The sequence below is a fragment of the Bidens hawaiensis genome, unplaced genomic scaffold (assembly GCF_021521415.1).
Source record: "Bidens hawaiensis isolate Kalapana, Puna unplaced genomic scaffold, B.hawaiensis_p1.1 tig00013942_1, whole genome shotgun sequence".
Lineage (NCBI taxonomy): Eukaryota > Viridiplantae > Streptophyta > Magnoliopsida > Asterales > Asteraceae > Bidens > Bidens hawaiensis.
This window is the reverse complement of record NW_027492192.1, coordinates 193,513-337,691: the sequence shown is the minus strand read 5'-3', so window position 1 is coordinate 337,691 and position 144,179 is coordinate 193,513. Positions and strand designations below refer to the sequence as shown.

General features: G+C 37.5%; 9 protein-coding genes and 2 pseudogenes across 13 annotated transcripts; 6 read left to right on the top strand and 5 right to left on the bottom strand.

The window, feature by feature from the left end:
- Positions 1–51,986: 51,986 nt before the first annotated feature.
- Positions 51,987–54,794, bottom strand: LOC143545376 (uncharacterized). Its single transcript, XM_077037287.1, has 4 exons — positions 53,110–54,794; positions 52,848–53,032; positions 52,559–52,766; positions 51,987–52,482 (listed from the first exon to the last, which is right to left on the bottom strand). The coding sequence occupies exons 1-4, from the start codon at positions 53,867–53,869 to the stop codon at positions 52,232–52,234; spliced, it is 1,404 nt and encodes a 467-aa protein (XP_076893402.1). The 5' UTR covers positions 53,870–54,794; the 3' UTR covers positions 51,987–52,231.
- Positions 54,795–61,071: 6,277 nt separating this feature from the next.
- Positions 61,072–61,464, bottom strand: LOC143545351 (protein SMALL AUXIN UP-REGULATED RNA 12-like). The gene has a single exon (XM_077037257.1). It carries the CDS (start codon positions 61,462–61,464, stop codon positions 61,072–61,074), a length of 393 nt encoding a protein of 130 aa, XP_076893372.1.
- A 6,571-nt stretch (positions 61,465–68,035) lies between these two features.
- LOC143545373 (uncharacterized) lies at positions 68,036–72,629 on the bottom strand. Its single transcript, XM_077037283.1, has 8 exons — positions 72,393–72,629; positions 70,675–70,840; positions 70,372–70,421; positions 70,190–70,271; positions 69,514–70,100; positions 69,113–69,337; positions 68,951–69,004; positions 68,036–68,271 (listed from the first exon to the last, which is right to left on the bottom strand). The coding sequence occupies exons 1-8, from the start codon at positions 72,402–72,404 to the stop codon at positions 68,107–68,109; spliced, it is 1,341 nt and encodes a 446-aa protein (XP_076893398.1). The 5' UTR covers positions 72,405–72,629; the 3' UTR covers positions 68,036–68,106.
- Positions 72,630–77,408: 4,779 nt separating this feature from the next.
- Positions 77,409–79,962, bottom strand: LOC143545372 (pollen receptor-like kinase 1). 2 transcript variants are annotated; one of them, XM_077037282.1, is made up of 3 exons: positions 78,607–79,961; positions 78,118–78,519; positions 77,409–78,042 (listed from the first exon to the last, which is right to left on the bottom strand). In XM_077037282.1, the coding sequence occupies exons 1-3, from the start codon at positions 79,424–79,426 to the stop codon at positions 77,459–77,461; spliced, it is 1,806 nt and encodes a 601-aa protein (XP_076893397.1). In that variant the 5' UTR covers positions 79,427–79,961; the 3' UTR covers positions 77,409–77,458. The 2 variants fall into 2 exon arrangements, with proteins under 2 accessions (XP_076893397.1, XP_076893396.1); XM_077037281.1 differs by having other exon boundaries at positions 78,118–79,962.
- Positions 79,963–83,362: 3,400 nt separating this feature from the next.
- On the top strand, positions 83,363–86,320 carry LOC143545359 (uncharacterized). Its single transcript, XM_077037265.1, has 7 exons — positions 83,363–83,891; positions 84,571–84,667; positions 84,767–84,882; positions 85,025–85,069; positions 85,148–85,173; positions 85,744–85,879; positions 86,049–86,320. Exons 1-7 carry the CDS (start codon positions 83,525–83,527, stop codon positions 86,156–86,158), a joined length of 897 nt encoding a protein of 298 aa, XP_076893380.1. The 5' UTR covers positions 83,363–83,524; the 3' UTR covers positions 86,159–86,320.
- An 18,900-nt stretch (positions 86,321–105,220) lies between these two features.
- LOC143545358 (serine/threonine-protein kinase PCRK1-like) lies at positions 105,221–107,428 on the top strand. Its single transcript, XM_077037264.1, has 4 exons — positions 105,221–105,559; positions 106,244–106,486; positions 106,573–106,701; positions 106,838–107,428. The coding sequence occupies exons 1-4, from the start codon at positions 105,221–105,223 to the stop codon at positions 107,408–107,410; spliced, it is 1,284 nt and encodes a 427-aa protein (XP_076893379.1). The 3' UTR covers positions 107,411–107,428.
- Positions 107,429–108,072: 644 nt separating this feature from the next.
- On the bottom strand, positions 108,073–109,157 carry LOC143545349 (uncharacterized; annotated as a pseudogene). The gene is made up of 4 exons (XR_013137412.1): positions 108,671–109,157; positions 108,514–108,580; positions 108,392–108,443; positions 108,073–108,294 (listed from the first exon to the last, which is right to left on the bottom strand). The product of XR_013137412.1 is annotated as an uncharacterized LOC143545349 (transcript).
- A 1,927-nt stretch (positions 109,158–111,084) lies between these two features.
- Positions 111,085–113,879, top strand: LOC143545370 (serine/threonine-protein kinase PCRK1-like). Its single transcript, XM_077037279.1, has 4 exons — positions 111,085–111,574; positions 112,654–112,902; positions 112,999–113,121; positions 113,222–113,879. Exons 1-4 carry the CDS (start codon positions 111,227–111,229, stop codon positions 113,675–113,677), a joined length of 1,176 nt encoding a protein of 391 aa, XP_076893394.1. The 5' UTR covers positions 111,085–111,226; the 3' UTR covers positions 113,678–113,879.
- Positions 113,880–115,348: 1,469 nt separating this feature from the next.
- Positions 115,349–117,593, top strand: LOC143545371 (serine/threonine-protein kinase PCRK2-like; annotated as a pseudogene). Its single transcript, XR_013137418.1, has 3 exons — positions 115,349–116,285; positions 116,806–117,066; positions 117,142–117,593. The product of XR_013137418.1 is annotated as a serine/threonine-protein kinase PCRK2-like (transcript).
- A 1,120-nt stretch (positions 117,594–118,713) lies between these two features.
- Positions 118,714–122,566, top strand: LOC143545369 (serine/threonine-protein kinase PCRK1-like). 2 transcript variants are annotated; one of them, XM_077037278.1, is made up of 5 exons: positions 118,714–118,961; positions 119,412–119,804; positions 120,029–120,289; positions 120,382–120,504; positions 121,134–122,566. In XM_077037278.1, exons 2-5 carry the CDS (start codon positions 119,436–119,438, stop codon positions 121,677–121,679), a joined length of 1,299 nt encoding a protein of 432 aa, XP_076893393.1. In that variant the 5' UTR covers positions 118,714–118,961; positions 119,412–119,435; the 3' UTR covers positions 121,680–122,566. The 2 variants fall into 2 exon arrangements, with proteins under 2 accessions (XP_076893393.1, XP_076893392.1); XM_077037277.1 differs by having other exon boundaries at positions 119,404–119,804.
- Positions 122,567–122,610: 44 nt separating this feature from the next.
- Positions 122,611–125,909, top strand: LOC143545357 (serine/threonine-protein kinase PCRK1-like). Its single transcript, XM_077037263.1, has 5 exons — positions 122,611–122,651; positions 123,310–123,689; positions 123,878–124,141; positions 124,235–124,357; positions 125,118–125,909. Exons 2-5 carry the CDS (start codon positions 123,342–123,344, stop codon positions 125,679–125,681), a joined length of 1,299 nt encoding a protein of 432 aa, XP_076893378.1. The 5' UTR covers positions 122,611–122,651; positions 123,310–123,341; the 3' UTR covers positions 125,682–125,909.
- Positions 125,910–144,179: the final 18,270 nt, after the last annotated feature.

Genomic DNA, 144,179 nt, shown 5'->3' with positions numbered 1-144,179 from the left:
CTCTCCATTTCTACCCAAGATACTCAATTAGAATTTTTATATTTTCATGAATCTTGTCACATTGAGAACAATGTGAGATTCAAGTGTGGGGAGGGGAATTATTTGACCAATTGCTTGTCCAACTAATTATAAAAATTCTCTAAAACAAATATTTTTGCAGCAAATAAAATTACTTAAAAACCTAAAAAGAAAACCAAGAATTTTTTTTTTTTTGCAAACAACCAATCATTACATAAAAGTGAAAAAGTAAGAAGAAGTTTTGCAATATTGAGAATAAGTTTATGCAAAATATGGCGTTTATACTCAATTCCTCCGTTACTGTGCGATAAACCTCATGCCATATAAATATTTTTTTCGGAAGCTTTGAGTGAGTCACATGTTTCGTGTAATTTAGAACTTGTCGCAATTATTCATTTCAAGACCGCACGAAGCGTTGTATAAGGAAGAAGGTAATATTGTCACAATCCCATCAAACCATTCTTCAAATCACAAAACCAAAAACCTTACAAAACCTTACCATACCACTTTATCCCTCTCACCGGTAAAATACAACACTAGTCTTTTACCGGCAGACCCTAAAGAACTGGAAATGCATTCTTTCGATTTCAGTTTCCTTTGTTGCATACATTTTACAAAAACCTAGGTTGCCTCCAGAACATAAGGAGAGAATCTTTCTCTTTAGCAATGAGGTGAGGAAAAAGTGGCGCCAAGATGAACAAAGGCCACCATTCTGTGAAATTTCCAAAAACGTAATGAAGAGAAGAGCAAAAATATATGAACGATGCTTAGGATACGGAAACTGATCCCACGAAGAAGATATAGAAAAAGTCAAACTCAGTCTCACATGAATATACCGAACTAATGAGGGTGGGGGTTATTAGGCTCAAAGCCGAACGATCCTTTAAAGTTGGGAGTTATGTTCAGAGCAGGATTGAGGAATAACTGATCCACATCGTCGACAAAACTGGTCTTGAAGATCTGACCTTAAAAGAGTCACTAGTAAAAAAAAAAGCAATCGGGAGAAAGGAGCTAACCGTAGAAGTCATCTTAAGACTCCCCCGACATGCAGCAGAAGTTGTATTTACCATCCTCATTAACCTAAACCCTTGAACCACCACAAATACCAAATCCCTACTCACACAAAACCAACCCATATTACCTTCTAATCTATGCAAACCTTCACAAAGGTGGAGATTTGAAATTGCTACAAGATTATTTTTCACAGGTTGCATTTTAACTAAGAGTGTTCACATACATACATCATAGGTATGATCAGATATAAAACTGAGTATGAATGAACATTGTGAGAACGTGACATTTTGCATAAACGGAAACTCATAAAAACAAAATCACCTTTTTATATGTCGTTACATATATTCCTGTGATTTAAGGTTGGTTATTTTGTTCCCATTTTCTTGGAACTCTTTTGGGGATGTTTAAGCTATGGTCATAACTTGCTATTTTTAGAGAATATTTATAAGTAGCTTGCTTGAGGACAAGCAAGGTTCAAGTGTGGCGATGTTTGATGTATAAAAAATATACATCTTTTTAGCATCAAATAATCTCTAAAAACTGCAACTTCTATCGTATAATATAGTTAAAATAACTACTTATCATGTTAAAATGTATTTTCAGGTGAATCCAAGCCTCAAACGAAGAAACGAATGAAAAAAAAACAAAGAAAAACCAAAGAAAACAGCAAAACATGGGGCTGTGCTTCAGGAAACATGGGGTTGTGCTTTCAGGAAACATGGGGCTGTGCTTTCAGGAAACACGGGGCTGTGCTTTTAGAAACACGGGGCTGTGCTTTTAGGAAACACGGGGCTGTGCTTTTGGAAGCACGGGGCCGTGCTTCTGGTCATTTTTCAGAAAAGACAAATAATCTACAAGAAAAGACAAAATAGTGAACAGCTGGACACGGGGCCGTGCTTTTGGAAACACGGGGCCGTGCTTACCTCTCAAAAACGACAAAAAGAATTAGCACATGTCACTAAAAAGCACGGGGGCGTGCCTCAGGAAGCACGGGGCCATGCCTACCTTCAAGAAACGACAAAAATAATTAGCACATGTCACTAAAAAGCACGGGGGCGTGCCTACGAAAGCACGGGGCCGTGCTTCTCACTCCAGATTGCCTATAAATAGTGGCTCATGTTGCACTCATTTGGTGTGCCTTGAAAAGAGTTCTATCCGGTTTTCACTTATAAAAACACACACTAACACTCACATAGAAGACTTAGTGAAAAGTTTGAAGGCTTGGAGGTCATCACCATCAACCATCATCATCATCCATCATTACCACCATTAAGGAGGAAGATTCATCTACATTTGGTTAGATTGTTACAAGTTTAATCATGTATTTGTTATCATCATTCATCTTAATGTTTATCATCATACTCTTTATGAGCTAAACTCCATTTACCATCTAAAATCTATGAAAGAGCTTTGTTTTACTTGATGATTAATTAAAACATGTGGTGTAGTCTAGTAAAGTACATGGTTATATTACAATTATCTTTTGATGAGAAATGTTTCACCATCTTAAATCACTAATTCAAATTTGGTGGTTGTCAATCCCATTGGCAATCTTTTATGATCGATTCATGTTCTTGAAAAATAGAAATACTTTGATACATTATCGAAACACGGATCCTTATATTGTACTTAGAAATGATGAGATATAAGTTATGATGTATTTCTCTAAACCTTGGTAATATGAAAATAGCTTTGCTTAGGATATCAAATTAGTTAAAGAAGTCATATGTTAATTGAATGTGTAATTATAACCTACATAAATCAACCAAGGGGAGGTTGTGTGAGTTAACTACAACCACCCGAAGTTGTTAGAATTGGTATTTGAGAAATCGAAGTCAATCCTAATATTTCTACTTTACGAAACTACTTGCCAACTTAAATTGACATTATTGAGGTGGCATGACATTAAGAAAGGATGGACTTTAAAATGCGCATGCTACCTCCTTCGTGCCAAAGATGCTCACTTAAGGATTAAGGAGCTATCTATCATATATTATTACGGCAAGTCTACCACATGTTTGAATATTAATTATCAATGCTAAAATGGAGTGGACTCTTGATCTTAGATGGTAACCTTCGCATAATTGAACAACTCGTTTAGAATCTCTCGTCTTGGTCACCTATATATTATATATATAAGTATTTATATTTTATAAAAAGTTCAAAAATTAACCCCAAAATGATTAAAACCTCCAATTAAAGTAAAACAACGATTTATCATTAGAAGCATTTGTGTCCACGGATCGATACTTGGTTCTTACCAATACTATTCTACGTATACGATAGGTACACTTGCCTATTTTGTGTGTATTTATTCTTTGTAGAAATCACTTTTATAAATTTAAAACACGATCTTGTGCAAAAGCAAATATCCAATCTATCATATTTTATACAAGCCGCACACACCCATCAATTTTTTGGCGCCGTTGCCGGGGAAGAGAAAGAGGAACTTCTTAAGGTTCTCAAAAACCATAAGAAGGCTATCGCATGGAAGATCATGGATATCAAGGGCATCAGTCCCTCCTTTTGTACTCACAAAATTCTCATGGAAGAAGAATACAAACCCGTGGTCCAACATCAAAGACGTCTATATCCCAACATGCAAGATGTGGTGAAGAAGGAAGTAATCAAACTGCTTGATGTCGGATTAATCTACCCGATCTCGGATTCACCATGGGTTAGTCCCGTTCAAGTAGTACCCAAGAAGGGAGGAATGACGGTCGTAATGAACGAGAAGGACGAGCTAATACCAATGAGAACCATCACAGGCTGGCGAGTTTGCATCGACTACCGAAAGCTTAATGACGCCACAAGAAAATATCATTTTCCACTTCCTTTTATCGACCAAATGCTTGAGCGATTATCTAGAAAAATGTTCTACTGTTTTCTTGATGGATTCTCCGGATACTTTCAAATTCCCATCGCTCCTGAGGATCAGGAGAAATCCACCTTTACATGTCCATATGGAACCTTCGCCTACCGAAGAATACCATTTGGATTATGTAATGCTCCAGCCACCTTCCAACGTTGCATGGTGGCCATCTTTCATGAAATGATCGAACACTCTATGGAAGTTTTCATGGACGACTTCTCAGTCTTTGGAGACTCCTTCGATCACTGTCTGAAAAACCTAGACAAAATGTTGGCTACGTGAGAAGAAGTAAACTTAGTACTCAACTGGGAAAAATGCCATTTTATGGTCAAAGAAGACATCGTTCTAGGTCACAAGATATCCCAAGCAGGACTAGAAGTTGATAGGGCCAAAATAGAAACCATATCCAAACTTCCACCACAAACTTATATCAGAGCCATTAGAAGCTTTCTAGGACACGCAGGCTTCTACCGCCGCTTCATAAAAGACTTCTCCAAAATTGCTAAACCTATGACCAAACTTCTAGAGAAAGACGCACCATTCGTCTTCTCTGAAGAATGTGTTGAATCATTCAACATATTAAAAGACAAACTTATCAACGCACCAATCATGACTACACCCGATTGGACCTTTCCATTCGAGATCATGTGCGATGCAAGTGACTTTGCAGTTGGAGCCGTACTTGGACAACGCAAAGAAAAACACTTTCACCCAATTTACTATGCTAGTAAAACTCTTAACGATGCACAAGAAAACTACACCACAACAGAAAAAGAGTTATTAGCAGTAGTTTTCGCCTTTGAAAAGTTTAGATCCTACCTAGTTCTTTCCAAAACCATAGTTTACACCGACCATGCCACCATACGATACCTCTTCAACAAGCAGGATGCCAAACCCAGACTTATTAGATGGATTCTACTACTCCAAGAATTCGACATAGAAGTCAAAGACAGAAAGGGAGCAGAGAATGTAGCCGCAGACCATTTTTCGCGCTTAGAATGCCCAGCTTCAGAAGAACTTCACAAAGAAATTATCGATGATAATTTTCCACACGAAATTCTCATGCATATCCAAGCAGTCATGCAGGAAAAAGACAAAAGTCCTTGGTATGCCGACTTCGCAAATTACCTAGCTAGTAGAATCATAAGAAAAGGGCTTACCCATCAACAACGGAAGAAATTCTTCTCCGACCTTAAGTACTACTTCTGGGAAGACCCTTACTTGTTTAGGATAGGTGCTGATCAGGTAGTTCGTAGGTGTGTATCAGGAAAGGAAGCCTTAGATATTCTAAAACACTGCCATGAAGGACCTACTGGGGGACACCACAGTACCGCCACCACGGTCAGAAAAGTGTTTGATGCAAGATTTTCTGGCCCACCATATATAAAGACACACATTCTTTGATCCAAGCATGCGATGCTTGTCAAAGAGCCGGAAACATCTCAGCCAAAAATGAGATGGCTCAAAAAGGCATTCAATTTTGTGAGGTCTTTGATGTATGGGGAATAGATTTCATGGGCCCATTTCCTAACTCATTCGGAAATAAGTACATCCTTGTAGCAGTCGACTACGTATCTAAATGGGTAGAAGCATAAGCTCTTCCCACTAACGATGCTCGAGTAGTTGTACGATTTCGGAAAAAATTGTTTTCACGATTCGGTACTCCAAAAGCCCTAATCAGCGACAGAGGTACCCACTTCTGTAATACCTTAATGGACAAAGTCTTAGCACGATATGGAGTTCACCACCGTTTGGAAACACCATATCACCCTCAGATGGGGCTATGCTTTAGGAAACATGGGGCTGTGCTTTCAGGAAACATAGGGCTATGCTTTTGGAAACACGGGGCTGTGCTTTTGGGAAACACGGAGCTGTGCTTTTGGAAGCACGGGGCCATGCTTCTGGTCACTTTTCAGAAAAGAAAAAAAAATCCATAAGAAAAGACAAAATAGTGAACAGCTAGACACGGGCCGTGCTTTTGGAAGCACGGCGCCGTGCTTACCTCTCAGAAACGACAAAAATAATTAGCACATGTTACTAAAAAGCCCGGGGGCGTGCTTCAGGAAGCACGGGGCCGTGCCTACCTTCCAGAAACGACAAAAAGAATTAGCATATGTCACTAAAAAGCACGGGGGCGTGCCTCAGGAAGCACGAGGCCGTGCCTACCTTCCAGAAACGACAAAAATAATTAGCACATGTCACTAAAAAGCACGGGGGCATGCCTACGAAAGCACGGGACCGTGCTTCTACCTCCAGACAGCCTATAAATAGAGGCTCTTATGTCATTTGAGAAGTGTGCCTTGAAAAGAGTTCTATCCGGTTTTCACTTATAAAAACACACACTAACACTCATATAAGAAGACTTGGTGAAGAGTTTGAAGGCTTGGAGGTCATCACCATCAACCATCATCATCAATCATCATTACCATCATTAAGAAGGAAGATTCATCTACAATTGGTTAGATTGTTTCAAATTTAACCATGTATTTGTTATCATCATTCATCTTAATGTTTATCATCATGCTCATTATGAGCTAAACTCCTTTTACCATCTAAAATCTATGAAGAAGCTTTGTTTTACTTGATGATTATATAAAACATGTGGGTTAGTCTAGTAAAGTACATGGTTATATTACAATTATCTTTTGATGAGAAATGTTTCACCATCTTAAATCACTAATTCAAAGTTGGTGGTTGTCAATCCCATTGGCAATCGTTCATGATCGATTCATGTTCTTTAAAAATAGAAATACTTTGATACATTATCGAAACATGGATCCTTATATTGTACTTAGAAATTATGAAATATAAGTTATGATGTATTTCTCTAAACCTTGGTAATCCGAAAATGGCTTTGCTTAGGATATCAAATTTGTTAAAGAAGTCATATGTTAATGGAATGTGTAATTATAACCTACATAAATCAACCAAGGGGAGGTTGTGTGAGTTAACTACAACCACCCGAAGTTGTTAGAATTGGTATTTGAGAAATCGAAGTAAATCCTAATATTTCTACTTTACGAAACTACTTGCCAACTTAAATTGACATTATTGAGGTGGCATGACATTAAGAAAGGATGGACTTTAAAATGCGCATGCTACCTCCTTCGTGCCAAAGATGCTCACTTAAGGATTAAGGAGCTGTAACACCCCGACCAAAGGCGGATTATACATCGGGGCGCCACATATTGTTTCATTACTCGTGACACTATTGGGTGTCAATATTTAATAAATATATTCATTCGCGCACGCGCAACGTAAACACAAGATAACATAAATCAACATAAATCAATATATTATAAGGCAAAATATTCGAACAACAATAACTTGTCTTGATACATTTTAATCTAGGTCCAAAAGTAAAAACGTCCTACGTGTCCACAAGCTCCAAATGTAGCTACAGCAAACCTGAACATGTGTTAAAATAAAACGTCAAACACTTGCGTGTTGGTGAGAAATCAAGTTTAATAGATAATAGATAACAATAATCACTGCGCGCAACATGTGTATGTCTGGTGTTTAACAAGGGTGTAATCAGATTGTGATCAAGCCTAAATAGATCATAGTTCATAGTTCAATCCGTGCTCCCAAATGAGCACAAAAACAAGAAAACATCTGTGCAAGTGTAAACAAAGAAAACCGTAAACGATAGGTCTCCCGTGTTCATCTAATGGATCCATGAAAACTTCGGAATAGGCCGAACAAAGCGGTTAATGATACACACATACAAATAAACAGCCAAGTAAACGTCCTCAACACATGGGATACTGCGCGACTAAAGTTCATAAACAAGTTTAAGACTCGAGTTTGTACGAACACATGAACATCCCAAAACATTAAAAATAAAAAGGGATTAGATACGAGATTACTCACTTGATAAAGATGCGTTGAAAGATAATGCAAGAACCAACTTTAAACAAGCACAAGTTAACCTATAAATAAGATTATTGTTTTAATGATTTGTTTTAAGTCTTGATTATAAGTTTGCATAATTAATAAGTAAATTATTATATATAATATATATTACCGGAAAAGCAGGGCAGAACAGGGAGGAAGACGGAGGCAGAGAGAGGAGACGGCAGAGGATCAACGGCAGAGAGCAAAGGAAGAGAAAGATAATAAGTATTTGTGTGTGTAGTGTTAAGAAAATAGCATTATTATTTATAGGGAAACCCTAGGGAACACAATCCCTAGAAAAGGGGAAAAGATCTTCAACAGGATCAAGCAAAAGATAACAAAAGCAAAAAGGTTCCAAAAGCAAAAGATATCAAAAGATATGGCAGCTGCAGGGGACAAGGAAAAGCTGACAGGTAACAGTAAACAGGCATGGGAGGGTCAGATAAAGGTACTGGTCAAGCATGGGAAAAGCAGATCTCAAAAGATAATGTCAGTCACTTTTTCTGTCAACCAATGGGGTTGGTGCGCATGCTGCGCCAAAAGTGGCTTTTCAGACATAAGATAGGTCAGGTCAACAGCACAGAAGATAAGACATCACAAAAGTAAACGGCTAGATTAAACAGAAGGTTCAAAGGGTTTGGCGCGAGAAGGCATCGAGCGCGCGAAGGCAGACACAGAAGGTCAAGAGTGCGTGAGCGCGAAGGCAGACAGAACCAACCTTAGCGCACGCCGCGGGAAGAACTACAAATTCACAGCGCGTCGCGGGAGGATCTACAATTCTTAGCGCGCCGCGCGAAGAACTATAGTTCTTAGCGCGCCGCGGGAAGAACTACAGTCCCTAGCGCGTAACGCAGGAACAGTCAATCTTCTCGCAGGCTTCCTTGTAAGGAGTCTAGCGCGCGAGGCTGCGCAGACATCCTTAGGCGGGAAGAACCAAAGGGGCAAGCAAAGAGTTAAAGAGGGGGGGGGGGGTTCAAGGCTCAAAGGTTAAACAGAAGGGCGGGACGGCAACAAGAGGGAAAAGGAGGCGGGGAGAAGAAGAGGGACGGGACGGCGGAAAGGAAGAGAGAGGAAGAGGCGGGAAGGAAAATATTATTAGTAATATATATATTTTAAATGCCAAGTTTTAAAAGAAAATAATTAAATTTTTAAATCATAAAAAGAATCGGATCAGAAAACGGGTACCTGGGTCGGGTCGGATTCGGGCAGATGTCACAGTCTCCCCTACTTTAAGAAATTTCGTCCCGAAATTTATCTCGAAGTAGGCTGCGCAGAGAACAGGTGCGGGTACTTGATCTTCATTTGATCTTCCCTTTCCCATGTAAACTCGGCTCCGCGCTTGGACTGCCAACGAACTTTAACAATAGGGATACGACTGCGCTTGGTTTGCTTAACCTCGCGATCCATAATCTCAACAGGCTTCTCAACGAAATGCATGGATTCGTCAACTTGAACTTCATCAAGTGGAACGTGAAGGTTCTCGTCGGCTAAACACTTCTTGAGATTGGATACATGGAACGTTGGATGCACATTGCTGAGCGCGGGCGGCAGGTCAAGTCTGTAAGCAACTTTTCCCACACGCGCGAGAATCTTGAATGGACCAACATAACGAGGAGCAAGCTTACCTTTCTTCCCAAAGCGGACAACACCTTTCCAGGGCGACACTTTGAGGAGAACAAGATCACCAACTTGAAATTCGAGAGGCTTTCGCCTGCGATCTGCGTAACTCTTCTGTCGGCTTCTGGCAGTCAGCAGATGATCACGGATCTTGGCGATTTTATCGGTTGTCTCTTGAACAAGTTCGGGTCCTGTGATTTGAGCTTCACCCACTTCGCTCCAACAAATCGGGGAGCGGCACTTACGACCGTAAAGTGCTTCAAATGGGGCCATACCGATACTGGAATGATAGCTGTTATTATAAGAGAACTCGATCAAAGGTAGGTGCGAATCCCAATTACCTCCAAAATCAAGAACACAAGATCGGAGCATATCCTCAAGAGTTTGAATAGTTCGCTCAGACTCTCCGTCAGTCTGAGGATGATATGCAGTACTCATGTCCAAGCGAGTTCCTAGCGCAGATTGGAGAGATTTCCAAAAGCGGGATATAAAACGGCCATCGCGATCGGATATGATGCTCAAAGGAGTACCATGACGGCAGACAATCTCTTTGACATAAAGCTGCGCGAGTTGCTCAACACGGTAGTTTTCACGAATGGGCAGAAAGTGAGCAGACTTAGTCAAACGATCCACTATTACCCAAATGCTATCATGTTTGCTTGCTGTCAAAGGTAACTTGGTAATAAAGTCCATCGCTATACCTTCCCATTTCCACATAGGAATTTCTGGTTGTTCGAGCAAACCAGATGGGCGTTGATGTTCAGCTTTTACCTTAGAACAAGTCAGGCATTTAGCTACGAACACAGCAATATCCTTTTTCATACCGGGCCACCAATAAGTAATGCGCAAATCCTTGTACATTTTATCAGCGCCGGGATGAATAGAATACCGAGATTTATGCGCTTCACTCAGGATATCAGTGCGAAGATTCTCATCAAAGGGAATCCCGATGCGATTGAGATAGCAGAGAATTCCACTCAGATTAGGGACAAAATGAGCTTCCGCGCCACACGCTAACTCGGCGCGAAGGTTACCATTACTGATGGATGCGCGCTGCGCGTCGCGAATGCGTGATTCAAGATTGCTCTGAATCGGCGCAAAGTGAAGCTGCGTGCGCGGCAAGATACAGTTAAGCTGGCAGGGTTTGCGGCTGAGCGCATCGGCTACCACATTAGCCTTACCAGGATGATACCGGATCTCACAATCGTAATCGCTGATGAGTTCGTTCCATCGGCGTTGCCTCATGTTGAGTTCCTTTTGATCAAAGATATGCTGAAGGCTTTTATGGTCAGTGTAGAGGATACACTTAGTACCATAAAGGTAGTGTCTCCAGATCTTCAAGGCAAATACCACTGCGCCTAGTTCGAGATCGTGAGTTGTATAATTCTTTTCATGAATCTTGAGTTGCCTTGATGCGTAAGCGATAACCTTGCCTCGTTGCATAAGAACACAACCGAGACCTTGGTTGGATGCATCGCAATACACGACAAAATCATCATTACCCTCAGGTAGCGCAAGAACATGAGCTTCACACAGCAAACGCTTGAGCGTCAGAAAGGCTTCTTCTTGCTTCGAGCCCCAAATATACGGTTTACCTTTGTGCGTCAGAGCTGTTAAAGGCAATGCGATCTTTGAGAAGTTCGAAATAAATCGCCGGTAGTAACCAGCTAAGCCCAAGAAGGAACGGATTTCGGTAGGAGTGGTCGGTGTAATCCAGTTCTTGATTGCTTCAATTTTGGATGGGTCGACATGAATACCCATTTTGTTCACAATATGGCCAAGGAACTGTACTTCATCAGACCAGAATTCACACTTGGAGAGTTAAGCATAGAGCTGCTCGGCTCTAAGCTTTTGCAACACCAACCGAAGATGTTGCTCATGCTCGGCTTTGGTCTTAGAATACACCAGAACATCATCGATAAACACAATCACAAATCGGTCCAAGAAAGGTCTACACACCCGATTCATTAGATCCATGAAAACGGCGGGTGCGTTGGTTAAACCGAAGGACATGACCAAGAATTCAAAATGGCCATAGCGGGTTCGAAAAGCAGTCTTGGGAATATCCTCTTCGCGGATGCGCAACTGGTGATAGCCAGAGCGAAGATCGATCTTGGAGAAACAAGAGGCACCTTGGAGTTGATCAAAGAGGTCGTCAATACGCGGTAAGGGATACCGGTTCTTAATGGTGAGTTTGTTCAACTCGCGATAATCGATACACATGCGAAACGTACCATCTTTCTTTTTAACGAACAACACCGGAGCACCCCAGGGCAAAGAGCTAGGGCGAATGAATCCTTTAGCGGTCAACTCTTGATGTTGACTTGCCAATTCTTGCATTTCAGCGGGTGCAAGACGATAAGGGGATTTGGCTACGGGGGAAGCACCAGGGACAAGATCAATACGAAACTCGACTTCACGAGCGGGAGGTAAACCAGAAAGATCATCGGGAAAAACTTCAGGGAAGTCACGCACGATAGGGATTTCGCGAAGTTTCTTCTTTCCTTCATCGGGTTTAACCACATGGGTTAAAAATGCAATACACTTCTTCCGCATGAGTCTTCGGGCTTCGGCGCAAGACATAAGCTTAAGACCACTGGAGGGTTTCTCGCCGTAGATGTGAAGATCACCGTTTTCTCGAGGAATGCGAATCAACTTCTTGGCGCAAATAACTTCGGCGCGATTATTCGAGAGCCAGTCCATACCAATGATAACATCAAAACTTCCAAGAGGCATGGGGATGAGGTCGATTAGAAAATCGTTTTGGTTAAGGTTAAGCGTGCAATCCTTAATCACGGAGTTAATTAAAACAGTTTCGCCATTAGCCAATTCAACTGAAAAATTTTCTTTTAAGTTATCGCGCGGTCGCGCAAGCTTCTGCTCAAACGCGCGAGAAATAAAACTTCTATCGGCGCCAGTATCAAAAAGTACGGAAGCATAATGTCCGTTAAGCAAAAATGTACCATTAACTACGTCATTATTCGCTTGCGCTTGGTGCGCGGTTATGTTAAAAGCTCGTCCGCGCGTCACTTGGTTCGAGATTTGGTTCACCGGATTCGCTTGTGTGATTTGCACTTGTAGTCACGGGCACGCGTTCTGGAAATGACTGGGATCACCGCAGTTAAAGCACGACCTGGGTCGTGGATTAGGGTATGATGGTTGTGGGTTCTGCAGGTAGGCTGGTGGTGTTTGCGCGATTGGGTTGGCGGGAGGGACTCTACAGTACTCAGCAGAGTGACCAACGCGGCCACATCGGTTACATTGTCGACACGGGGTTTGGGTTGGGTGGTGAAGTCTACAGGTTGGGCAAAAGGGTTGGTTTCCTGTGTAGGGTTTCTTAGTTGGCGGGGCAGGGAGTGCTGGATTGGTTAAGGCATAGTTATGGACTACAGGAGGTGTTGGGTAGGTCGACAGTGGGTTAGGCGCGTGTACTAGGGGTTGGTAGGCGGGTTGTTGGACAATGGGCGGGTTGGTAAGCGCATAGGCTTTGCGCCTGCGCTTGAGGTTGTTACGGTTTGAGGGTTCTGGTTTGGTTTCTGTTGGTTCTGGGACAGTCTTGGTGGGTTTGGTCTTCTCAGATCCCCGCAGGAACAGGGTTCCTGCTCTGACATGGTTGTCGCTGAGCACAGCGGCCAACTCAATGGCGTCAGAGAGGGTTACTGGGTTTCGGGCTCATACAGAATCTTGAATTTCCATGGGGAGACCCCCAAGGAATTTCTCGATGGCTCGGCGGGAAGGGGTAACAAAGTGAGGGACAAGCAGGCTTAGTTCATGGAAACGCGTCGCGTACTCGCGCGCTTCGCCACTGTACTGCTTCAAGTTCCAAAATTCTTCCTCCAGGCGCTTAACTTCGTTGGGAGGGCAGAATTCTCGCGTCAGAATTTCTTTGAATTCCTCCCAGGGCATGCTAGAAGCAGCTTCTGCGCCACGCGCATGAGCTACTCCATTCCACCATGTAAGCGCTCTAGATTACAGGACACTGGAAGCATATAGGGTTCGTCTGTCAGGAGGGCATTGGGTATGGAGGAAAGTGTTTTCAATCTTCTCGAGCCATTGGAGCATCACGGTGGCTCCTTCAAGCCCTGTGAATTTCGGAGGGTTACCCGCATTAAAGGACTTAATGTTGTAACCGGAGGTATTGTTTTGGCTCAAAGCTTGGGCTATTGCGGCGGCCATTTCCTGGGAACGTTGCAGCGAACGTCTGCGCGAGGCTTCTCTCCTCTGATGACGGCGAGATAGCGGAGGCATTCTATAAAAGTTTTAGTTTTGTTAATATCTTAGCGCAAAGTATAATCTTATAAAGCTTGGTTTCGCGGGGTTAGATACCATCAACAGTTAAAGTAAAACATGAATTTGAATGCAAACTTAATACAGATAACGAATTCGAATCGAGAATCGACAATTCATGTATCACCATGACTTTCCGAATTCTCAATTTAAAATGACTAGTAAACAAGTATTGGAGATTGACGATTCATGTATCACCATGACTTTTCAATCCTCAATATAAAATATACAAGAAAATGAGTATTGGAGGTTGACAATTCATGTATCACCATGACTTTTCAAGTCTCCAACCTCAGAACATAATCGTAAATGGAATTTGAAAATCAACTATTCATGTATCACCATGACTTTTCAGATTTTTAATCCCAACAAACGAATATGTAAGTAAAATCAATAAAAATCGAAATTCAGCAAAAATCGAAATATCGCGAAATAAAACATAAAACCATACGCTGTGTCTGCGCAAGCATATTTATAAATAACGAGTAATTAACAATAAGCGCGCAAACATGAGATTTCCCTCATGCGCGAGAAGGGACTCTTAGGTATTCTAGGCCGTTACGTCTAACCACCTATCCTAAAGTCACGGAGCTCTGATACCAATCTGTAACACCCCGACCAAAGGCGGATTATACATCGGGGCGCCACATATTGTTTCATTACTCGTGACACTATTGGGTGTCAATATTTAATAAATATATTCATTCGCGCACGCGCAACGTAAACACAAGATAACATAAATCAACATAAATCAATATATTATAAGGCAAAATATTCGAACAACAATAACTTGTCTTGATACATTTTAATCTAGGTCCAAAAGTAAAAACGTCCTACGTGTCCACAAGCTCCAAATGTAGCTACAGCAAACCTGAACATGTGTTAAAATAAAACGTCAAACACTTGCGTGTTGGTGAGAAATCAAGTTTAATAGATAATAGATAACAATAATCACTGCGCGCAACACGTGTATGTCTGGTGTTTAACAAGGGTGTAATCAGATTGTGATCAAGCCTAAATAGATCATAGTTCATAGTTCAATCCGTGCTCCCAAATGAGCACAAAAACAAGAAAACATCTGTGCAAGTGTAAACAAAGAAAACCGTAAACGATAGGTCTCCCGTGTTCATCTAATGGATCCATGAAAACTTCGGAATAGGCCGAACAAAGCGGTTAATGATACACACATACAAATAAACAGCCAAGTAAACGTCCTCAACACATGGGATACTGCGCGACTAAAGTTCATAAACAAGTTTAAGACTCGAGTTTGTACGAACACATGAACATCCCAAAACATTAAAAATAAAAAGGGATTAGATACGAGATTACTCACTTGATAAAGATGCGTTGAAAGATAATGCAAGAACCAACTTTAAACAAGCACAAGTTAACCTATAAATAAGATTATTGTTTTAATGATTTGTTTTAAGTCTTGATTATAAGTTTGCATAATTAATAAGTAAATTATTATATATAATATATATTACCGGAAAAGCAGGGCAGAACAGGGAGGAAGACGGAGGCAGAGAGAGGAGACGGCAGAGGATCAACGGCATAGAGCAAAGGAAGAGAAAGATAATAAGTATTTGTGTGTGTAGTGTTAAGAAAATAGCATTATTATTTATAGGGAAACCCTAGGGAACACAATCCCTAGAAAAGGGGAAAAGATCTTCAACAGGATCAAGCAAAAGATAACAAAAGCAAAAAGGTTCCAAAAGCAAAAGATATCAAAAGATATGGCAGCTGCAGGGGACAAGGAAAAGCTGACAGGTAACAGTAAACAGGCATGGGAGGGTCAGATAAAGGTACTGGTCAAGCATGGGAAAAGCAGATCTCAAAAGATAATGTCAGTCACTTTTTCTGTCAACCAATGGGGTTGGTGCGCATGCTGCGCCAAAAGTGGCTTTTCAGACATAAGATAGGTCAGGTCAACAGCACAGAAGATAAGACATCACAAAAGTAAACGGCTAGATTAAACAGAAGGTTCAAAGGGTTTGGCGCGAGAAGGCATCGAGCGCGCGAAGGCAGACACAGAAGGTCAAGAGTGCGTGAGCGCGAAGGCAGACAGAACCAACCTTAGCGCACGCCGCGGGAAGAACTACAAATTCACAGCGCGTCGCGGGAGGATCTACAATTCTTAGCGCGCCGCGCGAAGAACTATAGTTCTTAGCGCGCCGCGGGAAGAACTACAGTCCCTAGCGCGTAACGCAGGAACAGTCAATCTTCTCGCAGGCTTCCTTGTAAGGAGTCTAGCGCGCGAGGCTGCGCAGACATCCTTAGGCGGGAAGAACCAAAGGGGCAAGCAAAGAGTTAAAGAGGGGGGGGGGGTTCAAGGCTCAAAGGTTAAACAGAAGGGCGGGACGGCAACAAGAGGGAAAAGGAGGCGGGGAGAAGAAGAGGGACGGGACGGCAGAAAGGAAGAGAGAGGAAGAGGCGGGAAAGAAAATATTATTAGTAATATATATATTTTAAATGCCAAGTTTTAAAAGAAAATAATTAAATTTTTAAATCATAAAAAGAATCGGATCAGAAAACGGGTACCTGGGTCGGGTCGGATTCGGGCAGATGTCACAGGAGCTATCTATCATATATTATTATGGCAAGTCTACCACATGTTTGAATATTAATTATCAATGCTAAAATGAAGTGGATTTTTGATCATAGATGGTAACCTTCGTATAATTGAACAACTCGTTTAGAATCTCTCGTCTTGGTCACCTATATATTATATATAAATATTTTTCTTTTATAAAAAGTTCAAAAATTAACCCCAAAATAATTAAAACCTCTGATTTATTATTTGAAACATTTGTGTCTACGGATCGATACTTGGTTCTTACCAATACTATTCTACATATACGATAGGTACACTTGCCTATTTCGTGTGTGTTTAGTCTTTGTAGAAATAACTTTTATAAATCTAAAACACGATCTTGTTCAAAATCAAATCATCTCATCCTTTTATATTTTATACCACACGCACGCACGCATCGAAGTTTTAAAAACTTGATGCGTGCTTGCGTGTGATGTAAAATATAAAAGGATGAGATGATTTGATTTTGCACAAGTTCGTGTTTTAAATTTATAAAAGTGATTTCTACAAAGACTAAACACACACGAAATAGGCAAGTGTACCTATCGTATATGTAGAATAGTATTGGTAAGAACCAAGTATCGATCCGTGGACACAAATGTTTCTAATAATAAATCTTTGTTTTACTTTAATCGGAGGTTTTAATCATTTTGGGGTTAATTTTTGAACTTTTTATAAAATAAAAATACTTATATATAATATATAGGTGACCAAGACGAGAGATTCTAAACGAGTTGTTCAATTATGCGAAGGTTACCATCTAAGATCAAGAATCCACTCCATTTTAGCATTAATAATTGATATATAAACATGTGGTAGACTTGCCGTAATAATATATGATAGATAGCTCCTTAAGCCTTAAGTGAGCATCTTTGGCACGAAGGAGGTAGCATGCGCATTTTAAAGTCCATCATTTCTTAATGTCATGCCACCTCAATAATGTCAATTTAAGTTGGCAAGTAGTTTCGTAAAGTAGAAAGATTAGGATTGACTTCGATTTCTCAAATACCAATTCTAACAAATTCGGGTGGTTGTAGTTAACTCACACAACCTCCCCTTGGTTGATTTATGTAGGTTATAATTACATATTCCATTAACATATGACTTCTTTAACTAATTTGATATCCTAAGCAAAGCCATTTTCGGATTACCAATGTTTAAAGAAATACATCATAACTTATATCTCATCATTTCTAAGTACAATATAAGGATCCATGTTTCGATAATGTATCAAAGTATTTCTATTTTTCAAGAACATGAATCGATCATGAACGATTGCCAATGGGATTGACAACCACCAACTTTGAATTAGTGATTTAAGATGGTGAAACATTTCTCATCAAAAGATAATTGTAATATAACCATGTACTTTACTAGACTAACCCACATGTTTTAAATTATCATCAAGTAAAACAAAGCTTCTTCATAGATTTTAGATGGTAAAAGGAGTTTAGCTCATAATGAGCATGATGATAAACATTAAGATGAATGATGATAACAAATACATGATTAAACTAGGAAAAATCTAACCAAATGTAGATGAATCTTCCTTCTTAATGATGGTAATGATGGTTGATGATGATGGTTGATGGTGATGACCTCCAAGCCTTCAAACTCTTCACTAGATCTTCAATGTGAGTGTTAGTGTGTATTTTTATAAGTGAAAACCGGATAGAACTCTCTTCAAGGCACACTTCTTAAATGACACAAGAGCCTCTATTTATAGGCTGTCTGGAGGTAGAAGCACGGACCCGTGCTTTCGTAGGCACGCCTCCGTGCTTTTTAGTGACATGTGCTAATTATTTTTGTCGTTTCTGGAAGGTAGGAACGGCCACGTGCTTCCTGAGGCACGCCCCCGTGCTTTTTAGTGACATGTGCTAATTATTTTTGTCGCATCTGGAAGGTAGGCACGGCCCTGTGCTTCCAAAAGCACGGCCCCGTGTCCAGCTGTTCACTATTTTGTCTTTTCTTGTAGATTTTTTTGTCTTTTCTGAAAAGTGACCAGAAGCACGGCCGCGTGCTTTCAAAAGCACAGCCCCGTGTTTCTCACAAGCACAGCCCCGTGTTTCTAAAAGCACAGCCCCGTGTTTCCTGTTTTCTTTGGTTTTTCTTGGTTTTTTCATTCGTTTCTTCGTTTGAGGCTTGGATTCACCTAAAAATACATTTTAACATGGTAAGTAGTTATTTTAACTATATTATACGATAGAAGTTGCAGTTTTTAGAGATTATTTGATGCTAAAAAGATGTAATTTTTGTATACATCAAACATCCCCACACTTTAACCTTGTTTGTCCTCAAGCAAGCTACTTATAAATATTCTCTAAAAATAGCAAGTTAGGACCATAGCTTAAACATCCCCAAAAGAGCTCCAAGAAAATGGGAACAAAATAACCAACCTTAAATCAAAGGAATATATGTAGTGATATATAAAAAGATGATTTTGTTTTTATGAGTTTCCGTTTTTGCAAAACGTCACGTTCTCACAATCTTCACTCACACTCGGTTTTATATCTGATCATACCTGTGATGTATGTATGTGAACACTCTTAGTCAAAATGCAACCTGTGAAAAATAAGCTTGTAGCAATTTCAAATCTCCACCTTTGTGAAGGGTTGCATAGATTAGAAGGTAATATGGGTTGATTGTGCGTGAGTAGAGATTTGGTATTTTATGGTGGTTTTCAAGGGTTTAGGTTAATGAGGATGGTAAGCACAACTTCTGCTGCATATCGGGAGTCTTAAGATGTCTTCAACGGTTAGCTCCTTTCTCCCGATTGCTTTTTTTTTAACTAGTGACTCTTTTAAGGTCAGATCGTCAAGTCCAGTTTTGTCGAGGATGTGGATCAGTTCTTCCTCAATCCTGCTCTGAACATAACTCCCAACTTTAATGGATCGTTCGGCTTTGAGCCTAATAGCCCCCACCCTCATTAGTTCGGTATATTTATGTTGAGACTGAGTTTGAATTTTTCTACATCTTTCTTCGTGGGATCAGTTTCTGTATCCTAAGAATCGTTCATATATTTTTGCTCTTCTTTTCATTGCGATTTTGGAAATTCCACAAAATGGTGGCCTTTGCGTTGTTTCAGTCGGGACCGAGACGATCCGAGCCGGTTCGAGACGGAAGGTTTGATAACCAAAGACGGATAGAAACAAACACGAAACAAACGATTTCATTGATAAAAACGAAAGATTACATGCTTGTTAAACACTGAAATCATGATCTATGGCAGGGGGAGGTCGAGCATGGCCTCCCCCCTCATCCGGACAGCACCTGGGCGCCGGGCACGCAAATCCTTAACAAACCACGCCTGAAAGCTGGGTATTTATACCCACTGCTATTCGATCAGGACTCATTCGATCGAATGAGTCCTATTCGATCGAATAGCAGACTCATTCGATCGAATCAGAGACTGGTTCGATCGAATGAGTATCCATTTGAAAATGCTCTTTCGAATGGATGACTTTCGGCGTGGACCACTATCTAGGTGTACAGCATACAACATAAACAATCTAAACTATTCGCCAAGCGACGGCCACAAAACATGCACCAACATATTCCCCCTTGGACGTTGCTTGCGAATTGCTGTAATCACCTCTTGCAATCTTCAGTCAATCTCTGCTCTGGCTTGATAATCACGTGGTAGAATACCATCATTGCAGCAGATTCCCCCTTAGACTGAACTCTCAGTTAATGATGCAAAGTGTTCTCCATTGCTGACATCTTCAGACAAAACAATCTGTTTAAAAACAACCAACTATAGAAATTCCCCCTCAGACGTTGGCGTGTATCCCAATATATAGACGTGTAAGCTCATATCGTCTTCCGCTGACTTAATAATGTATTGGGCAATCTTCGATGAGGCTTCCGATCCACAGCTACTCCCCCTAAACAGATTAGTTTGTATGCAGATTCATCATCGGAGACAAAGACACATCATTAACTTCGTGAATGCGAATCACCATTCTTCAACAGAATTCCCTCCACAAAGCGGAATTCTCACATGCGGAAAATAAATATTTAACATGATTGGCCCATAAATAGTCAGATGCTCCTGACTACCCCACAATAACTCAAACTCAGATTCTCTCCACAAAGCAGAATCTTCAGAATGCGGAAAATAAATTAAACTTGGTTGGCCCATAAATAGTCAGATGCTCCTGACTACCCCACAATAACTCATCAGTAATCACTTTTCTCTGTTCTTCTGTGTTCTTATAACAATCACCACTGTAGAAGCTCAATGAACAAGGGGTTATCCATTAAACTTGTAAACGATAATTCCTTCAGGTGATTGTGCTTTGTTCATTGCCCCAATTTGCCGCTTTAACCATTAAACATTTAAACGCTCTGACTTTGCCGGCAAATATCAGTGAAAATTTCACTATCACCAAACTTTTTCTGGATTGTAATCAACTTGTATAGGATGTCCAGAAAAATCTTCATCACTGACCCGAAAATTAACCGAAAATTTCCCGGAAATTTTGTCGAAAAAATTTTATTTTTGCCAAACTTTTTCAGAAGACTTCCCGACTGATAAAAATGGCTTGGGCAAATTTTCGTGTAAGCGGGCGTTCCAGACTCATTCGATAAAATAAAAAAAAAATTTATTTTATTTTATTTTATTTTTTTTTGGTCTGGAACATGTTCGATCGAATAGGGCTCATTCGGTCGAATGAAGCACAGATTCGATCGGGTGAAGAACTGGTTCGATCAGCTATTTGAATTTGACACTTTGAGCGGGAAAACCAGTTCGATCGAATACAATCTGATTCGATCGAATGAAGTCAATCGAATGGGCGGGAAAACTGGCGTTTAAATGTGACACTTTTGAGCGGGAAGACCTACTCGATCGAATCAGCCAATCGAATAGGCCTATTCGATCGAATGGCAGATTCGACTCCTTCATCGCCAGCCCAGAAAACGCGAAGAACACGAAGAACACACCAACAGTTTAACGTCCAGAACGCATAAAATCAAGAGCTCGGCTTGCTAGATCGGTTGTTAGACCCTTCTAGCGGTAACCGTGGCTCTGATACCACTTTGTAGGACCGATTCGGGACTCGGTTTCCCAACGATTCACGGGGCAACGTGTTAGAGTGCGGAATCCTCTAACACGGCGATTCGGTGGTGATCAACGGGCACGTAGGTACGATTCCTAAAGGTGTTTGACGCCTAGGATTGGAGGAAACGACCAAGAACACGAAGAACGCTCGAGAGTGTTTCGGGAGGCTGCTGGGATTCTGATTTACGTGAGTGTGTGTTCTGTCCCCCGCTGTGAAATTTCCTAAGTAACGTTTATATATCGAAAACTGGTTCGATCGAATGAGATACCCATTCGATCGAATGAGATCTGGTTCGATCGAATCAGTCACTGATTCGATCGAATCAGCTTCGTTTGACATTTTCAGTACGTTAACTTGGTTTCACGATCGTTGGTTTCTTGTTGAACCAACCTGATAGAACTGGGGACATACATGTGACATTTCATGTCCTAACAAACTCCCCCTTGGAGCCAGTTCTATTTGCTTGTAACCAATCGAGTTCTCTTGCTCGACCGTAACTCCCCCTTGGAGTTATCTCACTCTCTCTTTTCTCAAAACTAGTGGTGCATACGTTGCATCCACAAACTCCTTACTTCATGGAGTTCTCTCTTTATCAAATGGTACAGTCAGTCAGACTTACCATAGGTTCCGCATATCCTGAGACGCTGTCAATTGGAATTTTGGATTAATATTTAAGCACAATTGTATTAGATTTGCAAAATTGACATTTAAAGCATAATCTATCACAATATTCCAAATCATATTTTATTCAATTCAACACAATTACAATCAGAAGATTTAACTTTGAATTACAACAAGAAACAAGATAAACGATAGACATGACAATTAATCTTTAGTTTCTTGGGCATACTTCTTCTGTTGTTCTTTCCAATTTGATCCTGCATGTATGTCAAAGGCAAAGCAAATCCTAATGACATTTCTGTACGTTAACGCTTTCTCTATGTCTTCGGGAGCGTAAAGAATCTCTGTCTTGTACAACGTATAGACATCCTCCTTTGACAAATTTGTGAGCCACATTGGATCAAAAATACGAATTGTGCTCCAGTTTCCATAGTCATTGAGCACAATAACTGCCTCATGCAGTCTTCCATCATAGTACCAATGCCTGAATGATTTGTAGAAGTCCTGCTTCATCTTTCTAAGAGGAATCTTCTTCATTGTGAGTGGTGGCATGTACTTCAAAATAACTTTTGGCCTGTTGGTGATCGGATCGATCTCCTTTTTGCTTAGATATCTCTTCGGCCTTTGTGGTGTGATCATCTTCCATTTTGTGTTGTACTCTTTTCGCAACACATTCTGATAATACGTGGCAAATGGAGATGAGTTGGCGTATAGCAGATCAAGATAATTCAGACGGTTCAGATCATGAGTAGGAAGGGTCTTCAAATCAGTAATACGTTGAAAGTATTCAACCCCCCTTTCTCTCTTGACAGCTACGCAGTTAAGATCCTTCAGACATGCCCAAGCGATAATTTCTCCTGAAGTTCTGCGACCCTTCATTTTATATGACGTTGTATGAGGAATGGTCGGCTTCGCTTGTTGTCTGGATCTTATCTTCTCAAGAATAGCATTGAATGCTTTCTTGCATTCCTCGGTTTTCTCTAAAAATTCGGCTTGAACCGCTTCAGAAGGCTGTTCCATATTGTTTGACCTTTCTTCAGCCTTTTTCTGTATTTCCTCCTCTGTTACATTTTGAAAGAAACTTGCAGAGTTAGGAAGATCGTCATTTTGAGACGTATAGTATTCAGGATACTCTTCCTTTGACAAGTCTTCCATTTCAACGTCATCAAATTGAGGGGAATCGACGTGTGAGGGATCAGTGGTCGTAGATGATGATGATTCAGGTGTAGCAGCAGAAGAAGACGTTTGTTCTATTGGAGGCAAAGCCAGATACTTGCCTGTTTCTACATTGGATAACTCAAACATTTGTTCCAATTCTTCTTCTGTGAAATTATGAGAAATTTCACCTTCTTCCAAGTCTCCACTTGCGAAGTTTCGCTGCTCATTTGGATTGTCCAGTAGAAACGTGAAAAATTCTGCTGCAGTTTTTGATTGCAGCGGTTGGACATTAAACGGATCATCATCACCTGTTTGATTAAACAAACACAATGTAACAACAATTTTAAGTAAACATATGTAATATCATAAACATGAAATACAATATCATTACATATGAAACTGAGTTTATACAAAAATCATCATTTAACAAGATTTAACATTTAAGTCCTCACTACATTCACTCAATTCACTCTTTAGTACCTTCACCACCATCATCTGAAGAGTCAAGTTCGTCTGTGTCCACATCAACATTTGTTGGACCTTCCAAACGTAGAACATCTCCTTTCAGTTCTGTTACTTTCGCCTCAAGGCTTAGATTCGACTCTCGTAGTTCCTTGATAGAAGAGCCCTGTTCGGCGACAGTCGCATTCAGCTGAGTGTTTTCAATTCTGAGCATGTTGTTTTCGGCTTGAAGTTTGGCAATCTGCTCATCTTTCAGTCGATTTTGCTCTTCTTGCTGTCTATTCAGCTCTTCTTGCTCAGTCTTGAACATGAACATCTTCATCATTGCCTTGTGAAGATCAGCTAGTTCTGTTGCAACCTGAGGAGGTATAGACATTTCTGGTTGAGGTTGAGTAGTCGGTTGTGGTGCTGATTGTGTTGCTGGTTGCTGTGTTGGTGGCGGTGCTTGTTGAACGGGAGGAGCAGCAGACGAAGTCCCAACTGATTGTAACGTTGGAGGACGTGGGAGATCAGAAAATAAACTACGATACTTCCTTGTAACCTTCTTCTTTTGCCTCTTCGCAGGCCTTTCTTCGCCCGCAATTATATCGGCCAGTTGCTCCTCGGCCCTAACCTCACCAGCAAAGTGCACATCCGATGCACTTGCTTCATCACCAGCATCCAGATCCTCAACGTTAAAGAATGAATCAGCCTCTTTTTCGGCATCTGTTCTGGTGTCTGCCGGTACCCGCCTCCTCCTCAGTATCAGACTCGTCGCTGGTTTTCTGATAAGGTAAGTTCTCGACGTCTGAATCACTGGCGGCATTCCTCCACTTCCTCTTCGGAGGAGCCTTGTAAGACGGATTTGCCACGTGCCCAAAACACCTTTTGTGTGGTGGCCTTGTGGGGCGGTCCTTGTATGATTTTAATCGGTTGAGGGTTTCGTTCTTCATGTGGTCCAGTTTCACCACATCACCCTCATTTTCTTTCAGTAAACCCGGAGCTTGACTATCGACGATCATTTGCACAAATCGCGGGTACTGTAGAAACTTCTCACCCGCCCCTTGTTTATTTGTAAGATTCTCCACCATATGGCTGAAGGTCATCTGCGAGAAGTTGTAGGGGCGGTTCATCACTAATGCAGCCATTGTAAACTGCATGCTTTCCCTCAATTTGTCAAAACTTGTTCTTTGAGGCCCTAAGCAGTGCATCACCACGTGTGCCAGATATTTGAACTCTGGACACAGATTGGCTTTATGGAGTAGACCAGCATTTAGGTCACCGTCGTACTTCATTCTGGCAAAACAGCCTCTGGTTCCAGCAGGATGTAACACAGTAGGATCTGAATCAGAATCAACAAACCCACAGACTTCCCTGAGGATTTGGGCAGATACAACAATTTCGTGCCCTCTAACAGTGGAGCGAATTACCGACGGCACAACTGTTTTGTCGTGCGAGGCATTCCTCCAGAATTCCTGTTGAACTGACATGATGGGTTCTACTACCCTAGAGATAGGTCCGTGAATCCTGGACCGTTTCAGAAATTTGATCATGGTTGCAAAGTCTTTCCCATGGCTTGCCTTCTCGTCAAGAAAGGCTACAATGTTGTGCTTGATTGATGTTTTGAAAGGCACAAAAACTTCTGCAACTTCAGCCATTTTATCTGCAAACATAAACGTGTTAGAACGAACAGATATCGAAAAGACTGAATGCGTTTAACATTTTCAAACTTTCTGGACTGGTTCAATCGAATGAGTAATGATTCGATCGAATGAGCTACTCATTCGATCGAGTGAGATCTAGTTCGATCACAGACAGTCGAATGAGATAGATTTCACCTTTGACCTCTGATTCGATCGAACTACTGACCGAATAAGTCTCATTCGATCGAACAAGAGACTCGTTCGACCGAATAGACTGATTCGACTCCTTCAAACAGCAGCCCAGAATGTGAAGAATCCCGATCGAAATTTTCGATCGTTTACACGATACATAACACACAGATAGCAACATTAAACTTTTATCAACATTAAACTACAAGTTTTAAACGGTTAAAAACAGTTTATTGTGTGTTTCTTTCTAATGTCCGATTCCGAGAACAAAACGACCAAAAACTTGATCAGAACACGGTTATAATCCAAAAAATCTTACATATTTGTGATGTACGTGAAAAACCGAGTAAGATGAATGGATCAAAACGAGGGATTCGCGAAAACGATTTTGAGAGCAATTTTCTGGAAAATTTTTCGAACTATTCTGACCGATCGAATGAGTCTGAGTATTTATACTGTTTCTGGACTCATTCGATCGAATGGACTTGTTCGATTGGACCAATCGATCGAATGTGAGTCTATTCGATCTAATAAGTCTCTTCGCAACACTCTCATTCTCGCAACAACTGACTCGATCGAATCGGCTCATTCGATCGATTTACTCGATCGAATAGTCACATATTCGATCGAATGAGGGAAAAACTTTGAAAAAAAATAAACTTTTAAACTTTTTATTCCCCGCCATCGATCGTGGTGCCTTTGAACCTGCAAGAAAACATAAACTTTTGACACTTGGTTAGTTTTCTTAGACATTTTCCGATAATGAGAGCTTAGTTCCTACAGAACATATAGACCATAAAACATTAGTAAACACACGGAAAAATATCAGGCACAACCATCTTTGGGTTTTCTTGCTACTTCTTCTTTCTTTCATGCACAGCCGGTTGCGCAGATAAACATTTAGCAACCTGCATGAAGTTTTCTTTCATTCCTACACACTGGATAAACATTTAGTAGGAATAGACAGGGATCAGACTACCTGTCACGATGATTTCTCATCGATTTTCAAACAAACAGAACTAAATAAAATGAAAAATAAATAGAAATAAAATCTTTTTTTTTTTTTTAAAGTATTTACAGGGAGGGACAGGGATCAGACTACCTGTCACTGGATGATTTCTCATCAACATTAAAGCAGAATAAAAATAAAAATAATTCAGAATAAAAATCTTTTTGAATTTTTTATAATATTCAAACTGAAATAAGCAACTGTACAAAATTTAAAGTACAATATTTTTGGTTGAGAAGGATCTATAATAAGAAATCATACAGACTTATTTGACTATCTACTGAGACTTTTCGAGATTTTTCACATGTTTTTGATTTTTCTTAATAAAAGAGTATACAATATTAAACTAGACATAATGAACATTCTTTTTGTGAGAAAGATCCGAACATGGGATCAGTACTGACATTGTAGCACTCAGTAAGTTCAATATAATTTCTTTTTGGTCGATACATATTACCGATGCGATTATGGGTATATTTGTCCATTTAAACTTAAACAAACATCCTCTCGTCTGTCAATGACCATTTGATAATTGCTTGTGATCACAGCTATGTATCCCACCATATTTTGATTGACTCATGTAGGACCTTACAACATATTGAACAGTCAAATCGGCGCATCTTATTTTTGACAAACGACCATAAGCTTATAGGATCCCCTTTATTCGCTTTTCATCAAATTTTGTTGCTTTTCACATTCTTGCGAATTTAATTAGCAACTTGATGATTTTATCATGTTTTCACATACGTGTTCGGTATTCATCTACTTGTCCCAAAATCATTTATTTTATTTTTTTTTCAGGAGATATCCAAGTTATCAGCGCTGTCCAGGTCGATACTTACGTATCACAGAGGGAGATAATAACTTTAGATATACCAGCATGGAAGAGCGCTGTCCAGGTCGATACTTACGTATCACAGAGGGAGATCATTCCAAAACCGGTGGAGCATAAGATATTTAATACAGATATCCAAGATATCAGCGCTGTCCAGGTCGATACTTACGTATCACAGAGGGAGATAATAACTTTAGATATCCCAGCATGGAAGAGCGCTGTCCAGGTCGATACTTACGTATCACAGAGGGAGATCATTCCAAAGCCGGTGAAGTATAAAATATTTAATACTCCTCCTTAATCAACGTTTAAAGCATATGATTTAGAAGGGACTTTCGATGAAAGCAGACCTGCAACATGAAGATCTAACATTCTTTATGAATTTAGGTTTTGGGGGAACCAATTTGGGCCGATGGTAATTCGTGTACGCGTGATAAGACATATCCTCAATTGATATTGGTCTTTAGACAGTGACGTCTCGTCAATTTATCTTAGATGTACACCCATAGCTGACAATCTAAATGATTTAGATAGGTCAAATCCAGACTCAATTCAGTAAGATAAGCCTACCAATATATCACATTAGTACTATGCATGACCAATTTTTCAATTTATATCTTTCTAACATTATGCTACTGTCAGTGTGCCATCACTTCCCAAAGGTTGGATACAATTTCTCATTTTCTGATTATTTGAATGTTTTTGGATTTTTTCAATATAAGGAAAATGAAAATAAGCTATACAGAAATAAAAATCTTTTTGATGTCTCAGTATAAGGAAAATGGATTTTTTGATACCAATTGTTGGTTCAGTCAGGACCGAGACGATCCGAGCCGGTTCGAGACGGAAGGTTTGATAACCAAAGACGGATAAAAACAAACACGAAACAAACGATTTCATTGATAAAAACGAAAGATTACATGCTTGTTAAACACTGAAATCACGATCTATGGCAGGGGGAGGTCGAGCATGGCCTCCCCCCTCATCCGGACAGCACCTGGGCGCCGGGCACGCAAATCCTTAACAAACCACGCCTGAAAGCTGGGTATTTATACCCACTGCTATTCGATCAGGACTCATTCGATCGAATGAGTCCTATTCGATCGAATAGCAGACTCATTCGATCGAATCAGAGACTGGTTCGATCGAATGAGTATCCATTTGAAAATGCTCTTTCGAATGGATGACTTTCGGCGTGGACCACTATCTAGGTGTACAGCATACAACATAAACAATCTAAACTATTCGCCAAGCGACGGCCACAAAACATGCACCAACACTTTGTTCGTCTTGGAACCACTTTTTCTTCACCTCGTTGCTAAAGAGAAAGATTCTCTCCTAACTTTTGGAGGCAACCTAGGTTTTTGCGAAATGTATGCAACAAAGGAAATTGAAATCGAAAGAATACATTTCCAGTTCTTTAGGGTCTGCCGGTAAAAGACTAGTGTTGTATTTTACCGGTGAGATGGATAAAGTGGTATGGTTTTGGTTAAGGTTTTTGGTTTTGTGATTTGAAGAATGGTTTGATGGGATTGTGAAAATGTTACATTCTTCCTTATACAACGCTTCGTGCGGTCTTGAAATGAATAATTGCGACAAGTTCTAAATCACACGAAACATGTGACTCACTCAAAGCTTCCGAAAAAATATTTATATGGCATGAGGTTTATCTCACAGTAACGGTGAAATTGGGTAACGCCATATTTTGTATAAATTTCTTCTCGGTATTACAAAAGTTCTTTTACTTTTTTCACTTTTTTGGTTATAATAGATTTGTAGTTGGTTATTTGCAAAAAATTTTCTTGGATATGCTTTTAGTTTTGTTATAAAAAGAGTTGCTACAAAATTTTAGTTTATTAGAGAATCATTATAATTAGTTGAGCAAGCAATTGGTCAAGTAATTTCCCTCCCCACACTTGAATCTCACATTATCCTCAATGTGAAAAGATTCATAAAAATATTAATAATAACATTCATATAAAGTATGGAGGGTAAAATGGAAAGGAACTTCCCTACGAGCCAACGAAATTTTGACAGAGCGTCCCCTGTTTTTCGTCCATTTTCCTGTAGTGTACCTAAATTATAAAACTGCAAACAACTATCAAACATCCAAATCACAATTATTATATATTTATTTTTATTATTATTATTATTTTATTTATTTATTTACAATGCCTAGTTTAATCAGGGTCTTGGCCAAACCCTACTCCCAATATGTTCATCGGTTTTAGTGGAGGATTAGTATCTCTGAGACGGTCTCGAATGGTCCATCGATGTATGATTTTAATCGATGTCCATTAACTTTGAATTTGTGGCCGTAAGAATTTGAAATCTCAACTGTCCCGTAGTAAAAAACTGATTCAACTATGTGTGGACCTGTCCAACGAGATTTCAACTTCTCTGGGAAAAGACGTAAACGTGTGTTGTATAACAATACACGATCGCCAACTTGAAATTTTTTGTTTCCTTTTAAATGGGCGTCGTGTAAACGTTTAGTCTTTTCTTTGTAAGACCAGGAATTTTCATATGCCAGTGCTCTTAGTTCTTCTAGTTCGTGAATTTGATCTTTCCGGTTTTTACTGGCGGACATTAGATCAAAGTTCACTGCTCTGAGAGCCCAGTAAGCTTTGTGCTTTAGTTCAACGGGTAGATGACATGCTTTCCCATAAACAAGTTTGAAGGGTGTTGTTCCTATGGGAGTTTTGTAGGCTGTCCTAAGGGCCCACAAAGCGTCATCTAATTTTTCTGCCCAATTTTTGCGATTTATTCTTATGGTTCTTTCTAGGATCCTTTTAATTCCCCGATTCGAGACTTCTACTCGCCCACTGGTCTGAGGGTGATATGGTGTTGCCAAACGGTGGTGAACTCCATATCGTGCTAAGACTTTGTCCATTAAGGTATTACAGAAGTGGGTACCTCTGTTGCTGATTAAGGCTTTTGGAGTACCGAATCGTGAAAACAACATTTTCAGAAATCGTACAACTACTCGAGCATCGTTAGTGGGAAGTGCTTGTTCTTCTACCCATTTAGAAACGTAGTCGACTGCTACAAGGATGTACTTATTTCCGAATGAGTTAGGAAATGGGCCCCATGAAATCTATTCCCCATACATCAAAGACCTCACAAAATTGAATGCCTTTTTGAGCCATCTCATTTTTGGCTGAGAAGGTTCCGGCTCTTTGACAAGCATCGCATGCTTGGATCAAAGCATGTGTGTCTTTATATATGGTGGGCCAGAAAAATCCTGCATCAAACACTTTTCTGACCGTGGTGGCGGTACTGTGGTGTCCCCCAGTAGGTCCTTCATGGCAGTGCTTGAGAATATCTAAGGCTTCCTTTCCTGATACACACCTACGAACTACCTGATCTGCACCTATCCTAAACAAGTAAGGGTCTTCCCAGAAGTAGAACATAAGTTTGGAGAAGAATTTATTCCGTTGTTGATGAGTGAGCCCTTTCCTTAAGATTCTATATGCTAAATAGTTCGCGAAATTGGCAAACCAAGGACTTTCATCTTCCTCCTTCATGACTGATTGGATATGCATGAGAACATCATGTGGAAAATTATCATTGATAATTTCCTCGTGGTGTCCTTTTGAAGCTGGGCATTCTAAGCGCGAAAGATAGTCTGCGGCTACATTTTCTGCTCCTTTTTTGTCCTTAACTTCAATGTCGAATTCTTGGAGTAGTAGAATCCATCGGATGAGTCTGGGTTTTGCATCTTGTTTGTTGAAGAGGTATCTTATTGCGGCATGGTCGGTGTAAACTATGGTTTTGGAAAGAACTAGATAGGATCTAAATTTTTCAAAAGCAAAGACTACTGCTAGTAACTCTTTTTCCGTTGTGGTGTAATTTTCTTGTGCATCGTTAAGAGTTTTACTGGCATAGTAAATTGGTTGAAAGTGTTTTTCTTTGCGTTGTCCGAGTACGGCTCCAACTGCAAAGTCACTTGCATCGCACATGATATCGAATGGAAGGGTCCAATCGGGTGTAGTCATGATTGGTGCGTTGACAAGTTTGTCTTTTAATATGTTGAATGATTCAACACATTCTTCAGAGAAGGCGAATGGTGCGTCTTTCTCCAAAAGTTTGATCATAGGTCTAGTAATTTTGGAGAAGTATTTTATGAAGCGGCGGTTGAAGCCTGCGTGTCCTAGAAAACTTCTAATGGCTCTGACTGAAGTTAGGGGTGGAAGTTTGGATATGGTTTCTATTTTGGCCCTATCAACTTCTAGTCCTGCTTGGGATATCTTGTGACCTAGAACGATGCCTTCTTTTACCATAAAATGGCATTTTTCCCAGTTGAGTACTAAGTTTACTTCTTCACACGTAGCCAACATTTTGTCTAGGTTTTTCAGACAGTGATCGAAGGAGTCTCCAAAGACTGAGAAGTCGTCCATGAAAACTTCCATAGATTGTTCGATCATTTCATGAAAGATGGCCACCATGCAACGTTGGAATGTGGCTGGAGCATTACATAATCCAAATGGCATTCTTCGGTAGGCGAAGGTTCCATACGGACATGTAAAGGTGGTTTTCTCCTGATCCTCAGGAGCGATGGGAATTTGAAAGTATCCGGAGAATCCACAAGAAAACAGTTGAACATTTTTCTAGATAATCGCTCAAGCATTTGGTCGATAAAAGGAAGTGGAAAATGATCTTTTCTTGTGGCGTCATTAAGCTTTCGGTAGTCAATGCAAACCCGCCAGCCTGTGATGGTTCTCATTGGTATCAACTTGTCCTTCTCGTTCATTACAACAGTCATTCCTCCCTTCTTAGGTACTACTTGAACGGGACTAACCCAAGGTGAATCCGAGATCGGGTAGATTAATCCAGCATCAAACAGTTTGATTACTTCCTTCTTCACCACATCTTGCATGTTGGGATTGATACGTCTTTAATATTGGACCACGGGTTTGTATTCTTCTTCCATGAGGATCTTGTGAGTACAAAAAGAAGGACTGATGCCCTTGATATCCATGATCTTCCATGCGATAGCCTTCTTATGGTTTTTGAGAACCTTAAGAAGTTCGTCTTTCTCTTTTTGAGAAAGGTGAGATGAAATAATTACTGTAAGTTGAGAGTCTTTTCTAGAAAGGCGTATTCAAGATGGTTCGGTAGTTCTTTTAATTCTAAAGCTGGTGGTTATTCGATTGATGGTTTTGATTTTTCATTGTTTTCACTAATTTTGTATATCATTTCTAATTCTTCATGGTAGTTATTGTTGAGATTTTCGTTCTCTAAAATGGGTTTGTTGAGTGTTTTGTCTAAAACTTGTGTTTCTAAGGGAGTGTTGATGGAGGAATCTAGCATATAGCAACTTACGATGGAGTCTATGATGTCAACACAATATAAGGTGTCATCGTGCTGTTGCGGATATTGCATAGACTTTCCTATGTCAAAAGTGATTGCCTCGTCATTGACCCTGAGAGTGAATTTACCGATGCAAACATCAATGATAGCCTTTGCGGTGGCTAAAAAGGGTCTTCCTAAAATTAGAGGTACACTTTTGTCTTCCTCCATGTCTAGAATCACAAAATCTACTGGGAAAACAAACTTGTCAATTTTGACAAGCATGTTTTCAACAATGCCTTGAGGATATTTAACGGATCGGTCAGCTAACTGAATGCTCATGCGGGTGGGCTTTGGTTCTCCTATCCCTAGTTTTTCAAAAACCGCATAAGGCATTAAATTAATACTAGCTCCTATGTCAGCCAGGGCATTGCTAACAAATAAATTTCCTATGAGACAAGGTATAGTAAAGCTCCCTGGATCGGTCATCTTTGTCTGTAGCTTGCTTTGGAGGACGGCTGAACATTCTTTACTCAAGGTGACGTGCGAGAGTTCCTCCAGCTTCCTCTTGTTTGTCAGCACTTCTTTGAGAAACTTGGCATATTTTGGCATTTGAACGATTGCTTCGGTGAAAGGGATGTTGATGTGGAGTTGTTTGAAGAGTTATAAAAACTTCCCGTACTGAGCTTCCAATCGTTCCTGCTTCAGCCGTCCAGGGTATGGAATAGGTTAAATATAAGTTCGGACTGACCCATTGGGTTGTACGGTGCCCGTTGGGATAAGTCTTTCCTGCGTTTTATCAGGGGATTCCTTTTCCATAACTGGTTCTGAAGTTTGTGAGGCAACAGTGGTTGTGCCACTTCTTAATGTAACAGCGTTGGCTGCTGCATTTGGGTTTGTTATAGTGTTGCCTGGAAGAGCGTCGGGTGGTCTTTCTGACAATTGTCGGTCAATCTGTCCGATCTGAGTTTCTAGATACCGCAATTATGCTAGTTGACTTTTGAGGTCGGCTTCATGTTTTAACAATACTCCGCTGATATCAACAACTCTTGAGTCGGCCTTCTTCTCTGCTTCATTTGTTTTGGTTATGAGTTGGATTAACATCTCTTCGATCTTTGAGTAGCTCGGGTTTTGATGGCTACTGGAACTTTGATCTTGGAATTTAGGCTTAGGTTGGAAGGATTGATTCATCGGTCTTATCTCAAATTCGGGTAAGGTTTGAGTGTTACCTCCGTCTTGCCAACTGAAATTCGGGTAGTTTTTCCATCCTGGATTGTAGTTGTTGCTGAAAACGTTGTTCTATCGAGCGATGAAATCGACTTCTTCCATGGCCATGATGACTTGTTTACAGTCACTCGTCTTATGATTTCCCCCACAAGTGTCACAGGTGAGTCTGGTTTTTGATAGCTCAGCTTGAAGTTGTTCGAATTTTTTAGAAATGGCTTCAAGCTATGCTGTGACAAGAGTGTTGGAATCAACGTGGTGTATTCCTTTGTGGGTAGGTGTAGATCTTGGTGGGTTGTAAGCAAAACTCTTCTTTGCGGCCTTCTCCAGGACTTCAAATGCTTCGTTAGGTGATTTGGATCCCAGGTTTCCACCAGCGATTTGGTCGATGGCCTGTTTGTTTTGACTGGATTGTGCGTCAAAGAAGGTTTGAACTTGTAACCACACGCTCAGTCCATGATGTGGGCATCTTCTTAGAAGACTTTTGTATCTTTCCCATGCTGCGTTTAACGATTCATCATCATCGGTCCGGAATCCGGTAATGCTGGCTCGGTATTTGGCAGTTTTATCGGGCGGAAAATATTTGAGGAGAAACTGTTCAACCATCTGGTCCCAAGTGGTGATGGAACCAGAGGAAAGAGATTATATCCATTCTAGGGCTTGGCCCCTTAGAGAGAAAGGAAAGAGTTTAAGCTTGATTTGATCTTCTGAACAATTTTGGATTTTAAAGGTTCCGCAGATTCGTAGAAATCGAGATATGTGAGAAAGAGGGTCTTCGTCGAGGAGACCATGAAATTGAACTGAAATTTCCACCTTATGAATGGTGCTTGATTTGATTTCGAAATTTTTGGTAATTTCGGGTGGAGCCACTCCATTGACGTAGCCTTCGAGAGATGGCTTGGCATACTGGCTCATGTTCGGCTCATTGTTCTGGGCCGCCATCATTTCTTCGGTTTGATTTCCTCCTGATGTGGTGGCGTCTACTGATTCGTCTTTGATTGCTTCGGCGGTTTCTGTAGTCCGTTTACGAGTTCGTCGACGAAAGAGTCGTTCCGGTTCAGAAATTGGAGAAACAAGCTCAGGCTCAAAAGTAGAGGACATGCATGGGACTAAATCAAAATTAAACACTAAAGTAAAAGTTAGTTAAAGTTAGTCTAAAAGGTTAGTCTAATAATAAGCTATGAGTTAAGCTAAGTTATTTTAAACTAATGTCTAAATTAATTAAGCTAAAGTAAAGATTAGGTAAATAAAGGTAAAAGTAGGCTAGCCGTAAAATTATATATTTTAGTATTTAGTAAAAACTAAAAATAAAGTAAAATATAAAAGGATGAGATGATTTGATTTTGCACAAGATCGTGTTTTAAATTTATAAAAGATGTATACAAAAATATACATCTTTTTAGCATCAAATAATCTCTAAAAACTGCAATTCTATCGTATAATATAGTTAAAATAACTACTTATCATGTTAAAATTTATTTTCAGGTGAACCAAGCCTAAAACGAAGAAACGAATGAAAAAACAAAGAAAAACCAAAGCAAACAGGAAACATGGGGCTGTGCTTTTGGGAAACACAGGGCTGTGCTTTTGGAAACACGGGGCTGTGCTTTTGGAAGCACGGGGCCGTGCTTCTGGTCACTTTTCAGAAAAGACAAAAAAATCTACAAGAAGAGACAAAATAGTGAACAGTTGGACACGGGGCCGTGCTTTTGGAAGCACGGGGTCGTGCCTACCTTCCAGAAACGACAAAAATAATTAGCACATGTCACTAAAAAGCAAGGGGGCATGCCTCAGGAAGCACAGGCCGTGCCTACCTTCCAGAAACGACAAAAATAATTAACACATGTCACTAAAAAGCACGGGGCCGTGCTTCTACCTCCAAACAGCCTATAAATAGAGACTCTTGTGTCATTTGAGAAGTGTGCCTTGAAGAGAGTTCTATCCGGTTTTCACTTATAAAAACACACACTAACACTCACATTGAAGATCTAGTGAAGAGTTTGAAAGCTTGGAGGTCATCACCATCAACCATCATCATCAACCATCATTAAGAAGGAAGATTCATCTACATTTGGTTAGATTGTTCCAAGTTTAATCATGTATTTGTTATCGTCATTCATCTTAATGTTTATCATCATGCTCATTATGAGCTAAACTCCTTTTACCATCTAAAATCTATGAAGAATCTTTGTTTTACTTAATGATTATATAAAACATGTGGGTTAGTCTAGTAAAGTACATGGTTATATTACAATTATCTTTTGATGAGAAATGTTTCACCATCTTAAATCACTAATTCAAAGTTGGTGTTGTCAATCCCATTGGCAATCGTTCATGATTGAGAAATGTTTCCTTATATTGTACTTAGAAATGATGAGATATAAGTTATGATGTATTTTTCTAAACCTTGGTAATCCGAAAATGGCTTTGCTTAGGATATCAAATTAGTTAAGAAGTCATATGTTAATGGTATGTGTAATTATAACCTACATAAATCAACCAAGGGAGGTTGTGTGAGTTAACTACAACCACCCGAAGTTGTTAGAATTAGTATTTGAGAAATCGAAGTCAATCCTAATCTTTCTACTTTACGAAACTACTTGCCAACTTAAATTGACATTATTGAGGTGGCATGACATTAAGAAAGGATGGACTTTAAAATGCGCATGCTACCTCATTCGTGCCAAAGATGCTCACCTAAGGCTTAAGGAGCTATCTATCATATATTATTACGGCAAGTCTAACACATGTTTATATATCAATTATCAATGCTAAAATGGAGTGGATTCTTGATCATAGATGGTAACCTTCGCATAATTGAACAACTCGTTTAGAATCTCTCGTCTTGGTCACCTATATATTATATATATAAGTATTTATATTTTATAAAAAGTTCAAAAATTAACCCCAAAATGATTAAAACCTCCGATTAAAGTAAAACAACGATTTATTATTCGAAACATTTGTGTCCACGGATCGATACTTGGTTCTTACCAATACTATTCTACATATACGATAGGTACACTTGCCTATTTTGTGTGTGTTTAGTCTTTGTAGAAATCAGTTTTATAAATTTAAAACACGATCTTGTGCAAAATCAAATCATCTCATCCTTTTATATTTTATACCACACGCACGCACGCATCATTATTATCTTCTGATCTCGATCAAATGTAAAGTTCTTTTTTAAAACATAACTAATTATTGTTGTTATTATTATTATTATTATTATTATTATTATCTCAAGTATAAAGTTTTTTTTTAATCAACTAATGTAGTGTAGTCTTATATTATGTAATGAAGATATAGTTACGTAATGTAGTGTAGGCACACTCAAATATTGTGTAGTCATAACTAATGTAGTGTAAGCAAAACTAATGTAATGTAGGCTCACTTTCAAATGTTGTGTAGTCATAACTAATGTAGTGTAAGCAAAACTAATGTAGTGTAGGCACACTTTCAAATATTATATAATCATAACTAATGTAGTGTAGACATGCCATATGTAGTGTAGTCAAAACTAATGTAATGTAGGCTCACGTTCAAATGTTGTGTAGTTATAATTAATGTAGTGTAGGCAAAACTAATGTAGTGTACGTAGGCACACTTTCAAGTGTTGTATGATCATAACTAATGTAGTGTAGATATATCTAATGTTGTGTAGGCAAAACTAATGCAGTGTAGGCACACTTTCAAATGTTGTTTAGTTATAACTAATGTAGTTTAGATATATCTAATATATTGTAGGCAAAACTAATGTAGTACGTGTAGGTAAACTTTCAAATGTTGTGTTGTCATAACTATTATAGTGTAGGTAAAACTAATGTTTTGTAGTCACTTAAGACAAGTTAGTTAATGTTTTCATGTATCATGTACATGTATTTAAACCAATATATGAACAAATCAATTATTTTAGATAGAATTACAAATTTTTCATTTAAAATAAAGCCAAATTACGGTTCGTGTCTTTTTTTTAGTTTCCTTGCAGGCGGTGTACTTTAAACTTTTTTTTTCTACACGTTATGTCCTTTACACTAACTGGGTTAGAAAAACTCAGTTAAATACCCTCACGTGAGACGCATGTGAGGGTATATTAGTCTTTTCAAAACAAATTCATATAATCATATTAATAATAATAGCAATAATAATAACATAACTACACCTTCTTCAATCACCATCGTCAATCTCTATCCACGCACCATTATCAACCCTAAACATTATTCATCCAATCTCACCAACCAATTCTCCATCACAGGCTGAGAAAGTCCACCCTAAACAACCCGCCGGACTCACCACCACCACTGGAATCACAACAACCGTCACTCTACTCATCCTAATCATCCTTGCCGCCGGACTCACCACCACCCTAAAGACCGTCGCCGTCTCTTCTCATCCACAACAATCATCCTTCTTCTTGTTCACTAGATCTGGGATGTTTTTTTTCTTTTCGCTAGATCTTGGACAAATCGAATCCGGTGGTGGTGGAGGTGGCCGGATCCGATGGTGGTGGAGGTAGAGGCGAAATGGGCTGGAGGTGGCCGGATCCGGTAGTGGTGGAGACAGAGGCGAAATGGGCTGGAGGTGGTCGGATCCGGTGGTGGTTGACGTAGAGGCGAAATGGGCTGGAGGTGGCTGGATCCGGTGGTGGTGGAGGTAGAGGCGAAATGGGCTGGAGGTGGCCGGATCCGGTGGTGGTGGAGGTAGAGGCGAAATGGGCTGGAGGTGGCCGGATCCGGTGGTGGTGGAGGTAGAGGCGAAATGGGCTGGAGGTGGCCGGATCCGGTGGTGGTGGAGGTAGAGGCGAAAAGGGTGGACGTGGCCGGATCTGGTGGTGGCGGATGGGTTGGAGGTGGCCGGATCCGGTGAGGTGGAGGTAGAGGCGAAATGGGTTGGAGGTGGCCGGATCCGGTGGTGGATGGGTTGGAGGTGGCCGGGTTTCAACCAGGAGGTTTAATGGAGAGTTGACCGGGTGGTGGTGGTGGTTGTAGATGGGTGGTTGACGGCGGCGGTGGGAATGGAATGGAATCTGCAACGGGGTGGGTGGGGGTATGGTGGCCGGAGTGGTGATGGTGTGGTGATGGTGGTAGCATAGAGAGAGAAAGGAGGGGAAATGTGTTATTAAGAAGAAGAAGAAGAAGAAGAAGAAGAAGAAGAAGAAGTTGCAGGGTAGACGAAAAGACCAATATGCTCTCACATGCGCCTCACGTGAGTGTATTTAACTGAGTTTTTCTAACCCAGTTAAAGGACATAACGTGTAGAAAAAAAAGTTTAAAGTACACCGCCTGCAAGGAAGATAAAAAAATGATACGAATCGTAATTTGGCTTTTTTTTAAAGGACAAAATTTGTAATTCTGTCATTATTTTATTATAAAATATAATAAAAGAAATTAGCTTTGAATATTATTTATAAACAATCAAACAAAATTATTTTGAACTGAAAAGAAAATCCCAAACAATTAAAATTTGAACTAAAAACCAATACTGTTTTCAAATGATTAAAATCGTGAAAAACAAAGGTCAGTACATTGACTTTATACCTAAAGAAACACTAAAAGAAAATTTGAAATAAAATTAGAGATCATTATTAATGATTTATGTTTCTTATTAAATGTTTAAATTTGGATGTCCAAATTACCCTTTTCATTAAAATTCTTGTATTAATCTTTCATATTTATTAGAAGTTTGTCATAATTATTATAAACCATTAATTAACATATTGAATGGTTCAGATCTATTTCTCGCACTTCTCGCTATAATATCACTTCTCGCATTAACCATCCCCTATATATATGTACATATATATATATGCCACCAAAAGAGAAGAAATAACACGTAAGCAAAAGAAGAAAAATCAATTTCGAAATTTTCATAACTTATGTTATAATTTTGTTCAAATTTAACATGTGGATGGACTTTAATGTGCAAAAAATTATTGAAGAATTTAAAAAAATAGAAAGTATATATTAGGCTTTTTATGGTATTTGAACTTAAGGATGCAAAGGGAGACCAAATTAAGAATGGTTAGAAAGATTTATGGCAAAAAAAAGAAAAAACCCTCAAATTTTTATTTTTTGAAAATAAACACAAAATACAATGATAAATACAAAGATACAGTGATATGTTTTCCTTTTTCCCTCAACATTGTTTTGTGTTTTTTAGAACAAGAAAGATGATAAAAACATTTTTGTCTTTACTTTTTTTTTTGTTTTTTAATTAAATTTTGACTTGTGATTTTTTTAATTAATTTTTCATTATTTTTTTAAAGGATTATTTTATGCCTACAACTCTTTCTCATTTTTGTTTCTCTTTTAAAATAACTTGACCCTTGACCTTATATTAATTATTATTTGTTATTAAAGGTTAAAAACTTTAATTAGCACACATTAAAAATAATATATATGAGAGTGATTTATGAATGAAAAGATTTCAAATGAAAGTCATACATTAATTGTGTGTGTTTTTTAATACGTTTAACAAAACCATTTTAGTGATGGAATTTATCATAAAACGTTCGAAACAAGTTATTGTATGTGTTTGAAACAACCAAAAATATAAATACATTTATATATTTTCTATGTTATTATAAAAGTATGGTATGATCAAATACAAATAAAATTAACGTGCTAATTTTGAGAATCAAGTAGAATAATTATATACATAAGTAAAATAATTATGTAATTACTCTATGTAATTGCATAATTACTCTACTTGATTTTCACAATTAGCACGTTAATTTCTTTTATACGTTAACTTCCCTATAAAAGTAAACACACATTTTTTGCCACACTTTTGTACTATTTACACCTAAAAAGTAAAATAAAGTATATGTATGTAATTTATATAATTCTGAATGCTTCAGGTTAGTTAAAGTCTCAAAAGAAGTAGTTAACAAAATAAACATGTCATCTCGTGCTACCTCGGGTGGTCAGGGGTTTTCTATAAGGCTTTCTTATGGGAAGGTCCTGGGTTCAATTCTTACAAGCGTATCACTTATTAAGGATGGCATCTTTTGAGGACCTGCTAGCCATACTAATGTCAATAAAAAAAACTTTAATACACATAGAATTTGTGTGCATATAACTCTATAAATGAATACTAGATTATTGACCCGTGTACGACACGGGTGGAAATATATAAAACGTTTAACAACAACACTCGAGGAGACAATAACATGATATATAGTTGTTATTATAACGTATTATAAACAAAAAGTTGCTTCAACATAAGTACAACCAAAATAACATTGGTTCTACAATTACTATATACATAATACTTTTCATAAACAACAAAGTAACTTTCGTTTTACAATTATTTGATAGATAAAAAAAACTTAAAAATTAAAATTTCATACATAACTAAATAGTTCCTTATAAACCACATTTGTAGTCTTATTTGCAACATTACCCTCTTTATCTAATATAATCATTTTAACACCGGCTCTACATTTCACTCGTGATAAAGCCATATATAGCTGACCATGTGTAAACACCGGCTGTCGAAGAAGATGAAAGGGCTTTTGAAAATTGAGGAGTTGATATTAGATAGTATGGTTATACATTTATTATAGTAATATTATAATATTATTATGTTAACTTTCTAGACTTTAATTTGTAAGAAATTCTTTAATATGAATTACAAATATAGATTGTATATTTTCGTATACGATGAGATATTTTTTTTATGATATGACGTTTTTAAAATTAAGTAGTTTATTTTTATGAAACATTTATAATTGTCGGTATTGTTATATGCTTGTTTACCGTTTAAAGTAAAAACGATTCAAAAAGACATCTCAAATTTATAACTCGTTTGTAAATTTGTAGTTTGATAATGTTATGTTTCAAAAAACAGGAAGTCAGTGGTGAAAAAACACGCGTTTTTGTTGGTTTTACAAATCTAAATGTTACATTTTTACAATCAAAATAGTTTTGTTAAAGCAAAGATGTTTAAATATTGATAAGTTAAAACTTTATTTCTTATAATATTGATTTATGATAGTACCCGTGTTACACACGGTGGAACATATTTAAAAACATGATATATGTATAACATCATATAAATTTAATGAAATGCAAATGTTATAATTATAGAAAATGATACTTTTACATGAATTATAAAACATCATAACTTATTTGAATCAAATACAAAACATACAAAGACTAACAAAGATAAACGAAAGTTAAAATATTTTATAACTTTTATCATTAGTACAATAATAAGCAAACAAATGAAATTAGTCTCCAAAACAATAAAACAATTCTACAATGTCGATTCAACAAAACTTTTATCTCAATGTTGATTCAAAAGATGAACTTTATCTAAGACATTTATTACGCATTAATAACTGTAATGCTTATTACTATAAGATGGTACCCGTGTTTATTTGCACATCAATTTAAATCATTTATTACAAACCATGTTTGAATTAAATATTACCATCTTGAAAAACATTTATCACTAATGATTTTGTAGGAGCTGATTTATCACTAGAGTACTACTCCGAATCATTCTTCTTTACCAATCATTTTGTAGGAGCTGATTTAACAATTGAGACTGGTTAGCCAACATCTCCTCGATCTTGGAAGTACTATTTGGTATAGGAGCAGGTTCGGGGGTGGGTTCTTGGAACAGATTCTAGCGTTGCTGATAACCGGTGTTACCTGCCCGTCAATTAGAGTTAGAATTATTGTTTCGCCACCCAGAATTGAAGGTACGGTTTTGATTAGCAAGAAAATCTACCTCCTCCTGAGAATCAACGGGACAATCGGCTGTCTCGTGATTTCCACGACATATCTCGTATCTACGAGCTTGCAACTTAAGCTCTTTGACTTCCCTCTTCAGTGCCTCCACATATGTCGACACACTCGTATTTTGATCAACATGATGCACTCCACGTGACGCTGAGATGGCTGCGGCCTTGGCAGCCAAGACGGACCTTCTACTCGGTGTATTCTGATCCCCAAATGCAATGCTCTCAAACATTTCTTCAGCCTCCTCTGTGGTGAGTTTATCGAGCATATTTCCTCAGGCGGCGGTATTGAACCGCTGTTGGGTTTCAGGAGTAAAACCGTTATAGAATTTCTCAACCACAGCCCAATCGTTTAGGCCATGCTGAGGACAACGACTTATAAAAGTCTGGAAACGCTCCCACGCGGAATAATAGGACTCATCGGGGTCCATATGAAAAGAACGGATTTGCTCGCGTAAACGTCCGGCCTTCGATGGAGGGAAATACTTCCTAAGGAACTTGGATTGCAAGTCGGCCCATGTGGCGATTGAGGCGTTCGGGAGAGAGTCAAACCATGTAGCAGCACGACCAGAAAGTGAGAATGGAAATAACTTAAGATAAATGACGTCGGACGAGATATTATTAATATTAAATGTTTCGCATATCCGCACGAATCGGGACAGGTGTCCCGGAGCATCTTCATCATCCAAGCTGTGGAACCGAGCAGAATTTGAGATGGAATTCATGACGTGAGAGAGAATTTGCCAATGTTGGTTATTAGTCGCAGCTGGTCGGACAATTGCAGATCGGGCTCCCATGATGCCATCGCTGGCTCTAGCATGAACAGTTTGTCTCGGTGGTGGAACGGCGTCGCCCATATTTATTTATTTATTTATTTTTTCTAAGGAAAACTAAACCTAAAGGCACAAATAGCAAGTAAAGGAACCTAAAGGAGAAATACAACTAAAAAACAAATAAACAGATAAATAGATCAGATAATCAACTCGGTTTAAACAAAGAATTTGCCAGTGTCTCCGGCAACGGCGTAAAAAACTTGATGTGTGAAAAACGTATATAATATTAAAAACCAAGTTTTACCGAATTCACCTAAAAAACCACACACAATTGGCAAGTGTACCGGACGCAATGTAGCTAGCAAGTAAGAACGGATATCGAACCTAAGACACTATGGGTAAACTCTTATTATTAAACTTAATGATTACTAACTTAGACTTTCTTTTGATTTTTTTATATTAATTAAACTAATAAAACTTAACTAATTATAAATTAAATTAAACTAAAAACAAAACTTTATAAAAATTGGGTTTTAAAACAAATATGAAAAACAACTACCTAGGTAATGGAATCTCACTAGTTAAAATTAATAGTTAACGAACTTGACTTTGTTGAAAAAACAATATCTTATAAATATGACATTAAAGACCACTAAAATACGCTAGATCGCCTCCCGGCCTCACCAACTTCACCCTAGAACTCTAATGACATGTGAAGCTCAATTGTTAAAGGTTTGGATCATCTCCCGGTCTCACCTTGCCTAATAATATTATGGTACCCCAAAACCCAAATCACCTCCCGGTCTCTTCGAATACAATATATATTAATATAAAGGGGATATTTTTAATTAACTTGAACACAACTTGTATCATAATAATCTTAGGGACCTATGATAACTCACTCCCATGCAATTATGACCCAAACCCGCAAAAGATAAAGATAACACAACACTAAATCACCTCCCGGTCTCTCTAGTGAAAGAACAATAAAATCTAATAAACTTTTATAATTTATTCCTACCGTTATTTCGACCATAAACCGCAAACAAGTTGAAAACACCAAGTAGACAACCTAATCATGTATCTAACAATCACCAAAAATTATTAAACACAAGTGGAATAAATATTAAAATACAAACTAGATTTAATTACTCAACAATATTATGACCAAACCAATTAAAAACTTTTACCATAATACCAAATCAACCAACAATCAATAGCAGTTCGTCAAACCATTAAACTAACATAATACTCAACCAAAACCTAGGTAGTATAAAGGTTTAGCTACACATAATTAAATACGAAACAAAAATAAAATAGATATTATAGTTCATTGAAAAATAAATAAAAAAGGATAGACGGTAGCGCACCAAAACGAAAAAAATCTATCTTCGTTTCTTTCTTTCTTGAGTCCACTCACGTGATCTCCCAATTACCAAAAACCCTTTTTCTTGTGCTTTGACTTCACTTCCCAATCACGCACACAGCTACCACCCAAAATCCCAAACCAAGATTGAAAATAAGTGATTTCTCTGTCCACTTGCGCCGCCCACCACATTAGGTTCATTTTTCAAATTCAAATGTGTCATTTCTTTTTAACATTAGCAAGCTTTAAGTGATCCAAATCTTTTAAAAGAAACAGATCATTGGATTCCAATATTGATTTAGGATAATACTCGTGTTACACACGGTGCAACATATTTAAAAACATGATATATATGTAACATCATATAAATTTAATGAAATGCAAATGTTTTACTTATAAATAAATGATACTTTAACATAAATTATAAGACATCATAACTTATTTGAATCAAATACAAAAATATACAAAAACTAACAAAGATAAATGAAAAGTTAAAATATTTTATAACTTATATAATTAGTACAATAATAAGCAAACAAATAAAATTAGTCTCCAAATCAATAAAACAATTCTACAATGTCGATTCAACAAAACTTTTATCTCAATGTTGATTTAAAAGATGAACTTTATCTAGGACATTTATTACACATCAATAACTGTAATTTTAATACTCTAAGATAATACACGTGTATATTTGCACATCAATTTAAAACATTTATTGTAAACCATGTTTGAATTAAATATTACCATCTTGAAAAGATTATAGTTAGTAACGTACTATCTTGAAAAAAAAATTAACACACCATGTTTGAATTAAAAGGTCTAACTTTTAATTTTAAAATGTCATATTTTAACTTCAAAATGTCAACATAATATATATGTATTTTTTAAAATCCAAAATGTGTTCACTGTTTTTTCTTTTGCTTGAAGCAAGCTTAATACAATTAATAGTAACTCTTAATAACATAATAATGGATTTTAAGAGAATATTTAATTAAAAATATTACAATAGTCAAAATAAATGTATGTTAATTTTTATATGGACATAATTTGTGAGTGCAAATCTTAAATTTAAAAGTACTTAAATCATGTTGATATATTTCAAGAAAGTTATATTTACTATGTAAATATTATTTAAAATTTAAAACGATTTAATATGAATGGTCAAAAATGATTTAATGTGAATGGTCAAACACTTAAATCGGACGGAAATTTATTAAGTTTATAACTTCTTCATTCGGGTTTTTTTTAACAAATAAAGAAAGTCAAACCATATAAATTGTAATAATGAGATAATTATGGTATTATTTTGGTCAAACCATATTAAGGAATGATTTTATAAAAATGGAAAAAAATTAAAAACTATATACAATTAGGGTAAACAAAAATAAAAAATTGAAGTTCTGAGTTGCTTTAACATTGATTTCAAATTTGTAATAGTATGAACGGTAACTTATAATTTTATAACAAAAATAAAAATAGTAATCTGAATTGTAACTTTCTAAGGTAGTACTTTTTGAAATATCTAGAACAAAAAATAGTAAAAGTAATAACATACTTGTAAAGTATAATTTTAATAATTTAACATAATCTGAATTATAATTTTTGGTAATTATTAAGATACGGTTATAGTCAATATAATAATGGAAAACATATATAGAAACAATTATTATTGACATTAAATAGGAATTCAAATTTAAATCATATACCAAAAATGTAGAGAAATACTATAGAGAAAATCGAGACCTTCATTTAATTATTTATGTAAAATAGTAAACTTATTATTATCTGCCGGTTATGGACCATTAATTTTAGAGAACTTATTATTATGTAAATTATTTCAAATTATTTTTTTATGATATACCAAAACTATAAACAATTACGGTAAACAAAAATAAAGAATTGAAGTTATGAGTTGTTTTAACATTTAGAACGAATTTTGAATTTGTAATGGTATGAATGGTAACTTGTAATCTTTTAACAAAAATAAAAATAATAACATACTTGTAAAGTATAATTTTAATATGTTAACTTAAACATAATCTGAATGTTGGTATATATTCCATGTAAATGTTGGTCAAACCATTATTATGAACATTAATTAGAAATTCAAATTTATGGGAACTTATTATTATGTAAATTATGTATAACTAAAGTATATAAATTATGGGATAATTAAAGTATTAAAGTATATAAATTACAATATTGATGTTAATTCGGTTATATATACAAAATGAATGAACGAATAAACATTAATTAGAAATTCAAATGTTAGTCAAACAATTAAAGGAAACCTGTTAAATAGGAAACATGTTAATATTTCGTGTAAATGTTAGTCAAATAATTAGTATGAAAATTAATTAGAAATTCAAATTCAAATTTAAATAATATACCAAAAATGTAGAGAGATGCCATAAATAAATTCGATATCTTGATTTACTTATTTATGTAAATTAGTAAACTTGTTATTGTGTATTATTATTTATAGATTATGAACATTTAATGTTAAATAAATTATTATTTTGTAAATTATGGATAATTAATTTAAAATTAAGTTTTTATGATACACCAAAACTATATACAATTACGGTAAACTGATATTAACTTTGAGTTGGGTGAAATGATTGCAAATTAATTTGTATTTCATTAAGATTTAAATTTTTATATAAAAGGGAATACAATAATTATATTATAAAAGGTAGTAACAAAGTTCTATGTATGTGTAAATGTTATTTTATAATTATCATTGATATGGCCAAATAGTAAATGAGAAAGTAAAATGAAGTTAATTTGTAAAGTCGGTTTTCTTTAAAAATTAAGGAAAGAAATTGTGTATAAAATGTAAATGAAATAAATCGTATTAAGCAACAAAATTAGGAAATAGTTAATTAAGAAAGTCAATGCATATAAAATGGGAATCCTGTTATGACCATAAATTAGAAAAGTCAAACTAAATAATTCGAATTAATGGAATAATTAATTGTGTCATTTATTAAGGCGTCGGAAAACAAAATATACATCAAGGTATAGATTAATATTTAGCTTTAACTAAAATTTATGAAATTGAAATATTGAAATACATGAATATTCAAAAAAGAAAATCTATACATGATAATATAATAAAAATACATCTTATAAAGTCTTGATCAATCGTGAAATCATATTATATGAGTCGGAAAATAACCTAAAATAATAAAATCGAAAATTAATATTGATATTATGGTTTTTTGAATTATAGTTAATAACCGGAAAATTTAAAAGATGTAACCGGAAAAACGATATTGTGACAATGACCATGGTATGTCGGATTTTTTTTGTAGAATTTCCAGAGAAATGAACATCTATTAGTCTTGGCATTGACCTGAAATTAGAAAGTAGAATATTAATGTTGATATTATGGAATATTTGTTTTTTAATTTGTAACCGGAAAAATTGAATGCCTTACCGGAAAATAAGAAATATGGTTTTTAACCATGGAATATGCGATTTTGATACCATCGATGGATGAACATAATTTTGATCTAAAACATAGATTAACATGTCAAACAAAAGGACACGAAAAATTAAAAAAATACTAATAAATATAAAACAATCATCATTGTTATAACTAACACATGACCGGAAAAAATTACCGTCAATACTTACCGGAAAAACGTAAACACGTCCAAAAATCGTAGACATCGCCTTTCTTTATTAAAAACCTAAACTGATTTTAATAAAATTAGTTAACAATTAAAAGAAACATAAAAAGATTAGAGGAAACAATAACCGGAAGAAATATAATATTGCCGGAAATACATATGTCAACAATCGGAATTTAATATATAATAGAAACTTACCGGAAAATAATTAATAAAGATATAGATTTGGATTGACCGGAATATGGGTGAGGATGAAAGAAGATCCGGCTATTAGAGAAAGAAAGAAAAACATGATTAGGGTAAAAAAATTAAGAAATTTTATTGTTTAAATATAGGTTAGAGGATGAGTTGACATTAGTATAAAAGGAATTGGTGATATGGCATTAAGGTTGCATTGATGTGGTATAGATTGATTTTATTTTTGATTTATTTAATTGATAAGAAAAATAGAGAAGTACAAGATATATTTGAAAAAAAAGAAAGTCATCCAATAAAATGAGCACATTGTCCCTATCTATAGTCAAAGAGTTACACCTCACAAAACTAACTCACCTTACAACTATTAACTTTGGTTGGCTATATCTAAACATCTAATGTAGTCATTTGTAAGCAAGTTTTGTCACTTGTGCCAATATCTCAGCCATAAGTTTATTGGCATTAACAAGCTTATGATACTCTTCATGAATCTTAATTTCATTTGTTAAACTCGTCTCCAAGTCATGGATTAACGAGTCATACTTCTTGTGCACCTCCAAAATCTCATTTTCGCATTCAGCAAGAAGCATCGATTTCTGCATATAAACAACATCATTATCATCTTATAATACATAAAATAATAATATGACTAAAAGAAAACAAAAACCTTTTGTTCATGTGATTTTATGATCTGCTCAAGTGTATGCGGTGGTGGTGGTCGAGCAGTTTGACTTTGTTGACTTCCATTTGTTCCTGGATTATGTACCTCTGTATGCAATAACAAAAAAATGATCAAACATATGGCATTAAGGTTAGTTAATAATATAACTGCCATGCCTCCCCATTTTCTTCCCACGTTCTTAATCAAGTTTCTTTTACTCCTCGGCTTTGATCTTACAAAAGAGAAAGTAGGACGTTCTTTCTTAGGAATGCTCACTTGAGTATTGGGGGTAATTACAAACACTGTTAAAAAAAGTTGCAATATCACTACTACCTGTCACATACTTAATTAACCGCGATATATATTTTATAAATTCGGGTTCATGATGATTGTACCAAATGACATAATTATTAGCATTACATCATGAATAAATACTATAGTACCATAGCAAAAAAATATGTGATCTAAAGAAACCGAATACACACCAGATTCGATCTTGTCTTTTTTACCCGACCGATGAACGCTCTCTCCACATCCTTGTCCAGAACATAATCTACAAAAAAAAAAACAACTTTTTAAAACATGAATAGTTAAAGATTAATGTATGATTAAAATGTGATTAACTAAATTACCTCTTAGCAGGTGTGTCATTAACATCATTTGACACTTTCACTTTTCTTTCATTGCTTTTGAACAACATTTTATAAAAATGTGCATTTAATTTCTTTCGTTTCGTACTTTCTTTCTCATGATTCTTGATGTCGGTAGTATCCCGTTCTTTCGGCACCCGTCGTTTCCAACTTTTTTTCCTCTCTACCAAATCCATAAGTTTCTCTCTTTGCTGTGCCCTTGACATACAGCTTGTCTGCATTCATCTTCAAGGGTATTTTGGTCATTTGCTATCCAGTCTTCTTCAACCTACACAAACTCACATGAAAGTTGTTAATACCGGTAGGGATGAGCAAACGGGTCTTACCTACAATACCCGACCCGGACCCGGTTAATGGTATTCCCAGGACCCGAGAACCGACCCTATCGTGGGTGTTACCCGGTTTATGCTCACCCCTAAATACAGGGGTATTTTTGTCATTATATAAAAGCAAAGCACATGAGCATTTTGAAACACATCATATAAAATCAAAAGAGAGTGCAAGGAAGAAAGTATTATTACAGGAAGAAACAACTACTGAGTTCATATTATATTAATCCAAAATTCCAAATGATGCTTGAAATAAATTTGGTTTTAGTTTTTTGATTCTTATAATATCAGTATTATTAACTAAGGGGTAGAAGTTTTCCATTTTGGTGCTATTACAGCTTTATGGTTCTGTGTGTTTCAGATACTGCTTACAGTAATTGTTGTGAAACCATTAATATAAGTCTTAAATATCAAGAAAATCACAATTTTTGTTTTACACTCTTATAAATATATATTTATTATTACTTTCATGGATATAGTAATTGTGTATCTCCTTTTATTAATTAATGTTAGTAATTGTTTAGTATAAATTTAAGCATGCAATGACAAATTTTGTTGGATGAAAAAAAAGCCAAAAACTTAATACTTTTTGGAGTTTTGTTTGGATGAAGAATGAAAGACTTACAACCTAAGGGCGAGAGGGGCGTGCCACGTAGTCATCATGTTGGTTTCTTTGATTTCGTAATGACCGCATAGCCTTCTGAATCATGTACACACTTTGTTAAAGTATTTATTCGGATTAGGCATAAAATGTTATTAAGAACGCAGTGTGATTTATGAGAATGACGAAGGTGTAAAAGCATAAAACAAATGAATTGAATTCTAATATATATGGGTAAAAACAGTGGTGGTTATATAACCGCAGTAACTACCAATGGTAGTTATATAACTACCATAACTTCTATTGGTTGTTATATAACCGACATAACTACCATTGGCGGTTATAACTACGAAAACTATCATTGGCGTTGCCCGAACCCCATTGTTCGGTGGGTTTCGCTCGCTTAAACTATCGGGGCTATTAAGTTCCGCAAGTTAGAACAACATTGATCAAGTGTGCACTCCGCATTTTTTTAAACTTGTATCAATGTACACTTTTCAATTGGTCTTAAGTAAATCAAGTTTTCTAAAATGACATTGATGAGACTAATAATATCACTAACAATCCTCCCCCATTTTAGTGTAATCCTTGATTCACTTAAAGTGATAGCATTCGCATAATACAAACTCATGCATATATGCACATGCCATGAAGATTGAATTTCATCTTAGTATTTTACACATTCCAATAATCGACTATAGAGGTGTCTTTTAGAATTGAACCCTTGCTACTCATTTGAATTCATGAAGAATATATACATATAAGTTTAACATACTCGTATGTTCTTGTCATGACACTAGTTTTACTAGTCATTGTCCATATCCTTCAATGACTACACAGAAGTCAAGTTTGAAGCTCCATTGAAGCGCCTAACTTCATACTCATACAGACGCAATGCATATGCATTTTTTCAAAAAGAACTACAAAAAATTAAACTTAAAACCTTCTCAACGTGCCGTGTTCAGACCTTTAGGTGATTTTTCTTGTGTTTTCCGGTCTCTAAATACAATTTTAAAACAACATATACATCTTTTTCTTAATAACAATAATCTATAAAAGATGTTGGTCCTCTATTCTCCCCTAGTTATATTATGTAATTTTTGTTGCAAGATTTAAAGAAAAGCTAGTAGTTGTATATCCTAGGTAATTAATTTGTGGAGATCACTAGTTTCTTGTTGGAGTCTTAAGAAACACACATGTTTTCTCATTTTCTACTAGAGTAATTAATAAGTACATCTATAGTCCCAAACGAGTTACTCAACTAAGCCACTTCACAAAACTCAACTCACTCGGCAACCGTTGACTTAGTTGACTATATCTAAAACACCTAATGTTTGTAAGCAAGCATACTTGTAACATATATACAATATGTCTGCATAACAAAAATGCTACCCTTTAGCAGACACTTTCAACACCATCAAATATATCAAATCCTATCAGCGGGCAGCTCGGTCAGATCTCTATATACTTGATATTAAAGTAAACTGTTTCTATACAGGGCAGTGTTTGTCAGCTGTTTGGGTAGTTGACAGAGCGGGCAACAGTTCAAGAGACGGTTGTTCATTAGAGTTGAGTCGGTTATGGAGTGGTGCAAACAATGGCGGGTTTGACCTTAAATGAGGGGCTGCAAAGCGGAGTCCTGACCCAAGTAAGTTGGTGGTGGGACCATCCGTCAAACACAGGTTCTCGGGCTGAACCGGTACATATGTCGGTATTTGAAGAATTTTAACCACGCTAGTTTCTGTAATCAAAAGAAACAAAACAATAATCATAACAATGTTTTCAAAAGCAATTAAGTTTAAATTTATATTAGGTACCTTTTTGTGCTTTCTTTAGAATAGGAGTGTCCTGCCAATGTTGTGACAAAAACTCAGCAAGAAGTTTATTAACATTAACAAGCTTCTCATACTCTTCAAGAACCATATCTTCATTTGTTAAACACGTCCTCGAGTCATGAATCAATCCGTCATACTTCTTTCGGATCTCTGAAATCTCCTTTTCGCATTCAGCAAGAAGCATCGCTTCCTGCATATAAACAACACCGTTATATCATCTTATATGAATACATTCCATCAAGTAATAATATAGCTAAAAGAAAACAAAAACCTTTTCTTCATGTGATTTCGCGATTTGCTCTCGCTCCTTTTGAATTCTTTCGATTTCTGCATCAAGAGTATGAGGTGGCGGTTGTTCGGTTTGACTTTGTTGACCTTCATTTGTTCCTAGATTCGAAGCAGTTGAAGGTGTAGCAGTCTCACATGCTGGATGAGTACCAAAAGGTGTATGTGTCCCTGTATGAAATAACAATAAAAAAGATCAAACATATGATATAAAGGTAAACTAATATTAACATATATAACTGCCGTACCCGCCCATTTTCCTCCGACATTCTTAAGCAACTTTCTTTTACTCCTCGGCTTTGATCTTACAGAAGAGGGAGTAGCTGCATTTTCACCTTCGGTCCGGTTTCGGGCTCGCTTTTCAACTCTCTGAGACAACCTGTTACAAGACTTTTCCAGTCCAGGTTGACTTTCTTTGACCACTTTATTCCAAAAAACAGATTGTGTATTGTGAATTAAGTACTCATCAATAGATAAACTTTCTGTTGTATGTGTTTCGGATTCACCAAATAACAAGATACTTTCAGCAGGGGTGACTACTCGCGACATCATTGAGCATTTTGTGGGACCCGGTTTGACACCCGTGTTCCTCAACACTGACGATATCTCATGAACCAAATCGTCTACCAACGACTGAGGTCTTGTGTCGGTGCAGCTTTGGAGCTTACTAAATAAGTAAGACACGCCCCATCCTAACATCTGGTGGCAAACTCGCCAACTAACATAACTGTCAACAGGAGTACCTTGCTTTGAAAAGATTAGTGCTTTCTCTTCAACCGTGAATGGCGAATACAACCGCAAAATATTTAACCGCTCACGATGTGGATCGATGGTGATCCTCTTGAGGGCTTTAAGGTCATTTGATGGGTTGCGGTCGCTGTTGAATAATATGACCACGTCCAAGCGTGAAAGCCTGATGCTTGAATAACAAGCACGGTAATCACATAAGCAAACGAACCGTTCACTGTCTGCGTTGTTAAACATTTCTAATAATTCCTTTCTCTTCATAGGAGAAGAATTAGTAAGAATCCTCCCGGGGATATATACATACGAATTCTCCCCGAATCTTTGATGAACAACATCATCTAAAATATGTCCGATTGATATATTCTCTGAATTAACCGCTGACTGTCAATCAACAAAAACAATTCTTTAAATAAACAAAATGATGTAGAGTGTGTGTATAACTAAAATAACTTGAGGAATATAATTACATGAAACAGAACGAGTGCTCTTAAACCGCATCGTTTAATCTCAAGCAGCAGCTTGTCAAGAACTTGTAGTTTTCCACTGACATTGATTTCATCATCCAATGGACCAACCAAAGAAGCTTCTTTTGAAGAATTACGCAAAGTGGGGTCCGCAAGAAAAGGGTGATCACAACACTGCAAAAATGATTAATAAACTTAAGAATAAAGATTTGCGAAACAGAATGTGAAACACTACTAAAAATAAAGAACCTTTTGTATCTGGGTGAGAATATCATGGAGTGGAGTGCTTCTTAGAGATGTAGCAAGTGTATCCGAATTAGAAGCTAAAATTGAACAATATTGTTCGATTTGCATTGAAGAAAGATGAACCGGGACCCAATATTCGCCAAGATCAGGGGTGCGCAGCGTACACTCAAATGCAATATATGGTGACATTCTTTCTTTTAATGTGTTAATATCATCATTCATTTCCATGTCAGCATCAGTATGCGTTTTTTCGTATTTAGGATCAACTATTGAAAGAATATGTTTGTAGCTCTGATAAATATCCTGAAATGATAGACTGAAATTAACTATTTATGTAAATGGTCATTTTATTACTGATTGAACCATGCTGGGCCCGGTTGACCAATTTGACTACATACAGACTCAAGTTGACTTTCAGCCCGTTTGACCAAATTGACTCACTTCCCTTTTTGTATTTTTTATTGACAGCACATGCATTTGTTATAACTATTTGCAGTAAACATGTAATTAAGTTGACTTTCAGTCCCGTGTCCGTTTAATCTATTTTTTCAATCTGTTTGATTGTAGCCTGCAGTAGTAGCAGGGCGCGCGGATCAAACAGGGCCGGGCTGGGTTGCCCCATATTCGTTTGTTTAGAATTAGTGCACCAAAGAAGACTTAAGTTGGCTTTCAGCATGTTTGACCAATTTGACCCGTTTCCCTTTTCGCCCGTGCGAGATAAAATGAATCAACGAAACTCACCACTGATTCACCAGAAACTGTTAACAGTTTCATATTAGCCATAGGCATCTGAATTTTGTTTAAATGCGATAAAAACACGGGACGTTGGCACTCGTCTATCACCAACAATTCCCACTTAACATGATCAAACATCTCCATGTCCTGCAAAACAACAATATTAATGTAACTCCCACTTAATAAATTTATGTTGGCTTCATATAATATCAAGATTTGTGTACCTCAACAATGACATCTAGAGAAGATACAAGGACTTGAAAGCCTGAACCTCTAATGGCAGCCCGGGCATCTTTATCCCCTTTGTATGTTACAACATTGACCGAATTTGACCACCTTGAAAACTCGATTTCCCACAAGGAAAGAGCACCAAAAGAAGCTATTATTAGAACAGGCTTCTTCGTGTCATCCAACAATGATGATACAAAAGCAACCACCTTAACTACCCGCTCCTGCAACATCTAACTACTTAAATCTTTTGTTTGTTAAAAGAAAATTTAACATTTAATGAATAAATAAACAAAAAATCTCACCTGGCCGTCAAAGAAAACAGCATTTTGACCTCTATTCCGATGATCACGAAGCTTGTTAACATACGGAAGAATATGATTATGTGTTTCGTTCGAGGCCTCAAACTGAAAATCAGCTAACTCACTACTGCCTGTCGCGTATGTAATTAATTAGGAGCATCATTAACTAATACTATGCCTAAAAATTAAACTATTTTAATATAGAACTAAAGAAACAAAATACATAACAGACTGGATCTTGTCTTTTGTACCAGATTGACGAACACGCCCTCCAAATCGTTGTCCATAGCGTAATCTACAAACAAACAACTTCATATAACATGAATACTTAAAGATTAATGTATGAACAAATATGACATTAACTAAATTACCTTTGTCTTTTACGCGAACAAGATTCCGCAGCAGGCGTGTCATTAGTATCATTTAACACCTTCACTTTTTTTCTACGGACTAGAATAAACTTTTTATAAAAATGTGAATTTAATTTCTTTCTTTTCATACTTTCCTTCTCATAACTCTTGATATTGTTAGTATCGTGTTCTTTAGGCGCGGGTCGTTTCCCACTTCCTCTCCTCTCTATCAAATCCATAAGTTTTTCTCGTTTCTGTGCCCCTGAAAGACCCGAATACAATCCGTCCACATTCATCCTCAGGGGTATTTTGGTCTTTTTTTTAGTATTCAGTCTTCTTCAACCTACACAAGTTAAACATTGTATATTAGATTGTGCTCTAAATACACCTTTCAGAAACCCTAGGTTTGTTTCTATCTAAAAACACACAAAAACCTCTTTATGCCCCAAACTAACACAATAATATATACAACTATTTATTTATGTAACCATGCATGTAAGTATGAATGTTATAGATCACACAAAACAGGGGTAATTTTGTCATTCATAATATAATACCCAAATTGACACAGAGCATGCATATCAACAAAACCCTTGCATGCCCTAAATTAACACATACATACACACAAACAATCTATAAATATAGTTATCCATCAATATATGTAGGTATGCTGTATGCATGTTTAAATCACACATAATTTTTTTTTTTTTTTTTTGAAAAAAGGGTAATTTTGGTATTAACTTAATTAATAAGAGAGAGCTTCATTGTGCAGACTGAAATACATACACAATGATGGTTCTGTTATATTATCATTAGAAACCCTAGGTTTGTTTTCAACCAATTTTAACATAATGATGAAAGAATGTATGTATGTATGTATGTGTAAACTTACACTGATATTGAAAAACAGAGGAGCTAAAAAACACTTGTAATCACACACACAAAAACTCTGTTTTATTCAGCAAGAAGAATAACACAGAAAAATAGAAATAGAAAGAGAGAGAGAGAGAGAGAGAGAGAGAGAGAGAGAGAATAAAAACGGTTACAAGAATCAGTGCTTAGTGGGTGACCACGATTAAAATTATTATTATTGTGTACGGAAGAAGAATTACAGCTGCAACTGCAACTAATTAATTGTTAGTAATATGCTTTTTGTGAAATTAATATCATGGATCATAACCTCTACTATAGAGTGGTGATTACTTATTTAATACAAGTGTAAATGGGTCGAGCTGATTCTAAGTTTGGGTTGTTTTAACTTACGAGAGTTTGAGTTTGATTTTGACTTATTTCGATCTCCTTTTAAAGTTTCAGCTTGACTCATTTCAAACATTTTTATTCTAAAGCTCGAACTTGTTTGACTAATGAGAGCTTGAGTTTGGCTCATTTTGAGTTTTTTTTCTAAGCTCGAGCTCGTTTTGACTTACAAGAGCTCGAGATTGAGTCTAACTCGTTTCAAGTTTTTTTTTTCTATAGCTCGAGCTCGTTTTTACTTACAAGAGCTGAGATCAAGTCTCGCTCATTTCAAGCTTTTTCTAAAGCTTGAGCTCGTTTTAATTTACGAGAGCTCGAGATTGAGTCTAACTCGTTTCAAGTTTTTTTTTCTATAGCTCGAGCTCGTTTTTACTTACAAAAGCTGAGATCAAGTCTCACTCATTTCAAGCTTTTTTTAAAGCTTGAGCTCATTTTAATTTACGAGAGCTCGAGATCGAGTCTGACCCTAAGTGATTATAATTGGGCAACTTACATTTTTATAAGCAAGTAAATATGAGAGTTTCAACTATACATCTTTGCTTACCAATTTTACATTGTACGGGGTATACACAATTTGCCAGCCCTCTAAAGAATTAAGGTGGCTGAATATTTGGTTGACTTTTTAAGTTGTCAACACAACTTATTATATCCCAACAAAAAAGTTATATAGTATTGAAATTGAAAGTAATATTAGTTAGTAAAATAATCATTTCATCTTAACTTAATAGCTAATTTTACTATTCTAAATCCGTAATACCATTAATGTAACTTAATCTTGCTATTATTATATTTAACTTTAATATTATTTTTAATTTTCAATATTAGTGTAACAGATTTTTATATATGAATAAATTGAAATTAGTATTGACAACTATTAGTATTATTTGAATTTAATTTAAAACAAATGTGAGGAAAGAAAAAAAGAAAAGAAACTAAACGACATTCCCAGTTTTGCTTTGTTGTGCAGCACGTACGTAGGTGAAAGGTGCAGGAGATGGATGGTACGGTGAATCATGGATGCTGGTGGATGAGAGGAATTCTTTTTGCTATTATTACTTTCTTAAATTATAAATTGTTATAAAAATATTTGGAAAAAACCTAGATTTTAAGGTGATCATAGGCAAGTTGGGTTTGATTATAGGTTAAGATGGAACTAATAGGTGGTTAGTCAAACAAGTTCTAGGAAATTGGTTAATTTTTTAATAAAAGATATTAGCATAACTTATAAAGATACTCTTGTTTTACATTTGAGGAATTATAATATATGTACCGTAGACATACCGTGAGTTGAAACCGAACCGGGTCCGCGTTTAACCATCGCGTTGCAACTGGCCTGTCTTGAACCGCGTTGATCATCGTCTAGCTCGTGTAGACCGAGATCCGAACATTACCTCCGAGTGTATACACCAAGTCCTTATCTACAAAGATGAACATACTAAAGTTGACAGTTGTAGAGCTGAGAATTCGTGTTTAACACGAAACCCCTTAAAATATATTTCGACCCACCTTGATGAACATGTTTGTCTCCCAGGGCATAACAGCAGAAACAGTGTGTATTGTCAGGATTAACCTAGCATCCAAACCACATTTGAAATGAGAGTTCGGGCAAGAAGCTGGAAACGCCTTGAGAGTTTTCTGGTGTTCTCTATGGTTGCATGGATAGAAGAGTCATACACACTTGCATGGTGGACATGTGTCATACACGCAGATATGACAGTAGACACTTGTCTCACATGTATACATGTCTTACACATGGCATCGCGACTGGTTCATGTGGACACTTGTCTCACATGTATGCATGCCCTGCACATGGCGTCACGCGTGGTGCATGTTTCACATGTGGCGTTTGACAACAGTAACAATGCGGTTCTCAAGCAGACGAAGTGTAAAGTGCGCTATCAAAACACCACAATATGCACAACGCTCCAATCACGTGCCCAGGAGCATAATGCCACCACTGTATGCATGCCTCACACATGGCGTCGCTGCTGGTGCATGTTTCACTAGGGGTGTTCGCGGTCCGGTTTTCGCGGTTTTTGGGTCAAACCGTAAACCAAACCGTTAGTAACGGTTTTTATTTTTGTAAACCAAAACCAAACCGTATAATTTTTAAACCGAACCAAACCAAACCGTTAGTAACGGTTTGGTTCCGGTTTGGTTTAGAAGTTTGACCTCGTTGGGTTTTTATACAAGATGTCCAAAATAAAAAAAGAATTAAAAGAACCTAGATAAATAAACAAGTTTAAAAGGAACATAACTGGTTTCAACGTGAGTCACATAACACAGAATCTACGGGCATTTATAAATAATTTATAATGATTTCATAAAATGAGCATATGAGAATTACAACTTTAAAAACACACTGCAGTTACTGAATTGAGAACAAAATAAGCAGGCTAGCTTACTTTTGATTTGTTTAAACTTAACTGAAGTTAAAACAGTTTTTAATTATAAATTTATAATCATGTCTAATATATAAAATTCTTGTGGTCTGGTCCGGTTTAATACGGTTGGTTTTCGGTATAAACCATAAACCAAACCATTCACTACGGTTTGAAACTTTTAAAACCGACCGACCGAAAGTTAGGTAAAAAAACCGACCGTGAAACCAAACCGTTGGCCGGTTTGGGCGGTTTCGCGGTTTGAAACCGAACCATGAACACCCCTATGTTTCACATGTGGTGTCTGAAAAAAATACTAAGACGGCTCTCAAGCATGTGAAATGCAAAGTGTGTAATCAAAACGCCACGTTACACACAACACTCCTCGCCCCCGGCCCCGTGTCCACGAACATAATATCATCACTCCTTACAAGGCACTCACAAGTTTCACTCTACCAATATAGGACAAACTCATTTGTTCATTTCACCAATGTTCAATTCTCAAATACACTAGTTAGAGTTGCATTCATCTTTACTCTTTGGACACATAAACAATTAATTTATTAATAACAAATTATTATTATTATTATTATTTGTCCAAAAACTTTTAACACAAAATTACAGAAATAAAGACATTCATTTCTATGTTGTTTTAATCATTTTTTAACCTTTTTTCGTAATAGAACTTTTTTATATGATTTTCTTTTAGAATTTATAATATGGTATAGTAGTTAAAAAAATTAAAATATGAAGGTTGATTTTGACACCTGTTATAATTATGTGAATATAACACCAAAAGCTCGGTTTAGAAGAAAATCATAAGTAAATTGGTGGGATCTGAGGTGTTTTGGTAATTTCGATTCAAATCTTTTCTTATTAGGTTTATAGATTTGTTATTTCGTTTTTCGTTACTATAGCCCATGGTTAAAATCAAACTTCCTGTTAACTAATGTTTATGAAACATTGGAAATGATCTTCCTTGAGAAGATGGTTCACACACCATATGTGACTCATCTAAATATATAATTATAAGATAACACATTTCTCAATCAATTTTAATATGCTTGAAATACTACAACTCATATATTCGAACCATAGATGGTCCGGACATCACTAAATGTTTTTCAAAACTATTGCACTTTGTAACTATGGGTCACGACAAATGAGTCTAACTAGTCAAGCCGGGGCATAAGCAATGGCTGCCAAAAAGGATAGAAAGCCCCAAATCTTTTGTCATCATTTACACATGTTTTTATGAGAACATAACATAAATATTTCACTATCCAAGTTATCACTAGTTACATTTTTGGGTGTCTTTTATATGCATCATTTGTTGGTTGCATTTATCAAAACTATTAACACACAATTATCATACAACAAAAACAGGTTTCATTTTTCATATTATAGTTAACAACAACTAGTCGCATACAATATTAATGTCATCTCTTTACACAACACATATAACAATATTGCAGGAACAATTCCTTTGACTTTACACAAAAGTCAAAGGCAAAGTGGGATCCTTCGATCCCGCGGTGACGTGGCACACCGTACTACACTCAAAAACATCTCCTCATCACAAGGAATACTGAGCCTAGAATCATTACTAAAGTCATACTCTTCTCGAGCTTGTTCCAACAACGCGTTAAACAAAGGGTGTTTTAGTAATTTCACATTGATCACGAACCTCGTCTGATTCTTGCCCACATAAACCACCAAATGACCTTTCGGGACATCTCTTGGTATTGAAGCTTCGTCGTCTTGATTCATGGATAATGGCCATCTAAAAGCCCATTGACAACACTTGTCACAAGTTGAAGATGATGGTATGATTCCTCCATCATTCATTTTTCTCCACTTTTTGATCCATGAGTTTAAAACCTTGCCATTCTTCATGTTTACAAATATGTATATATGTTTGTGTATGTCTATGTATGTATGTATGTATGTATGTAATTATACTTGTGTGTGTGTAAAAGAAAGAGTGTGATGTTGGTATGAAGGTGGGAGGGAGCATATATAGTGTTGAGTTGAATATCTCATTAAATGTGGGGTTATTATGTGTGTATATAATATGTACACATATATATTTATGTATAGTGAGAAAGAGGGATGGGTAGCTAGAGTGGTGGTATGAGTTTGAGTTTGTGTTCATGGGGTTAAAAATACTATTATATTCCAATGATACGAATATGTACGAACAAAGGGGATTTACTTTTTACATATGAAGTTATTTCCACATGAATATATAATATTTTACAATATCTTTAAAGTAACATGCAGGAATTGAAAGTATATTTTGGAGTTGCACTTTGTCCAAGAAGCTTATCCCATGCCTTCCATACCATCCTTTTATTATCTAATCCTATTTTGTTCAACTTGTGGGTCTCACTTTGTAACTTGGCATCTCTTTTTCTTCAAGTTCGTGAGATGCAAGATGTAATTTTTCTTGGGGTGGGGTAGGGGGTTGAGGTTGAGTTGAGAGTTGACTCATAGTGGAGTGGGTTGAGATTGAGTTGAGGATTGACCTATTATGGTTATCTAATGTTAAAAACTTAAAATGGCTTTTGTGTATTACAACTAGTTGAGTGGAAAGTGAGTTGTTGACCAAAATGATACTATCATCACTTTCATATTGCACTTCTGTCTTTTTAATGAGAGCTTTTTTGGTGCTTGTCACATTTTACTTGGTTATGCCTTTTCCTTTCTAGATAAGTCTACTATAGACCCAACCTTAAAACTGATAAATTCCCTTTTGTCTACTTTTTGCAAATTACCGATAGTATCTTCTAAAAGAAAAACTTAATATCCATTAATGTATAATGAACTTGAGGCGACTGAACTAAAAACTTTACATTTGCTAATGTAAATGACTAAAACCAATGAAACTTTTCATATAAAGGATGACAAGTCATCTTATTGTTATTTTAGAATTAAGTTGTACAAAATCCAACAAAACTTCTAGACTTAAAAAATAACAGCTAAATCTTCTTCAAGAATAGAAGGACGCGTAAGTACCCTAATGACCAGTGGAACTTGATAAAACGTAGTAGCTTACAAGAGGTTAAGAAACAAAACTTGCAAAATTAACTTTACCATAGCAAAACTAGACTCTTACTAATGTATTTCCCTTAAAGGTTTATCTTAGTTCCGATTAATTTATAGCGAAAGTTTGATTCGAATGCAAGACTCTGCTAGAGGGTAATACCGCTTTTACCTTTACGATAATCATTGAAGGCTATCTTATTTTTTAAAACATAAATTGATTGCTTTTTATAGATAGATAGAAGAATCTTTTCTTTATAATGGTATTGTGTATTGTGGTTTGACCCTTTGTAAGTGGAGAAGATCTACCCCATACAATCATAGATTTAGGGTAGGAAGATGGGTATACATAATATCTTGTTCTTGATCTCCTCACAAATTGCAATTATTTGGTTGTACGGTACAAGTTAAAAGGATGATTAATTGAATTAGTGGTATAATCATAAAATCTTGGTCTTTGAAGCAGGAATTTCCAAGTGTCATAAAGAAGGTAGGTGTACAATATTAATATCCATTTGTGCTTGTTTTGTCCCACAACCACACACACGTATGATATTTTTCAAAAAAAGGCTGTACATTAGGTGTACAAACCCGAACCCAACTTTCACTTTCAAGATTAAAACTATGTCTAGTGTCATTTTCTTATTAACACTTATGTATTACCCGCAACTTTGATTTTGTAGCGAGTTTTGATTGGTTTAATTTTATACACGAAATCGATGACATTGATAGTTTATTACGGATTTGGATATGTTTAAGTACAAAAAGTTTTGACAAAGAAAAATCATCCTAAATAGGTTCAATTTGTTAGGATTATACATTTGAGAAATTCCTAAAGCAAGCATATGATATTAGGGATGTTTACTGTGTAATTCAATTGGTTTTAACAAAAATTTTGAGGGCAAAGTTCCGTTTAGGATTTAAGAAAATGACATAACCAAACCGGTTGTGTTGGATGGGTTGGACTGACCGGTTTGCGGTTTTGAGGTTCGATTTTGGTTGGAATTGATTTTCTTAATCATTATTAGGTATTAAAAGTTTTAAACGCTATAGTTATTATTATAATACATGTTATAATTTTATACCTAAATATTTTACAAATGAAAATAATAATTATATATGTAAGAGTGAACTGTAGTTTTCGTCCTTGTAATTTGTCTTAATCTTCGGTTTTGGTCCAGTAGTTTTATATCTGTGATTTTTGTCCACGTGGTTTCATTTCGCTTGCACTTAAGCTCGAATTCACTAATCTCGTTAAGTCTAATCGTTAAACCCATCAACGTGCCTTTCGGGTGAGGGGCAGTTTTGTCCTCCCTCCCTCCCCTCCAAATACACCTCAGTCCTCACACGAGGGTGCTTGCGAATTAGGACATGGGTTTATTTGGGGAGAAAAAGGACAAATATGCCCCTCACGTGAGGGGCATGCTGATGGGTTTAATGACCGAACTTAACGGGGTTAATGTAACACCCTTGGCAAAACACAACATCGTCCCACTCTTAGGCTATCCCACATCGGCCGTAGAGAAGAGAGATCCTTGGTTCATAAGTAAATGTTCTGCCTCTTCAATCACCAACGCGTTTTGAGCTTAGTTGGCTGTGGAGCACATGAAAACTCCATGGTTAAGCGCGCTTAGATGGAAGTAGTACTAGGATGGGTGACCACCTGGGAAGTCTCTACCTGAGCAACCAAAAACAAAGCCGTGAGTTCCCGGATGGGCAACCCATCGGGGGCAAAGCGGACAATATTGGTGTACGAGAGGACAGGATGTTACAGTTAATGAATTCGGGTTTAATTGCAAGTAAAATGAAACCACATTGATGAAAACTACAGTTTACTTTATATATAATAAAGGTCGGATGGTTGATCTAAGTTTCAAACCAAATTGGACTGTTGACTCGATAAACCATGAGAACCTCTATCATGAACAGAAATGTTTGAATCATAAACTTGTCAAAACTCAAACCACTCGAGTTGCTTCGGTTCATTTAACCAGCTTATAGCAAGTCACAATCGGGAGGGTGTACTTTAAAACCATTTATGGTTCGTTACACATATGGATTGGCTTTATGTGGTTCGAAGTTTGAACCATGTGTACATCAAATCACCAGGTTGTGATGAAAGGTGTGGTGAGAGGGACCCTTTGGGCTCAAGAGATTGAGTAAATGAAATCCAGCCTAATGATTCATCCCCTCATGCAACTGGTCGGTTCAAATCCTACATCAACAGATCATATATCCACATTAACCATCACGCTGAATGAGACTTTTCACAAAGTGTAAAACCATTTCATTTCATTTCATTTCATTTCATTTCATACATTTTTGCTTCTTTTTTTATATATTTGGTTTGTCTTTTTTTGGTGTAGTATTATGTGACATTATTCTAGAACTTCTATCATTGGATACAAATAAACTTCTTGTAACATAAATGAGGTAAGGACTAACAAGTGACGGATTCATGTATTTTTATTTTATTGGTTTTATTATTTTCGATTTTTGTACGTCAACAAGCAGTTTTTAATGATTTACAGGGGTCGGGTTGCTGAAGAAATTATAATTCATATATAATTTTTTGAGTAAAGTAATACATTAGTCTCGTTGTTTTAATGTAATTTAAATTTTAGTTGTTCTATAAACCTATTTTAACTAATAATTACTTTAAAATTATTTTCATTCTCTTTATATGTTATTAGTTTTTGCCTAAATCAAAAGAAAAAAAAGACATATGTAACTCGCAAAAATACATATATGTAGCTCACAAAGTTACGCATATGTATCACATACGAGGTAAATATATGGCATTAATGTTTTTAAGATATCCCAGTTGTTTACCTTATATAGTTTATTTCTTAAGGGTGTTTGGTATGTAGTAATGGAATGAATAAAAGAATGAAATGAATTATTACCGTTTCATTGTTTTTTTTTTTGTTACCTTGTGAGAACGGAATGAATTATAATTTTGTGTTTTTTGATACACGTGAAAAGATAAAGAAATAAATAAAAATTGGCAATGAGTGGTAGAATATAATGAATTTGGAGTGTTTTAGAGAGAAATGAAATGGATGATTTCATTCCATTAATCGAACACTTTTTTTTCATTCATATGGAATAATTAATTTTATTTCACATCTCATTCCTGCATACCAAATAATATCTAACTATTAAGGTTTAACACTTTTATTTAATTCTTGTGTTGCTAGTGTGTACATTTTCGTCTCTCATTCTTGCATACTATATAACTATTAAGGTTAACGCTTTGTATTTAAATTATTTTGTTGCTAGTGTATGCATACACATTAAAGAAAGCCTTTTTTTTTGATAATTACTGAAATTATCAACAAGTCATAACTACATACAAGCATTCATGATTTGTTCTTCTTTACAAGAAAACTCAAAACAGCTCAAGATGAAAGCTCAACATTGAAGAATGAAGTGCTAGGGTCTAGCCATAAGATTTTATAAATTCATTCAAAACTAATGTACACTTGGAATAAATCAACCGTTTGGTCACTAGAAGATTTAAAAACTCATAAAAAGTTATTTAGAGTCAAGTCAAAAAATTACAGATGACTAGAGGCTCAAGACTATACACAATTCATAGTCGTTTAAACTTGATTCATATATAGAAGCATCAAGCTAATTCAAGAATTGCATTCGACTAAAGGTTCACACTCTTTATTAAATACGTTTCAATTCATGATTAAACGCAATCCAGACTCATTTAAGCTCGACTCAACTCGTTTTTTTATAGCAAGACGGTTGGAATAATTGTGACAAAATCTAAATGTTTTCACATTATCTCAAATGAAGGATGAACATATTATATTGTTGGGGACTTGGAGAGAATAAGTTATGATCACGTGTGTTGCAGAACAGGTTCCCTAGTTATAATTTGAGGTATGATGATTACTTGGCAGCTTCTGCATCCATATATCAAATATTATATATTAAATAAAATATCAAATATTAATTACGGCCATACCCCTTTTGCTACAAATATTAACAGTACCCAATTCAAACGTCCAACGAATCATTCAATGGGAAGTTCGTTCGTTTAGGTAATAAAGGCACATGTCAAAAGAATTGCGTTTGGTTAAATTAATGAACTAACACGAACAGGGGTTGTGGTTGTTTAATTGTGTTTGTGAATATCCGTTTAAATACGTTCTTATTCAATGTTTGCTAGTACTATTTTATATTTGTTTGTTTCTTACCATATATTCCATTTCAACTGTTTCCCTTATCGACTCATTGGTAAACGCTAAAAGATTTGTGGCCATTGAATTCGAAGACATTATTTTGATATTATTATGTTTATGATTCCTCTGTTAAGTGCTTTTTTTCTCCATTAGTGTCCGGTTACATCCGTTTGTGTTTGTGGGTGTCAGTTTACATAATTAACAAACGAACACGAACAAGCTGAATTCCTTAACGAACGAACATGAATTTTCGTTCGATAAGGTGTTCATGAACCGTTCATTAATGTTCGTTTAGCTTAACGGAAGAACACGAACAAGATTTCGTTAATGTTAATGGACATCATTTTTCAGTTCCACTTTGATCTCATCTCACTAAACGATAACCAATCAACGGTTGGCATTTAAGTATCTGCCATGTCTAGCATGCACGTGTGTATCTGCCCAGGAACTGTTTGTTCTAGTTGTCATGCCATACCATGTCTTGCTGATTTTTTAGGATCATATTATTAATATTATTTTACTTCATTTTCATTTTAAGATCTATATATTTATTAGACATTTTTTGCAATGGATTTGTCAACTTAAGGAATTTGATGAGGAGAGGGGGGGAGACTTTGTAAACGTGTAAGAGAGAGGGAGAGGTGGCGGCATTCCTACTTTGGTGGGGTGGTTTGGACGTGACTTACTCACAAGTATTAACCAATACCCTAAAACTTTGTGTTTGTTTTTTAGTTTTTCAAGTAAAATAAATGTGAAAAATGAGTCAATTCTAAGTGGCAAACATTTGCCATGAATTGAAGTCATGCACCATACCCGCTTGAGTAGGCGACGGTGTTACCATCTGATTTGTAAGTCATGCATCCTACCCATATTGTTGTCCCGTCCTCCCTAAGTTACTCATCATGTAACTAGAGTAGATGTATTATTATAACTTCGAGAGCATGAGCAATGGTGGACCGGTGGTAGTAGCTAGTTTTATTCCCAAACAGCTTCACATTATCAACACTATATTTAATCTCATATTATTATAACCTCAAGAGCATCGACAACGCCAACAACAATTTTTAGTCGCGTTTCTCGTTATCTTGGGTCAATTTTATTAAATCCATGGGTTTATTCGACTTTCAATAACCTATTTCTAAAGCGCTTTGTCCCTAAATATGTATATCAATCAATCGAAAACATCTGATAGAATGCATCATATTTCCAAGTAATATCTAGCTTTATCATCAAGTAATAAATATGTGGAAATCAAAGTCACTTTTCCTCCATTCCTACTTTTATTCATTTCATTCTATACACAAGCTCTTTTAGCAGGAGATGACAGATGTTGGAATTTTGATTTAGAAATCTTTGCGCTCTTTTCTTGTTGGTACGGGTAAATCAACGCTAGTTCTCTCACACGACACAAGATCGTCTTTGGTAAAGGCCGCCATGACTGGCTACGTTTACGTCCATCCTGCAATTACAACATATTTTCACTTCAGAAATGTTTTCAAACTCACAAGTCAACTATTCAAATGTTTACCTTATACACATATTTCATTATTTTTAAGATTTATTTTAAAAATATAAAACTGGTAAGTCTTTTATCTAAATGCATATATGCACATTTTTTATACATTTTAAAGAAATTCAAGACAAAGGAGATAAAATCAAAGAAAGAGCGGGTAGAGGTACATAAACATTTGTTTTCCGATTTTAAGTTTTTTGTTGAAACAAAATGTACACGTCTTACGAGGTTAACAACTTCTTTACTTCTAAAATGTGTGAGTATTGCTGATAATATAGTTTTGTAATCACATATAATGCATTAAGGGATTTATAAGATAACTTAAAACGAACTTAAAAGTGTTAAGTGGGTCAAACAAGCCATTCTTGACCCGCACTCAAAAGGAGCCCGTTTTCACCACCAACCCACATCAGGATTTCTAACATATATAAAAGTCAGTTACAACTTTGGGATGATCTCGGTTTCAAAAAAGAAAAAAAGATTAAAACTTTCTAATCAATCATATGCCTTAAAAGCCACTAAACATTGATTTATATTTTATACTAATTGGGTAGGTTAAAGCAAACATCAAGAAGCGAATTTCACATTTTCACCTATAATCATTTTAATAGGCAATAGGACTAACCTCTATTCTACTCTCTTTTGGTGCACTTGCTTTCAAAAGATTTCGCCATTTGTCCTGTCAAAATATTATATCAAAATAACAAAAACAGAACTGTTTATGTAAACTGTAATTACATAAAATGTTAAATGTTGATATGAGTTCATGATTAGAAAAGAAAAGTACCTTCAAATCTACAGACGTTCGATGATCCGATGATGAAAAAAGAGATTTCTTAATATGCGTCCATTTTCCGACCCCGAATAGAGAAACGCCATCTATCAACTTCTTTACTTCTGTAACTGTCCACACTCTATGAAGCTTCCTCGGATTGCCACCTGTCACAGTTCTCGTCATCATCTCAGAATCATCTTCGGGCCCACTTGAATAACTATCAATGTGATTTTCAATCTGCAAAAAGAAAAACTTAATATAAGGAAAATATTTTCAAGTATGCTGAATATTAACTTCATAAAGAAAATATTATACCCCATATTACAACATTAATAATAATAATAATTATTATAATAATAATAATAATAATAATCAAAGATTTTTAGAGAAACGTAGAGTGAAAATTTACTTACTTTAGCTGGTGACTCGTTTTTCTGGCATTCGGTTGGAACATGAGGGCTAAAAGGAACTTGAATAGCTTTATCAAAAGAAACGTAAGGTTGACGTTTTTCTTTGGGTTTGACCTCAGTTTGACTTTTTACACGCCGAGCCCCTGAAAGTTTTAGTTTTGACCCGGAAGAAGCTTCCCTTCTCTTCTTAAAGTTGTTTAAACTTAGAATTGATGACTCATCAATGTACCGTTTTGTAGGCTTACGTGATCGTTTGTGCGTGATTTCCCCAACATCCGTACCATGATCTTCAACGGCTTCAGACTCGTTTTGTGAAAAGTGAGGTGGCAAAATATCTTGGTTATTTTCATGGTCATTGAACGAGTTTGAAAAATCTTCAAATCGGTCTAAACTTTTTGGCTCACATTTATTAGTTGATGTTCCGTATATACTGTTGCTAATCAAGTAATTCTGGTATTCGATTCCTAAAATGTTCTCGGTCAATGAATTTTGTATTCCGAAACTACCCTTCATTGGAAACTGAGAATTCCCGGCATGCAAACCTTCATTGGAAACATAGCCTATAAAAGCACCATGATCAAATCCAATATCTGTAGTAAATATTTAAAATATTGGTGGTAATGTAACGTGATCATTATATATATAATGATAAAATAAATAATACGGTCTCGAGAAGCACCTAAAAGATAATCATCACATGAAGAGACGTTTGTTGTTAGAAGATTTTCCACTCCAACTTCATGTGGCAAACCATCAAATGCCTATAATATATGAGATTTTATAAATATAAAAGCACAAAACTTGCTTTTAAAAGAAACAAATTACATATTTATATTCATATGAACGAAAATGAAGACATACATTAAGAATTGTCGTATCTACCCCTTCCATGCGATTTGAATTCGGGACACCTACATAACAATAAAATGCATAATTTTTATACAATTTCATTGTAAGAAATTGGTCAATAATTACTAAAGTTTAAAAATACTAATATCTAATTCGCTTTTGCATTAGAAATTACTAGGTTTCGAAAGGAGTAAACATGTCGTTTTTTTTGGAAAACAATACACTAAACCGATTTACCTAGGAATCATAGATTTTCCAAGAAGACAACTGACTAAAATACCCTTCAATAAAGACTAAACAAGAAACTGAATGTACCTAAATTGTAGGGAGCATTTTCAGGTTTTATGCATTTCCCGGGGTTATTTTCGTCATAACACCATGCACCACTTACAGAAACTAGGTCAGACCGCGGTTCTACAAGTAGACGGTCAACATCATTTGCTTCCTCCCCTAAAGAATGATAAAAAGAGTCTTCTTCAACCTACAAAAAAATTATTAACACGTAATATGAAAAATAATATATTCATTACTAACAAAACGATAGGGGTCTTTGTTAATATCTCAGCAACAAATTCTACAAGTATCTTATTGCTCTTTAGATCTTATATATTTGTTTGTATTGTGAAGTTGGAAATTAATATTATATGTTGACCTTTGACTCCATATTAATACGCAAACCACGTCTAGATTGCCATCCAATAGACCAATCCTCATTAAAACTACATCACTTGACAATAAGCAGAACTTCATCCAGTAAATTAACATTAAATAACATAAATTTATGTTCATAGTATCGACAATTAATGCATGATCTTACATATCTATTTCAAGAATCGCATGCACACACGACACAAAATCAACAAAAATTACAAAAATGTGAATAACTAAACTAAAGTTCCCACTATAATTACCATGGTTGTACAAATCACGCCTAGATTAATCGCAACTCAGCGCAGGGCCGATGGGATTTCACCAAATCGGTCCAGTTTTTCCATAATCTCAAAATCAGAAAAAACAAGTCCAATTGGTCAAATTTCGGTTAAAATTTGTCAAAAATTGGTCAAATTACGGTTAAAATCGTTCAAATTTCAGTCAAAATTTGTCAAATTTGGTCAAAATCAGTCAAAGTGGAAAAAAACCGAAAACTATATGTAACTTTTTGTATATACAAAATAAGGCAAAATTGGTTAAATTTCGGTCAAACAGAACAAACATATATAATCCAAATCCGATTAATCCCTGGTGGGTACCCCTGCACCCGACTAGCGCCTAACGAGTTCAACAACACCGGTAACTAATTACATCCAAAATGCACAAAATAAGTTTCAAACAGAAGTCCATCATCAAAACCCTAGAAGGCTTGAACTAAATCATAATTCATAATATTACCAAACACAAGACAATTTATTCAAGAATCTCATGATACTAAAATCCCAACATAATGCCCACCTAGAAAGTTCTCCTAAAAATGATTAATCATCAATATTTGAAGTAAATGACATTAATTTCAAGAATCTCAAAATACCCAAAAAAAATTTGACACAAGAAAACAAATTAAAGTGTCAAAATCATCAATTTCAACTATTAAATGTATACACTAACAAAAATCGTCATTTAAAACAACATTGCCCTAAAATTCCAACCAATGCCTATCAAACACAACTCAATTATCACAAACCCTAGCACTAAATCATAATTCATAATATTATTACCAAACAAAACACAGTTGTTTCAAGAATCTCAGTGTACTAATATCCCAAACAAAATAAAACCCACATAGAAAATGCTCCTAAAAGTAATAAACCATCAAAATATGAAGTAAATGCCATTCATTTCAAGAATCTAATTATACCCACAAAAAATTGAGCATAAAAACCCCAAATTAAAGTGTCAAAATCATCAATTTCAGCAATTAAATGCATGCACTAACAAAATTAATCATAAAAAGCAACATTGCTTATCAAACACAACTAAATAATCAAAACCCACGAAGCAATTGTAGAGTAATTGAATGGTAAGGAGTAAAAAGTGACCTGATTATTCATGAGTAAGATCGAGAGAATGAAATCAGTGAAGTGACAAGAATTGCTGGTTCATAGGATTGGAATATGATGACACAGAGGAACAAGATAAATGTGGAAAAAGGTAGTAGGAAGAGAGTAGTATTATTATTATTGGACGGAATCGAAATGTTTTCTAGGAAGTTAGAATGGAATTTGGGTTTGGAATCCGACTGTGGCGACGCGTGTAAGTAACGATGAATCAAACGGAAAAGGACTAAATTCTTAAATAGTGTTTTTTTAATAACCGAACGAATTACGGTTAATCTTCTGGTCTAATTACAAACGGGTTTAACTGTTGTAAAATATTTTGTTAACAAAGGCATCAATTTGGATGTAAGATATTGGAAGGTAACTTATTTCGGCTGACATTGATTGGATCCCAACAAAAGCTGCATTGATGTATCGAGAAAATGATTTAGGCGTGTCTCTAGTTGGTGAATTATATGTTGATTAAATACCCTACATCTGACCGGGTGTGTATGGTTGCAATTAGTTTAACTGGAGAGTGTTGTATTAATGAGAGATGTTGGAGTTTGGCTCTTGTTATGCAATGGAGGAAGAGAGGGAAATATTCTTGACAACCATTTGGAATCTTTCGAAATATAGGAACGGTGTGATTTTTAATAATAGGCAGGCTTTTATCATTAGAATCTTGAAGAGGATTAAGGAGGAAGTCGTCTTTTGGTTAAAAATGTTGATCTAATGTTTCTCTTATAATGTTGTAGTTTGCTATATTCCTTCTTGTTTTGTTTATTTGTGTTATGATGTTTTGGGATTAATCATTTGGGCATTTTTTGTAATAGATAGCCGTTAAAGAAGAAAGACAAGAGTAATGTTTAAGTAAAAACTTTGATAATAGCATTAATTGTTGTACTTGTTGTTTTAAGTGTGATAAGTATGATGATTATTTTACGAATTTTTATTCTCTCTCTCCCACTACTTCAGTATTATTTAATATGTACAAGCGTTTATGTGGTTTTTACTTCTTTGTAGTTATAACTTGATATTAACTTTGTATTGAGCACGCCCTAAAAAGAAGAAAAATAGTTAGTATACTTTATTCTTTTCAAACACATACTTAGATCCAAATTTAATGCAATTTAATTTAATGAGTCTTGTTAGATATACTTTTAAAATTTGTAACATATCAATACACAAAAGTGTGTAGCATTTTAGAATTGTACGTCTACAAACGTAAACGGGGTTACTCCCCTTACATGTTCAAGGGTTACTCCACCAAACATTGCAATTTTGATGTAGTGTGATGATTGATTTAAATTTTAGTGCATAAATTTATAGTGGCTTGTCAAACATATAGTCATATACCACATGCATTCAGCTTTATAGGTTTAATGCAACGTATCATTTGAACTTTTTCAAGCTTCTGAGTTGTACAATTATAACATTACAACTTGTTAAATCTCTATATCAACATTTTCAAGTTTTTGAGTTGCACATGTAATAATGTTACAACTAGTTTAAACATTTTTAAACTAGTTTTTTGAGTTGTACATGTAATAATGTAATAATTGAAACAAGTTTTTTGAGTTGTACATGTAATAATGTTACAACTAGTTTAATATATAGGCAACTCTATAAAATAGTATCTAAGTTTTGAAAATGTTTCAATCAGGTCACTCATAAAATCTTTTGTTCCAATTAGGTCACTAAAGTTTTCTTTTTGTTCTACTTCTAGATATTTTACCTGGATAGCATGTCATGAAAGTTTTTTTTATTTTTAAATAGTTTGACATTGCAAAACATTTTTTAAAAATTGAGAAAAATAAATTTTAAATTGTGAAAAATTGCAAAAAAAAAAAAAACTAAAAAAGCTGGAAAACTAAAAAAAGTCTTAATCTTTTTTTTTTTTTTTTTGCAATTTTCCAGTTTTTTTTTTCGAAAAATTGCAAAAAATAATAATAATAATATGAAAAATTGCAACAAAAAAAGTGGAAATTTTATTTTAAAAAAATAATCTTATTTATTTATTTATTTTTGCATTTTTTTCACAATTAATTTTTTTTTCAGTTTTTACTAATTTTGTCACTTTAAAAAAATATTTTGCGTTGTTAAATTATTTAAAAATAAAAAAACCTACAAAGTCTGCTATCCAGGTAAAATATATAGAATTAGAACAAAAAAAAACTTTAATGACCTAATTGAAACAAAAGATTTTATGAGTGACCTGATTGTAACAATTTTAAAACTTGGTTAAATATATGGATTGTTACAACTTGTTCAATCTAGCTATTTATATGAATTATGCTTCCAAATAGACCAAGGGGCTGTTTGGCAAACACTAACCATTAAGTGCTGAACCAGTAAGACATCTGAATGGTTAAGAGTATCTGAATGAATAAGTGCTGAACGAGTAAGTGCTGTTTGGTTAGACATCTGAATAACTATACAAAATGACTAATTTACCCTTCTGAACTATTAGCAAATAAGCCCTTGAACAAACAATCTACCAAATATGTTGCACCAAATTAAACCTAACTACCAACAAACAAAATACATATTGCAAAATAGCAAACCAACAATTTATGTTGAACCAAACTACCAATCACAATCAAATAAATTAAATAACACATAAGAAGAACAAATTACAAAAACAATTAAAGAGGTAATTGGCACATTGACACAAAATTTTGTAGTTAAAAAAAAGAATATGAAGGTTACCTTAAAAAAACAATATACAAACAAAACAAACATGTTAACATTTATTAAAAACAAAACTGAAGGCTCCACAACATATTAATTAAACTAAAACTAGTACATGACATCGTGTGTTGCGGTGGATCCAACATTCTTCATATGGTTACATAACGACATCATATTGTTGTCTTGTGCTATCGGAATCTTGTTTTAAACCACCATTAGAGTTTGTTCTTTGGTTTCACGTTCTTTTGCGCTGCCACCTTGATGGCTGCCTCTTTTGCCTCGCTAACGATTTCAAGCCCTTTCTTTAGACGATTGACTGTTTATTTGGGTTGTATAACCATGAGACATGCTATCCACCATTGGTTTGTTGTCAAATGAACCCAAGCACAGCTGCAACTTGAGATCACTTGTGCTTGAAGTAACTGGGACCTGGGTAAATACAACAACACATTAAAAGCATGACAAAATAAGTTGGTTTTACTTGCCAATTGTTAATTGAAGTTTTTTAGTGATTTATTATTAATAAGGTTTTGGTCAAATCTGTCTATTACACCGTTTTGGTCAAAACCATGGCCCGTTACCAACTGACCCGTTTTGGTCAAATCTGTCTATTACACCGCATTGGCTGCAACAAAAGTTGCAAGTAGAGAACCACGCGCTTACCGTCCTCCGATCCTGCCACGCCAATAAACGATATTGATTTCACTCATCACAACTTCTTGACACCCGGATGCATATCTACTCTAATCTAAACACCTTGCATAAGTTAACTGTAAAAGTTCACAAACAGAAAGCAAGTTACTATTTTAAAATAAGAACCTAACACTAATTTTCTTCCTCATTCTTTTCATGTTCTTGAAGAAAAATTTATCTAAATAGCTAGCTTTCCTGGACACTACACCAATAACCTATACCTGATTACCAAACAAACAAACACTATAAGAGCGAAAGATCGAAGGTAAATTTGTTCATGTAATCATGTTGTTCAAACCTGTTACAATAGCAAAATCGACGGGACCTTTTTCGTGTTCTTGTTGAAAACGAAAAAAAAATCAATAACCCAATTGAAACCGATGTATGTAACCCAAACCCTAAAATGGAAAATAAAAAATGCATGAAGAACACAGAGGAAATCATAACAAATTGAATTCAATAACTCCAAAACTCAATTAGACAAAAAAAAAAAACTAAAAAATGCATGAAGAACATAGAGGAAATCATAACAAAAAATAAGATACAATAAATAACGAATTAGGGTTCATACCAAGAAGACGAAAGACAACGATCACCCCATAGCTTTGCCAACTATTGATTAAACAAAAAAACATACAACCATAAACAGATTGTACTCATCAAGCAAGCTAATTAACAAGTTGTTAAATAGTTTCAATTACCACAAGAAAAATTTTGTCAGTAGAAATAAGAGAAATCAAAATCCTAAAATACTAAACTTCCAAAATCAAAGAAAGCAAAAACAATTTTGAATGAAGTCAGTGTAAGGTATCGGATTGAATCTGAATCAACTAAATATAAATCGATTCCATATAAATCAATTAAGCAAAAATCGAATGAGAATGAAATAATCAGTTGAATCTGAAATAGAGATAGAACCTGCTTAGGGACGAGGATAGAATCGATGGAGCAGGAATAAAATTGGTGTAACAATTTTCACGAACCAAACACATCTATCACTTACCCAGTCAGACCATTACCTCTGAATGGGTCCATTCAGACCCAAACAAACACCCCCCAAATCGAAGCAATAGCCAACGAGATCAAAACATTCTATTTGTTTCCATTTGGCGACTACAATTACGAAAGCCATTTCCATCCTTCCTCTCCCCTATGTTTTGACAATCACATGACTTTTATGAGGTTATGGTTAATGCATAATCACACGTTAGTCAGGATGTCAATAATCTTTTATCTTAGATTAACTATAACTCAACCTTTATCATAGTTGATACCCACCTCTTGTCCAGCTAAAAATTATTAACGTACACTTTAATAAGTGAACTTATAAACCATCAATCCATCATCATAAACATTTATAAAACCCATTTGTGTTGATAATCACAACAATTTTAGTGGCACGTATTGATGATCACCATCAGGCGTCAGGGTTAGCCGGACACTTTAATGATCATCCCAAGAAGACGCGATCATTAACATAGCAACAGTGAGTTGTTATAACAATGATTTTTTAATAAAGAAAACCAAGTTGTATAATAAAAAGCATTTTTTTATTAATATACATCATGTTATTGCAATGAATTATTAAAAAAAAAGACATTTTAAAAATAAAAAATAAAATATTCATCCACAGTTTGTATTTATGATTAAAATGATATAAACATGCCTGAGTATGAGTATAATTAGTCAACCACCTCTATGCTCAGATGAGGATAGTTGATTTCCTCTAATCTGGTCAAGATTTGAGTCATGCTAGGTCTTGTTTCAGGTGATACTTCAGTACACTCAAGTGCCAACTCAGCAATCTTCAACATATCTTCATGTCCCTCTTTCTCAACCAATATTTCCAAGTCAAATATATCCATTGACCAATCAGCATTCACAACACTTCTAACCCAATCTGATAGATCTTCATTGTTATCATCAACTGGTGGTTTTCCTGTAACCACTTCCAACATCAAAACACCAAAACAATAAACGTCTGATTTGCGTGTCGGTTTTTTCCCGTCTTTGACTTCAGGGCATTTCCCGATCGCGAATGTGGACTTTAGCGAGGGTAAAAGTGGCAAGTAGCCGAAATCCGATAGTTTGGCGTGTGTGGTTTTGTCTATAAAGTAGACTAACACGTTCGATGATTTAAGGTTTCCGTGTGGCACTTTTTGAGAAGATAGTGATTGGTTTAAAACAATTAAGCCTTTTGCTACATCTTTCAAGATTTGTAATCTTGTTGTCCAGTTGAGTGGTATTCTCCCAATTCCTTTATTTCCTGCACATTTTAACAACATAAAAAATAAGACTTGATATAGTTACGAAAAACATAAAGAGAATACTAAACACGAACCATGCAATAACTCGAACAAGCTTCCATCTTTAATGAATTCGCACATGACCAGCTTTTCATCTTTTGTGCAGTAAAATGAAATCATTTCCACAAGGGTTTGATGCTTCAATTTCCCGAGCAACCGCATTTGATGTGCAAATTCTTTTTCGGACAAAGAATTTGCTTCTTTCAACCGTTTTACAGCAACAACGAGACCCGATTCTAGTATCGCCTTGTAGGTGACACCTAGGGTTCCTTTCCCAAGAACTTCAGCTGATGCCTGGTATAACTCGTCTAAATCAAAAACTGGCCGTTGTTCGTGAAAGAATTCTAATTCAACTCTTTTTTCTTGATCGTCTGTACTTGCAGACCATTGAGGTTTCTTTACAAGTCCTTCGTTAGGATGCTTATGCTCTTCTGTAGCTGCACATAAGAAGAAAAATAAAAAGTTAATGGCTTTTTCACGGACATACATCGAAAACCTTGTGCAAACATATAAATCCAACTTACCAGCTGCCTCTTTCTCGTCTTTTTTTATTTGAACTCTTTTGTAACAACAACACAAACACAAAATAACGAGGAACAACATGATTGCAACTGCAGCAGCAATCAACACAATAATCCATACTTTGAGATGTTCACGTTTCTTGTTTTCTGAAGGAGACGGTGGAGGTGAAATATCACATGGTATATCCAGTGGCTTTCCGCATAGCCCAGGATTATGATCAAATGAACTACTTTTAAATCTTTCTAGGGTTTTTGTTTCTGGGATTGGCCCAGAAAGCTGATTGTATGACAAGTTGAGAGCAGTTAACGATTCTTGATCAAAAGGCGGGATTTTTCCTGTTATCTCGTTTTCTTCAAGTTCAAGTGTGGTGAGGGTTGGGAGGTGGATGTAATCCAATGGAATTGAACCTGAGAATTGATTACCAGAAAGGGATACTGATTCCAGGTGTGTGAGATTCGTGAGGGCTGGGAGGACTCCGGTAAGGGAATTGTTGTGGAAGCTGAGTTTTGATAAAAATGTAACGTTTTGTAAAAATCCGACTGGGAGTGATCCGCTCAAGTTTATTGATTCCAGGATCAGTTCAGTCACGTGGGAATCAGTACAACTGACTCCAATCCACCTGCTCATATTATTCCGACACGGTGGGCCGGTCCAGTTCCCGTGTATATTCAAATTGGATTTCATAGAGTCCCAAAATGATATTAAGGCATCCCTTTCCTCATGGTAGAATTCTTGTATTGTTTTGTCGGATTTAACGACCGTGAACTTGGTAAGCATTAGTTGGATGATGATGACAAGATAAATCTTGGCCATGTGACGCATGGCAGTTGTAGGGCGGTTGATGGTGGTTAGTTGTGGTGGGAATTTGGTGAGGATGATTGCAAATTAGATAATGGAATGTGAAAGACATCGAAGGAAAGTAATACTTTGTTTCATTGTATTAATCAGTGACAGTAAACCAATCTTTAGGATTATCACAAACAGTATAATTACAACCTATGAGTTGTTTAACAGCGTATGCTAAAAAGCAAAATGGATCAAATTTTTTGTTTTTTCCCCTCTTATGGTTTTATATGTTTTTCTACAAAAATATATATTATGTTCCCAGGCATTTTCACCATATATTTTGAATGGATAAAACAAATATATATAAAAGCAGGTTAGATATTTGACTAAACATGTTGAAACAATATGAAAGTAAAATAAATAAATTAAATTAACAAAATATTATACTAATAGGAAGCTGTTGACAACTTTGCTTGACCTTAAATCTTTGTTGGAATCCTGTTTCTTGTTGGGTTTTATCTTTGGAATCAACTACAAACCTGGATGGCCAGCTTTAAAACAACAAAGAAAATTGATAGTTTATTTTTTTTTAAACATTTCCATGTTATGTACTTTTATTTTTTTAAAAGATTTCCATGTTATGTACTTTTATTTTTTATAAGTTTACTTGAAATATATTTTTTTAAAAACCATGTCGTTAATTATTAGATAATAAATATTAACTTTTTAGAAACAACCTCTAGTAATACATGAGTTAACAAAGAAACATTAAACAAATGAAGAAAATGTAGAACCGCCTACAGATCCGGTCGAGACCAGTTGATGATTGACCTACAAACTCATTTTCAAGAGTCAGTGGCTCGGTTCAAAGCTTAAACGGAGCGATACTTGCTGATATAGTTAGAACTAAATCCTTCATAGACTCATCCCAAGTTTTTACCCAAGTTTTGACGGTTTACTCACTCAAGTAAAAGACTAAAAGCAAATTAACATTTCATATTAAGAGAAAGGGAACATAATCATCATTTTATTAACTAATAGTCTAATAGTACACATATCTAAATCACTCGTATAGCCGTTTGGTCGTATACAATTATACATATACTTATACATATACATATCTATTCTATCATTTACTTAAATACATGATAAAGAGCTAACTAGAATAGCATGTACCTTCTTCCTATTCAACCATTGATCTGCTTGCACCATATCTGTAACTATGTTCCCACAAGCTTCATCAGATATATTTGAGTAGCCGTTGATGATCCAAAGCTGGAAACAAAGAGAAATTAATTGGTATGAGATATTGTATTACAAAAATAAAATAAAGAATTGTGAAACGAGAGCATGAGTCACTGCTAATTAACCAAACAGTATAGTAAACAAAATTAGAAATTGGAAAACCAGGCCAAAACAGTGAAAGAGATTTAAAAATTAAAATCATGTTCTTGGCAATGTTGTAAAACTCGCTAGGCTCTGGTCAGAAGGTGGGGTACCAACTAGCAATTAATCGGGATTAACAAGATTGGAACTTTATATGTAGTTTTTAAAAACTATATATATGTACACACATACGAAATTTTTCAAAATTCTATATATAACTTATTATCCAACTGGATTAAGAAGTTTCATTTTTCAAATACTTCAAAGATTTTGACCAAAACTTGACCGATTAGGTAAAATAGAATCGGTAGCATACCGATTAGCAATTAATCGGTGACAAATTGCGATTTTCAGAGTAAAAACTCTTAAAAGAATCCAATACACCACATCCGTAGTTATATGTACAGATTCAAAGAAATAAGTTTACAATCTCCCACACAAGTGAAATAGTGAGAAATTATTAATAAGTACATTTAAACTAAAGTTAGGGTTTCAATCCTTCTACAGCTGTATTGTATGTACCAAAATTAATCAAATCCATATCAATTATCAAACTATATAATCACCTAACCACTGAATCAATCACAGCTAGTTACGTAACAGTAATCAATTTCTAGAATTAACATAAATAAGAAACCTAGGGTTTGTTTGTTTGTTAAACCTTAAGGATAGGAGTAGAAGCAGCAGAAACAACGGCAGCACCGTTTGAAGCAGCTGCAGTAAAAGTAACGAGCAGGCGATCGGCGTGAGTTTAAAGAAGATGATGCAGGTGTCTGTGTCTCCATTCACGGTGATCAGCGACGGCGGACGGTGGTCGGTTTTGTTATGCGGCAAAATTACGGTTCCGGGATATTATTATTATTTAGGTCCTTCTAGTTGAGAATATGTTCATTTATACCTTTACCTTTTAGCACGCAAGCACTACACTATACATGAAGTGGACAAGTGGTATTGTTTACACCATAGTGGTATTGTTATTTTTGTTACTTTACAATTTGACTAAGGGTGCTCACCACCAGTAGCACGGAGTGGGCTTAATTAAGGGGGTGGACCGAAGTCGTGAAAAATTATTTAGGATATACGGACTTAAAACCTATAATTTTTTTTTGACAAAATCGCAAAAAAATACATTGCTGGGTGAAACCCTCTAATCCTACTCCCATGGTGCTCGGTGCATCCTCGGCATAGGCACTTGGTTTGAAGGATTGGTTCTCAAATTCGGGTTCGTGAAATTGAGTGTGAATGTGTGAGGTTGGGTTACGGCTTCCTCAATCCTTTTGGCCGTTAACCCTTCGGCTTTCTCACATAACCGATTATAAATGATTATGTGAAACTTGGGTAGGTTGAATTCCTCAGCTTGTGCTTAGAGCATCCTAATATTCATGACTTGGTTATTATGTTTAATTGTTAATGAGAACTTGTGAAGATTGAGAGATGGGCGAAAAGAAGAAAATTGTCATGTACATGATTTTAAAAGTTACATCTTGTTCAGTCTTTTAAAAAGTTGTTTGTTTATAAAGCGTTACAATTAATTTATGTCAATTTGTTTATTTGAAAACATATTAACAACTGATGACATGTCAAACGTTATATATTTAGCAATGCAATATTTTCTTACATGTTTACGACTGTAATTTCATATTCATTATCACGTAATTAAAAGTGAGAGTGCATTAACTATTATTTGATAAACATGATAAAAGATCTAATGAATCGATCAAACATATTTTACTGAAATATAACACAGTCAAATATTTTCTCTTACTATCATACATTTTGTATACTTTCACACCTTTTGTAGCTTATTTTGTAATTAAATTCACGCTTGGTGTATGAATCAAAATGTTCATTTTAGTTATCACTTTATTAGACATGAGTTTAGAAGCTCATGAGCCGTTTCACACGATAATTTTACTTTTTGGATGGTGTTTCATGTGATGTGTATGAGTGTATCACTAATTTGGGGATTCTAGTACAACTGCGACTATAACCATGACCTCTCATACAGAAGGCACATGCGCCAACTAGCCAGGCCAGTTGAATTGGTGTGAATATTATTCAATTCAGATTGACTTGCTTAATTAAACAAGTTCTATTAACCGACCTCACGCTCATGTCATGTTTCATACCACGCCAGGAATTACCGTCTCGTTTACTAGTACCTAGTAAAAACCAAGCCCCACACAAATAGGGGTGTGCAAAATAACCTAAAACCAAAAAAAAAAAGAGAAGCAAAACGGACTGTAACAGAAAAAAACCAATACAAATTGTAAATTTGGTCTTCGGATCGAATATTCATCGAATCTGAATTTGATTTTTGGATTGGTTTTCGAATTCGGGTTGTTTGGATAACCGAATAATCCAATCTATGTCATGTTTTTTTTAGTTTCAAGTTTGGAGTCAACCTTTCCAAACCCAACCCGATTTTCTTATTATACGGAAGTCTCCATATCCTAGGTTTCCATTTCAAAACCCTTATAGTTGAAAATTTAGCTAATGCATGGAACAAACAAAAAATAAAATCCGAATTCAGGTTTTTTCGGAGTTTAAACGAAACCGTACCGTTCCGAATTGAATCATACTGTTTGGTTAGAAAATTTTGAATTCGGGTCAGTTTAATTTGGCTTTCGGATACATGAGAAAAAAATCAAATCTCAACAAAACGATCTAAATAACCCGAATAATCGATATCCAATCCGATTAACACAAACAAATGAGGCCACATCAAGGGTCAGCAAAGCAGCAATAATGAAGTCCGCCATCCGTACCACATTAATGCTAACCACCACCACTCTCTCCCACCGTCCCTTAAACCCTAACCCTAACCCCTTCACACTCCTCCAAACCACCACGATCACCGCCGCCGTGAACTCAACCGCCACAATCACACGCCACACACCTCACCGAAACCATCCTTTCACGACAATGGCAGCCGGAGACTCCTCATCACTTACCTCCGTCGCCGTCGAGAAGCAATTTGACAACTTTCGCTACCATCTAGAAGAATCTGGAAGCTTACGTGACCGGATTAAAGCTGTGGCGATGCAGATTGAGTCGACTACACGGATCATGCACTCGAGTCTTCTTCTTATTCACCAGTCTCGTCCACTTCCTGGTATTAATTAGCTCACAGGTTGAGTTTAGGGTTTTGTGAATGTAATTGGATAATGTGATGATACGTTTTAGTGAATTAGGTTATAATGCATGTTAAATATGATTGAATTGGATGAAACATGTGATTGGATGCTGTTTACAGTATTTTAGAAAGAAATGTTAAAACTAGGGGTGCGAACGAGGCGAGTCGCTTTCGGATTAACTTCACACCGCACAGTCGTGCTTTGGCTTGTTTAAGGTACGACATGAGCTCGAGTAAAGCTTAGGCTCGTTTAAGGTTTTTTTTCTAAAAAAATTTAAAAACAATAAAAAATGTAATTAAGTTAATTACTTAATAACAAACAAGGCTTACTTGAGCTTTTGAAAAAGAGCTCGAAACATTCCATATCTCGTAAGTCAAAATGATCCGAGTGCGAATTGAGCCTGGGCTTGAAAAAGCGACACACGAGCTGAGCTCAAGCTTTAGAAAAAGAGCTTGAAATGCTGGAGCTCCAACTCTTGTAAGTCAAAACAAGCCTAGTCAAGCCTGGGCTCGGCTCGGCTTGTTTGCACCCCTGTAAGTGTTTAGCAAACTAGTTCAGTGTACTGCATTTTTTTTCACTAATTTTTGTTATTGTGATATTAAATGAGAAGTATCACATTAATATTGGGCTTATTCTTCTCTTTTATGTTACAACTAGAGGTTCTAGAGAAGGCGAAGACTCAGATTGATGTACTGAAGCAACTTTTTAGTCAACTTGCAGAAATTGTCCGTGAAAGTCCGGGGAAATACTATAGGTGACTGAAAGATTTTGGAAATATATTTCATTTATTAGTTTATACTGTAGCATACTTATGCTTCTTTTTGTTGGTAATCTTTATTCTGTTTACTATCAGATACCATGGTGACTGGAGGACTGAGGCTCAACAGGTGGTCTCTCTGTTTGCTTTTATGCATTGGCTAGAAACAGGGGACCTTTTAATACACACTGAAGTGGAGGCAAAGTTAGGGTGTAAGTCACAATGTGTGTTTTCTTTAATAATGATCATGGATGAAAAAGCACTAATGTTATGCTGATCTGGCATCCATGTAGTATCATGACTAGATATATGTTAAATTGTATTAAACTTGTATGCTTTTGGTGGCTCATGCAGTGAATGCTTCGGAATTTGGACTTGATGTTGAAGACTATCTTATTGGTGAGTAACTGATGTTCTACACTTCCCTGCAATAATCTGTGCACATTGCAAATTTACTAATATAAGTTCTTATCGCAGGAATTTGCTTCATGTCAAATGAACTGGTAAGAATCCCATGAAACCTGTTTTTTTTAATTTGTTTGTTTTTGTTTTTGGTGAATTTGCTATCAGCTTAGAAGCCTTAGTTAATAGAATTAGAGATTTAGTAGGCGTTAGTTAATTTTTTACATGATAACGTTCATTACTTGAAATTTGTAATGTTTGATATTTGTTTGGAGCTTCTTTTATTTTGTAAAAGGGGCATTTTAGACATTTTATCAATAATCAAGCATATCAGTGATTAATACAGAGAAAGTCTAGTCATTTTTATTGATTCTTTTGGGATTTCTATTACTTAAAGTTCTATAAATCTATTTACTGCATTTACTACTTTCCTTTTATTCAACTAGTTTAACTGTTTTAAGTGTTATATCTGTAATGAATATAATTAGAGCTGTATTATTTGTAATTTAAATATAGAATGTTTTCAGATTTCGATAAAAACATGTGTTTCATGTTGGGTTAAAGTGCTAGTTTCTTTAGGCTTGAAACCTTAAGTCCTTGTATTACTTTTTTAATATCTTTTATATATTGATTTCTGTAAAAACTAATTAGGTAATAACAATGTTTTGCAGCCCAGGTATGTGGTGAATCAAGTGACAGCTGGAGATTATGATTGTCCCAGAAAGGTCTTAAAGTTTTTAACCGACCTCCATGCATCATTCCGCTTGCTTAATCTTAGGAATGATTTCTTGCGCAAAAAGTTTGATGGTATATAATTTTTGCTCATTATGATATTATTTATCATCCATTAATTAAAATACAAACACATTGTTATTACAATAGAATCTATAATTTTATCTGTTTTCTTTTAGCTATCTATTGTGTTTGGCCTATTTGGTAAGACAACCCAAATTGATTTGGGTTATATGTATTGCAGGAATGAAGTATGATTTGAGAAGAGTGGAAGAGGTTTACTATGATGTGAAAATCCGTGGGTTGGCAACTAAAAGTGACCCGAAAGGTGACCAAACCGTACAAGAAAGTTAGCAAGTTAGATGGTCGAAATCTGGTAAAGCTCAACTTTTGTTTTGGTTCCTGTAAAGTTTACTCGTGAACTTGGACCCTTTTGGGAAAATCTTGTGGACGGTGCTAATCACTTTTCAGACAATTTTATGTTTGCTAACTTTTTACATTTGGATTGCGTGTGTTCTAACATTTGAATGCTTCCTTAACGGGACCAGAATTGAACAAAATCTTAGAAGTTTAAAAAATAGAAAGCAAGAACAGGACTGTTGGTATCAGTTTAATGTATTGTTCTGGTGTTGGTTTAGAAATGTTTTTGCCCTAACCGGATTAATACTTTTAGGCTGCTGATTTAAACCTAGTCTCTGCTAAAATAACATGAGCTAAAATCGGATTGGGTCGAACCAAATCATACAAGAACCAACATGTTTTTATCATACGCTGAGAAATGGGTGCTTGTAATGTTACTTTTGATTTTTACTTCCAGCTGTAACATGGTTTTATCATGTAGTCTTGCAAACGGAGCTACAGCTTGGTTTGACTGTCTTAGGCAAAACACTAGACCGGTTTAAGAAAAGAAATAGTACAAAATTTATATTTGAGTTCATTTCAAATTTATGTAAAAATTAGACCAACTACAACCTGATATAACTGAATAACCCTTTATAGAAGTTAGCGGTAAACTGGTAATATAAGCGATTGTTTTAATAGAAAAAGAAGTTTACAAATTACAATTAAACTAATCAGAATTATGATTGAACAAAATGAATACCAATAACAATTATTTTTTTGATTGAATGTTTGCCATGAATAAGATCCATGCAACAGAAGACTTATTATCTCCAACTCTAGAGCATCTGTGCAATATGTGGGATGTGCAAGAGTAGGGGTTGCAAACGATCTGAGCCAGGGTTGCAAACGATCTGAGCCAAGCCTGAGCTTGACTAGGCTTGAGCTCAGGTTGTTTTGACTTACGAGAGCTTGAGCTCGGCTCATTTCGAGCTCTTTTTCTGAAAGCTTGAGTTTGTGAATGGTTATTTCAAGCTTGAGCTCGGCTCTTTTATTATTTATTGGTCAATCAATTTACGTCTTTTTTTATAAAAAATATTTTTCCATAGTTTGAGAAAAACTTTAAATGAGCCTAAGCTCGGCTCAAGCTCGTATAATACCTTAAACAAGCCAAAGTTCATCTCAAGCTTGACTACACGGTGTAAAATTAACACACAGAAGCCCAAAAGAGGTAAACTTAAAATTACACAAGTCTCGAACTCGGGCACAATAACTAAACGGGATATATTTGAGGCTTAGGCTCGACTCGAGCTTGAAAAGGCTTGGCTAGTTTCTTGAGCCTAAGCTTTTTATCAATTTGATCTTGAGCGACTCAGATCCTTTACACCCTTAGCTAGAGTCTGTATAACATTTCTTGATGTCTTGTAATTTTGTGAGGTATATCTCCGCATCTTGCTACAAATTAGCTTATGGTGCAAGTGCAAAGTTCCACAAAAATTCTCTAAGTAAAATTTTCAACCTTCTAAAGATAACTGCCAATATCAATGTCTTAAAAGAAGTTATTAAAGGATTATTTTTTAACAAGATGTTGGTGCATGTGACTTGCAAGAAACGACAAGATCTTCAATAACAAGATGACATGCATCTACCTCAAAGATAACTAAGGACATACACGTGAATAGATTTTTATCGGTGAATAATAGGGTAGAGCTTCCATCTTAAGATCAAATCGGTGTAATTTTACTTTCGTCAACGTTCAAGTTGTTCGAAAGTGTATGCTATAGGTTCCAGCTTCTTGCTAGAATCTATCTTAATTAAAAAACAGTAGAACTTGCATGTAGTTTGAAGGTGCAGAAGTTAGTATCCTTTAAATAATTGAAGAACTTGCATATCATTGACTTCGTTAAATATTTCTATTAACATGAATGGCATTCCGGTCTTTCTAAACTTATGTACAACTTCTTAATGCATAGGGTACAATCATATATCTAAATAATTTATAAACAATCAAAAGATTTAAAAAAATATATTAGAAAATAGGAAGAAGAAAATGTGATCTGCATTCACTTCTTCAACAAAAGACCAGCAGTGGGTCTGCAACAGAAAAAACACACTTTATTCATGTGATGTCCAAAATTAGAGTATACTCTGTAGCATTGGTACAGTCAAGTAACAAAAAGTTGGTACTCATTTTATTCACGTGATGTTATCCTTGGTCTATATAATTTGATAATATAATTTATTAGCCTTTCACCCTTTAAAAAAAGTGGCTATCTTCTTTGTGATTCTTGTCTCAACACACACAAACATGGTTGCAGTGGTCGGGCAACCACCGGAAAAATGGACAGGTTTCATAAAAACCATAAAAAATTAAAAAGAATCCATGGCCGCGTCTTTGTTCAACCAAACAACCTCGCATTTCTGGTAAATTAATTTCTTTTGATCTTATATTTTGATTAATCTTTTGATCAGGTTTCCATGATCTTTCTTGTTCTTTCACTAATCACTCATTTAACACAATATTATAAATATATGATTTTTAAAAATATGGTTTTTGTAAGTGTGTTAAGAAGTATAAATTATCAAAATAAAAACAGTAGAATTTTTTGTAATGAGAAAATAAAAAGGAACCATTTTTTTAGTTATAAAAAGTGCACATCTACCATTTTAAATATTGTTGTCATTTTCATGATACCAAATCAGTTTTTTACTTTAATTAGTTCCGGGGATAGTCGTTACAAGCTTGAGTATCTTTTGTTGCAACCCAAAAGTCTATGTCATGATGGTGTGTATTTGTGTGATCGATGCTTCTGTTATAAGATCTCATGGTGTTGTTTTGTTCTTTCATTGTTGAAATCGGTGGTCTCGCAAAATAAAAATTATTTATTCTTTGAATTTTTATTTACTACATCTTGATAGTAACACCACTGCAACATCTCAGGTTTGCCTCCTCGCACACTCTTCAACGGCCCCACCGCTTTCCCATCAGACGGCGTCGCCTACAGCGGGGGCATTTATCTCTTAAGTTACCCAAATCGAACCCTCTTAGACCCGAATATAGTTCTACGCATATATCAACTTTATTTATTGTGTATACCTGGTGTTAACATGTTCGTGTTCGTGCCTTCGTGTACGGGATATGTCAGCCCTACCTATCCTTTTGGTGTCCATATAACCCTCTTAGCCCACATCCTCCAGCAACAACATATCAAGCCCGACCCCAAACCCAATAGGAGGACCCACGCACACACTATATAAAAAAAGGTTGTCCTAATCGAGCCAAACACAACTCACCTTCTTTCTACACATCCGATCCGATATGACATGTTCATTCAACCGATGGCTACCAACGACCAGAACCCCTCACTACTTCTACCACTACTATTTCTTCTTCTCAAGCCACCAGTACCCAAAATGCCCCCATTAATACTCAAAATACCCAAAATATCCCTGCAAACAACCTATCCTACCTTAGATCTATTATTCGTCTCATATATTAACATTCACTCAACTCAAAAAACCCTAATTTTGATCTTGTTTGAAATTAAGATAATAATCATCAGTTTGCAACCAAGTTTAAAAACTCTCTCTCCCTAACTCCACTGACAACTTTGAATTTGAATGTAAGTACACACGGTCTCTTAATTTGAATGTAATCTAGTTCTTGTTTCAATTTCTTTTTGTTCTTGTTGTTTCGGATTTGTTTGATTATGTTGTAATTATCTTTGATTATTTCTTAATTTGAATGAAATCCAGTTCTTGTTTCAATCAATTTCTCTGTGTTCATGGTGTTTTTTATTTGTTTGATCAAGTTGTAATTAACTTTGATTGTTTCATATTTTGAATGTAATCAAGTTTTTGTTTCAATCAATTTCTCTCTGTTCTTGATGTTTCTGATTTGTTTGATTACGTTGTAATTGTGTATCCCAGGGTTAGTTCTTTACATGTTGTTCTAGTTCTAATGATTACTTAGATTTGTTTTAACTATGAATGTTAGTGGTAGATTTGTAAATTAGTTGGTCATTCTCAGATCTTGATTATTCTGATCACAACCTAGTTTAAATGTTTCTTATTTCTTGCTAATTTTGTTCTCTGAATAACTATATGCAGTCAATATCGATGGTATCTCGGTTGTCAGTCCTCATGTGAAATATCTATACCGATGATATTAACAGATATGTCACCGATACCAGTGCTTTAAATCTTAATTTCAACTTTTGGTGTTTAATGGTAGTATTTATAAGTTTCTAGTTGCTACATCTGTTAGTGTTTTGCAAGTTGCAAAAGGTTAATTTGTTAATAGTAGGAGATTATACATAATTATTAGTGGTACAGTGTTATATATATATATATATATATATATGAATTCTGCATGGTATTAAATTTACAGATATCCCACAGTGATCACCGATATCTCAAATACGGTCATCAATCGTTATCCGTTATGTTTCCACATTAACTGTTTAGGTCTAATTATAACTTTGTTGGTAGTGTGATTTATGTGAGATATTCTGTTTTTTGTTTACATCAGAATGTCTAAGTTGAAGTGTGAAATTTGTGATTATTCCACTATGAAAAAAGATGTTATGTCAGTATTCGGAAACACAAAAAGACGTATGTGAATTATGTGCTGCTTACTCTTTACCACATACCAATGTTCTGGAGGTATGTGCATCAAATTAATACCGAAGAGGATGAGACAATCTCTGTTTCACTCGCTCTTCAACGACTGTTTTTCAAATTACACAAAGGTGAATCTAATGTTTCAACGGGCGATCTTACATCGGCGTTGAAATGAACAGAAACCAATAAGTTTCAACAACGTATCTTGAGTGTGTTTGTACTTAACATGTGTTAATTTTTTTATCAGACTACATTTGTTCCTACCGTGCACCCACCTACTCTTACGGTTCAACTTACACGATTTGGTCACGAGCCTGCGACTGAGCTGACGATAAAGATTCACGGTCGTTTCGAGTTTCCGTTAAAACTCGTTCTCAGTGAGAAATACATACCGCCTTATTACCGCGCGAAAAGGGGGGGGGGGGGGGGCTGCCTTTACAGTCTATTTAGGTTTAACTCAAATTTCATATAAAATTTTATTACTACTTTGTGCTCTCTTTTAAGATTTTGTTTTTGTTTTTATTTTTTTGGTGTTTATAGTGTGTTGGCCCACAAAGGCGATGTAGCATGTGGTCACTTCCTTACCTTTTTTAATCCTAAAATAAAAACACATGGTGAGTGGTTTTAAGTTTTTAATATTTATTTTTTGTTAGTGTATTAAATCAAATTTTGTTTTTCATTTAGGCTTGTAATTGAAGATGAAAAGGTTTCGAAGGTCAATGTAGACATGGCAACTATTGACCAATACGGTGGGGGTGAAAAGAATACGTGTGCGTACATGGTAGCTTATAGTCTTATACTCTTGGCACTGTTAAAGATTTTCTGAAACTGGATTCGGATTCTAATTCCATTAGAAGTCATGTTAAAGTGGCTTGTGTAATCCTCACGAGAAATCATTTTTTGGTTGTTGAGTTTTTTAATAAATGTTGTGGGACTCCCCCAATAAGAAGAAAAATAAGAATGTATAAACGGGAAAATTCCCATAATATCCCTTTTATAAAATGGTATTCTAAATTTGTCCACCATTTACAAACAATACCCAAAATGTCCATTATTAAAATGGCGGAACTACTTTTTAATCATTCAAGACAGCTGGCTCGTGTAGCCAATGAAAAACGAACACGTGTCCCTAAAGTTGACGTGACGATTGGTTAGTATAGCCGATCTAAACGCCAACAAAGCAGTTGGCCCGACGACTGAATTCATGTTTAAGTCAGGTTGAGTAGATTATAAACATTCAGACTAGACTGTTAACATGCCGGCTAGAACAATTATTGCCGAGTAGATCACAACCGACTAGTAAATGATATTAGAAAACCGGGCAGACTAGTAAGTTATGTGGAACGAGTAGATCATATAACCTGAAGGTTTCAAAAAACATTAAAAAAATAGGGCCAACGAGATTGTGAACGAATGCCGGGTAGATCATGAACCGGCCCGACTAGAATGTTAAAAACATTAACCGCCCGGCTAGTTTATTATAAAGGTCCAACTAGAATGTTAAAACCCATTACCGGCCCGAGTATATCCTGAACATGCTGACTAGATTGTGAACATGTGTCACTCCCCATGTGATATTTGTCAAATTCGGGTCTCGATTGTATTCGTATTTGTATTGTTTTGTTTTGTAAACCGACTCGTTTTTGTAAACCGAAACTCATGATATATAAAATATTGGATTTTTATGTTACCAAATCATTCCCATTTGTTCAATATGAAAAACCCCTTTTACGGATTCAAAAACGGCTTTAAAACGATCAAAATACATCAAAAACGAACTTTTGGACGCATAACGAACCGCACTAGACGAGCTGGGCCAACCCCCCTGGGCATGCCGTGCCGCTCGGCAGGGGCAAGGGAGAGGTCGCGCGGCGCCTAGACTTGTCTGCACATATTTACGGATTTTGTTTGTTGTTTTGTGCTTTGCTTGTTTGTTTAACCAATCTATTTACATGCAAACATGAAAGAGAACCTTGCAAAGAAGCTTTGACCCTTACCCTATGTATAAACACCCATATTCTTCATTTTACTCTTGCTCTTACTCCAACTTCTCTCTCAATTCTTAAGATTCAAAGGTTGTTCTTCATATTATTAGTAGTTTGACTTTCCAAGTCAAACTAACCATAGTCTTTCATTCTAACTTGTTCATCTAACTTTACTAACACTTGATTATGGTGGCACAACATATATATAATATAATATCCCTTGTTACCTTTTGTAGTTACTTCTCCGGTTCCGATCGGTGAGGTTTCGGACCTTGTAAGACAAGGCTTCATGAAGGACTTCGTGTCCTTGATATATATATATATATATATATATATATATATATATATATATATATATATACTTAGTGGGTGTTTGGGATTGCTTCTTTTTTTTGCTTTTTGCCTTTGGAGAGGCAAAATGTCCAAAATGCCCCTCCAAAAGCACCTAAAAGCACCAAATGACATTTTGCCTCTCCAAAGAGCAAAAAACAAAAAAAAGAAGCAATCCCAAACATGCCCTTATATAACTTGTTTATACATACTAACCATGCTTAACTTCTGCTCATTTTAGTTTGTTTGTCATATTTACAAGTTCCATGGTTATGGGATCTAAGAGTCTAGCCTCGGTTCAACCATAAATAGCTCTAGACCGGAAACCGAACTTTTGCTTACTAGTTTTGTTAAAATAGTTGTTTAAACATGTTTAATGCTAGATTTTAGTTTTTAAAATCATTTTTACTAGCTCTTTGATATTTGGGCATGTGGAGACCATCAATGAACTATTTGAGAGATGGAAACCGAACCAAAATCGAACTTGTGTTTAAAGACTTTATTGTTAACTTTTTGGTTGTAAAACTTAAGTTTCTTCATTTATAAATTATTATTCAAGTTCTTGGATATTTGTGCATGTGGAGACCATCAATGAACTATTTGAGAGATGGAAACCGAACCAAACCGAACTAAACCAATTCTTACTCGCTTAAGACACACAAGTGTGTTTTTAGCTATCAAGACTTGTATATTTCTTTAAAAATAGTTTACAAACTGATTTTAATTATTTTCCTAAGTACTTGGAAATGTTGGATCCAACTTGTTCTCATAACAAAGTTTGGACCGACAAAACCGAACACTCGCTTAACGTGCGTTGTTAGTTCTAAAACAATATAATTACATACTTGGTTAAGTCTTATTAAGTTTTATTGAGTTATCTCATGACATTCATTATTTTGGAAAGTTGACGTTGGGTTTGACCAATTATCAAGACCTGAACCAACAACCCGAACACTCGTTAAAGACACGTTTTAGTATCTTTATTCCAAAGGAACTTGCATTTTTGCTTTTTTCCCACCTTATTACTTAACATAGGTTAAGTAAATATTAAAATTAGATACTTTAACCCGATTTCGAGCAAACTTACATTTTTAAAGGGTTATTATTATAAATTCTTAAATAGTTACATTTTAAACCTTGAACTTAAACTGTTTACTTTTCTCAACATGTATTTTACTTAAAGACTTTTAAGACAACTTTTTAATCCAAGACTTTCTTTTATTTAGGCTTCATATGTTAAACTCGTCGTTCCGGCAAATCTCTAAATTATCATCTTTCAAATTTACAAATTAATATGCTGATCTCTCGTATAGCTAAATCTACAAATTAATATGTTGTCACATGAGCCTATAACCAAGCCTAAATCTGTCAATGATTTGCCCAACACCGTGCCATCACGGTAAAACGTTAGATTACAATGTCAAGTCCCGGATCGATAATCAGACACGAATTAAACGAATAACTCTCGTTTATATTAACCATAAAATCTAACTCAAAAACTGATTACAAACTATCTAACCCTAACTCGGTTTGACTCTTGATGAACCCTAACTCGGTTACATCTCACACCACATTCTATAATGCCTAACCATGACATGTTTATATAGGACTAACATAACTTGCTATCCAAGACATTACCTATTATAAATACAATACAATTAGGAAACATAACGTAATTAGAAAACACAACCAACTATGACCAGCTTGTCAACATTGGTCCCTCAAGTTCACCAACTTGTGACTTGGAGTCCGAAATTACTTCCAACAATCACCCCCTAATTTCTGACTCGAAATAGGTGAATCTTCAACTTCGAGCATGTCTCTTTTGCCCCTTTTGATTTGACCCATGAACTTGACCTTCTTGGTTTTCTGCAACCATCTTGGCCTTGATCTCTTCGGAACTTCTCTTGATCCATAGATGTGTTCTTCGGCTCCCCCGAACTCGACTACCTCTATGACCCTGTCCCCGACCATTCCATCGGTCGTATGAACTAGCATAACCACTCCTTTGGGTGCAATCCCGGTCATCTAATCGTGCGAACATCAATCTTCTTGATCTTCTTTTGTTCCCGATCAAAACACGAGCACATACTTCAAATCAAAACCTTGGTTAAAAACACAACTCGTTTAATCCGTACAAATTCTGAATCGAACCTTACTCGTTCAACCCAAAGAAAAACAAACTATGAATTTTAACCGACTCGTCCAATCCAAATAAATAAACTTAAAACCCTGAATTAGACCCGCTTGTCGAACCCAAATAAAAAACCTTAGCGTTCCATGGCTATACCAAACTACTTCAACCACAAAAGAAAAAAAACAAACCAAGTTATTTTCTTCTAAATTCCTTGTAAAAGAATAAACCACCTTTTTTTTTCGTGACCTGTGCAAAATCCTCAAGACAAATACTGGAGTTTTTTTATCAAAATGGGGGATTGGGAGAAAGTAATTACCAAAATGAGTGATTTCTAAATTATTTACCAAAATGGGTTGGATTGACTAAAGGACCCACCACTTCTTTTATTAAAAATAAAAAAAAATAAAAATTAACTTCACAAACCATGGTCATGTCTGTTCTTCCTATCTCAACTTATGAAATCTTCCATTGTTACCGGTGAGCTTAAATTTTCCGACGAAGTGATCGCCCACCACCACTAAATCATACCATTATCCTACTCTTTCTTCGTTGTGCAACCTTATGAAGCTACTACACTACCAGAAATGAAATTTTACATTGATTCCGACAATCTTTTATGGTCATAACCAAACCCACGGTTTTCCGGCGACTATATATCCGGTGACCAACTATCTTCTGAACTAATGCGCCAAACACAACCAACCGACCCTAATTGGCCAGTTTCTACCGTAGCAACCCCAATGCACCAAACCACCACCAATCGAGTTCACCATCATCGGAAATAAACCTGCAACTTCAGACCAAAATAATGTCTATCTCATAAAAAAAAGCCAAGAAGACAAAGCTGTGAAATGGGTGATGGTGAGTGAGCATATCGCCGGAAAAATTGAAGGTGCCGAACAGTGAATTATTTCATAGGTTGAGGGAGGAAGGTGTATTCAATATTCATAGTGAATTTAGTATTTTAATAAAAAAAAACTATTTTGGTAAATAGTTTAGAAATTACCTATTTTGGTAATTAAATTTTTCACATCCCCTACTTTAGTAAAAAACTCCAAATACTGTTGACTTTTGTGGACTCTTTTTTCGATTCGATGCTCCTGCTTCACAATCGGATTAAAACCCTTTGCATGCAACAAATCCCAATCAACGAAATCCTTCTTGTTCTTCTATAGCAGCCACCAGACAAGTAAGAACATTGCCACAATTCTGCCTGACCTGCAGCCACTGGCCAATGCCAGAAGAACCGTAATTCCGCCGCCGTAACTAACAAGTCCTACTGATCTGCTTTAACAAAAAGAACCCGATTCGGAAACCCAACTTGGTTCCGATATGTGCAAGTGACAGCTCCTCCTCAATTCACCGCTCGCCACTGATCACTGTACCGTTGATCTACCTCATCGCCAATCAAAATTAACTTGATTATCGATTTCTTGAACTTGGATCTGATACCAATTCAAGTCCCGGATCGATAATCAGACAAGAATTAAACGAATAACTCTCGTTTATATTAACCAGAAAATCTAACTCAAAAACTGATTACAAACTATCAAACCCTAACTCGGTTTGACTCTTGATGAACCCTAACTCGGTTACATCTCGTGTGTGTGTCTCTAGATGAACCCTAACTCGGTTATATCTCACACCACATTCTATAATGCCTAACCATGACATGTTTATATAAGAGTGACATAACTTGCTATCAAAGACATTACCTATTATAAATACAATACAATTAGGAAACATAACGTAATTAGGAAACACAACCAACTATGACTAGCTTGTCAGCATTGGTCCCTCAAGTTTACCAACTTGTGACTTGGAGTCCGAAATTACTTCCAACACAATGCACCCAGACGACCATGCGGATTATGTGGTTAGCGCGACTAACCCTGAGTGGGGTGGTCGGTCCCAAAAGCACTATTCATATAATCCTCGGCTAAGTCCAAAGTTAATGGTTATAGTATATCTGTGGTCCAAGATCACCTGAGGGCTGCGTTCACGCATGTTCACATAAAGATCGGATGTCTTGTTCTCTGGTTATCGTCTTAAATGAGTTCAGGCATGTTAAACAAATATACATTCATGTATGTTTTCAAATAAGTTTGAGTATGTTTCCCTCGAGTTTGCAAATCAGTAAAAAGAAAAGGGGTCGTGAAACTCACCTCGGTCCTTATGCATGTTTATTAAATGTAGCGAGATATGAGCTTGTTATCGTATTTGTATAAGCATCAAGATAATCCTAACAAGTAACGTAACATAAGTATCTTGTATTAGAGTACGTCATTACACATGTGGTTGAGCTTGAACGATCTGTTAAGATTTTGTGACCAGCCAATATTCGTTTGATTGTATACTATTAGAGGATAAATAAGCTACCTTTGATATGCTAGTTATTGTTTTGTCTCACTGTTTGTATAAGCATATGTAAAATTAATAGAAATTTGATCGTCTTATAGATTATGTCTACGTCTCAAACATGTGTCGTCTATGCTTATATTCTTACGAAGATATCTACATATATAATTCAGAATTAGATGAATGTCAAGTATATAAACATATTCGTTTCACAAGAAGACCTCCAAAGATTAATATGTATACATGTACTCAATCCTCATCCTAAATAAACGTGGTGTGTATATGTAGAATATATATGTGTGTATACATATATACCTGTGCTAATTAATTAGTCGTTTCAGTTTAGTACAATTACATATATGTACAACTTGTTTATTTGAGTTAACTATACCAATACTTTGGTAATTATCCATATGAATAAAAGAAGGGTCGTTATATTCAAATACCACCCCTATGGTGTGTTAATTAAGAACTATATACGGTTTGTATAGAGGTTATACGAGTCGTATAGCCCTCACATGACTTATTAATGTACAGATGACAACTTTTCCATTCTATCCGGGCCGTATAGACCATATACAAACCGTATAGGCTTCAAACACATGACACTCTCTAACACAAAAGGACAAAATTTTCACCTATACAACTCGTATAGCCCCTATACGAGTCGTATAGACGCACATGGTGTCCAAATAACCTATATGGTGTGTAAATAACCTATGCCTAAAAGAATTATTGACTCGGTAAACGAGAATGTTTTACACATAGACTTAACCATGGTACTATTATAGTCTTGAAAACGTACAATATTGTTTATGGGAGTATTTTAAATGAAGTTGTATTATTGTTAAAAATAACAGAGTTATAAATTTCTAATTCAATTCAATGTTGTATTTTTACATGGGCTGTAGTTGATATTTGGGCTGCTGGACATTGGATGCTGATTGGGCTTGTAGATTGCAGTGGGCTTACTGGGCTTGTAGATATTGCTGGTCAAATAGTCAAATTGTTGCTGATCCGTCTGGTCATATTCTGCTTATGTTCAGCCATTATATAAAAAAAGTTTTGGTGTATTATTATGAGATAGAACACTTGTACTCTCTCTCTCTCAAAAAGTTGTTACGGGTTGTTAGATTGTTCTAGGGTTTGATATTGTTCATCCTGTTCAATTATCGTGGCTCGTTAGATCTTCTCTATTTTGTGTTCAGATCATCATATTGATGACTTGTGTGTTAAAGACAAAGTAGCTGTGTTCTTCAATTAGTATTTTCGATTTAATCAATCTGGTTAAACTCTTCTTTGATTATCATTTTTGACAATTATCCAAGCATATAGTCGATAATTATATTTATGATTATGACATGCAGCTCCAAGCGTTTGCTAAGTGTATTGACGAGCGTTATATTATATCTATGACATTCATTCATTGGCTAATATGTCTTGTGTGCATATCATAAAATATACTCTGTTTACATATTAAAAGTGTTATAAAATCATTCATCGAAAATACCCGCCACCACCGCTAACAACCTCAAAATTACCGGTATTAAACATCAAGTGTCACTAATATAGGTAGTATACAACCGAATTTTGGAGACTAACATCTTCAGATTTTTACCTCAATCGAAACCGTTGTCGCAACACCTTGTCATCGTCGTCGGCCTCTCACTCACTCTTGACTCTTTAATCTGATGGTGGCTAGCTGGGAATGTGGATAAGGTTATATCAAGGAAGACTGTGTATTTTATATCTAGGGTTAAGAGGATGATGAACACCGCGTATATTAACTCGTTTAAACGTTTGGCATCTTGCTTTCGAGTCGATATTTAAAATGACTTCTTACGTTAGAAAATAAAAAGGAACCTTTTTTTTAGTTATAAAAACTGCATGATACCAAATCAGTTTTTACTTTAATTAGTTATGGGATCTAGTTGTTAAAGGCTTCAGTGAGTATCTTTTGTTGCAACCCACAAGTCTATGTCATGATGCTGTATTTGTGTGATCTACGCTTCTGTTATAAGATCTCATGGTGTTGTTTTGTTCTTTCATTGTTAGAATCGATGGTCTTGGAAGGTAAAAAATTATTTATTCTTTGAATTTTTATTTACTACATCTTGATAGTAACAACACTGCCACATCTCAGGTCTGCCTCCTCGCACACTCTTCAGCGACGCCACCCCCTTCCCATCAGACTTGACTTCGTCGCCTACAACGGGGGATAGTTATCTCTTAAGGTACCAAAATTGAACCCTCTTTTAAGTCCCGAATATAGTTCTATGCATATGGTTAACTTTATTTATCGTGCATACTTGGCGTTAACAGGTTTGTGTCTTATCGTGTACGAGATATGTCAGCCCTACCTACCTCTTGTCATCCATTTAACCTTCTTAGCCCACATTCCTCTAACAACAACATATCAAGCCCAACCCCAACCCCAACCCAACCCAATGGGAGGACCCACACACACACAAAAACTATATATATAAGAAAAAGTTGTCCTAATCGAGCCAAACACAGCTCACCTTCTTTTCTCCACATCCGATCCGACCTGACCTGTTCATTTAGCCGATGACTACCAACGACCAGAACCCCTCACTACCACCACCACCACCACTTCTTCTTAAGCCACCAATACCCAAAATGCCCCCATCAATCCTCAAAATACTCAAAATACCCCTACGAACATCCTATCGTGCCTTAGTTATGCTACTCATCTCATACATTAATCATTCATTCAACTAAAAAAACCCTACTTTTAGTTTCGATCTTGAATTTGAAATTCAAAAAATATTCATGAGTTTGCAACCAAGTTTAAAAACTCCTCTCTCTCCAACTCACGACTAACTTCGGATTTGAATGTAAGTACTTGCGGTTTCTTAATTTGAATGTAATTTAGTTATTGTTTCAATTTCTCTCTTTTCTTGGTGTTTCTAGTTTGTTTGATTATGTTGTAATTATCTTTCATTGTTTCTTAATTTGAATATAATCCAGTTCTTGTTTCAATCAATCTCTCTCTCTATCTGTTCATGGTGATTCTGATTTGTTTGATTAAGTTGTAATTAACTTTGATTGTTTCATAATTTGAATGTAATCCTTTGATTCTTATAAATACTCCTTCAGGCGGTACACGCCGTCACCCGCTGATGCGAACTCTGGTAACATGTCCTGAAGAGGAAATGAAAGATTGTCATACTCGTTAAGGCGCATACCATATTCCGTCTTAACATTAAGGCCATGCAGCGGGTGCTCCTCAACTAAACGACCAACATGAGCATATTCCAACCCATCCTCGAAGCCAGTTAGGCGGCCAAATTAAGAAGATGTGTTGAGCAAGATAGCTAAACTATCTGTCAACTCGGGCCCTTCTTTAATATGCTTGATGACCTATTAAGACGAAAACACTCGTAAATATCAATAGCATAACCAAAATTAAAAAGAAATGCTAATGGGAGAAAGGGAGTAACATACCAACGCAAGGCCTTCATCTAAGAGCCATCGTCGTTCCTCCTCAACCCGTGTTGTTCTTTCTTGCAACTCGTGATGCCCGTCAGCCATACTCTTGTTGACTTCTAAATATTTGGCTGCACGGGCTTCCGCGTCTTCATGGGCCTTCAGAAGAGCATCATACGCGGCCTGCATGTCCGCAGCCCTCTGCTCCATTAGTCCCGCTCGTTCCTTCCGCAGCTAGGACTCTGCCTCGTGTCCGTGGCTCGGGACATTTCGCCCCATCTCTCCCCCATCGACCGCCACTCTCGCAAGATTTCCTGTCCGCTGGCTACAGTGTTGGCCAGGACAGAGTTAAAGTTCTGGGCGAGATCTTGACGGGGGCGCCCGCGCTGGAAAGCGCACTCAGCAGGCGGTACCCCGCGAGTGACAAACTCTGCACAAACGTCAGGATCAGAAAAACTGGACCCATGTGCCAGAGTCCAGTGCGGGATATACAGGAGATCATCTTCACCTGGTTCCCCATTCCATAATAGTCAGGCATCAAGGGTTGGGAATGGGATGCCTCCCCTTCACCTGCCGGAAGAGGAGTTGAAGGAAACAACAAGTGAGATGGTGAAAAATGTGGCGCATCTTGATTCACTGAGTCCTCAATATCTTGCACCGGTTCCTTCCCCTTGGAACCAGATATATCATCGGACATAGTAATACTAGGTGACCCATCTGTCGTTGGCGGTGGCTAGGGCGCCTTCTCTGTTTCTGGTGGTGGTGAGGGCAACTTCTCCATCTCAGGAGGCAGCGTTAGTGGCTTCAAGGAAGACACACCCTCACCAGCAGCTCCACTTGGCTCTGCAAGAAACAAAGGAAGAAGTTAAAGAAAAGTTGAATAAAAACTGTAAGTTAAAGAAACGTTTCCGCGTAGACTTACTGGAAATCTCATTAACTCGATCAGCAAGGCTGATTTTTTGCTTCTTCAGGCGGTTAGTCCGGTGTTTTTTCTTAGCGGATTCGTTCTCGGTATCTGCATGACTAGTCTCCGCGTCACTTGCCTTGGAAGATTGTTGTCTCTTCTTCCGCTCCAACTCTGTCAGTACACGCGTGAGGGATGAAATCTCAAAAGTAGCGCCAGAATCACACTCTTCCTGGGATTATGACTCGTCGCTCGAAGACAAGAGTACAATCACCCCATCAGAGGTAATGGTATTTAAAGGACAAGGGTCAAGAACGTACACACCTATCTAAAAAATAGCCTCCAAGGCTATCGGTTCGGCGCACACCTTAATGGGGAAGAGGAAGCTGTTTCGAGTTTTGTCCAAGATAGGCAAGTCCTTCGCATCGCGGATGCGTTTCTGCGGAAAAACCATATCATCCAGAAGGGCATTCAACATTAACCCTTCGCCTGAAAACATAAGTAGTAGAGATTAAACAAAATACCACAAAACAAAATTAATGAAAATCGTAAAAATATGAAAGACTTACTTTCATCCACGTTTTGGAAAAAGGGCTCTAACTCCGGATATGGCCACAAACGGCTCATACCGGCCCACACCAGTGCCTCCTTAGGGATGACACACATGGGTGCGGGCATCTTCATTAACACCCGAAACCATTCCTGGCCCTCGTGTGACGCCGTAATGACATCCGGTAGCGCCTTGTTGGATGGACGCCGAACCATGGTAGTAGGAACAACGCTCGTGGAGATCCAAAAGAATTTTGTTCTCCAATCATGCGTACTACGGGGAGGCTCGGTCCCAATGACCCTCTTTGGGATGGAGGTGCAATTGAACCACCCGCCACGATTGTTCATCCGATAAAAAGTCGGGAATCGATCAACGCGGGGAATCATCCCATGCGCTCTACATACGAATTCGAAATGTCGAATCCGCATGAGTCCAAACAGATGCTCCTGGGAAAGATGAATCCCGTAGGCACTAAGTATATTCATGAGAAACTTGGTTATCGAAAACCAAAGATTCCCATGAGAAAAGAACTCGGCATAAACTGCCATTTTGCCAGCCGGAGGTGTACTAGCTACGGATCCTGAAACAGGAAACTCCGGCCCCCATTCTTCCGGAATTCCATAGGCGTTGACAATCTTCTCGTAATCGGACCGTCTCCAATTCACCTCCACAGTATCGTTAGTTGGAGACGTTGACGATTTTTTATCTCCGGCCATGACTTCAGCAAGAAAAGACGAACAACGAGCAATTTTGAACGATGATTGACAAAAAAATATAGGGGAAACAGGAAGATTCAAAGGCGATAAAGCTTCTAAAGAAAGCCTAACACCCCTATTTATACCCATCGCAATAAATGTGATGGGAAGTCGACAGAAGAAAGAGAAAGGAACCAACCAGTTAGAAAGCGCCACGTCACGCATGAAATTAGAAAAAGCGAAAAAATGAACAGTTGTATACAGTGACAGCTGGCATAAACGTCTCGTCGTCTGCCCACGCGCCTGCAAGCTGTCAAACTGCTCTTTACAGGGTTATCCACACCACACAAAAGAAAATATTTCCACCAAACTTCAAAATTCAAAAACCCCTAAAATATCTTAAGTCCAAATTTCACCCGCATAAAAAACCCATGCGGAAGAAACAATGGACTAGGGGGACTTATATAGGTAGGGAACCAAAAAGACCCAAATACCCTTAAGTACTATCCGCGAGTCAGAGGGAATTTCCTCATAAACCACCCGCGGGAGATACAAATCACCCGCATAACTCAAGACGAAGGAAAGACAACAATCCATCCTAAGAGATTATGTGCGGGAGGACCTAGACGCCCTCAGAGGCCATCCGCAGGGTACTATTCTCATCCGCAGGGATAGCCAGAAGGCAGCGTCTCACGCAAGCTGTATTTAACCAACTTCATTCTAAGAAGATTTACCAATATCCTCTCGTGGAAAGCACGTGATTCATCAGCCAATAGGAAAGAGACGCGTGGTCAGGTTGTTATAACCGTGTACATGGCCAGAATTATCTCGCCATATCATAAGGAGACACGTGTCCAAGTTGTTACAACCAGGCACATGGGCCATGTAGCTCAACCTGTCATACGATGACACGTGTCCAGGCGGTTACCAAGGCATCTTCTAGAAGAGGACAGCTGGACCAATAATATTCCCACATCCTTCGACTATAAATACCTTCACGATCTCCATGAGGTATTCATTCACTTCCAACTATTACTCTAAATACTCTAAGTACTTTATCTTCACCGGAATAGTACTTATGCTCAATCCGGAGGGTGGTTACGGGAAGACCCCCCTCTTGTCCTTCCCGTAATGAGCTCACGGTGTCTGTTTTGCAGGTTCTTGTCATTAGACTTGGAGAGATCGGGACGATGAGTGGGAAAAGGAGATTAATGTTCTTGGGGCAGTTGAACATCCAAATCTTTTCACACTAATTGGTTATTGCTCATAAGCTAATGAACGGCTTTTAGTGTATGAATATATGGTTTATGGAAGCGTGAGATATCGATTATCTGCAAAATCTGAAACATCTCTCTCGTGGACTAGAAGAATGAAAGTGGTTCAACATGTTGCTTGTGGCTTGACATATGCTAATATATGAAGAAACGGCTTTTCAGGTCCAAGTCCTGCTCTTTCCCAAATGCTAATATATAATTTTATATATGGAGATGCTTACTAGCTAGACCATTAAGGCATTAACTTTGATTTTTGTAGATTATTTCAAGAGTTTTTTAATCTTCCAACATTCTTCTAGATGATCAATGGAATGCTAAACTTTTGGATTTATGACATCGAAAGAAAAAAAATTCTTGTTAGTAGAGATATTTTATTATTTTGTGAGGACTGTTTTTCCTTTCTAGAATGATTTGTTTTTACTAAAGCAGATGAAGATGAGGAGTCCATTAAATAAACTCGAGATCGCTCATGTAGAGTTCCGCCCATGGTAAAAGTATAAGCATGAATTATTAACGTCTAAAACATGTCACAGTTAGAATTATTAAATTCCTATTTTTTTTTAAATAAAAAAACTTTTAAAAAAGAATAAAAGATAACTGACGCGATAAAAAGTAAAAACCTGGTTGGTGAATAACGAAATTTCAACTTGCGTAAACGCGTTGCAAGTTCCCACCGGTTTCCACGGAGTCAAAACTTATTAAGTTTTCATTTTCATATTATTGTCAAATTCTAACATTTTCAACTCTCAAGTGAATGATTTGAAGTCACAAATGGTGTTTCATTGCCGATGTTTCTCCATCGGAGACGAACAGATCGAATATGAAACCAGAACTCAAACAAAATCAACTACAACTGGAACCTTTCATACTGCTGATCCAGATTTTGATATTCAAACAAGTACACTACAAGTTCCACATTTGGCCGAGAAACGAAGAAATCTGAGGGTTTTCACGCTCGCTGAGCTCGAGGAAGCTACTGAAAACTTTTGCACTGATTCGAAGATCGGTGAGGGTTATTATGGGAGTCTATATAAAGGTGTGGTTAAGAGTTTGGAGCATCCGTTTGATGAGATTCAGGTGGCTGTCAAGGTTGCTGATGGATTATCGGAGGTATATTATTTGAATTTTTGTTAAGGTAGCACTTTGATTGATTCATAATCGGTTTTATAAGTTTACTTGGCCGAGCTTAGAAATGGTACAACTAGTTGAACCGGGCTAATGACTAGTTCATCCTATAAATCCATCAACATACAACTTCTACTAAAAAATGATCCAAAAGTAAATGATTTCATAATAAAAAATAATGTGCAATAAAAAAATAATCCAATAGTTGCCCGATGGGAAAATTTAGAGGAATTCGGTTTGATGGTAAATTGAACGAAAGCCGCTGGGTTAAGACTTATAATCGGTAAGTAAATGGTTCATGGATTGGCCACTAAAAGTTTTTGGTCTCAAAGTTTAAAGTCTAAACTCTAAACCCAAAACTTTAGCTTGGCCTTAAACGATTCTTGGGGACTGCCCTGAATGTAGCGAAAGACTTCAACAAACTTCACGTCCAGTTAAAAGACCCTTTTAGCCCTGGACCATTTAGTCTCCTGAACCGCAATCTGTTGACCTGTTTGGTTAATGGGTGTTGAGTAATGATACGAACTCAGCTTTGACCCTCTTATCCCTAGTTTTCTTTCTAATTCGATCGGTTCGAGTTTAACATTTTGGGATGATCTTGTTTTAGGGTGTTTTATATTTGTTTAAAGGTTTTGTAGGTGATCTTGAATCTTGATTGTTATATTGCAGGAGGGGCACAGATGGCGTGTTATAGAGATTAAGGTTATTGGGGTGGCTGAGCATCCAAACCTTGTCAAACTAATTGGTTACTGTGTAAGTGGCACGCGAATGTGTTTTGTCTATGAATATATGGCTAGTAGAAGCATGAGAGATTGCTTATCTGCACATTCAGAAACGCCTCTCGCATGGAACACGAGACTGAAAGTGGCTCAAGATGCTGCTTGCGTCTTGACATATATACACAAAGAAATGGTTAAGTCCCCTCTAGACCAAAACAAGAAAAATATGAAGTTAATAAACGAAGGTGCTTACAACCCTTTAACTTTGGTTTCTTGTAGATGAGTATCAAGAATTTTAAATCTTCTAACGTTCTTATAGACGACCAGTGGAATGCTAAACTTTCAGATTTTGGGGTGCCTCATATACTAGCTCCTGATGGAAGAAGAGTCACTCATATCTCAACCAAGGTTTGTTACTTTATAAGATATGCATTTTATTTGTCACGCATAACTAAAGTTGAGCTAACACGGTGTCTAATATTGATTAAAAAGAACATGATTTTATTTCGCATTTTATCTATGTTTAGTGACGTAATGTTATCAGATTGCAGGATTTGTGCAATATGCACCTCCCGAGTACGTTTCTATAGGCCATTTCGCATCCAAGTGTGACGTATGGTGCTATGGGATTTTTCTGTATGAACTTATCACGGGTAGACACCCATTGGAACTTATCACGGGTAGGCATGGATCGGACTGGATACAGCCTTTAAACGAGCATATGCTTCTAGAATGGGTGAAACCTTACCTAGGATCAAAAAGATTCCATAAAATCGTGGATCCAAGACTTGAAGGTAATTACCCACTGGAGTCAACACGAAAGTTGTGTGTTATAGCCAACAAGTGCTTGTCTGATAACCCCAAGTCCAGGCCAAAGATGAGTGAGGTCCTTGAAATGGTTAACCAACTCATTACAGTTCCATCACAAGCAAAAAGTTCTACATCAACTCAGGTCCCACATGTCGCGGTTGACCCGAATAAAGCTTATGTGGGCTCCTCCCAGGGTGAAAAGACTAATGAGGACATTGAACTAAAAAGGCCTGGTTGCCTTCCTCATATATGCCCTAGGAAGCTCTTGAAACCTTGTTCTAAAAAGGGTTCACTACAAAAAAACTGACTTTTATCGGCGACAAAAGTCGTCGCTAAAGACTCCTTAGTCGCTGCTAATAGTATTTATTAATCATTTACTATTTTGTAATGTATTGGAGAAAATCCAAGTTTGGCAATCATATATGACCGGGCTTCCTCAATTGATTTGTCAACCAGGACGTGTTTCCACATGCCTATCATGGGCTTCCTCAATATGTAGTGTTTGTTACCGAAAGTCACTTGAACGGCCCATAGATTTTTACAAATTTAACCCAATAATAAATTTGCGGCGATTGAAGTCAATATTGCTATCCGACATAGTGGATAACCCGTCCATTTAAATTAAACAATTCAAGGTCTCTTGTTCGAATCTTCTATTCTTAAGGAGGTTTTGTTGGATAAAAACCAACTTACTTTCTGCTTTTTGTCATAAAATTCTTTCAACATTTTTTTTCACGGTATATCATTTCTACATGTTAAACTTGAACAAAAATAAGAAACTTTTCATAAATCAACTTGGAACGAATACATCCTGTTGCTTTGCTTACGAGTTATTCATCAATTTTTCTTACTTTGTCTTATACTAATTTTTCCTAGTTTTTTTTTTGTAACAATTTGGACATACCTGTAGTCTTTAGGGAAGGTTTTGGTGCTTGTACCATGCCAAACCGTCAAACACCGAAGCCGAAGTATCATAGAAAGCACATGCTGAATACCATATCATATCATATAATAACATTGGGTAATGGTACAGTACCGGAATGAGGCCAGTATGATGATGAAGAATGGCATACAATAAATTGTAATTATGTACATGCAATTCGTTTTTAACCACCCGGCGTGGTCTGTCTGCTAGGCTTAAGGAGTTGTTTGAATAATGCCATCTTTGGGACATTCCAGTGCTCTACATGCGTGTAGGAACATTTAATTCAATAATAATAATAATAATAATACAAGATTTAATTTTTGAATTTAGACATTAATGCATTCCATAATTCCATTCCATTACCTGCATACTTTTCCTGTTTTATTGCTAAGATAATACTCTGTGTAACCTGTAGCTGTATTCCAATCCCATTGTTAATAACAACAAATTTACATATAGCGAGCCGAATGTAGCAACCAACCTACCTGAAAGAATAGGTTTCCATGGAAACACCATAGTCCAACTGAAACGCCAATGCCCGATTCCTTTATCCTAGAAATCAATTAGAAAACTTTTATCTAAAACCACGTCCACATTAACATATGATCTAAAAGTAACGTACAGAAGAAGAATTCAATTAACCTGAAAATCCTCCCATTTGACGAGGCTCATGTTCAAAATTAGTACAGTTTCTTTTGAATCTGTATAGACCTTTAAATGAACCAGCTGGATCTGCAAATTCACAGTCGTCTTCGTATGCATCAAGAGTAAGAGCACCTGTAACGAAATACGACCTCTGAAAATCCCCTTTGATGGTTTCAACTATAAGCGCACGATCGATTACTCCACCACCAATTCCAACCTCCTCGACGCTATTATTGCTTTCTTCAACCGCCCGCGGAGGAGGGAACAACGAGGCGGCAATGCCAAGGAGCTCGGACCCATACCAAGCGGTTTTCAGTAGTAGGTTGTTGTTGGATGATGAATTACCACCTTCACCTCCTCCTCCTCCTACTCGGGTGCATCGGATTCTCGTGCGATTCAGTTTGCGGTCTCGTAGGAGGCGTGGGTGGACACTGACCGAAGAAGAAGAAGAAGAAGCAGCAGGACAGAGTGTTGTGGTTGCCATTGATTTCAGCCACAACTTTTTCTATCTATGTATGTATGCGTACGTATTTCAGCCAACTTAATGTGTTAAACCCAACCTAACATGTTTTACCCGATAACCCAAACTTATTTGTGTCGATTCTTGGGTCAAGTTCTATTGAGTTCAAACCCGATTTTTTCTGATTTGAACCAACCTTTTCATGATTCACTACTACAAATTAGGCAAAAGATGTGATATGCAAAACACAAGAGATGCGGTTCAGCCATTTAACCGCATCTTTTGATATAAAAACGGTTTTTAAGCTAAATTAGCACAAAAGGTGCAGTTCACAGAGACAAAAAGATGCGGTCAAAGGCCACCCGCACCTTTTGATAGGGGATGACTAAAGAGGTGCACCTTTGTTTTTGAAAAATATCATGATTTATGTCCTTTCTACTAAAAAGGATATAAATTAACTATGCCGAGTCTGTCTTACAATAGTATGTTATAAATTGCTATAAATCGACAAGAAGTGTTCCCTCTTGGCCTCTTGTAATCCACTCCAAATTTGTCCATTCTCGTATTTGGACAAAATTCCACTTACAGCCATTTTTTCCTTTCTAATTTGAACATATATTTAATTTATCTTAGCCCTTTTTCTTTTTTAAACCCAAGTGAAATAATTACAATAAAGTAGCAGACAAACGGCAACAAGTTGCGTACATTGTTTGGTTTATTGCGACGCTCGATCTTATGCTCTCTTTGTATTTTGTGTTTAGATGAGTTGATTAAACGTGTTTCAAATTTGTTTAAACTTCATGCATTAAGAGGAACCAAATACGGAATTTAGTTTTTAGAAATGATGAAGAAAAGGTGATACGAGATATAATACTCTCGCGTACAATGAAGATGAAAATTTAAACATGTGTTTAATAGCATAAAGAGGAATGAAGAGGCATAAATTAAGTAAAAAAGTGAATATTTACTTACATGACTATAAGAGTACGTCACATGCTAAAAAGTTACCGCGGTTTCATAATGGCACTAATACATCAACTTGGAGTAAAAGAAAAATGAAAACATGAGTTTCCGTTCTCCATCTATGTAACCATAACTTTTATTTTATTGACATGTCTGTTTGAAAATGTTGAATTTGGTGGTTGGGTTGGGGTTGGTTTAATGGTTTATTAAACAAAGAAATTCATGGTTAGGGTTGGAGGATATATGGTCTTGCTGTTGGATATTATTTGATTTGTTGACGATGTCAAAACTTCATCAGTAAATGTTAAAAATAATTCAATTTTGTATATCCTATATACAAAGATTCAATCTATTACAAAGGTTATTGCTAAAAGCGTAGTTCTACCGCATTGTTTTATTTTTCTCTATTTTATTTTGTATGCCACGTCAACGTCTTAACGCCACATCAAGTTTTTCATTGCCCCCCCCCTCCCTTTCCCTATTTTTTCATTTTTTTCCTAAAGCATGGTGTTATCACACTTCCTCCTAAAGAGGTCTAGCATACTAGGGTTTTTTACAAGACATTAAGGTCGCCTTACTCAGTTACTTGCTAAGTGATGGTGACGTTTGAAAACTGAGCGAGAAAAACTTTAATGAAAGGTAATTTAGTCATTTCATCACTCATCTAGAACTTGGTCCGCAATCCCGACTAAGATGTCATATACGGGGCAATGGAGACGGATTGTTATATGTCTAAGGTCTTGGAGCATACTCTTCCTAGGTGGTAAGCTAATTTTGTAAGTGTTACGGTCTTGTTTTTTGACGGTTGTTTTTATGATTTTCTATCCCCTTGTTAGAATTTTTAATAAAATATATTTTTTGTTGGTAGTTAAAATTAGAAAAAAAAATTTAATAAAATAAAAAGTTAATAACTTATTTCAGGTAATTTAAAAAAAACCAACTTATTCAGGTAAAAACTTGGTTTTGTTTTCCAAAAAAGCAATATATCATATGTAAGGAAATTTCCACATTTGTAACTACCTTGCAGGTTCCTACCAATATTCATTCATTCATTCCACAGAGTAAGTCAATACTCAATACTTCACTTTGAATTCAAACACTTTCATGTAAAACAAACATTTGAAGTCACAATGGTGTTTCATTGCCGGTGTTTCTCAATCTTGTTCGAAGAACACGAACAAGACAACATCGAATATGAAACCAGAACTCAAACAAAGTCAACTGTCACCACTGGTACCTTTCACACTGCAAATTCGGATCTCAATCAACCCGTAGCCAGTTCGCATCCAAAGCCGATAGAGACGTCGAGCAATCTGCGGGTTTTTAAAGTCGGGGAGCTGAAAACAGCCACTAGAAACTACTCAACGAAGATCGGTGAGGGTGGGTTTGGGAATGTATATAAAGGTGTGATCAAGAGTTTGGAGCATCCGTTTGATGAGGTTCATGTGGCTGTCAAGCTTGCTAAAGGATTATTGCAGGTCCTATTATATATATATACTCGAATTAGCAGTTATATTGATTTCATTGAATTTGAATTTGAGTAGTAGATGTTTGATTAGGATAAGGTTTGTTAATGAAGACATGTTAACTGTAACCATAAGTCCATAACCAAATGGTCGGTTGGTTAGCCAGATTCACTTAACCTTAACTGATTGGTTTTGTCGGTTATGGTTGGTTAATTGTGGGGTTAGCGGTTCGGTCAACTCGGCTGAGTACTCAGTGATTACTCGCTACTCGGTGCCCTTTCGAGGTGATTTCCTCCAACTTGGACTCGTATCTACGCGATTACTCGGATCTAGTCGGTGGTCTACTCGGAGCACTTGGGGGATTACTCGGAGCTAGTAGGCCAAAAATATTAAAGAACGAAAACAAGCATGGTGTATTTTTAAGTTTTACGGGCCTATATTAAGTTAACACATCACAGTCGAGCTCGAGCCGAGCTTAGGATCGCTTAAGTTTTTTCTATAAGTATATGAAAGTAATAAGAAATTAATAAAGGATGTGGGTTAATTAATAAATAATAAACGAGCCGAGTCCAAGCTTGTAAAAACAACTCACGAGCCGAGCTTTAGAAAAAGAGCTCAAGCTCGAGCCCTCGTAAGTGAAAATGACCCGAGCTTGAGCCTGGTCGAGCTCGGGCTCGGCTCATTTATACCCCTAGCTATGCTCATTCATTAGTTTTTGAATTATGTTTGTAGTTTCTTTAAATCAACACTCTCAGCTTATTATATGTTATAGTTATTATTATTTGTAGTTTGAATATTAGAATAGTTATTAACGTTTTATCATTATAATTGTTTAGTTAGCTTAATTCTTAGTTGACTAGTTTTAATGCTTTACCATTATTCTTTCCATTGTAATCTTTCCTATTTAATAAGATCTGGTAATATTATTCACCAGTATTGTTTTGTTCTTCATTTTAGTTCTTTCAAACGGCAAACTAATTGCATTATTGATTGAAGTTGACAGTAGTTTTTGTTTTAAGTTTTTTGTTTTTGAATCTACATCTGTTTACAAGTTTTGCGAACAATCTTGAATCTTGATTATACTGCATCAGGGGCACAAAGAATGGGAAACCGAGATTAATGTTCTTGGGGCGGTTGAGCACCCAAATCTTGTCAAACTAATCGGTTACTGTAGAGGAGAAAATAAACTACTTTTGGTCTATGAATATATGGTTAACGGAAGCGTGCGAGATCGTTTATCCGCAAAATCAGAAACACCACTCTCGTGGGACATGAGACTGAAAGTGGCTCAAGATGCTGCTCGCGGTTTGACATATTTACATGAAGAAATGGATTTTCAGGTTAAAATGTTAAATCCTATTTCTACCCATAAAAGAAATTGTTTGTAACTTTAGATGCTTATAACTTACAAGAACATTAACTTTTGACTTTTGCAGATTATTTTAAGAGACTTCAAATCTTCCAATATTCTTCTTGATGATCAATTCAACACTAGGCTTTCGGATTTTGGGGTCGCTCGATTAGGTCCTCAAGAAGAATTCACTCATATCTCGACCAAGGTTTGTTACGCACGCGGTTTTTTAATATTAATAATAATGTTAGTGATGTAATGTTATAATTTACAAAGTTTCTAATATTAGTGATATAAAATGTCATTAGTTTGTAGGAACAATGGGATATGCAGCACCCGAGTATCTTTCAGTCGGGCGTTTGACATCCAAGAGCGATGTATGGAGCTACGGCGTGTTCCTATATGAACTTATCACAGGTAGGCGCCCGTTGGATAGAAACCGGCCTCAAAACGAGCAAAAGCTTCTAGAATGGATGAAGCCTTACCTAGGAACATCAAAAGGATTCCATAAAATCATTGATCCAAGGCTTGAAGGTGATTACCCTTTGAAGTCGGTCCAAAAGTTATCGTTTATAGCCAACTGTTGTTTGTGTAGAGACCCGAAATCTAGACCGAAGATGAGTGAGGTGTTGGAAATGGTTAACAAACTCATTGAGGCTCCATCAGAAGTGGTTAATTCTGTTAATGAGGCTGCCAATGTCAGCACGAAAGACTCGAGATTGTCTTCATACTTTTCTTGTTTCAGAAAGCCTTGTGTATCGTAGCGATTATGATATGACGATTTTACCCCTACCGACCGATGTATAGAAGCACGCTCTTTCAGTAGCTTGCTGCAGAGAATGAAGGAGATGAGAGGTAAACATGTATTTTATGGACACATATAAGTTTTTTTTTGTATGAACATGTTAGACTTAAGTGTATCAAGTTAAATGAATACATGTATGCCAATTGATCTCGGGTCCTCGAGGTGACAGTTCATTGTTGGTTTACTGATTATAAAATGTGGCTAAGAAACTTAACATGTATCATATTGTGTTATAATGGAATTGAATCCAAAATGAGGTAAACGAAGGTATTTGTGGCGATGATAAGAAGATTGTTTAGAGAGGTAACTTGTGTAAACCAAATACACGAGGAACTCGTAAAATATGAGTGTATCCATTTTAGAATATTGAGAACTACAAAAACCGCACAAACACATCTACATAGTGTTTTAGGGAAAAAGGCAAAATTAAATACAATGGTTTATTTATCTATTTCCGCACTTCCTTTGATTTTAACTCCAGAGTCTATTAAAGTATAACAGTGTGTACATATTCATGCTTGCTTGCTAATATTCTAAAAGAACGTAAATGAACTAGCTAAATGAATGTAGATGAACGGAAAATACAGGAAGAACATGAACCTGTTCTTGTGTGTTCCTTACTCGATTATCCAATGCTTCGTTCTAAATTTTTTAGTGGGTTGATCGGTTGATGCATTAGCATGATGGGCAATTAGTACCATTAATGATTCAAAAATGAGTTTAAATGAATATGAAAATGGACATAAACGAACAAATTTAAATGAACGAATAGGACATTTGTGCATGTTCATTAATTAAATGAATATTTTTTTTGTTCAATATCGTTCATTTATTCAAACATAAACAAAATTCTGTCAAAGTATTCACGAACTGTTCGCTAAACATTACGTTCATTCATATACTTGTATTTTACTTTGTATCCAAATAAACATAATACATGTTCGACAGTAAACACTGTGGTGTAGGATAGTTCTTTATTCAGTCAAAGGTTGGATGTACTTATGGTTCTTTAATCAAAAGTCAAAAGTGCATATATAGCCAGCCATAGTTTGTCCAAAAAGGTTATTTATGGGATAATTTCTACAATTTAGATATTTTATTTTATATTTTAAATATGTAGAAACCTTTGGTTCTTGTTTTTACAAATTTATGTGATATTTTAACTAGAAGAAAATATGGAAAAACAACTCTTTTCTTTAGTTAGGAAATTTGAAGCATATGTTTATTGGTAAACAAAACAAACTGAAAGAAAAGATTAAAGAGAGGTGGTGGGGTCGGAGATCAACTGGCCGGGTTGTTGGTGGGGTGGGCTGGTGGGGGATGTGGGGTTAATAGTTTGTTTTGTTAATTTATTTTCTTTCCTTAACATTTTTAGTGATAAAACTTTTTTTACGTAATTTATTCAAGTACATAACATGTTAAGAGTCGACCCAAAGACAAGGCGGGCCTCGGCCGTTGCTTAGCGCCCTCGCCTGTTATTGCAGGAGCCAAAAAATTTAAAGCAGTTAAGTAAATAAACACACTTATAGTTTACATTCAATCTTTTTTTCAACCCAATAATAACAAACTAAGAACGCTCAATAGTGATAGTCTAATACACATTTTGTTTAGCGCACAATAAACATTAAGATATTAAATTAAGCTTGTATCTCTCGATGCATTTAACTTTGGTTTTTTAGTTGTTTCGTTTAGTGTTATCACAATTATAGTTGATCTTTGGGAAAAATATATTTTTAAAGACACGTTTTATAAGACTCGCTTGGGGCACCATATATCTCGAAGCCCGGCTTATTACACTATTAAAACCATGATTTACTCATCTTTCTATGAAAAAAACTAAGAAAATGACCATTTCACCAGTCAAAGTCAACATTTTGTCCATAGAAGCGTGTCTCCCCAAAATTGTCCACTCTAAATCACGTCGGCCCACAAAATTAATAACTACCCGACTAGAATTTCAACCAACCAGTCATATCACAATCAAAAATCCTTTTGAGACGTCTAGATATTTTAACTAGTGAAATGAACGTTTTGATCATTTTCCACTTTAAAAAACTAATAAATTCATTGAGAATCAGGAATTCAAAGTCAAACTATTTATTTAATTAAATTTACACTTGCATAATTTCGTTATTAGTTAGTCTCCTGCCGGTTTCATACTTAAGAGTCCAAGTTTTTGGAAGTTTATATGTTTCATTATTCAACTAGTTGATTTGAAGCTGCAAATGGTGTTCCATTGCCGATGTTTATCCTTTGAATGCAACGAAGAAATCGAAAATGAAACCCGAACTCAAACCAAATCAACTGGAACTGAAACTTTTTATACAGCTGGTTTGGATCTTAATCGGTTCGTACCCAATATTCAAGCATCGAATTTGGCCGAGAAACCAAGTAGTCTGAGGTTATTTACCTATGCTGAGCTTAAGGCAGGTACTGATAACTTTTGCATGGCTTCGAAGATCGGTGAGGGTGGATTTGGGAATGTATATAAAGGTGTGATCATGAGTTTGGACCATCCGTTTGATGAGATTCACGTCGCCGTGAAGTGCGGCAAAAGATTATTGCAGGTTAATTCTGAACTCAATAATAGGACTCACAAAGAGGTCAGGTCGGATGGGTTTGGTTTGGGTGAACCAAACCCGTCTGAACCGACCCGTATGCTAGTCCTAGTTTTTATTCATGTTAAAGGCATCAACCCTTTAAAATTACGTAACCTTATAAAGCAACCTGTTTAACCCAATTATCTAAAATTATCAAACGAGTTAGTAAGTTTGATTGTAAAAAATGGGTTGTAAATGGGTCAACCTGATTAACTAAAAGTTTTGGCAGGTTGACCTGTTTAATTAAACGGGTAACTACTCGTGTCAACCTGAACACAATCTGTTTAATTAATCTGGACAGCCCAAACATGACCTGCTATTTTAAACAACCTGATTGTTTTCATGTCGTGTTGGAAATTATCAACCTTAATAATTTAGCTATACTTGTTAAAACACAGGGAAAATTAAAATGTGAGTCTCTTTATTTATTTGCTTGCAAGTTTTGTGGACGATTTTGAATATTGATTAGTTGAGTATACTGCATTAGGGGCACAAAGAGTGGATGACTGAGATTAATGTTCTTGGGGTGCTTGAGCATCCAAATCTTGTCAAACTAATCGGTTACTGTGCAGAAGACGATGAACGGGGTGTACATCTGTTTTTAGTCTATGAATATATGGTTAATGGAAGCGTGCGAGATCATTTATCCGCAAAATCAGAAACACCTCTCTCATGGAACATGAGGCTGAAAGTGGCTCAAGATGCCGCGCGTGGCTTGACATATTTACATGAACAAATGGATTTTCAGGTTAAGAATCCCAAAAAGAAAAGAAAATGTTTATTGATTTATATGCTAGCAAGAGCATTAACTTTGATTTTGTAGATAATTTTAAGAGATTTCAAAGCTTCCAACATTCTTCTTGATGATCAATGGAACGCTAAGCTTTCGGATTTCGGGGTGGCTCGATTAGGTCCTGAAAAAGGAGACACTCATATCTCAACTAGTGTATGTTACTTTACGCACACACAAGGGAGCATTTCAGATGGGCACCTCACATCCAAGAGTGATGTTTGGAGCTACGGCGTGTTCCTATATGAACTTATCACGGGTAGGCGCCCGTTGGATGGAAGCCGGCCTCGGAACGAGCAGAAGCTTCTAGAATGGATTAAACCTTACATTGGATCAAAAAGATTCCAGAAAATTATTGATCCAAGACTTGAAGGTGATTACTCTCTCAAGTCAGCACAAAAATTGTCATATATTGCCAGTTATTGTGTGCGTAGAGACCCGAAGTCAAGACCGAAGATGAGCGAGGTGCTAGAAATGGTTAGCCAACTTATGTGATTTTATATATATTTGTAAATAGAAAAGAAAGCTGGAAAAAAAAACAATTTTTTTGAATTTTGGATTTTGGTGATTTTTTTACGATGTACTTGCGAGGGTTATATGAGCGACGATGAGTCAATGAAACAACACTCATTGATTCGTAAGTGACAAAGTTTATTTAACCTGTAAATAAAGTTTATAAATAAAACTTATATATTTTTTAAAATTTATGATTGATCTACATTGTCATAGTATATATGTTTTGTCTTTGTTCTAGTGTTCTTAAAAATTACACTCACTGTTTTCACACATATTCCATTTTTTTTCTCAAAAACCCTCGCTATATTTCACAACGCCAAACATTCACATTAAAATATTGTTAAACTATGTATGTATGTATGTATGTATGTGAGATGGGTAGTGATGTGGCGCTCGTATCTTAGTTTGTAGCAACAAACTTTGGCTTTGACAAACTATTACTTACAACGGCGAAAGTCCGTAATACACAGTTTTTCATAAGCAAAACCTACAACAAACAAGACAGTGAGTGCTCTAACTTCCGTGACACACAGTTTTTCATTAACAGACCCTATAACAAACTATTACTTAATGTTATTTTTATAGTTTTTTTAATGGCCAAATTTTATAAAACGAAAAAAGAGGACAACTTGCAAGCCACAAATATCCCGAACATAAAAGAAAGAAAAGACAAACAATTAAGGTACAACCAAATTTATCTTTTTTTTAGTAGGTACTAAAATTCCAGTACAGTATTTTATTATTTTTCACACGTTCGTTGCATCATGAATCCCATTTTATTTGTACTTTTGCACTTTAATTCTTCTCCATTGATTTTTTTCCATCAAAATCTTAATCCACCCTCAGCAACTTGCACCTTGTATTCGCCGATGAGGTCCAGCCCAGCTGGTCGGAGGTGGGGGGGATAACTCGCTTGCGAGGGTCCCGCCCGGGTGGTGGCCTAGGTTCGAGTCTCTGCGGAGGCAAAAAAAATACCATTTTAGGTTGAAAGGTCCCTCTCTCTGGGAGATTCGAACCCGGGTCCTTTAGGTGTTAGGGGGTTTGCATTGCCGGTAAGCCAAAGTGTTCAAAAAAAAAAAAAAAAACTTGCATCTTGTATTCAATGTTTCAAACCTCATTTCACACCTTGTGAAACCAGATCATTCTCATATTCAAAACATTTGGTCTTTTGGTGTAATAAGTGTTTCACTATTTCTTCATTCTTTTGGTCAAAACACACTTCATGTCTCTCATCATTATGCACCTCCTTTTCTTGTTCCATTTGGAGGAAATTGTGGGCCACTAATCCTTTGCAGACAGATTGATCAGTCTTCAATCTTGAGCTGCATAACATAAAGGTAAGAACTTTACAATCTTTCATCAGTTTCTTGGATTTTTTTCACTTGGGTATGATAGATTTGAGCTTTATTTGATCTTGGTACTTCAAATTTCTTGCAAAGTTTGAATCTTTAACATATTTTGTTAGAATCTTGATTATGTAATATTGTGATAAATCTAGGGTTATATAATGTTTCTGTCTTGATCACAATTAATCTTGTAGATGATATGTTATTTGCAACTATAAAAAGAAACCAAAAGCCCTAATCTTTATTCATTCTTTTAGGCTTTTAGGAAGTACCCTGAATTGTATTCATTTGTTTAGGAAATCTTGAATTGCATCAGGAAAATGTGATTTTTGGACTTTTAAAAAACCAAAACATTAATTTGTATGCATTCTGTTTGTTAATTTTGTTCCACATTAATATTATGCTGATTTTATATTTTTACCTCTAATTCCAGTTTGATAGTTTGGAGGATCAGATCAAGAAGCTATGAAGTGTTTTGGATCCTCTTACAGTGAAAACACAAAAACTCCAGCAAAATCGGTTCAGTCATCGAGTTCACTATTCACCGACCTTGATAATAGGCAGTCTGGTTCAGAACTGAACTCGCAAACTGTCTCGGGTCATAGTGTAGAGTCAAGTGGCAGCACAAATTTTCCTACTTTTTCACAAAAACCGAGTAATCTTAGAGTTTTCACATTTTCTGAACTCAAGGCAGCTACCAAGAACTTTGGGCTGACATCAAAGATTGGTGAGGGTGGGTTCGGGAGTGTCTACACGGGTTTTATTAAGAATCCTAGAGAGCCTAATAAGCGATTACAAGTGGCTATTAAAAAGTTAAGCAGAACAGGATTACAGGTAAGCTTTCATTTCCTGTGTTTGACTTTTTATCATTTGACTTTTCGATTGTCAACTTTATTTCCATAAACTGTTTCGGTTTTGCGATTGTTGGGAAAAAGTAGTACTGATCATGTTGAATTATAAAAAACCTTGTAATCGGCATGTTTTGGAACTAAATGTTGTAATACGAAAATGCCCTTTGTCTGCTAGTATTTTTAATATTCTTTATTATATTGTAATAGGGTCACAAAGAGTGGATAACCGAAGTGAACGTTCTAGGAGTGGTTGAGCATCCGAACCTTGTGAAGTTAGTTGGTTATTGTGCAGAAGATGACGAAAGAGGAATGCAGCGGCTTTTAGTCTATGAATATATGCCTAATGGAAGTGTGGAGGACCATTTATGTTCAAGGTCCGGTGCACCTCTGTCGTGGACCATGAGACTCAAAGTGGCTCAAGATGCTGCTCGTGGGTTGACATATTTGCACGAAGATATGGATTTTCAGGTATTTTAACAATCGAATACACTTACAAAGCTTGTTTAGGAACGAACGTGCTTTACAATTACAACTAATAGTAACTTTGGTTGTTATCGTAGATTATTTTTAGAGATTTTAAAGCATCCAACATCCTACTAGATGAGCAATGGAATGCTAAGCTTTCAGATTTTGGAATGGCTCGGGTAGGTCCGCAAGAAGGACTCACACACGTCTCTACTGCGGTATGATACTTTTTACTGAGCTTAGATTATTTAGTAGAAGTAGCGAAATTGACAGGTGGGTCGGGCTCAGCCCAGATTGGGTTGAAGTGGCCCTCAAAATTGCAACTCGAGCCGAGCCCAAGCTCACACAAGCTCGAGGTCTGCTTATTTAATATAGAAGACCTCAAGCTTGGCTCGTGAGTAGTTTTATCAATTTCGAGCTCGTCTCGGGCTCAGCTCATTCATATTTAAATTTATTTATATACATTTTTTAGTATTTGCTATATATTTATAACTAAACACATTATATAAAATAATTACATTTTAGTTATTTTTTTTCATAATTTTATATTTAATAATTATTATATAAATATAAATTAAATATATTACATAACATATTACATAAAAAATATATAAGCAAGCTAATTTTGAGGCTTGAGCTCGTTTAAAAGCTCAGCTTGGTTCGAGCTTTTAGCAAACCGATCTCATGTAGTTCACAACTTTCTTGAGTTACCATTATGCTCATTGCAAATTCTTGACACTTATTCACAACATCTCTTTATTTCTATACCAAAGGGCATTTTTAGTCATATTAATCCATGCCATGCTTCATGAAAGTTTCTAAATTTCCGTTGATGCATTGTTATCAGGTGGTAGGAACTATGGGATACGCGGCTCCAGAATACATCCAAACAGGCCATCTGAATGCCAAGAGTGATGTATGGAGCTACGGGGTCTTTCTGTATGAACTTATCACGGGTAGGCGCCCATTGGATAAAAACCGACCCAAGAACGAGCAGAATCTTCTAGAATGGGTGAAACCGTACCTAGATTCCAAAAGATTCCGAATAATCATTGATACAAGACTCGAGGGTAAATACTCACTAAAATCAGCACAAAAGCTGTCAATTATAGCCAATAGGTGTTTATCTAGAAACCCGAAATCACGGCCCAAGATGAGTGAGGTTCTAGAAATGGTTAACCAACTTATCGGAGGCCCATCACAAACAACCAGCCTGATACCCCACAAGAGTCTGGGCCCAGTGGTTGCTATCGAGCCACAAGAGGTTTTCGTGGGGGGCGTAAATGGTAAAAAGACAGTTGAGGACACAGAAACTAGAGCTGAAAATGACGTTATTTCCCCCGGTGATCAACATACAAAATGTGGCTGTTTTTTTTCAATATGCGGTCGGTAGTTATCGACATTTTGTTGGTTTGAATAGTCGGGAATCAGTTTTGCAGTATATGGCGGATTTTTTAGCCTGTGTGCATTATAGGAAGCTATATGAGTCTATTCCATGCTGCATTGTTTGTTGTACATTGATCCTGGTGTGTGCATCGCATGGTTGTATATTTCTTTTTGTTTTGGCAATCGTTAATTGGAACTATGAAACGGGCTAGTAATGATGAGCTATTCAAAGGGTTAAGGAGCGGTTTTGGGGGTCCGTTAGTTTCCCATTTTTTGTATGCTGATGATGTAGTGTTTGTGGGTGAATGGAAAAAGAATATGTGCTGATTTTACGGCGTATATTAAGGTGTTTTTTTATGGCTTCCGGATTAAAGATCAACCTTGCTAAAAGTTGGGCAATGGAAGAAGCTAGAATAAATTGGATTGCATGGTCAGAAGTGATCGCTCCGACTGAAAATGGTTTGAGCCTTCCATTATTCGGATAGGTCGTGGTCCTGATCCCCGCTAGGGTGTCGTTACCAGGTCCGTTGAAACACATTGTTAAGATTTCACCGGAATTAGACTTTTGTTGTGATATGTAATGGGATGATGTTGAATTACTATTTTGGTTGAGTTAGCAACTTGCTAGGTTTACTTTTGTTTGTCACATTTAATTAGTTTCGTTGGTTGTTCAAGAAAATATCATGGGTCTAGAACATTATCCAATCAAATAAGCCGGTTACTTTGACTAGCATATCAAATATGTTTGAATGTTTTAAATAAGTGTCTATCAACTAAGGCGGTCTCATTGACCATTTGAAATAATCATGTTGCTTTAAATACATTCAAACAATAATAATAATCATTTTTAATGCCACCCAAATCTTTCAGCAACTGTCAATTTGTTCTTTATATTTAAAGTTTCAAACTTACAAACTCATTTCACAGTTTTATAAGTTTTTGCATTTGCATCAGTTTTCATTCTTGAGCTTGCATAAAGGTGAGCACTTAGAATCTTGGAATTTTTTTCACTTGTGTATGATAGATTTGTGCTTTATTTGATATGGATTCTTCAAATTTCTTGCAAAGTTTGAGTCTTTAACATGAAGAATTGTGTTAAAATTAATCTTGATTATGATATATTGTGATAAACCTAGAGTTATAAACATATATTATGTTTCTGTTTCTGTCTTGATCACAATCAATTTGGTGCGTGTGGGAGCCCATTTGGACTATAATCACCGCATGTGTTGCCCATACAAGTATACAACCGATATGAAACATGTTATGCTCCTTGCAATGGTTTCTGTCCGTAAAAATCTACTCTCCTTAAGGCCATCGTCCTCATTGGTCACGGCTGGCTTCCTCCATGCCACCACTCCACTCGAGTTTTGCTTTGATACCAATGTTACAGCTGAAAACCCAAACATGAGAATTCAACCCTAAATGACTAGTCTGGTGTAGAGTTGTACTAAAAAACCAGTTTGGGCCCATTGACCCGGTTTATAACCCGAAAAACTTCATCTTTTAAAGAAGCTATCAGTTGAATGTGGATATTGGGCTTTTTTGAAAAAAAATATATATATTTAATTTGTATGCATTTTGTTTATCAGTTTTGTTGTATATAAATATTATGCTGAATTCAGTTCTAATTCCAGTTTGATAGTTTAAAAGATCAGATAAAGAAGCTATGAAGTGTTTTGGGTCATCTTACAGTGCAAAACATGGTGAACACCCGAAAACTTTAACAAAAGCTGTTCAGTCATCAAGTTCAAGATTCACAGATCTTGATAATCGACGGTCAGGATCAGAACTGTACACACAAAATGTCTCGAATCGTAGTGTAGCGTCAACTAGCAGTAATCTTAGAGTTTCCACATTTTCTGAACTCAAGGCAGCTACCAAGAACTTTAGCCTGATGTCAAAGATTGGTGAGGGTGGGTTCGGGTGCGTCTACATGGGTTTTATTAAGAATCCTAGAGATCCAAATAAACGGTTAGAAGTGGCTGTTAAACAGTTAGACAGTACGGGATTACAGGTAAGCTTTGTTGTTTTATGTTTGACTTTTGATCATTTGATTTTTCGGTTGTTGGGATAAAAGTTGTACTAATCACGTTGAGTTATACAGAGACGTTGTAATCGACATGTTTTGGAACTAAACGTTTTAATACCAGAAATTCCCTTTGTCTACGAGTTTTGTTGAGATTCTTTATTGTATTGTAATAGGGGCACAAGGAGTGGATAACCGAAGTCAACGTTCTTGGAGTGGTCGAGCACCCGAACCTTGTGAAATTAGTTGGTTATTGTGCAGAAGATGACGGTGAAAGAGGAATGCAACGGCTTTTAGTGTATGAATATATGCCTAATAGAAGTGTGGAGGACCATTTATGTTCAAGGTCCGGTGCACCTCTGTCGTGGACCATGAGACTCAAAGTGGCTCAAGATGCTGCTCGTGGGTTGGCGTATTTACACGAAGATATGGATTTTCAGGTATTTTAACGCACGATGCATGAATACACTTAACAAGCTCGTTGTGTTTTACAAACTACGAGGCTAATAATGATTTTTTATATATTTTTGTAGATTATTTTTCGAGATTTCAAATCATCCAACATTTTACTGGACGAGCAATGGAATGCTAAGCTTTCAAATTTTGGAATGGCTCGGGTAGGTCCGCAAGAAGGACTCACTCATGTCTCTACTGCGGTATGTTACTTTCTATCGAATTTAAACTATTTAGTACATGTAGCAAAATGGGCATGTGGGTCGGGTCATGTCGGGCCATATTAGGTTGAACCAACCTCAAAAGTGCATCTAATGGTGTAAACAAGTTGAGCTGAGCCCAAGCTCGCTTAAGCTCGAGCTCGGCTGGTTTCGAGTTTTATTTCTAAGTATAGAGCTCAGATTGTGAATATTTTTTTCAAGCTCGAGCTCGAGCTTGGCCCGTTTATACGTTAATTAATTTATATATACTTCTAATTATTTTATTATATATTTATAATTAATAAACATTATTCATAACATAATATATATGTTTAGTTGTTTTTATCATAGTTGTATATATAATAGTTATTATCTAAATATTGTTAAATATTTTACATAAAATCTATATAAATAATGTGCCTGTTTAGGCTTGCAAGCCACAGCTTGAGCTCGATAAGTGAAGCCCGGGCTTGTTTATTAAACAAGCTTATTCTGAGGCTTGAGACCAAGCTCGAGGTTCGGGCCTTAAGGGAGCTGGTCTCGAGTAGCTCACCGAGTGGCTTGGATCGTTTACAACCCCCCCCCCCCCCCCCCCATAGTTGTAACTTTCTTGAGTTACCAATTTGCTCATTGTCATCGTTGCAAATTCTTGGCACTTATTCACAAGATCCCTTTATTTCTGTAGCAAAGAGCATTTTAGTCATTTCACTATAAATCTCGATTCATGAAAGTATTTAAGTTTGCATTGATATGATGTTAGCAGGTGGTAGGAACAATGGGATACACGGCTCCAGAATACATGCAAACGGGTCATCTTAATGCCAAGAGTGATGTATGGAGCTACGGGGTGTTTCTGTATGAACTTATCACGGGCAGGCGCCCACTGGATGCTGACCGACCCAAGAACGAGCAGAAGCTTTTAGAATGGGTGAAACCGTACCTAGATTCCAAAAGGTTCCGGGTAATCATCGATAAAAGACTCGAGGGTAAATACTCATTGAAATCAGCACAAAAGTTGTCAATGATAGCCAATAGATGTTTATCTGGAAACCCGAAAATGAGGCCCAATATGAGTGAGGTTCTAGAAATGCTTAACCAACTTATTGCGGGCCCATTACAAGCGGCCAGCCGAACACCCCACAGGAGTCTGGGCTCAGGGCCAGTGGTTGCTATCGAGCCACATAAAGTTTTCGTGGGGGCCACACATGGTAAAAAGTCGGTTGAGGACACGAAAACTAGAGCTCGAAATGACGCTATTGCCCCTATTGATTCAGGGTTACAACGTATAGAGATAAACCGGCCCTGTGGGCTCGATACTAAACCGTAAATACTATATGTTCCAATATTAAACATACAGAATCTAGTTTTTTTCTTCAATCTGCGGTAGAAAGTGATCGACATTTTGTTTGTTTTAATAGTCGAAGTTGGTTTTGTAGTGTATGGTAGCAAATGACGTTATTGCCCCTGTCGATCGGTCAGAAAAAGGCGGATCTGTGTGCATTATAGGAAGTTAAATGAGTGTATTCCATTCCATGCTGCTTAGTTCATTCCAATATAAATATAATATTGATTTGTGAATGTTATGATTGGTGGTAGCATTTATGTGAATAATGAGTCTCAATTCACTAGGGATGATGGTACCAACTGAGGTTATGAATCTCACTAGGTAAAACAAATAAATTAGATTTAACAACCTCTCAAGGAGTTGATAGTTGAAGAAACATGTGCTTATATACTATATATTTATATATGTATCTAAGATGGAATATGCGCTTTCGGTGTGTTTATAACGAGTTTATGTGTCGATTTGGTGCATGATGATGTAACAGTTAAATTCAGAGTCAAAACATTTACATGATGTCTATATAAATACAAGCACATGCTTGTTATATACCTGGAACCTACCGAAAATGATGCACATATGCTTGAAACAAAAACCAGGGCGTTGTATTATACGTCGACCTCAATGTATATAAGTTAGGCTTTTTTTATATAATAATGTACTTATTTTGAAGCATACATTAACTTTTAAGGGGAAAGTTAACGTATAAATGAAATTAACGTGCTAATTGTGAGAAATCAAATAGAGTGTTTATGTAATTACATCATAGAGTAACTAATTAATCTATGATGTAACTACATAATTACTCTACTTGTATATATATAAATACTCTACTTGATCCTCACAATTAGCATGTTGGTTTCATTTGTATTTGATTCAAACTCAACTTTTAATTTACTATCTCCTACAATTTATTACTATTTTTTTGAACCGCCATTTGGTCCTACAAATTATTTGTTATGATTTTTTCGTTTATCTCCAAAGTAAATATTTGTTACAATTAGATTAACACTTCATAATGCTCTTCAAAACACGTTTTAAGAGTTTGGGTTCTCAACATCTTCGTGAAAGAAACATTTCTCAGTTGTAATTCTCTTCAAAATACTACTTCTAAGACGCATTTTACGAGTTTTGGGTTCTCAACATCTTCGTGAAAGAAACATATAATTCTTTTCAAAACACGTTTTGGAGGTAGCGAGAGCTTAAAAAGCTATTCAAAAATTTCCTTTGAATCGTACTTATTCTCTAATCAATTTTTAGTAACCATTATGAGGGGGGGGGGGGGGGGGTGTTGAGGGGGATTGCTATTTGCTAATCAAAGAAAAAGTTGCAAAGCAAATTAATCTACACACTAATTTTAATTTGTTTTAATATATTTAGAGTTTAGATCAAATAAATGTTTTGTATATCACTTGTGAAGAACAATAATACAGTCTAAACTTTTGAATATCCACTAATACCTTATAGATGGTCTTATCTTTTATGTAGACTAGTTTGGTTAAATAAAATATACAATTTAAGTGTCATGATATTGGCATATGTTTTACTATTTTAACATGGAAAAATAAATTACTATCCTGGAATATAAACTTCTGCGTGTTCGGCTAAAGGAGGCAAATTACTATCCTGTTAGTTTATTACTATATTATCAGAAAATAGAAATTATATATAAGAAAATAAAAATAAATTATTTTTTAGTAAATGAGTATATTTTTTGGACAGCTTGTATGGGTTTGTTCTAGTACTATACATGTATGTAACCCGTTACTATTATAGAGGGTTTTTTTTTCCATCACCAGGAAGTAGGGATATTTCCCAAGTTTTCTTCTATGGTTTCGGGTTGTTTTTAGTCGGATACTTCGGGTTTCAAAGTTATAAAGTTAATTGGGTTTTGAGTATAAAACCAAATAATAATAAATAAATAAATAAATAATCAATAACTACAATGCTAAAATTGAAGTAATGTACTCTTCTTCACTCCTAACATAAATAACCAATTAATAAAAAAAACATAACCGGATAAAACAATCCAAAAATAAAAAATTTTAACAAAGTCCAATCGTAATAAGAATATATATAAAAAGAAAAACATAATCGTCTTCAATATATAGTGTTGACTATAGTTGTTATTCGTCAAATCAAAAACATAGATAAACTATAAACAGTTAACCCATCATAGAAAAAATAAAAGAACATATTGGGGGACATATTCTATTAACCTTAACGGCTAAGATTTAGCATACCTAAAAATATATTTTATTTATATTAACTAAAAGTTTATTTTGGTTTTTCAGTTTGTTTTAGACGCCAAAAATATCTTATTTACTTCGGTTTGAATTTGGGTTAGTCTTTTTTCGTATTCAGGTTTCGTGTTTCGAGAAAGCCGTACCAAGAAGCACTCAAATCGGGAATAAAGATTTGGAGTCAAATCAAATAAAGAGCGTCGTCACGCGGAAATCACGAGCGGTATGTGCTGGAACGGAGACAAAAAGGACACCCAAAGGACAATTATCAAAGTACCCAATAAGTTAAAATAGGTTTCTTTTAAATATACAAAGAATCTCAAAACATTTTTATTCAAGTTTAAATAAAATAAGATGTTATGTAGTGAAAATATTTATGAATTGCAATATCGTTCTTGCATGTAGGTTGAATGAAGAGTTACAAGTTTAGGTCTAGGTGGCGAATACTCGAAGAATACTCGAATATGATAATTTATAAAGAAATTAATTATCAGGAAATTACACACACACACATATATATAATATCATGTGTTTACTAATATTTATAACAAAATATGTGAATATCAATATAAACCAAAAGACTACGTTTTCAAATATTAAAATATTTTAAAATTTGATATACATTCTTGAATATATTTTGGCTTACTAGCTCCAAGTTGACCAACTAGATTCGAGTAATTGCCAAGTAGCTCCACGTAATCACTGAGTTGACCACCGACTAGATCCAGGATATCGTCGACTAGCTCCTACCAATCATCGAGTAGATCTGAGTTGTCCACCTAGATCTTAGCATGAGTAATACAGGCAGAGTTGAACGAAATCGTTTTGAAAAGATACCAAGTAACGCGTACTCAATTGAATTGACCGAGTTTTACAACACTCATACTAACTAATATTAAGATCAAGTAAAACGTAGTTTACGTAAAGAGTTGACATTGAATGGATCAAAACAACTGAGTGGAAGCTAGATTCAAACTTCAAACATCCATGGGAAGGACTCGAACGTTTGTTAATATAATAATTGTACTTACATATTAAAAAAATAATAATAAACAAAATTCCAATTTTCTTTTTTTTTGGAGTGGGGGTAGTGGCAGAGGGAGGTGGTAAATTGATTTCCCCACCTCTAATAAATGTTATTTATTTTGTACTTGATTTAAGGACACTGTATATGATTAAAAATCAATTGTTATTACATTATTATTAAATATGTCTCACAAATTACAAGAACAGTTGGCTTTTAAATATATCTTAAAAATACTATTTTTAGTATTACAAAAGCTGATATTAAGTGTGATTGTATCATCTCCACTTTGGTGGGATGGTAAAGGCTTAGGCCTTTGGGTGAGAGGTCCAGGGTTCATCCCTGACAATGGCGGTTTATTGTAAATAGTAAGAGACAAGCTTAAACATTCAAAAAAAAAAAAGTATCATGTAATATATTTTTAGGCGTTCATTGATTAAGGATCAAAAACCTTAACAATAATAATAAATTATAAAAAAATTACAAATAAACTTTAAATACACACGAATATAATCAACTCTAGGTAGGTGTAACGCTTGCAACATTAATTACGCCTTTATTGTTGTCAATTAGTCTTATACATTTAAAAATCTTAACTTACTGTTCTGACTTATATATGTTTCTTATAATTTCAAATAAATACCCTCATATATATCCAAATATTTAAAAAATGACATTTTACTTAGTTAAAAATTTCAATTTTGATGCTTAATAATATATTGATCATTAACATTGCATGATTTATTTGTTCTTGATTTGCAAATCCAAATGTATTAAAATATATGTTGATTTTACTAATATAACTAACAAAAAAACGTGTACCATTGTGAAAATTAGTTTCCTCAATCCAAACGCGATCACCACCTCCATAACCATCATTTTTCACTGACGATTGAGTCCAAAATACTTGTCTAGTGCCTTTTAAATCGTTTATTCATCAATCATGGACAAATTTTGATGACTAAGATGAGGTGACCTCGCCTCACTTGATTGGTTCATAATAATCATCTACAGCTACAAGTTAGTATAATTTTATTTCTAGATTTTGATATCTGATTTTAAGTACTTTTATTTTTTGTATTTCAATATTATTTGTTGTATTGTTAACAAAGTAATTAAAATGAGAAAAGTCACAACTGAAGAAACACTAACCGGACCCCTGGCAGATTACTGATAACCTGGGGGTTAGATAGATGTTTCCCACGAGGGGTTAGACCCTTTGAAGATGGTTCTTCTGATAACCTGCAAAACAGACACCGTGAGCTCGTCACTGAGAAGGGGGGGGGTTCCTCCTTGTGACCACCCTCCGGCGTGAGAATCAGACTAGATTGCTCTTTAAATATAAAAGTATATTAAGAGATTGCTAGAGCAGATATCAGGTATAATATGATGATAATGTGATATGATATGATAAGATGAGATGGTCATACCATTTGTGGTATTTATAGCCGAAGGTAGGTTTCCAAGGAGGTATGGCCGGCTGCAACAGTGTTCCTGTTCCACCAACAGTAGCCTACGCACGTGCCCTGCTGGTAGTTGGTGGGTAGGTAGCGGCTGATAGAGACCAGGCCTGCTGTATACTATTCCTTTTCCACCAACTGCCGGCTACGCACGTGGTATGACAAGAGTTGGTGAGTAGGCAGCGGCTAATAGTGACATACAGTGTAGGAGCATGCTGCTCGCCATACTGTTGTCCATAAGCTGTCGTATCTTTAGTCAGATCTTTTTCCCATACCTCGTCAGGTACAGTACAGAAGATCTTCCCGTATCGTACGGACTGGCTTATTTGGGCGGGAGTATTCCCCCTCCCGCCCTTATGCGGGATTGTTCCCGGCTTCGCTCATTCCTTCAGGTGACACTGAATGATTGAGAGCTAAGTGCCTTGTGCGTGTAGCCTTGCTGCGCGGGTGGCCTTCCCTAATGGCTTGTATCCGAGGCTGCGGGGACAGGCGGAGTCCTTCACCATTGGGAGGCATTTCCTGCGGGACCAGCTTGCGTACTGCGCGTAAGGTCGTCACGTCTCTGAGCATGGTTGGTCCTGCGGATCCAGTTGGTTTCTGCGCAGACGTCCCTGTTTAAGGTGAGTCTTGCGGGTCCAACTGGGCTCTGCTGGGACCTACCTCTTCAAGTCCCCCCAGTCCAATGTTCTTCTCATGCGTGTTTAATAAAGTGAGGTGAACTTTTGGACTTAAGCAAAGGGTTTTGAAAAGGGGTTTTTTAAGGTTTTCCATGGGGATTCTTCCCGCGGAAGTCCTTGTCACTTGCAGAAATTCCCGAGTTTCCTGCTTGGTCTTTGGGTATGATGCGGGTAGGCCTGTAACCTCCTCGCAAGTCAGGAGCGTTGAGTCCCACTTGTGTAGACTCTCCATGAGGTTTTGGTAGTTTTGAACATAGTGATCAATTATGTTAAAACCACCAATTCCATCCTGGAGCTTCAAACAACGTAGTTCTCGACGTTCCCGCTATGCGGGGATGTTATTTCCGTTTACGCAAGCATTGCCCAGAAGATCCTTCTTGGTTTCAATTCCCAGCGGAGCGCTAGGTATGTGAAGGGTTTTGCCTTAACACTATACCTGCGCTCGTCTTACGGTTACTTTACTTCCAAGGTATTCCTGGCGTCAATTCCCTGCGGGTGCTAGGTATGTGAAGGGTTTTGCCTTTACACTGTACCCGCACCCGTCTTATAGTTACTTGGTTGCCGAGGAATACTTGGCTTCAATTCCCTGCGGGTGCTAGGTATGTGAAGGGTTTTGCCTTAAAACTGTACCCGCAGCCGTCTTACGGTTACTTGTTCGCCAAGGTTTGCTTGGCTTCAATTCCCTGCGGGTGCTAGGTATGTGAAGGGTTTTGCCTTAACACTGTACCCGCAGCCGTCTTACGGTTACTTGTTTGCCAAGGTAAGGGGTATTTTCCCGCTTACTTTTTAATATTTTCAAATTTTGAATTTTGAAATTCGAAAGGTTGGTGGAAAGATAGGAACAGTCCAAACCTCTGAAACGTCGTGCGACGGTCTCTTCTGACTGTGTCAGGACGTGCAGGAAGTTATGGTGACGTGACATTATATGGTCATTCCAGACGCTTTTTCAGGCGCGTGGGCGCGATTTTTCGGGCGCGTGGCCGCGAAATTGTTGGCACACGTCCTGTCAACAGCTGTTGCCAGCCTGCTCTTTGCCACGTGTCATAGTTTCATTGCACCTTCGATTTCTCTCTCCTTCGCATTAAATTCACCGCATTAATTGCGATCACTATATAAAGGGGAAGGGGGTCATTTGTAATCCACACTTTCACCCTTCTCTTCTTCTTCTTCTTAGCGATTTCCGGCAAATACTCCCCTTTTCAGGCAAGCATTTTCCCGAAATCGTTTTCTTCTTCCTCTGCAATATGTCTTCCCATGATGCTGAAGCTGTAGCCGACGATAGGAGTACTGCTGGCGAGTGCCAGTGTGCTCTACCTGTCGATCAGTACCAGTATGTTGTCAGGAAATTCATGCTTGAGTCTCTTGAGCCTGAGTTTCCTGAACCCCACCAGACTGTGTACGATGCCCCCAGTGGCAAGATCGGGGTATATGCTGCATTCTTTGTTTATGGGAACCTTAGGTTCCCATTGACAAAGTTTATGTACCGTGTCTTGGAGAGGCACGGTGTGCACCTGACCGAGGTGCATCCGATGGCGATTGCCAAGATCCGGCACTTCGAGTGGGTGTGCCGGATTCTGGGTATTGAGCCCTATGTGGACCGCCTGATGACCTTCTATACTTGGAGGTGCATCCAGGGGTGGTACACCCTGACAACCCGGATCAAGGGTTTGAAGATTTGCGCGACCGAGCGCAGTCTCCGATCGTGGAAGCAGGAGTTCTTCTACATTTCTGCCCGCGCCGTCCCCATTGCCATGAAGTTTAAAAATGGCCAAGCAATTCCGAGCCACCACGCCACCAACTACCAGGAGGCGGAGTGGTTTGCGAAGATATCCCGGGTCCAATCTCCAGTTTACCGGTTTGCGGAGTCCGGGATGGTGATGCTGGGGATGAGCCGGGTATGGAAGGAGGCGTCTCAGGTTCCCATCCTTCTCGAATACGGTTTGAACTCTACTCCTTATGGTATGTCTTGTCTTTCTTGCTGATATGAGTTTGTCTTCTAACTGTTTCTTTTCTTTCAGAGGGGAACAATTTGGAGTCGCTCCTGTACCCGCGGGAAGCTGACGGTCCCGTGCGGGTGGGTACTCGTGCTCTTGACGAGAACGAGTTGCCCATCCTGGAGCAAACAGCGGATCGGTTTGTGGAGGTCTATCCGCTGGGCCACGAGATCCTGAGCCACCGGCGGCCAGGTAAGGCGTTATTCTCTCCTCCACCCCTCAGTGCTGTACCCGCTGCTGGAATTCCTGACATCCTGTCTTCTTCTGAGGAATCCGCAGATGGTCCTCCGTTAGTGCGGAAGAAGAGGGCTGCCGGCGGGAAAGGGAAGGAGAAGGCGGCCTCCACAGCCGATCCAGTGCTCCTATCTGACACTGAGTCAGATAGTGCAGAGGTGGCGGGGAACCCCGGTGGTGAGAAGACCACTGTTCCGGAGGCTACGACTGTTTCCTCCGGAGAACCAATGGTGACGACGGTGACCGGCATCAAGAGACCGGCTCCATCGGGTTCGTCCCCGCCCGTCCGTACGTTCAAGCTCAAGAAAACCCGTAAGTACAACTCTTGGCTTTTATCTTCGTAGTTTAATCTTCCAAGTCTTTTAACACTTTTCTTCTTTACGCAGGTGTGGATGTTGGCGCATTCCAGGGTGGAGCGCAGAGGAGTACCTCTCCGCCGATGACGGTAGGCTCGGTCAGCCTATCTGAGGCGACGACCCAGGCGCCTGCGCCTGCTTCCGCTGGATCAGTTGCTCAGTCCCTTGAGCCGACTGTTCCAGCCGAGATGACGTCACCGCCGGTGGTAAGTGCGGTTTTTACAGCATCTTTCACCGAGCCGGCGGTTACGATTACTGCGGATTCTGCGGCAGCGACTGCGGCGGCTGCCACCATGCCCCCGCCACCGGCACCGACGGCCGGCCCATCAGGTACGCATGGGAGTACTCGCCAATCTTTGCCACCCTCCCATCTGCCTGACCTTTTGGATGGGTTTCCTTTGGGTTCAGGTGATGGGTTCGGCGGCTATCGGCCTGTTATAGACCCTACAGGTGCGTAGGGTTCCTTTGGCCCTTTTTTACTTATATATTTTTTATCATCTTTTTCCTAACTGCTTTTTTGTTTTTTGCAGTGTCGGATTCCAATGAAGTGTATGTTCCGCGATGGAACATACGCCGAGGAACAACCCTTCGTACCCCTGTGGAGTGCGTGGAATGGGCTCGCCACGCTGCTCCCCATGGTGCATTGGGGGAAGCCATGGCTAGCTACCAGGAGGGTAGGCTAACCAATGAGCTTCGGGTTCTCCAGGCCCGGATGCAGCCGCGCGTCGAGCTGCTTTGTCGTGAAAACGACAAGTTAAAAGCAGCTCGCGCCAAGGATGTATCTCAAGCGCGGGCTCTTCGGGAGGAGAACCAAAAGTTGGCCGCAGCTGCTGCGGAGAAGGAGAAGGCCTTCAAGGCCCTCGAGGTTGAGGTTCAAGCGCGACTCGAGGCCCGCTCCAAGGCTGCCCAAGCTGTTAACGAACAGCTTCGGCTGGCTAAGGAGACTGCGAGGAACGCAACCGAGAGGGCTACCAAAGCTGAAGCCGTTGCTGAGCCTTTACGCGTGGAGAACGAGGAGCTCAAGGCCAAATTGGAGGCTCTCCAACGTGCTCATGATGCCTTGGCGATGGAGGATGCCAAGAAGCTTCAAGAGATCCTGGACCAGAGGGGCGTGCTTGATCACACCGAGCGGAAGCTTAAGGGCGTTGAAGAGGCTGCTGCAAAGGAAGTGCTACTTGCCAACCTTAACAAAAGCGAAGCCGAACGCGCCCGTACCCAAGCTCAAGCCGCCCTCCAAGAAGCTCTGGTTGCCAAGGAATGGCTTCTTCGAGAAGCGTTGCCTCAGGTATGTTTAGCTTTGCGTTTTCACGCTTTCCTTTGTACATAGAAAAGGTGTTTGACCCTTGTATATTTTCTTTGTAGGTTGTGCATCGGGTCTTCTCAGAGACTACTTACGATGATGCCATGAGCGCAGCCCTCAACGCTTCTCATGAGGATGGGGAAAAGGCCGGCTTCCTGCTTGGTCTAGGGTTCGTTGAGAAAGGCGTCCCGCCTTCCAACTTCCCTTTGTTCGATGCGGACACCGAAGCTGCATATGACCAAGCGGTGAACCAATACGCCGCCTTCCCGCATCCGGTGGTGGAGAAGGTAAACGAAGTTGCTGCTGCTGATGATGGGCTAGCTATCCTCAAAGCTTTCCTTGAACTGCCACGCTCTACTGATGGGGCTGGTCCAAGTGGAAGTGGCCCTGAAGCCTAATCCTGAAGATCCCTTCCCATTGCTAGGATAGTCTTGTACAGATGTATTTATTTTCTTTTCGTAGGCGGGTAGTTACCCGGCCATTCTTGTAATAATTCGTTTGTGAAATATTAATCTTTTTGCGTATAAGATTGTTATTTCCTTCTTTGGGTTTCTTGCTTTATAAACTTATGACTTGCATACTTAGTTTAAATTAGCAATTTTCCAAGTGTAGAATAAGTTAACCTGTTGAACGTGGTTGATAATGGGTTAAAGTTTTGCTTCCTCTTTCGTGATTGTGCGGGTAGAACCGTCACTTGCACTTAGTAGGATGGCTAAACTTTAACCTTCATCTGACCTGCGTGTGGGTTTTCCTCATCTTTTGAGGATAAGTTAACCTTTGAACGTGGTTGATAATAGGTGAAGTTTTGCTTCCTCTTTCGTGATTGTGCGGGTAGAACCGTCACTTGCACTTAGTAGGATGGAGAAACTTTACCCTTATCTGACCTGCGTGTAGGTCTTCCTCATCCTTTGAGGATAAGTTAACCTTTGAACGTGGTTGATAATAGGTGAAGTTTTGCTTCCTCTTTCTTGATTGTGCGGGTAGAACCGTCACTTGCACTTAGTAGGATGGCGAAACTTTACCCTTATCTGACCTGCGTGTAGGTCTTCCTCATCCTTTGAGGATAAGTTAACCTTTGAACGTGGTTGATAATAGGTGAAGTTTTGCTTCCTCTTTCGTGATTGTGCGGGTAGAACCGTCACTTGCACTTAGTAGGATGGCGAAACTTTACCCTTATCTGACCTGCGTGTAGGTTTTCCTCATCCTTTTAAGAATTTTGTTTTGAACCGTTCGACGCGCGGTTGTCAATAGGTTAGTGTTCGGTTTCCTTTCATGATTCATGCGGATAGACCGGCACTTTCATTTAATGGGATAATTGAACTCTTCCCCTTTAACTGACCTGTGTGAAGGTTTTTTCCTGTTATTGGGTTTGTGCGGGTAGGACCGCCTTCCCACGCAACGAATTCACGTAATGTGAATGCCGTTACCAGTGTTGCATAGTTTAACCGTTCGACGCGCGGTTGTTGATAGGTTATTGCTCAGTTTCCCCATTATGATTCGTGCGGATAGACCGGCACTTTCATTTTTGGGTGCTGAACCTTTCCCCTTCAACTGACCTGCGTGAAGGTTTTTTTCACATTATTGGGTTTGTGCGGGTAGAACCGCCTTCCCACGCAACGACTTCACATAATGTGAATATCGTCATATTAGTGTTCAGAAAAGTAAAATCATCAGCTTCGATATTCTAAAGAGAATCATTTCCATTAGAAGTGGCTCTTGGCCTTTTCTTTACAAATTGGAATTGATTTACATGCAAACTGTGTAAATGAGCTCCCTTCCATGTTGTTGGGATGGGAGTGCCATCGAGCCGATACGCACCTGGTTCGGGATCTCGTTCTTTACGCAGCATGTAGTCTCGATATTGAAGCTGGAATTTTTATTCGTGTTTTCCCCAGCTGGGGTTCTACACGCACCCGCCTGCTCAGCCTTTATTGCGCCACGAGGTGCGCGAGCGTCCCATCTCTGACAAATGCTTCAACCATGTCTTTTACGTCTATGCATTCTTCAGTGTTGTGGCCTTTTGTCTTGTGAAAGTCACAGTATTTGTTCCGATCAGCATCGTGACGATGTCGGATTATTGGAGGCTTTGGCCACGGGAGCTCTTCAGTGGCGAATATCTCAGTGACGCTTTTGGTGAGTGGCGTCCATCTGGAGTTTCGGTGCAGCTGTACATTATCCTTTCCGCCCAATCGATGTTAGAAGCCGGATGAGGTGTCAAAGTTTACCCTTGACTGCCAAATGCCTAGCTTCCGCTTTTTATTTAATCGGGCGGTGAGGACGTTGTCTTCTCTCGTCTTCTGGGTGTAGAGGTTTGTGCTATGTGGGAGATCTCTACCCAGTTGCTTCTCCGTTTCCGCATAGCGTTTTGCTGCTGTCATGATGGCATCCCATGTGGATGGCATGCCATCTTTACCCGTTAGGGTGCGGATGAGCTCTGGGTCATGCGCGCCCTAGATGAAGGCAGCGCGAACAAGATCTTCACTGATATTGCCCAAGCTTAGCTTCTTTGAGTTGAAGCGAGTGATGAAGTTTGGCAGAGATTCATCTTCTTCTCGTATGCATTTGAGGATTGTCCATTGCTCCTCGGTATACTTCCGTTGCTGGCTGAAGTGTTGGCTAAACTTCTGCTGGAAGTCTGCCCAGTCGTAAATGTGGTTGACCGGTAGACGATCAAACCAAGCTCTAGCAGCCCCAACAAGCGTCATTTGGAACATGTAGCACCACGTGGGTTCCGTCCAATTGCTGACGGTTGCCCCCGCTATGAACCTGTTCAAATGATCGTCTGGATCAGATATACCGTCATATGTGCCTATGTTAGGCATTTGTTTGGCACTCTTTGGGGCGATTGCTTCCGCAATGTCCCTTGCAAACTTGGACGTTCCTGCATTTGCAACGTTTGGTCTGAACGTTTTGGAGAAGTCTCGTGGACTTCCATCTGTGGTTTTTGGTTTGAAGGCTTGTCCAAAATGCCTTTTCGGTTGGGATTCCATTTCCTTACGCTTCCCTTTTGCCCTATGGCGAGGGTTCGCGTCGGAGTCGGATTCCTCCGAGTCATCCTCCCAGTATTCGAATTCGTCGGCCTGTTGTACGGAACGCAAGCGTTCGTTCAACTCGGCCTGGAATTCCTTTTGTCGTGCTTCCGCCCATGCCTTGACTTCATCGAGAGTTTGGCGGGGGAGTCTTCGTCTCTCAACCTGGGTATCAGTGGATCCTGGTAGGCGATCATTTACTGTACTTGCTCCAGCATGAGTAACTGGGGTAGTGTTCGTAAAATTTACTTCACTTGCCCCGGCTTGGGTAACCGGGGTAGTGTTTGTAAAAACTGTGTTACCGGTATTCCCCCCAGTAGCTGGGGTTGTGGTTACCGGAATTTCTCTAACCATCTTTGTAGAAGTTTGAAAAAACTGGAGAAAAATGTAGTTCTAGCTTTATGCACGGATGGCGCCAATGAAGAAACACTAACCGGACCCCTGGCAGATTACTGATAACCTGGGGGTTAGATAGATGTTTCCCACGAGGGGTTAGACCCTTTGAAGATGGTTCTTCTGATAACCTGCAAAACAGACACCGTGAGCTCGTCACTGAGAAGGGGGGGGGGGGGTTCCTCCTTGTGACCACTCTCCGGCGTGAGAATCAGACTAGATTGCTCTTTAAATATAAAAGTATATTAAGAGATTGCTAGAGCAGATATCAGGTATAATATGATGATAATGTGATATGATATGATAAGATGAGATGGTCATACCATTTGTGGTATTTATAGCCGAAGGTAGGTTTCCAAGGAGGTATGGCCGGCTGCAACAGTGTTCCTGTTCCACCAACAGTAGCCTACGCACGTGCCCTGCTGGTAGTTGGTGGGTAGGTAGCGGCTGATAGAGACCAGGCCTGCTGTATACTATTCCTTTTCCACCAACTGCCGGCTACGCACGTGGTATGACAAGAGTTGGTGAGTAGGCAGCGGCTAATAGTGACATACAGTGTAGGAGCATGCTGCTCGCCATACTGTTGTCCATAAGCTGTCGTATCTTTAGTCAGATCTTTTTCCCATACCTCGTCAGGTACAGTACAGAAGATCTTCCCGTATCGTACGGACTGGCTTATTTGGGCGGGAGTATTCCCCCTCCCGCCCTTATGCGGGATTGTTCCCGGCTTCGCTCATTCCTTCAGGTGACACTGAATGATTGAGAGCTAAGTGCCTTGTGCGTGTAGCCTTGCTGCGCGGGTGGCCTTCCCTAATGGCTTGTATCCGAGGCTGCGGGGACAGGCGGAGTCCTTCACCATTGGGAGGCATTTCCTGCGGGACCAGCTTGCGTACTGCGCGTAAGGTCGTCACGTCTCTGAGCATGGTTGGTCCTGCGGATCCAGTTGGTTTCTGCGCAGACGTCCCTGTTTAAGGTGAGTCTTGCGGGTCCAACTGGGCTCTGCTGGGACCTACCTCTTCAAGTCCCCCCAGTCCAATGTTCTTCTCATGCGTGTTTAATAAAGTGAGGTGAACTTTTGGACTTAAGCAAAGGGTTTTGAAAAGGGGTTTTTTAAGGTTTTCCATGGGGATTCTTCCCGCGGAAGTCCTTGTCACTTGCAGAAATTCCCGAGTTTCCTGCTTGGTCTTTGGGTATGATGCGGGTAGGCCTGTAACCTCCTCGCAAGTCAGGAGCGTTGAGTCCCACTTGTGTAGACTCTCCATGAGGTTTTGGTAGTTTTGAACATAGTGATCAATTATGTTAAAACCACCAATTCCATCCTGGAGCTTCAAACAACGTAGTTCTCGACGTTCCCGCTATGCGGGGATGTTATTTCCGTTTACGCAAGCATTGCCCAGAAGATCCTTCTTGGTTTCAATTCCCAGCGGAGCGCTAGGTATGTGAAGGGTTTTGCCTTAACACTATACCTGCGCTCGTCTTACGGTTACTTTACTTCCAAGGTATTCCTGGCGTCAATTCCCTGCGGGTGCTAGGTATGTGAAGGGTTTTGCCTTTACACTGTACCCGCACCCGTCTTATAGTTACTTGGTTGCCGAGGAATACTTGGCTTCAATTCCCTGCGGGTGCTAGGTATGTGAAGGGTTTTGCCTTAAAACTGTACCCGCAGCCGTCTTACGGTTACTTGTTCGCCAAGGTTTGCTTGGCTTCAATTCCCTGCGGGTGCTAGGTATGTGAAGGGTTTTGCCTTAACACTGTACCCGCAGCCGTCTTACGGTTACTTGTTTGCCAAGGTAAGGGGTATTTTCCCGCTTACTTTTTAATATTTTCAAATTTTGAATTTTGAAATTCGAAAGGTTGGTGGAAAGATAGGAACAGTCCAAACCTCTGAAACGTCGTGCGACGGTCTCTTCTGACTGTGTCAGGACGTGCAGGAAGTTATGGTGACGTGACATTATATGGTCATTCCAGACGCTTTTTCAGGCGCGTGGGCGCGATTTTTCGGGCGCGTGGCCGCGAAATTGTTGGCACACGTCCTGTCAACAGCTGTTGCCAGCCTGCTCTTTGCCACGTGTCATAGTTTCATTGCACCTTCGATTTCTCTCTCCTTCGCATTAAATTCACCGCATTAATTGCGATCACTATATAAAGGGGAAGGGGGTCATTTGTAATCCACACTTTCACCCTTCTCTTCTTCTTCTTCTTAGCGATTTCCGGCAAATACTCCCCTTTTCAGGCAAGCATTTTCCCGAAATCGTTTTCTTCTTCCTCTGCAATATGTCTTCCCATGATGCTGAAGCTGTAGCCGACGATAGGAGTACTGCTGGCGAGTGCCAGTGTGCTCTACCTGTCGATCAGTACCAGTATGTTGTCAGGAAATTCATGCTTGAGTCTCTTGAGCCTGAGTTTCCTGAACCCCACCAGACTGTGTACGATGCCCCCAGTGGCAAGATCGGGGTATATGCTGCATTCTTTGTTTATGGGAACCTTAGGTTCCCATTGACAAAGTTTATGTACCGTGTCTTGGAGAGGCACGGTGTGCACCTGACCGAGGTGCATCCGATGGCGATTGCCAAGATCCGGCACTTCGAGTGGGTGTGCCGGATTCTGGGTATTGAGCCCTATGTGGACCGCCTGATGACCTTCTATACTTGGAGGTGCATCCAGGGGTGGTACACCCTGACAACCCGGATCAAGGGTTTGAAGATTTGCGCGACCGAGCGCAGTCTCCGATCGTGGAAGCAGGAGTTCTTCTACATTTCTGCCCGCGCCGTCCCCATTGCCATGAAGTTTAAAAATGGCCAAGCAATTCCGAGCCACCACGCCACCAACTACCAGGAGGCGGAGTGGTTTGCGAAGATATCCCGGGTCCAATCTCCAGTTTACCGGTTTGCGGAGTCCGGGATGGTGATGCTGGGGATGAGCCGGGTATGGAAGGAGGCGTCTCAGGTTCCCATCCTTCTCGAATACGGTTTGAACTCTACTCCTTATGGTATGTCTTGTCTTTCTTGCTGATATGAGTTTGTCTTCTAACTGTTTCTTTTCTTTCAGAGGGGAACAATTTGGAGTCGCTCCTGTACCCGCGGGAAGCTGACGGTCCCGTGCGGGTGGGTACTCGTGCTCTTGACGAGAACGAGTTGCCCATCCTGGAGCAAACAGCGGATCGGTTTGTGGAGGTCTATCCGCTGGGCCACGAGATCCTGAGCCACCGGCGGCCAGGTAAGGCGTTATTCTCTCCTCCACCCCTCAGTGCTGTACCCGCTGCTGGAATTCCTGACATCCTGTCTTCTTCTGAGGAATCCGCAGATGGTCCTCCGTTAGTGCGGAAGAAGAGGGCTGCCGGCGGGAAAGGGAAGGAGAAGGCGGCCTCCACAGCCGATCCAGTGCTCCTATCTGACACTGAGTCAGATAGTGCAGAGGTGGCGGGGAACCCCGGTGGTGAGAAGACCACTGTTCCGGAGGCTACGACTGTTTCCTCCGGAGAACCAATGGTGACGACGGTGACCGGCATCAAGAGACCGGCTCCATCGGGTTCGTCCCCGCCCGTCCGTACGTTCAAGCTCAAGAAAACCCGTAAGTACAACTCTTGGCTTTTATCTTCGTAGTTTAATCTTCCAAGTCTTTTAACACTTTTCTTCTTTACGCAGGTGTGGATGTTGGCGCATTCCAGGGTGGAGCGCAGAGGAGTACCTCTCCGCCGATGACGGTAGGCTCGGTCAGCCTATCTGAGGCGACGACCCAGGCGCCTGCGCCTGCTTCCGCTGGATCAGTTGCTCAGTCCCTTGAGCCGACTGTTCCAGCCGAGATGACGTCACCGCCGGTGGTAAGTGCGGTTTTTACAGCATCTTTCACCGAGCCGGCGGTTACGATTACTGCGGATTCTGCGGCAGCGACTGCGGCGGCTGCCACCATGCCCCCGCCACCGGCACCGACGGCCGGCCCATCAGGTACGCATGGGAGTACTCGCCAATCTTTGCCACCCTCCCATCTGCCTGACCTTTTGGATGGGTTTCCTTTGGGTTCAGGTGATGGGTTCGGCGGCTATCGGCCTGTTATAGACCCTACAGGTGCGTAGGGTTCCTTTGGCCCTTTTTTACTTATATATTTTTTATCATCTTTTTCCTAACTGCTTTTTTGTTTTTTGCAGTGTCGGATTCCAATGAAGTGTATGTTCCGCGATGGAACATACGCCGAGGAACAACCCTTCGTACCCCTGTGGAGTGCGTGGAATGGGCTCGCCACGCTGCTCCCCATGGTGCATTGGGGGAAGCCATGGCTAGCTACCAGGAGGGTAGGCTAACCAATGAGCTTCGGGTTCTCCAGGCCCGGATGCAGCCGCGCGTCGAGCTGCTTTGTCGTGAAAACGACAAGTTAAAAGCAGCTCGCGCCAAGGATGTATCTCAAGCGCGGGCTCTTCGGGAGGAGAACCAAAAGTTGGCCGCAGCTGCTGCGGAGAAGGAGAAGGCCTTCAAGGCCCTCGAGGTTGAGGTTCAAGCGCGACTCGAGGCCCGCTCCAAGGCTGCCCAAGCTGTTAACGAACAGCTTCGGCTGGCTAAGGAGACTGCGAGGAACGCAACCGAGAGGGCTACCAAAGCTGAAGCCGTTGCTGAGCCTTTACGCGTGGAGAACGAGGAGCTCAAGGCCAAATTGGAGGCTCTCCAACGTGCTCATGATGCCTTGGCGATGGAGGATGCCAAGAAGCTTCAAGAGATCCTGGACCAGAGGGGCGTGCTTGATCACACCGAGCGGAAGCTTAAGGGCGTTGAAGAGGCTGCTGCAAAGGAAGTGCTACTTGCCAACCTTAACAAAAGCGAAGCCGAACGCGCCCGTACCCAAGCTCAAGCCGCCCTCCAAGAAGCTCTGGTTGCCAAGGAATGGCTTCTTCGAGAAGCGTTGCCTCAGGTATGTTTAGCTTTGCGTCTTCACGCTTTCCTTTGTACATAGAAAAGGTGTTTGACCCTTGTATATTTTCTTTGTAGGTTGTGCATCGGGTCTTCTCAGAGACTACTTACGATGATGCCATGAGCGCAGCCCTCAACGCTTCTCATGAGGATGGGGAAAAGGCCGGCTTCCTGCTTGGTCTAGGGTTCGTTGAGAAAGGCGTCCCGCCTTCCAACTTCCCTTTGTTCGATGCGGACACCGAAGCTGCATATGACCAAGCGGTGAACCAATACGCCGCCTTCCCGCATCCGGTGGTGGAGAAGGTAAACGAAGTTGCTGCTGCTGATGATGGGCTAGCTATCCTCAAAGCTTTCCTTGAACTGCCACGCTCTACTGATGGGGCTGGTCCAAGTGGAAGTGGCCCTGAAGCCTAATCCTGAAGATCCCTTCCTATTGCTAGGATAGTCTTGTACAGATGTATTTATTTTCTTTTCGTAGGCGGGTAGTTACCCGGCCATTCTTGTAATAATTCGTTTGTGAAATATTAATCTTTTTGCGTATAAGATTGTTATTTCCTTCTTTGGGTTTCTTGCTTTATAAACTTATGACTTGCATACTTAGTTTAAATTAGCAATTTTCCAAGTGTAGAATAAGTTAACCTGTTGAACGTGGTTGATAATGGGTTAAAGTTTTGCTTCCTCTTTCGTGATTGTGCGGGTAGAACCGTCACTTGCACTTAGTAGGATGGCTAAACTTTAACCTTCATCTGACCTGCGTGTGGGTTTTCCTCATCTTTTGAGGATAAGTTAACCTTTGAACGTGGTTGATAATAGGTGAAGTTTTGCTTCCTCTTTCGTGATTGTGCGGGTAGAACCGTCACTTGCACTTAGTAGGA

Bases quoted from the DNA above. Each gene is read 5' to 3' on its own strand.
- LOC143545376 (XM_077037287.1), bottom strand. From the start codon at position 53,869: ATGAAGAGAAAGGAATTATTAGAAATGTTTAACAACGCAGACAGTGAA. The intron at 52,767-52,847 runs GTTTTTGTTTTC...GTTTATATGCAG, and splicing joins CGAAATCACATGAAGAAAAG to GAAGCGATGCTTCTTGCTGA. The intron at 52,483-52,558 runs GTACCTAATATA...TTTTGATTACAG, and splicing joins TCTAAAGAAAGCACAAAAAG to AAACTAGCGTGGTTAAAATT.
- LOC143545351 (XM_077037257.1), bottom strand. From the start codon at position 61,464: ATGAAGAATGGCAAGGTTTTAAACTCATGGATCAAAAAGTGGAGAAAA.
- LOC143545373 (XM_077037283.1), bottom strand. The intron at 70,422-70,674 runs GTACATTCAGTT...ATTGTTATGTAG, and splicing joins AAATGCTCCCTACAATTTAG to GTGTCCCGAATTCAAATCGC. The intron at 70,101-70,189 runs GTGCTTCTCGAG...TATTTACTACAG, and splicing joins ATGTGATGATTATCTTTTAG to ATATTGGATTTGATCATGGT.
- LOC143545372 (XM_077037281.1), bottom strand. From the start codon at position 79,426: ATGCGTCACATGGCCAAGATTTATCTTGTCATCATCATCCAACTAATG. The intron at 78,043-78,117 runs GTTCGTGTTTAG...TAAAATGTGCAG, and splicing joins CTTGTTCGAGTTATTGCATG to GAAATAAAGGAATTGGGAGA.
- LOC143545359 (XM_077037265.1), top strand. From the start codon at position 83,525: ATGAAGTCCGCCATCCGTACCACATTAATGCTAACCACCACCACTCTC. The intron at 83,892-84,570 runs GTATTAATTAGC...TGTTACAACTAG, and splicing joins CCAGTCTCGTCCACTTCCTG to AGGTTCTAGAGAAGGCGAAG. The intron at 84,668-84,766 runs GTGACTGAAAGA...GTTTACTATCAG, and splicing joins AGTCCGGGGAAATACTATAG to ATACCATGGTGACTGGAGGA.
- LOC143545358 (XM_077037264.1), top strand. From the start codon at position 105,221: ATGGTGTTTCATTGCCGATGTTTCTCCATCGGAGACGAACAGATCGAA. The intron at 105,560-106,243 runs GTATATTATTTG...GTTATATTGCAG, and splicing joins TTGCTGATGGATTATCGGAG to GAGGGGCACAGATGGCGTGT. The intron at 106,702-106,837 runs GTTTGTTACTTT...TAATGTTATCAG, and splicing joins TCACTCATATCTCAACCAAG to ATTGCAGGATTTGTGCAATA.
- LOC143545370 (XM_077037279.1), top strand. From the start codon at position 111,227: ATGGTGTTTCATTGCCGGTGTTTCTCAATCTTGTTCGAAGAACACGAA. The intron at 112,903-112,998 runs GTTAAAATGTTA...TGACTTTTGCAG, and splicing joins ATGAAGAAATGGATTTTCAG to ATTATTTTAAGAGACTTCAA. The intron at 113,122-113,221 runs GTTTGTTACGCA...AAATGTCATTAG, and splicing joins TCACTCATATCTCGACCAAG to TTTGTAGGAACAATGGGATA.
- LOC143545369 (XM_077037278.1), top strand. From the start codon at position 119,436: ATGAAGTGTTTTGGATCCTCTTACAGTGAAAACACAAAAACTCCAGCA. The intron at 119,805-120,028 runs GTAAGCTTTCAT...ATATTGTAATAG, and splicing joins TAAGCAGAACAGGATTACAG to GGTCACAAAGAGTGGATAAC. The intron at 120,505-121,133 runs GTATGATACTTT...CATTGTTATCAG, and splicing joins TCACACACGTCTCTACTGCG to GTGGTAGGAACTATGGGATA.
- LOC143545357 (XM_077037263.1), top strand. From the start codon at position 123,342: ATGAAGTGTTTTGGGTCATCTTACAGTGCAAAACATGGTGAACACCCG. The intron at 123,690-123,877 runs GTAAGCTTTGTT...GTATTGTAATAG, and splicing joins TAGACAGTACGGGATTACAG to GGGCACAAGGAGTGGATAAC. The intron at 124,142-124,234 runs GTATTTTAACGC...ATATTTTTGTAG, and splicing joins ACGAAGATATGGATTTTCAG to ATTATTTTTCGAGATTTCAA.